The sequence below is a fragment of the Arachis hypogaea genome, chromosome 1 (assembly GCF_003086295.3).
Source record: "Arachis hypogaea cultivar Tifrunner chromosome 1, arahy.Tifrunner.gnm2.J5K5, whole genome shotgun sequence".
NCBI lineage: Eukaryota > Viridiplantae > Streptophyta > Magnoliopsida > Fabales > Fabaceae > Arachis > Arachis hypogaea.
The window spans coordinates 98,427,663-98,567,138 of NC_092036.1; the positions used below are offsets into that span (position 1 = coordinate 98,427,663).

Sequence of the window (139,476 nt, forward strand, 5' to 3'; positions counted from 1 at the left end):
TCAGTTTTTCCAATATGGATTAATTGATACAATCTTAATTTTTAATGATTTGAAAATTATTAGTGAGTTTCCTGCAGGATTTATTGATGCAGTAAAAAGATTTAAAAATATGATTGACAACGTAAATCCAAGGGATATATCCCTAAAATTTACGAATAGTCAACCTATTTTTAATGAAGAAGAATGCTTGGTTCCAGCACATCAAGTGATCTTCATGTCCGTCTTCCCAAGAAATTTTCAACCAATTGATCAAGTTCAAGATTTAACAATCTACAATCACGAAGGAAGACTAGCCAGCACACTAGCAAGGGTCTTCGAAAGAACTCAAAAAATAACAAGGGAATCTCACACAAGAATCAATTATAAAAGCAGAAATACTTTGCTTGTGTCCAGTAAAAGGAATGAAATTGAAGAAAGAGAGATGAGACTCTTAGTAGAATTTGAATCAGCATTCTACAACTTATCTGGACTCTTAGAAAAGCTTCCCGAAGGAATAAAGAGGAATCTCTGCTATTTGATAAAAGACAGAGAAGACCACAAGTGCCAGCTATGTGTCTCAGAGTTATCTGAAGAAAGCAATAATAAAACGGAATCAACCCACATGATAAAGGAAGAAGACAACGCATCTGAAGGTCACATGATGAAAGAGGAGGACAGCACATCTGAAGCATCTCTCAACATTATTGCATAGTGACGTAAGCGCTTAGGTCATAGAGCACCAACAATGTAGCTGGTGCAAGATAATAAACAATGACGTAAGCAATGACGTCATAAGAAGGGTAAGGATGGGAATTGTCCATCAGACCCAACCATTATAAATAGGTTGCTTAGGCAATTGTAGAAGGCATCAAACAATAGAAAGCAGAAGGCTAAGAGTACTCATATGCTAGGAGAGCAAGGAGGAAGCGGCCGAGGCGATTCTATAGTTTGAAGAAGAATTCCCTTAGGAAAAACCAATTCTAAACTCCCCTCTGGAGTTAGTATCTACAATCTCCCCTCTGGAGATAAAAACATCTTATGTAAAATATTCTAAATAAAGGAAGTTTTTCTCCAGAAAGGTACGCCTTTATCTTAATCTCATAGTTATGAATTATTTAGAAAGTCTAGAATTAACGGAAGAATCTGATTATTATAGACTATCTGCCTTATTAGATAATGAAAAACAAGCTGTTCTAAAAACAGAATTAAATCTCAAATCAAATGAAAATTTTAATAAACAAAATCTTTTAAAAGAAGTTTTTAATAGAAAAAATATAATATACTATGGAAAAATTCAACTTGAAGCCCCTATAAAGATAAAATCTGCTAATGGAGAACTTGAAATAGCTCTGATAAATGATGAAGAATTGAGTAAACAGATTGAGAAAATTAAGGATCAACAAAAAAGATCTAAAATTGGATGGATTCATATTAGTACTATACAAGTCTTAATCAAATCCACATACATGAAAGGAATTAATTCACCAATAAGCTTAGCAATCTGTGACAAAAGAATTACTGATGACCCAATAGATCAAATAATTGGAATTGTTCATGGAAACTTGACAAACGTAAATGTTAAATTCAATGCCCATCTTGGATATGCTATACCTTTATCAACTGAAAATCTTGGAAGATCTATAAGTTTGGCTTATAAATTTCACAGAAAGAATCTAATGGAACAAGACGATGAACCATTTTCAATTACATATGCAATAAATTATGCTTTAACAAATAGCCATCATAGTATAATATTTAAAAACAGAGAAAGAATTTATGTCGATGAATTATTTCAGAAAATTGTAAAAACAGAAATACCAAAATATAAAGCTATTGAAAACCCAGTTCTTTTACTAAAAGAACCATCAGGAAAATTAGTTTCATCGAATTTTCAAATAAGAGAATCCAAAATTAATAGCCCTTTAAGTTTATCTAAGTTAAAGATTAAAGAAGAAAATTCTGAAATAAAAGAATTAACAAAAAAGGTCGAAAAATTAAATGACACCCTAAACACTAAGTTATGACAATAAATAAAGAGAAAATATATGTAACCTATCAAGACAAGAAACAAGAGCTCTTTGAAAGAAAAAATCGGTTGAATTATTTACAGTTTTCTGAAATAAATCAAAGAGCATTTGAAACTCTAAAAATAATCTATGACAAATTAAAAGGAGAAGTTGAAGTGTTAGAAAATTTAATAGAATCCCTAGAAAATAATGATGAATCGATGATAGAATTTGCAGAAATTCTAAGATAACTAATGAAGTATACAAAGATTGAAAGACCAGAAAATAAAATAAAAAGAAAAAGGGCGAAAAATTAAAAAGTAAAATAAAGGAATATAAAAGAGAATTAAATAATCTTCAATTCGAAATTAATGACCTTATAATAAAAAGGATAGAAATAAGAACAAATATAAACAAGCTGGAGCTAAACTTAAAAAATTTATAAATGCCTGGAACACCATATTATGATTTAAAAGAATTAAAGCTGTTAAAAGAAAAAATGGAGAATGAAATTGAAAAATTAAACAGATATTTAGAAACAGGAGAAAGTGAAGAAATAAAAGAAGTTATTGAGGATTTGAGAAATTATATTAAAGAAAAAGACAAACAGATAAAAGATTTTATATACAATAATCCATGCAAAAAAGAATATTATAAACTAAAACAAGATTGAAAAATTATGGTCAATACTTTTTATAAAGCACCTATACAAATAGAAATTTCGAAAAAGAAATTAAAAGAAAAATTCAAATTAAAATTTTTGGTATCAGAGGCAAGTTAACGATTAAGGGTAACACTTTGTTTTTAAGCAACACTTTTAGTGATACGCTTTCAGTTACCAAATGTCCACAACTAATTGGTAAACTCCTTTATAGTCACCATAGGTACAATAAGATGATAGGTACCATAGAAGGTACCATATATATATATATATATATATATATATATATATATATATATATATATATATATATATATATATATATATAACTAAAAAATCAAATTTTAGCATTAGTTTGCAAATGGTGTTATTATCGTACCGGGTCTTATTTTATTACCCAAAAAAGACACATGTAGTAGGAGGTTGAATTATAAAATTTTCATATCGTATCTTTTCTTTAAAAAATACTACATTTTTTTGTTTTTTTATTTGAGAAATGATTTTAGGAATGCCATATATATTGAGAAAGTAAAAGTAAAACATCTCTGAAGAGAGAAAAGAAAGAGAATATGTAGTTTTTCTAATTCATTGTATTGTATGCTAAATATAATGGATATGTAAACAACAGCGAATTAAAAAAAATTTGACAGTAAAAATAAAATATAAAAATATTATATGTATATAAAAAATTAATTATTAAATTAATAACAATGTTTTTATATATAAATATATACTTTTTATTTTAATTTAAATATTTATTTTATATTTTAATTTATAATTAATTTAATAAATAATTTTTGTATATACATAACATGATTGCCAAACTATAAATATAATATGATAATAATTTTTGTTATTATAAAATTTGATTAATTTTTAAATTATTTAATAAATAAATTAAAATATTAAAATAATAATTTAAATAATATATAATTTAAAATTATATTCTCTAGTAAGATTTTATATTAAAAAGAATAATTTTTTTACTTTCAAAACAAACAAATATCTCCTTTTTATATATATTATTAAATAATTATTTAAAAATTTATCTTTTATATAATTATAGAGTTAAATTTTTATGATATTTATAGTTAAAAAATTCTTTTAACTAATACAGTTATTTATGGTATTTTTTATGAACAAGTCAATAATAATTAATTTATTATGAATCAAAACTCTATTTAAAAATTTATTGTTGACTAATAAATTGTTCGTTGATACATAACTTAAATCTTTGATACTTATTCTGTTAAGAAAAAAAAACTAACTTCTAAAAGAAATATTAAAAAATATAATTAACTAATTTTATAATAATTTAATATAGTAAAATCAAATTTAATTATTTAATAAAAACAAATAAATATTATCATTATATAGTATGATGATCATTGATCAGTAGCTGATTTTTCATTTCAACTTTTTTTTTATTAAATGCATGATAAACTGTTTTATTAAAAACTAAACCCACCGGACTTGGGATCGCATTACCGTCACCTTCCAAGTTCCAACAGTTGGCAACTTGATTCGCATCCACGTCAAATATTATTTGTCATGATCGTTACCTCAACACTAACACATACACACATATAGAACTTTTGTTTTTTTATATGGAGAAGATGATGCAGTAATACAACAATGTGGAGAAGACAGATATTTTACATATATGTGGTGTTAGCAGAAAACGGATCCTAGTTTAAAAAAAAAATAAAAAAAGTTAAAATTACAATACGGACGGTCCGATTTGTAAAAAAAATTTTAATGTTGAAATCGGACCGTCCGATTTCCATTTTAACAAATTAAAAAAATAAAAAATACAAATCGGACCCTCCGATTTCGTGTTTAGTTTATTCTTCAAGCAAATCGGACCCTCCGATTTGTGGTTTATTTTTTTTATCAAACAAATCGGACCGTCCGATTTGAATAAAACACCATATAAAAAAAACACCTAATTTTCCCATAACAATGTATTACACCTATATTTAGCCAATATAAAAAAAAATTAGCCCACACATATATATATTATTATCACAAATTAAAGTCATAAATTTTCATTTATTTATTTCTATATTTAATAGGCATAATAATAAACAAGCAGTGTCACAAATTAATAAATATGATCAATTGTGACTGATAAAAAATATAATTATATATCTCTAACACAACTAATATATAAGTTTAGGTAGTGTAATAAAAATTCACAATAATGTATTTTAAAAAGATATGCGTATTTTATTTTATTGTCATAATTTATTCCAAAAATAATACGTTGAAACACGTTCCAATCGATATAAGTGAATTGATCAATAAATATATATAAATATATTAAAGGAAAAATATTTTGAAGATATATTTCAGTTTGTCTTTAATTAGGGTCAGAGTATCGGTGACGGTGATGAGTCGTGCGTGGGTGTGATATTCTATTCTGAATTCAGATAACTTCAATCTCACTATGACTAAGTACATCGAATTTCAAACGCATCTTATTCTTATTCCCAGAATCCACTTTTTCTTCTTCCTCGTTATTCCTGTATCTCATCATTGCAAAACATAACAAGATTATGATGGAACACCCTTTAATTTCTTACTATAATGAAACTATAGAGATCAGTGATATTAATTTCGCTTCATTGAGTTCTAAATAAGGAACCCAACCATGCATTTCAGATGACATGGCCTACCAATAATATTCGCTCTCTCATTATTATTGGAGCTAATAACACCGTGCTAGCTTTATTGTCACATTCACCCTTTCATAGATTCGCATATATATCATATATTCATATTATCATCAATTCAACTAAAACGGTGTTCTAAGATCAAATAAGGAATTTTTCCATTTCTTCTCATAAAATTAAATAATTAAAATACAGAGACGTGAGCGTTTGAAGGAGTTAATAAAAAAAAAATGCTAAGTGCCATAAGAATTTTTTTTTTCCATCACCGCTACAACAATATATAGATTACTCTTTAGAGTTATATGTATCAAAAAAATTTAAAATTTGCCAAAAAAGTAAATTTCGATACAATTTTAACTATGAAAATATGTTGATAAAAGTTTTATCAAAAATAGTATTTTTAACATATAAGTAATTGTAAAAAAAATTTAAATTTTATTTTGATAAATATTAGATGTCAAAAATAATTTGTTAGAAAAGTTTGAGAATATATTTTCTGTGATACTTATTAATAATTGTCAAAAATATTATTTATTTTGATACTTATTGATCATAAAAAATTCTCAACAAAAATTTTTAACAAAGAATGAGATGAAATTTTGAAACTGAAAAATAAATTGAGATTTTGAAGATAAAATAGAGTAATATAGTCTCAAACTGAGAGCAGTGTAATATCAAAATTGATGGAATTCAGAGAAAAAAAAGAATAGTGGAATAAATTGAAAACAAATGTGTGTCAAAATTGAGGAATAATTTTCTACGATCAAATTATTAATTCATCAAAAAAACATATAAAATTTGACATTTATGATATTTATCAAAAATATATATTAATTTTTACATTTAATTATGACTGTTAAAAAATATTAAAACAATTCTCTTTTCTTATAGTACACTTATCCATCAACTTAATTCTTTTAATTCAATAATATATATAATCTCATATTTTTAAATATTAATAACTAACTTATAATTAAAAATAATAAATTTTAATAGACCTATAATATTTTTCTTAAAAAAAACATCTTTTACATAAAATATATAATTATAAATAAAGCTTATGAACGAATAAAATTACGTTTTTCCTAATACATGTGTTTTCATTTTTTTTCTCTTAAATCAAACTTATAATATACCACAATACCTTTGAAATCCAACATAAAAATGATGTGTAATTAAGACTCGCCGTGTAATTCTTTTATGAAAAAATATAGTTACATAATTTTTAACCAGCTAATTTTAAATAACTATAATTAATAATAATTAATTTTATATTTTAAAAAAATAAAATTTAAATAATTATTAATTAATGATAATTAATTCGTATAAAGTATAATTTAAAAATGTTTATTTGTTTGTTATTGATTAGACCATGTTAATTAATAATTACTTAATGAGATTGTTCTTTTATTGTATATGTTTATTGTTCATAATTATGCATATATATGTATATATACCTGTAAAATATTGCCAATTAAGAGAATAGTTATTTATAATATTTAATTTAGTTTGAACCCATTGTCAGGTAATAAAATTTAAGGAGAAAAACTATCAAAGGATCAGTCGATTTTGTGATTTATAATTATTAATTAGTTATTATTAATATTTTTAATAATATGAAATTATATTTAATAGTATGAGATTATTTATTTTTTTATAATTTAATATTGGTCAAATTTTAATAAAGATGTTGATTCTCTAGACTTTTTTTTAAAGAGTTCACTACATGATGACTTTTGTACGTGAAAATATTTGACTTATAGATTCAGAGACGGACATAAAGAGGGGCGAGTGGCGGTCTTGGCACCCCAACTTTTTTTAGTAGTAATAAGTTATTATGTATAATTTATTTTTTTTAAATTATTTATTATTTAGTTTAATATAAATAAAAGTTCAATCTAATTTAAATATTAATAATTTTTAATATCTAAAAAGTAAGTAACAATATCAACAAAATCTGAAAAAGATATTATTACTAATATTTTTTAATTAAATAAAAATTTTCAAATCTCATAAAGTGAATTCTTTTTCAATTATGAATATTGTGAAAAATAACTTAGAAATAAAATAAAAGATAAATTTTTTGTTAATTGTCTTTTAATTATATTGAAAAGAAAATTACTGAAAAAATTTGACACAAATTCTATTATCGGTGAATTTTATGATACGAAAATTCGACCACTTCGTTAATAAAAAGTATACACATATTTTTTTTTTACTTTAAAATATATTCTCTATCGATATATTTTTGTAATACATCTTATATTATATAATTTTTTTATATAATTTTTAATATTATATATGTTTTTAACCCCAATAATATCATTTCTAGATCTGTACCTGTATAGATCCATGCAGAGAAAGAGCTATTCAACAACATGAAGTTTTAATAACTCTTGTTGGTTATTAGTTACTAATTGACCTAATTTTAACAATAATGTATTTATTTTTCAATATAAAGTTTCACTTGCTTACCATATACATCGATTATACAATACCTACCTGGCATGCTATTTGGGATGAGACATGGTCACCCAACTTATTAATTTCCCCTCATAATAGTATATACTATTTGCCTGCAAGACAATCCACTTATTCTTATTAACCAACATAAGTATAGACAGCTTAACCAAACTTATAATAAAGTATCATTTGTTACTCCAAATGATACGCAACGTTGTCTAAAACTTACTAAACTAACTATTTATGCTTCAAATTAAAACAAAAATAAATTAAAGTGACTATGTTAGAAGAATAATAGGGGTTATATATTACCTGGCAGAGAAAAGAGACCCACATGGCACATATGGTTGGGTGAGTGAGTGAAGCTAAGAGTGCGCTGTCTGGGGGTTGGAGGGTCCGAATTATAATATGGGACCATAATATATGCATGTAGCTACTTTCTAGGATTATATATTATATAAATTTGATTTGAAACTAAAATGTGAAATAATTTGGTTTTATTTTAATTTAACAAAAATATATAATAATATTATAATATTTATTTAATAAATTTTATGAATATACAAATGATACGGTATATTTTTTTTATTAATATCAATATTATTTTACTAATTTTTTTAAATGATACACTATATTTTCTTATTGATATCAATATTATTTCAAAAATTGTATTCAATACATATCTCAATTTTAAATCAGTAAAGTCAAAACAATACCCAAAAATATACTATTAGAATTGCTTTTAAGAATGATCTGAATTTTATAATTGAGTTTAATTTTGATATATTATCACATGTATCTAATCGCATAACATTATATAAACAAAAATAACTATTTTTTATATTAATGGTGTGAATAATTATCAAAAAACAAATGTAATTATCTATTTATGTAAAATATTTTATATTATTAATACATCAAAATTAAACTATTTAAAATTAATATTTTCATGTGTCAGTTAAAAATTACCAATGAAGTTATAAATTAGTTGTTAATTTCGATAAATTAATAAAATATGTATATAAAATTAAATTTTAATTAATTAATATTAGTTATTTTTAAAATTAATTTTTAATCTTTGCTTTTAAAAATTTAGGATTTAAATTTATAATAAAAAATTAATTTAAAAATATTTATTGATATTAACGGAAAAATTTTGATTTTTTAATTAAACTCTGACAAGTAAATACTCAAGCTAAGGATTACATACACCTAATAGAAAAATATAAATAGATAGCTAGCTAAGAGCATGTTATTTTGGAAAAAAGTGCGGTTCCAAAATATCCTGATTTGTGGGATTGTTGTCGCTTTAAGGTTTGAATGATGGAATCGGATTAGGGTTGTCAATAAGATAGGATAGGATTTAGACTCTATTTTAATTTTATTTGTGAATTAAAATTTTTAAAAAATTTTATTCTATTTTATCTGTAGATTGAAAATTTTTTAACAATAATTTTATTTATATCCTACAATTTTAAATTCTATCTTACCTAATTCTACCTGTAGAAAAATAAAAATAGATATTTTAAACAAATATAAAATTCAACCATTTTAAATTGTATATATATTAATAAAATAAAAAATAAAAAATTAAGTTTAAATTAAAAATAAAAATAATAAAATATTAAAAATATTTAACATAAACAGCATGATTATCAAATGACTTTTTTATTTATATACGCATGAGAAAAACATTATTTTTCATAATAAACATCGTTTTAGAGCGTTTTTGAATTGCGTATGTTCATTTTGTGTGAAGCATCAATAAAATAGAATTAGCCTCCATTTTAAGAGAGGCGAACACTAAATAGATGAAGAGATAATGTGCGTCAGAAAAACCCACTCCAAAAAAAGCAGCTACTAAATGGAGTAATCTGTGACTGACACACACGAAATGACAACTTCAATGAAGCTGAACACGAAATGGCTCCTCCTTATCTCTCTCCCTCCGATTTTTTCGAATTCTCCTCGTATACATAATCAAAATACTATTGACAAAGGTTAAGAGAGAAATAAAATTTTAAAAGAAATAAATAAATATTGGTTGATTATTGACAAAAAAAAAGATTTTAGATTTTTATTTTTATGTGTGTCTGCTCGTACATATGAAAATTTAAATTTAAAGATGGATAAAATATTGTTTCAGTTCTTACTATTTAAATTAAATCTTAGTTTTATTTTTAGTGTTGTATTATTTTTTTATTTTACTCTTTTTGTTAAAATTATTTTTTAAAAAATTTTTTATTATAATTTTTCTTTAATCAAGTGAATCTAATTCATCCAAAATTTAGTTTAAAAAATAAAAATCACTTTGTACTTGAAGTATAAATGCTATTTATTTTTATATATTTTGGACAAAAAATTTTATATGTCTCATATTTTAAAATACTAAAATTATTTTGTATTTTTAATTAATTAAAAATTTTATTTATTTTTAAATTAAAAATTCAAAAATTTATTTATTATTTTTTTTAAAAATTAAGTGATGAGTCTAAATGTCAATGATAAGTATTTTCTTTAAGTATTTTCAGTAATAAGATTATTATTTATGAATTGTTGATTCTTTTTGGACAAAATAAATAAAAAATTAATCATACATAATAATAATAATAATAATAATAATAATAATAATAATAATAATAATAATTAATATATTATATTATTATTATTATTATTATTATTATTATTATTATTATTATTATTATTATTATTATTATTATTGAGAGTACTGAGAGTATTTATTATTGGCATTTAAACTCATCACATTATTTTTAAGAAAAAATGATAAATAAATTTTTGACTTTTTAATTTAAAATAAATAAAATTTTTGATTAATTAAAAATATAAAAATAATTTTTATATTTTAAAATATGAGACATATAATTTTTTTTTGTCTAAAATATATAAAGATAAATAGTATTTATAACTTAAGTATAGAATAACTTTTACTTTTTAAACTAAATTTTGGATGAATTAGACTCACTTTATTAAAAAAATTATAATAAAAAATATTTTAAAAAATAATTTTAACAAAAGGACTAAAATAAAAAATGCAACACTAGAAATAAAATTAAGACTTAATTTAAATAGTAGAAACTATACGTACGCCTTGCACACATGAAAATAAAAATTAAAAACTATTTTTTTTAGTAATCAACCAATATTTATTTTATTTCTTTTAAAATTTTATTTATCTCTTAACCTCTGTTCATCAGTATTTTGATTATGTGTACGAAGAAGATTCGAGAAAATTGGTGGGAGAGAAAGATAAGGAGTGACCTATTTTGTGTTCAGCTCCATTGAAGTTTCTATTTCGCTTGTGTCAGTCATAGATTGCTTTATTTCGTGATTGGTATACATGACTTGCTCCATTTCGTGGCTGTCTCTCTTGGAGTAGATTTTTTGACACGCACAGTATTTCCTCTTTTATTTCGCGTTTACCTCCCTTGAAATGAAGCTAATTCCATTTCGTAAGAAATAGCCATGGACAATTCAAGAACACTTTTGAGCTATGCGCATTATGAAAAATAACGTTTTGCTTATGCATATATAAATAAAAAATTCATTATCAAATAGTTTAGTAGTTATTTTAATTTTTTTTAAGAAAAGGATTGTGGATTTAACATTCACTTTATTTATATATATATATATATATATATATATATATATATATATATATATATATATATATAATTTTTACATATATATTATATAATATATTAGAACCCAAAATCCATATTTTATCCTATCTGCAGCGAATAAGATAAACAATCTTATCTAAATGAAGTACTCTGGATTGAGTATCCGCAAATAGAGTATAAATTATCAACCTTAAATTAGATCATAAATTATTTTATCAATCTATATATATATATATATATGTTATATCAGTAGTATTAAAAAATCAGTATATTTTATAATTTATAATTTATAATTAATTATTATTAATATTTTTAATAATATAAAATTATATCTAATAATATATAATTATAATTTTTTAATAATTAAATATTTATTAAATTTTAATAAAAATGCTGGCTCTTCAATTTCTTCGTACTATATTTATGTGCGAATCTTCTTCCATGGACTCGGGTCACACCCCACCACTACTGTGCCATTATTCATTCGTTGTTACTCATTAATCGAGTGTTGTTTACTTAATTAATCTATCATCCATAATTTGCCAACCATATATGTATGTAATAACCACTAGGAAAACGATTTTTTTCTGTGTTTTTTCTTTTTAACAAAATTATGCTATTGCACATCGAGCCCCTATACTCTGCGTAAGGCGTTGTAACATTGTATTTACTATTTAGAACAATGAATATACCTTCAATCTTGTCGGTGGCCTTTCTTCCTGATGAATAAATTAAAATTGTCCTTCCTTCAATTCAACTAGTATAAATTTATTGCATCAGCTGAAACCTTTGAATATATGTAACACATAATTGTTATTTATGTGATAGATAGAGGTTATACGCTAATTGAGATTGTCATCTGTAAATATACGGAGTCTTGTCTCGTGATTAATATGTTAAACCGCATTTTATAAAATTAGCATAATTTATTATTTTTATTAGCAGTTAATTAATAAATTACTTATACAAAAATTTTTAATAACAAAAAATAATAAAAAATAATTAAAACTTATTTTATATAATATTTATTAAGTAATATTAAATTAATAAATATTAAATAAAATAAATTTAGATTTTTTTATTTTTCTAATATTATCGTTAATTATATTAAAAAATTCAAATATACCAACAAAATAAAAATATAAATATAATATTATCTAAAAATATTAATCAATATAAATAAAAATTGCTGATTTGAAATTTTTCTCTATATTAAATGTTTGAATATGAATTGTCCACACATGAGACGAATTTTCATTAAAATTATATGTCAATACACTACCAGAAAAACAGTGATTAGCCACGGAAAAAATCGTGGCTAAAATCAAGAAAATCCGTGGCGATTCAGCGTTTACAACGGATACACTTCCGTGGCTAACAAGGGCGACGCCTTTTCAATTAGCCACGGTTTTCGGCGGTTTAGCCACGGTTTTATGACCCGTGGAGACATCTAAATAGCCACGGTTTCTACGTTATTGGCCACAGACTAAACCGTGGCCAAATGACAACAGTGTAACCAATAAGTATAGTTTCGCCACAGTCTTTCCGTGGCTAATACTGATAGGCTGGGCTTTTTTGCCACGTTTTTTTCTGTGGCAAAAAAATTCTGGGTTATTTAGCCACGGTTTTTTTCTATGGCAAAAAATACCATGCACAAATTAATATTTGATAGACTGGGTTTTTTCCCACGCTTTTTTCCGTGGCTAATTTTTTCTTTCAATTTAAAAAAAAAACTCTCAATTATAATTACCAATTGAATATTTTTTTTAATTAATATTGCATATATTTATTTCTATATATATAGTAACATATTAAAATAATGTTATAACAATATAAATAATCAAAGCAACGATAATAAAATTAAAATAAAAAATAGCAAACTAAGTAATAACAGTATTTTAAAGCATATGCATTGTTCAAAGATATAGTAAAGAAATAACAGAAACCAAGTTGCATAATTTTGTACAATAAGAAATAAAAATATCTCTAATCACAGTATAAACTAAACATAAATTAAAAATAAAATAAACATGACATGAGGTGCATCATTCCGACTCAATGTGTGGCACAGAATCAGATAAGGTAGGTACTTCATCACCGTATTTCTGTTGTAGAAATCTGTAAAGAGTTGCCACTTGACCTTTAGCTTCTTGAAGTTGCTTTTCTAATTCTGCAACATGCTGTTGCGATGCACCGCTAGAACCTCCGCATATTGCCCCTCCAAAGATGCGCTTTGACTTGCCAAAACCACTGGGATATGCAGCATTACTAAAGCCACGTACACGCTTACCATTCTCAGGACCGCAAACTTTTCCAATTGCATCATCCGGATGAGCCAAGACCTTTGAATGAATACCTTCAGCGGCAGCACGCTCTTGGTCTTCAGACAAATGCTCTGCTATCTTTTCCTACAAACAAATGCACATCGTATTGGAGTAAAGTATTGACATAATCAAGGCATATTAAAAACTATACAGCCATATAAAATATAATTGAGACACTCACAGCTAATCGTTGTCCTTCCCCGCTTACATAACTCCCATCTTTCTTTAGCAAAGTTGATACAATAACCTCGCTTCGACATACAGGCCTTCCCAATTTTTTTTCCTAATACAATAAATAAAATATTAAAGTTAATCTCAAATTTAGTTAAAACTGCTAATTTTATAGTAATAGTAATAATAAAAAAAATAGTACCATCTGAGTTGCTCTTCTAGCATTGCTTTTACTTCCACCGGCGTGTGAAACTATAAGCCTCTCACGATTTCTGGCATTTTGCAAACATTGTTTCTATGATTTTCAAGAACAAGAAACAAGTAAATAAATGTTAAGAGATAGCCATTATAAATATTCAATAAAAAAATAAAAAAACATAGATTAATTATTTACCTTTGTTTTAGGATCCATATAATGATCCACAAAAGCAATCCATTCAACAGGCGGTATGTCTGAGGGATTCGCAGCCAGAATTTCTGCCTTTCTTTTGTTAGGAAAGAAGTATTCTCCCCGTAAATTATACTTATGAGCCTTCCATCTATCACCTAAGGTCCTCAGAGCCCATTTGACGCCAGCAGCATAATCAAACTCAAAATTTTCCTTAAAATATTTCATAAACGAGATTAATTATTAAAAACTATGCAATTTGATTACCATACTGCATATTATATCGTAGAAAGATAATATTTAAAAAAAAATACTTTTTAAAGCTAATCCTAACCCATGCTTACTGTAGTTTATCCAATTCTGAAACATTCATAACAGTGTACTATAACACAATGTTCTGTCAAATAGCTGACTAGCCCCAACAGCAGATATTTGAAAATAAAAAAAATTCATAAAATGAATGATGCATAACAAAGGCTTATTATAAGTTTTTACAATGAACATTCTTGCTGTAATGTGATCATAAACATGTTTGACCAAAAACAGGAAGGAATCCAATATACAAACCTAGTTGCAAAAAGACTGACCACCTCAAATACATAGCCCCTTTTGAATTCTGCTAGGGTAGAGCTAAAGTTTTTCTTGTTTTAATTTTATTAGTTTTTATCAAACTGAGACAGGTATATATCTTAACAAAGTTTTCCTCTCAAGTATTTCTAATTCCAAATTTTCATTTCACAAAATTCATGACAATAGCAATTGGAACGGGAAAATAAATTCAGGAAGTGTCTCCCAACTCCTAAGAATGAAATGCAACTAACTTAACCTGCAGCAGTACCTGTTTACTACTTAATCAATTCATAAATCATAGAGCAATGGCATCTTGTTAAACATTACTTAAAGTACCTCCAAATGAATCTATCTACACCAAGATTTCAGCTCTTACACAATTTCTTTTTAACAAGAAATAACAATAATAAACAGAAAATGCAAACCTAAATATAGGCAAGCTAGGAGCTAAATTAGGATGATAACAATTTAATAAAAATGCACATCAAAGTGAAAAAAACTTACTTCAATAAGTTCCCATTGTCTTTTTGTGTTATCTTCTGGCATCTTATCCCATCTTTTGATTGATATGGGACAAAATATAATTCGACGAGCTACTTGACCAAGAAATCTCACAAACAGGTTCGAGCCGTTATCTCGACCTTGTCCATCTGCATCCAACTCCATCATAACTTTTTCACTCTTTTTCAAGGCCCAAACCTGAATCGCTGTCATCTTGCGAGTGATAATTTCTCCACTAGAGATGTCTGAATTAATGGAAAAACGTCAAGTCAAATTAAACCAAAATTTAAAAAAAAAAAAACCAAAAGGCATAAATAAAAAACTTACATGGTTCAAATTAATTACACACATATATATCAATAATTAATCTAAATTACATACTCATCTAATAATAAATTATATAGACATACCAGCACCAAACTGAATAGAGTATCCGACAATAACAGCAGAGTGGGCTCTCAAAAAATTATCTCTAGAAGTCTGAACTTATCAACTAAACAAGGCGGCTTTAATGACTAAGGAAATTAGATTATATGGTTCAAGGCAATTCTACCAACCTGAATGCCGAATGAATTAAAAGGTCATTAATAACATTCATTGTTCTCAATCAATAAAAATACACATAATACAGATAAAACTATCATAACTAAAACTCTAAAACCCTCTTCATAAATATATAGCCTTTCTCTTTCTTTCTTTCTTTTATTTATTATCTATCATTATTTTAGTATATAACATTAGCCATTGATACAAATAATCTTACAATCTAAGTATGATTGTCCAGGATAATAACAATATATAATAGAAATCAGATTTCTCAAAAAAATTAAATTCTGACATAAATCTGAGAGAAGAAAATTAAAGAAGCTAAACTTTTTATTAAAATAAAAAATACTAATAATTTCTAAAAAAGAATGATAAGAATTTAATAAAATTACGTCGTGATTTATTTTCTAAAATCAGTTTTTTATTTTTTGTTAATATTTTATTTTATTTTATGTTTGATTAAAATAATCAAAAGTGACTGCTGGTATGTTTTTTTATGTCTTTGATCACGGACAACTGATAAGTTATAAATAACAAACCATAATAATTACTCAAACATAACAATGAAAAGCAGGGACTTATTTAATTCCAAATTCAATTCTGGTCCAAATTTTAAACTTACCAAAAAAATTTAATCTGCCTAATTAACACTTTCATTCAAAAATTAATTTCGATTAATATTTAATACAAACAAGCAAATTACTACAAACTATCTTGTTGTTTAGCCAAGAGACTACAAGACCTTATTGAACATAGAGTACAATACAGAAGGTGTCCATTTTTAACAGCTTCCACCTAAGTTCAATATGTATAGAAAAAAATTACATTCTACACCATAGAATTCACCATCCAATCACTTTAAAATATATATATAGTTACACATATCCAAGAGAAGACAGAAAATTCACAAGTATGCTTTGTGCAGAGCAAACACAGAAGGAACCAAAATGAAAGGGAACAAAAACAGAGTTGCATAAACTAAAAAAAAGGGTGAAAAAAAAAACAACCAGCACAAAGTCAATAAATTGGACTGAGAGAGTAGTTAGAGTCTGAATAAAGTTACCTTTAACTTTCACAAGCAGTGGCTCATTTTCATCTCTTTTATTCTTAGGTGCAGCACGTTCCGGTAGATCACCACCACTTTGATTTAACATCTCCGTCTCTGAAATTTCATCCCCATCATCATTGAGCCTAATTTGTTCCAACCCATCTTCCGAACTCAAGTTTATGTCTTCACTTTGTCTTCGTAACTCTTCGAGGATTGACTGTCCGGAGATATTATGTTTACGCGTCATAGTATTCTAAATGCCTGCAACACAGTCATCGACATCATAAAAAGAATTCAGAAAAAATAAAAATCATGTTACCGTATTAGGGATATCAAACTATTTGCTTAATATGCGTCATGTTACCGTATTAGGGATTCTAGTGCTAGGTTGCTGCTAGTGTTATGGCAATCTTGGCTTTGCGATTGCTGCATGCCCATTTATAAACCATCATCTAATCCCTTATTTTTTCCGGAAATACAGAAATACCAGATAACACAAAAATTTACAAAGGATTAAAATTGTAAAAAAAAAAAACCTGGAGAAGTTCTCGACGTTGAGCAGTTTGACCGACTAAGAGCTACCACCAGTGAACGCAAAGCACGATTGTGACTGTCGCCTGAAGTGCGATGTCAGAGGCTACTGGAGGTGCGAGGGTTGAGATCGGAGGGGGCGACCACAGGCAATAGGTACAGCAGCGTGAGCGAGTGATCTGTGCTCGTGTATCACGAGCGTTGGTGTTGCCAGCGGCACGAGATCGGAGGCTGGTGGGGTTGCGAGATCTGAGCCCGAGGAGAGGGAGACATGCAGAGGCGGATTAGGGCCGGCTAGTGAAATGTTGAATGAGCTTCGAAACTAAAAGATAAGGGGCGGGTTTTAGTCAAGCTTAAGGTTTTTGGTGTAGATTAAAGAGTGATTTGAATTAAGCTCGGTTTTTTTGGCGCAAGTTCCCAAATTGAAATAAAATTAGGAGTTTAGTTTTTTTTTGTATTTATAAAAAATTATCTTTTATGCCAATATATTATGATTTATTTTGCATATAATATTATGTATTTATCTGAGTTTATTAAGTGGTTTAAAAAAATTACATTTAGATAATTGGTTTATCTTCTAAATATTTTATATTTTTGAATTCCAAATTTATGATTTTTATCTTTATTTCAAGGTTTTTTTATATATTATTCTTATCCTGTTAGTCAAAAGTATGAATATTAATTTTCGTTTTTTTATTTTTAGGTTAAACGAAATAATGGCATTCTTTTTATAAATTAAATGAATTAAAAAAATATTTATTATAGAATAAATTAAGTCTATTTTTTAACTTTAGGAGTACATATAATTTACTCTTGAAAGTAATTAAAATACGTATAAAATTTTTTATTTTTATAAAATTTATGTTAACTATTAAAATTATGATATAATGGATGTACTCCTATAAAAAAAATAAAAATAACTTCACAAGCATCCTTTTTTTGGAAGTAAACATAACCCAATAAGTAAGAACTTTAACTTAAACGAGTAGTAAAAAAAGTAAAATATATAATAAAAAACGAACATAAAATTTAATTTTTTTCAAATATTTGTTATAAAAATAAATATAATCAAAATAAAAATTAATAATTTAAAATAGAAGATAAAAGTAAAAATAATTATCGATGTTTAATATAAAATTAAAGAAATAATTTTTTATCTACTCGAATTTTGCATAAAGATAAAAAATGTCTTGACTATAAATTTTTAAATTTGCTTCAAATTAAATAAGATGAAAAAATAAATAGATTTAATATATAAATAATTAACTTATAATCCATGTCCTGAATCTCTATGTTACTTTTATTATATATAATAATAATAATAATAATGTAACTTTTTATTTTTTTCAATTTAAATTTAATTATTTTTTGTTTTCTACATATCTTAAATAATTTAAAATCTATTTATTTTTTTATAATTAATTTTTATTCATTGATGTTAAATTTATGTTTTTAAAAATAAAAATATGAAAATATTTTTTATGAGCCGCTGGTATAAGACAATTACATAGTTTAAGTTATATTTTATCTAATTTTTTGCCAACAAATTAAAAAAAGATAAGATTATAGCATTACTGCCTAAAAGACAAATTTTAGAGCATTAGTACTTATAAGATAAATGTTAAAAAAATCACATCTAAATTTAGTTTGCAATCATTTGAATTAAGTTACACATTTAAATATTTATTTCACATTCTAATTGACACATTTTGAAATTGAATCATAGCCAGCAAAATTTTTTTTTCTAAGTTATATCTAACTGAAGTTATTCTAGGAGAAAGAAACTTTATTTTGGCGCTAAAAATTTTGTACATTTTATTATAGATGGTAATTTGACTTTTGCAAAATAGAGTAACTATAATTTTTAATTTAGAGTAAAGTTTACAGTTAAATAAAAAGATATCAGATTGTAAATTTTATAATCTTAAACATCATTGTGAACAATTAAACATAATTACTAAAATTTGGAACTCTGCACGTTGGATTAAAAAAACAAGGCGTCAATAAAAAATTAGAGTAGATCAACCTAAAGCTTAACAATTTTCTGCCGTTTGATTAAAATATAATAAATAAAATTTTGCACATTGTTAGAAAATGAATTTCTGTGCAGTTAATTTTAATCTATCTTTCTAATAAATTAATAAAATAATAATAAATAAGGATAATAAATACACTATAAGGGTAAAACTAATATTGTAAATTTTAACAGTTAAAATTCTCCTCGTTACTATTGTGGTAAATTAATGTTGAAACGTTCATTTAAAAAATACATAAATTAAGTATATACCACTAATTAAAATCCTGCAAATCACCAATGCCAATTTCGTCCTCAGAAACATTGTGATTGTTTTCAGCAACATCCACTTCATCTGATTCTGGATCGTTAATGTCGTCCCGTACTAATGGAAATTTTTCTAGATTCTCTATTTGCTGCTCACAAAATGGTATGTCCTCCACCAAAGACTCATCTGGATCCTCCTCATTCAAATCTCCCATATCATATAAATCTCTGGGTTTCATGTGACATACAGAACACCAACCTTCGTCAACTGGATCGTCAACATAGTAAACCATTCTCGCATCTGTTGCAAGAATAAATGGCTCATCTAGTTCAAGAGCACCCGTGTGTATCAACTCTGAAAACCGTACACTCGTGATCCCAAATTCATCTACTTTAATGCCCTTATTAAGCGTGGTATCAACCCAGATACATTTGAAGAGGATAACCCTTAGTTTGCCAAAATAGTCTAACTCTATTATATCGATCACTTTTCCGTAGTATGTACTGTCAAATGATACTGAAACAGGATTCCGTCCACGGCTAATACTAGTCGTAATTGCAGACATGACTACACCACTATTTTGTGTTTTAAGTCCTTCATCTTTATTTACCGTGCGAAACTTGAATCCATGAATGTTATACTCTTCGAATCTCTTTACAACATCATTAGGTCCTTCTGCAAGCCACTTGATTTCAGGAGTAATTTCGTCTGCATCATCTGTATACGCCACCTGCATGTGATAGATTATTCTGATTTTAAAATGCTTTCACAAATTAGAATATAGAATAGGAAAAGCATTAAATAAACGTAACTAACTCACATAATCCCTAAACCACTCATGGAATTTGGCGTGCATGTATTCTTCAATGAGTTTAGCTGCATTTCTTTTACCGCGGTGTAACTTGGAAATTTCACCTCTGCATATCCTGTTCAAGTAGATAATACTTACACTTTAATTACTTAAATATAATTAAAAATTTAAACAAAGATTGCCCTAGGAATTACTCGCGAAATTTGTCCAGTAATGAACAATTTGTCAGCACATAGCGATGAGCCTGTGTTTTCTCAATTGGTGTCAACAAACTGATCTTTTGCGATCCACGAGGACTTCCTCTTGCCGGAAAAATTTGAGAAAGAATGTTTGAACAGCTACTAGGAGTGTTGTCATTTTGATCGTCGTTACGATTTGGTCGGTTAAACCTTGTCTCAATCTCATCTTCCTCTAAATATCTGGAGCAAAAAGTTAGACATTCCTCCATCAGGTAACCTTCAGCTATACATCCTTCAGGTGCAGCCTTATTCCGGACATACGATTTTAAATGGCCTAAAGTCCTGTTTGCAAGAAGATAAAATAAATCTACAAGGTCAACAAATTACAAATAAATCCAACCAATTTAGTGATAACATGATGCACAAAATATTAACATAATAGGATACCTTTCAACAGGATACATCCATCTGTACTGTACTGGACCAGCAATCATTGCCTCTTCTGCGAGATGAATAACTAGGTGAACCATCACGGTGAAAAACGAAGGAGGGAATATCATTTCCATGTGGCAGAGTGTCAACGCAATTCGATGTCGAAGTTTTTCTAAGTTATCAACGGCGAGAGATTTGCCAGACACTTCTCTAAAATAGTTACACAACTCTATTAGCACAGACGTCACCTCTTTAGGAAGGGATCTTCTAAAAGCGATCGGTAAGATGTGCTCCATGAGAATATGTGAATCATGGCTCTTTAGGCCAAAGACCTTCCTTTTCTTCAAATCAATGCATCTAGAAATATTAGAAGAATAACCATCTGGAAAAGAAACACTTTTAAGAACACTAAGAAAAATATCCTTGTCAGCATTTGTCATTCTGAAACAGGAAGGCGGGTACTTGGAAGAATTAGTGAAAGGATGGAGCTGTTCTCGGATTCCCATCAATTGCAAGTCCTTACGGGCTGCCAAGTTGTCCTTAGTCTTTTGTTTGTCATCAAGTACAGTAAACAAAACATTGTCACAAACATTTTTCTCTATGTGCATCATGTCAAGACAGTGACGAATGAGATTATCCTTCCAGTATGGTAAATCCCAGAAAATACTCCTCTTTTTCCACTGCAAAGGGTTGTTGCCAGCATTGAGAGCCTCAAGTGATCTTTTGCGACTGCTCTGAATTTGAGACAAAATAGCACTACCTGATAATGTTGACGGAGGGCCTCTTAGTTCGGTAGTGCCATCAAATGAGTGCATGTTTTGTCTATACTCGTGGTTATTGGGTAACCACCGACGATGTCCCATGAAGCAATATTTCATGCCATGCTTTAACCTCCTGGATACTGTATCAAAGTTACATGACGGACATGCAAGACTAGTATGTGTATTCCACCCAGACAGGTTATCAAGACCTGGAAAATCACTTATGGTCCAAAATAATGCAGCATGCATGCGAAAAAACTTTCCATCAACAGAGTCGTACACGTCAACACCCTTCCATAGTTCTTTTAACTCATTAATAAGTGGTTGCAGAAAAACATCAATATTATTACCAGGCATCTTTGGACCAGGAATTATCATAGACATAATAAGAGAGGCTTGCTTCATACAACACCATGGAGGATAGTTGTATACATACAACATCACCGCCATATGCTAATGTTGGAGCTGAGAGTCCCAAATGGATTGAAACCATCGGAAGCCAAAGCAAGTCGTATGTTACGTGGATCTTCAGCAAACTCCGGATATAACAAATCAAACTCCTTCCATGCTTTGCTGTCTCTTGGATGCTTTAACTTTCCATCTAAGTTAGGAAACTCTGAATGCCAACGCATTAGTCTTGATGTTTTAGAGGACATGTATAACCTTCTTAGCCTAGGAGTGAGAGGAAAGTATCTCAATACCTTTTCCGGAATTAGCCTCGGCATATGTTCAGCTGTGTCCAAAACTCCTGGATTGCTGCTGGTGTTATACTCTGCTTTATATCGAGATGCATTGCATATTGTGCATTTACTCTTAGTCTCATTATCTGGACCCCAGAAGAGCATATAGTTGTTTGGACATGCATGAATTTTTTCATATCCCAAGCCTAGCTGCTTAATCATTTTTTTTGCTTCATAAAATGAAACAGGCAGATTTGCATGAGGAAACGCTCTCTTTAGAAGATCAAGTATCATCGAGAATGTCTTGTCAGTCGCACCGCATAGCACTTTGATATGATACAGCTCAACTATAAATGATAACTTGCTATACTTTGTACACTCGGGGTATAATCTGCGATTTCCATCCTTTAGCAACTCTCGAATCCTATCAGATTCCTCTTGAGTATCATCTTCGATATGAATTGGAAAAGAGTTGTTCCTCTCTTCAACGGGCTCATCATCAACCCCATCAAAGTTGTTGGCAGCTGAACCGAAGATATCGTTAAGCATATCCTGTAGCAGAGCTCTTTCCTCTGATTCGCTAAGGTCATGGCTTGATGATGCTTCTTCATGTTGTACTACACTTTCTCCATGCATATACCAAAAAGTGTATTTTTTTGAAAAACCTTTTTGGAGTAAATGTGCTAACACCTCAACTCTAGTCCTCATGTTCTTAAAACCACATCTAATGCACGGACAGATAATTTTTTCATTTACGGCAACCCTTTGAAAGGCAAAATCTAAGAAGTCAGCTACACCGCATTTGTACTCCGCTGTTGTAATTGATTTATCAATCCAACTCTTGTCAATCATAGTTAGACACTCTGGTCTAAATGCCGAGACATGCAAAATGTAAGTATTGAAAAATCAGAGAAATGACTAAATCTAAAAAACTTTAAAGATAATAAGTTAATGCATAGTTGACACCAAATTTATGAAATTCTAGAACCGTAGTCAGAGACAGTGACAGATCCAAAATTTCTTTCAATTGGGGGCATTAATTAAAAAATTAGAATAATTTTATATATTTTTTTACTATTGAATCTTAGTATTCATTAGCTATTAATCATGTTATAAAAATATATATAATAATATTTATACAAAATAAAACAAAGCATGATTGTTTGTATTGAAAAACATAAACAGGAATATTTAACTAAAAAAAATTAAAAAAGGAAGTTAAGAAGTCTTACTAGGAAATGGAAAATCAGAAACCTGCAGAAAAATAGAAGAGAATTAAAATAAAAATGCGAAATGGGGTAAAATTTATTGATTGAATGAGGGGAAGGGTGCAAATAAATTTTTATCCTATATAATACATGGTACGTTATAAAGTGTCAGAAGGGATATTTATCCTACAATCTCCTATCTAAATTTGTCTTTGGAACAAAAAAAAAAAGGAATTTAAAGGGTACTGACTTAACTAATTTGAATAAAATAATTTGCTCGAATTAGCAAAGTATGACTTGAATGGCAGGTTAACAATATGTTAATAATTTTCTAGAATTTCGGATTGAAAATTTGCCTTTCAGTATCATATGAAATAATTATATTAGAATAATTAAATAAATATAAAAAATAATAAATGTGATTAAGGTATTACTTTGGAAAAAAAAGTTTAATTTAAAGAAGAATAAAAAAAACTTTAAAATACAAATTCATAAAAATTCTAAAAAGTTAAATTTATTCTTGCTCGTATTAAAATTAGAATGCAGGTTATTCACATATATAAAAAAATTTGGTGGCATTTATAAGTATTAATTAGTATGTTTTAATGATAAAAAACATTAAGAAGATAAAGACATACTATAATAACGATATAGTGTGTGTTTGGATTACAGTTTACAAACGGGAGTTTGAATAAAATTGATTTTGCAAACTTGATTTTGATGAAAAGTAAGTTTGTGTTAAAGTGATTTATGTTTGGCAATCTTTACATCAAAATGAATTATAGTAAAATAAATGTTGTTTGGATTATACTACTCAAAATCACTTTTAGACAAAAAAAATTACTAAAATATACACCAACTTAAATAATTTTGGTATATTATCTTATCATTTTAATTTAGATAATTGAATATATCTTATTAATAAATTCTATAATAAAATTAACATTTATACACTAAAATAAAATAATATATAAACATTGGCAAAATATATTTTTAATTAAAACTAACAAAATATAAATTTTATAGAGTACTAAGAATAATAAAAAAATTAAATATTTATTTTGGTAGTAATTGAAATAAATCAAAAAAAAATTATGATATTTTTATATAGTATATTTTTAATACTCTTAATACTATTTTTTAGTATACTATAATTTATTATTATTATTATTATTTACAATTAATTTTTTGTTTAATTTACTTTACCTAATAGAATCAATAAATCATATTATAAAAAGATAATAAAAATAATACAAAAAATTACAATTATAAAAGTGTATAATATTAAATAAATAATGAATAAAAATAAAAATAATAAATAATAAAAAAAGAAAGTTCATGTAAACAAAAATAATAAGAATTCCATAAATAATATAATAATACGTATAAAGGATAAAGTTGGTAAAAAGTAAATAAAGATGGAGTATCGATAGCTAGAAGTCCGTTGGTGAAACGCGAAAGTTTAAAATTGTAGCTTTTTGAAAACCATGGTTTTGAAAGCAAAATCACTTCTGCTTTCATGAATAAAAAATTTGCCAAACCAAAAATTGAAACTTTCAAGAAGGCTAATCGTGCTTCTTCTCTTGTAACGCATTTGCCAAACACACCCATAGTATGTTTTAGTGACTAAAAAAATTAAAAGATGAAGACATTTATAATTATTAAATAATATGTTTTAATGATTTTAAAAATAAGAAGATACCGAAACAGTTATCATCAAATAAAGACTTACTTGTCCTTTGATCTCCTTAATCTTATCTCTTCTATTCTTTTTTCTCGGTTGCAACAAAACAGATGTGGTAAACTCTATGGAATGAAATAGAAGAAATAATACTAATGACCCATGAGTAAACCAACGGTGAACAAGTATTGTATAATAAATTTTATGAATGATTGAAAATATCAGCCCTTATCTATATAACACTATAAACTGCACAAGTTTAGGAATTAGTTACTCAATTCTGTTAAATAGATGACTAAGTCTATTCACATATCTTATCTTGGCCGTTTTAATCTTAATCTTTTATATAAAATATATCTTATCTATTATCTGTTTTATTTTTTCTTTTATATTATTGTTATTTGTTTTGTACCTGAATATTTAAATTTTAAACACGTAAATTCTAAAGGCCTCAACGCAGCCACCAAATTGTTATAGCCTTTTATGATTCATCTCTTTTATTTCTGGGCACCCACATCTTAATTTTCCCCACCCTTGTTTCTTATCGAAACAGGACGCTAGGAATGAGAAGAGGAATGCCAAATAACAAGCCATGACTACTTTCTAATTTCTGCAATCGAATAAGGTATGCATCTCGAGCGGCCTTTGGTTTTCGAATTCAAGTTGTTCTTCCTCTTGTTCTTCTTCTACTTCGTCACTATTTTTCTGAAATTCAAATTAGAATTTGGGGCTGGAATTAAGAAAACACATATTACACATGCAATTATACAGGCTTCCCCAGTGGCTCTGGTGGTGCCTAATCCCTCTGCCGCTGGATTCATGGCATCTCGGAAGGCAATAATAACTAGGGGCGCCGCACTTGGACGAGGAGCTGCCGCCACAGGGTTTATCCACTTCTTGGCTCTAACTGAAGCCTCCAAATACAGGAAGGATGGACCTTTCCGGTATCTTTTTCATCCTTAATAACGAGTGGGTTTGAACGAAAATGTTTGTCAGAAGCTTCTGGTGGGTTTTTCGTTGTTCCATTAGTCTTTGCAATCAGGGCAGGTGCAATTAAGGTTCAAAATCATGGCATGTGCAGTTTAGCTTCATAAATTTAAGCTTTCTTTGGTCTTGAGAAGCATTTATTATTGTTGAAATATCTTTAATTAAAAAGGAAATAGATTACTGGTGTTTTCATAAACTCTGTTGCTCTAAGGATTCACGTAACTATTTGATAAGCTTCTGTGAAATGGCACTGCCCCTTTTTTACTCTCAAAAGCAAAGGGAAAGACCAGAAGAGGAAAAAAAATTATTGGCATGTCTTAAGTTTTTCAGGGTCACGACAATAAAGCGTCTCTTTTGAAGTGTACACAACTATCTTCTTAGATCCCTTACAAGAATCTATCATGTGTTATATACATACTTAGTTGAGACTTTTTATCGACAAAATTGTCCATGTTATAATTTAGTGTTGTTAATAAGTTTTCTGGTGTCACTTATATTAGGAAATTTTCTCAACCAATTCTGTATAGATGTCTAAATTTTTGCAGTGATCGTTGGGGGAATAGCCAATGTTGCAACTTATGCAATTGCACATGCTATTCTTGTAAAAAATAATTGTAGTTGCTTTCTTGTTGCATACCATTGGTTATGAGCATGAAAGCAGTAGGAATGGTTTTGAAGCTTACATTTGAAGGCACAAATCAATTCTAGGAATTTCTGAGCTGATTTTTTACAATGATCTTGTTAGGATGTTATATTTTACAGATTAACTACGTGAACAAGGTATCATATTTAGCAGTGCTGATGTAATGTATTCTGTTTGCTGCATATTTGAGAATTAGAAATAGAGTCATCTCTGCTGTTTGTAGAATTCTCAGAATATTCATCTCCGGTTTAGATGAATATGTCTATGGCTTTTTCTGAATTAAAAATAGTATGCAGTCTCCCTCTTTCACAACGTTAATGTTATATACTATTTTCATTTATGGAATTAACAACATTACTATTAATATCAAGTATAAATAAAAATGTTCACATGGAAAATAAAAGAAAGTAGAAAACAAAGCATAGAATAGCATAGTAAATTGAATTGGAAATTTCAAGTACTTCATACATTGATGATCGAAAACCAAATGTGACATTAAACATAAAGAATAAGCCTATATAAAATTGGAACAGGAAACTAACAGAGCTAAAGAACTAATAATATAGTGGACTTATGTTAAACAAAACTAAATTAGAAGCACACTAGACATAATATTCTCCTGGATACCAAATTTCACAAAATTGTCTAGCCTTTTCACGAGCAATAGGATCCAAATTATCCTTCCAAAATGGTTTTTTGTTGAGATCAAAATCTTTTACCGCAGCCTGGGTCTCTGGTGATTCAGTTGTAGAGCGAATATATCCTTTCTTTTGAAAAAACCTTGCAATGTATTGTTTAATGATGATTAATTGTTTTCGACGTGCCCACTCAAACTCGCATGATGGCTTGGTTTTAACGCTTGTCTACATACATAAAAAAATGCACTATTTTATCTACAGTGTTATATATAGGTGTGAGCAAACAGTTTTGAAAATAGTAAAAAGGAAATAACAATATATTTTTGTTACCTTTAGATCCATTAGTATAACATCTGCATCCCATTCAGAAGAAATAGTAAAATATGGAAATCCATGCTTTTGCAGATACTGCACGCTAAGTGCATATATCTCCTACAAAATTATTCAAACAGACCGAATAATTATAGAGAATTATTAAATGATAACATTATGTTAAATTGGATAATAAAACACATATAGAATATTAAAAGCAGAAAACCTCTGTAATAGAATCCATTGGGGTATTAGTGTAGAATGCATGTGAGAAGGGCGACTTTTCACAGATATTGGTGTGAGCATTGAATGCTATCAGCCAAGAATGCACATTAATCTTGTTACACCAAGTATTGGAGGCCACATCGAGTGCGTGTTGCAACGAGGAGAATGGAGAAGCAGAAGCCATCTCCGATGCAAACTTGATGCTTCCACAGCATTCAAGCAAATCGCGCTCTTCCATAGTAATCCAAGTTGAATTTTTGTTGCAAGGTCGTGCAATTGTCATTTTGTGTGACCTACTAAGCAACAAATACATCAAGTTTTGAAAGCATAATTAGTAATATTTTTCATAATTTGGACAATCAGATTCATATAAACAAATCAAAAATTTAAAAATTACTGAAATATACTGACCAAAAATTAGTTCTCATTCATTTCACACCCCAATTCAAATTATACTCTTTATCAAGAGTTAAAGATGGAATTCAAGACAGAATGTAAACTTGACAATGAAAAAATTTTTGCATGTTTTTTATTATTTGTATTTCTTACCTTTTTATTTTTTATTATTTATTTATTGTAGAGTTAAATTTGGATTTACATACTTAAAGAACACAGACACTAGTCACAAAAAAAAAGAACACAGACACTAGTCATAACAATCATCACTTTCAACACTACAATAATAATCCATAGTGTATATGAAAAAAATAAGTAATTTAAAAAATTAGTTTCTTTTAGTACTCTCTTGTACTCTTCATATAATTTTAAGATATTTAACATTCAGCATTATTATTGTAGCATTAATTTATCTTCTAATAATTTGATCAACAATGTAATAACTATTATATCAAACATGCATCTCAAACAGAATCAGATTTAAATTCCGTAAATAAATAATAAAGAGTAAAAAAATAATAAATACAAACATAACCATGATAAATAAATAAAAAATAATAAATTATATTTGATAAAAAGAAAAAATGTGCATAATAACAATGAAAGAAAAATTGAAACTGCAAATTATAATCCATCTAATTTTCATACTCTTAATGAACAACATAGCCACTATTTAATCAAGAAGCCAAAATTAACCACGTTTGCAGAATTATAAATCATGAATCACCTCTAAAATTAAATAATTAACCTACCTTAGTTATTCTCAGCGGCACTGGAAATGAGGGAGAAGAAAGCAACTATCTGGATTCTTGAGAAAAACTGCACCTTAATTACGGTTTAAATTTAAGAAAAAGATAAACTGCATAACAAAGTTTTGAATGAGTTGGAGGGAATGACCAAATTAAGCGCGGAATTGAAAGTGAATATCGTTTAATTTTTGTCACGGTCATAATTGGGTCTGTGGCAAATTTTAAAATCCATCTCAAATTGGCCACGGACAAACGAAAACGTGGAAAAATTCCGTAAAATTTGGCCACAGAGATATAATACGTTGCCATTACATATCACGGTCCATAAACTTTGCCACTGATTATCGTTCGTGAGTACCTTCCCGTTGGTAACTCCCGTGTTTTTGGTAGTGATAATGCCGTATCTATTAATTATACAACCACTGTTCATGATAATCATCTTATTCATCATGTTTAGTGGAATTTTCTAGGAGGTAATTAATTTGTTATTAGCATATTTGCTTCAATTAGACGATGATAAAGGAAACAATTATTTACAAAGTTTATGTTCAATCTAGACCGTTAACTAATTTTTCCCAAAATAACACGCATTCCCTTAATTAAATATATATTAAAAATTGGTCATTATCCATGAACGTTCTGAAAAGTAATAAGAACCAAATGGAAAGAGTCTATAGATTGATCTAGAAATTAATTATCCTAATCCTACCACCACAACAATAATAAATAAATAAATTACTAAATTAGAGTAAAATAGTTTAAGAATAATTTGCACTTTGCAGTGCCACTTTCTGACTACCGATGGCTTTGTTAATGACGCATTAATAATAAATTAATGTACCAATTAAAAGTGTGATAAATGTTCCACGCGTTCTAATCCAGGGGAACTATAATATTTAATGTCAATTCGAATTAATAGCATAAATCTTACAGTCAATTCCAACGAAAATATCTCCAAGGGCATAATGGGAAAATCATATAAAAAGATATGCTGAACAACGGTGGATATTAATAAACCTTGGAAACATTTCTCACGCAAGCTTATAATAATATGTTTGATTGATACATAAATTTAAAAAAGGCGTGAGAATATATAATGGGGTAAATACTTTATTAGAGTTTGATAATTATCTCGGAAAAAAAAGATTTTTAAAAGAAATGTCTAACTTGATTATTGATTTTATTTTTGGGACTAATTAATATCTGTATCAAAAAAAAATTTTTTGACAAAGAAATTAATCAATTTCATAAAAATAAAGTTTAAAGATCGAATTGAATATTTTTTTGTCAAAAATTTTATTGTCTTTTGAGATAATTATCAAAAACTATTTTAAATTTATTTTTATATAATAAGAAATGTAACTAATATTTTTGCACAAAATTGCATACAGGATTATTATATTATTATTAAATTTAATTTTGATGTATACGATTTTTATCTATTATATTTATATATTTAGATAAATTTTTAAATATTTAATTTAAAAATTAGTTATTTTTATTTATATAACAATACACAATTATATACAATTATATGAAAATAAAAATCTTTATTATTTCTTCTAATAGAAAAAGAAATCATGTAGTTGAGTCATATCCTCGTAAGTGTTGTAGTGGGATATTTTTTGATTTTGTAGATGAGATTAACATGTAACTATTATGGTAACATTTACTTTACGTTTTGCTTTATTATTACATAATGAGGTTTTAAGATAAGATCTGCCTTTCGGATGACCCAACTTTGCGTTGGAAAACTGCCTCAAATTAAAAGAAAATATAGCGCTCAATTAAAATTAATAGTACGAGTAGTCACAAAAAAAAAATTAATAGTACGAGTAGTATTTAACATTTTTTGTTTTATACTGCAAAAGGGTCCATTGTATTTTAGCATTATATGGTACGAAGTGAGCGGATAATAATGATAACAATAATAATATGTTGAAAAACTTTTACGGTGTTTGTTTATAGATAAGCACAAATATAGAGAAATAAAATTGTATTTTATAGATAAGACATAAATAGAAATATTAATTGTATTTATTTTTTAAAAATAAAATAAAATAAAATATTAAAAACAAAATATAAAAGATAAAGATATAAAATTTTATATTTTTTTTTATAATAAACTATAACAAATTATAAAATTTAATTTATTTTTTATTAAAAAAATAGAGACGAAAAATATAATAATAAAAAATATAATTATAAAAAATTAATAAGAATAATGAAAGAAAAAAATAAGTTGTGTTTTATTAGTTTTTTTGTGTCTTTTCTATCAAGATGAATATAAAATATATTAATTCAGTATTTCTGAATATATTGTTTCTGTTTATGTTTCTTCTGTCAAATACTACAATTTTATGTCTCTGTGTCTCTGATTTCAGTATTCTGTCTCGGTAAATAAATACGTTATTATGTCCAAAAATATTTAATTAGTATATTTTATATCTATCAAAATAAAAAAACAATTTATTTATTATTATTTTTTATTATTCTTATTAATTTTTTATAGTTATATTTAAAAAAATTTAAATAAAAATAAAAATAAATTAAATTTTTATAATTTATTTTAATCTATTATTAAATAAAATATAAAAATATTAATTTTTATATTTTTATTTTTTATATCTTAAAATATTATTTTATTATGTTTTCAAAATCAAAAACAGTCTTTTAGTTTTATGTGGACCTAGTTTGATGAGATCGAGTGAGTTAATAATAGATGGAATTGGATTGGATGGGAAGGGCTTCAGATTAACACGCCCATCTAACCCTTATCCACTCTCACGTCAATTTTCATCCTTTGCATGTACCAAATATATAACAATTCCCTACATAATTAAAGAAAGAAAAAAAAAAAAACATATAATGCAAGTGTAGAACGATTCTTCATCCACTTGTTTTAGACTTCCTATTCAGTGTATTTTAAATAAGGAATATTATTACGAGGATAATAATCTTCATTTTTAACCGTACATTTGGATTTGTAGTAATAGAATTTCCAACCTCTCAAAGTTTAACACCCACGGAAAGTTTATTTTTCTTTTTTTCTTTTAGGTCTTATTATATTAAGTTTGTACAAGATATGTCTAGTACGGGTTGAGAGATAGATCGAGAACTTGTTAGTCGGGACGGATGCCGAATTCTTCAACTGGAGCAGGATATTTCGACGCTCAAGTTAGAATGGATCTGAGATGTAGAAGGTGTGAGGAATGAATGAGTATTTAGAGGGACCTGAGTCATCTATTTATAGGTAATGATGAATATCTGATCTTATCTTATTTGACTAAGATAAAAGAGACGTTTGAATTCGAAAATTAGTTAAGAATTTCAGTGAGTCGGTTTTGGACCTTCTGAAAAGGTGATAATTCATTTCGGATGTGAAATCTGTGGACCCGATCCGTAACAAAGCTATACTAAAATTCAACAAAACATATCAATATATATTAATTCATTTAGTGATTTTTTTTTACATATACTACTTTTGGTTTAAATATCAGCCAACAAAAAAAATATAAACTTGTTGTTTTCCAAAAATAAAATTTTAACATAAGATAAATAATAAAAAAATAAAATTATACAAAAGCTTATACTTTATTATAATATAAAGAGTTAGTTAGTATTGATTTAAACTTATGACAAACGATACGAGAAAATATCTAAATTTGGATTTAAGGATTAAAATAGTCTTTTAAAAAATTATGTATGCATTATTTTGTTACCTGAAATATTAGATGTTTTAAAATAATATTTAAAAAATATAATAACAAATTAAATTGATCATTTTATTAATTAGATAATATTTGATCGCAAAATAATTAGTGCACGTGATCTTTGAAGATCATTTTGACCATTAACAAATTTGTGCCCGGAAATAATGTTGATTGTCTAAATAAGCTGGACCTGGTTGTGGAATTAATATGATGAAGAGCATAAAGTTCGTATGCTTTCGTTACTTTCAGGTTTGCACGTTGGATTTATATGATTGAAGATTGATGTTGTTGTGTTGTCCAATCGATGCTTAGAAAAGGATTAAAGTTTGGCACACCATATGCTTCTTATTGCTGGCGCAGCGAAATTTCATTCAAAGTACTATGCTCTTCGAATCTTGGATATTCCCTTTCGTACCTTTTTGATCCCTTCCTTTCTCATTCCCTACAACCATTTTACAAACACTAATAATATCTAATCATATGTTGTGGAATAAATAAATTTAGCTTTTTTTTTAAGATTCTGTGTATAATAAGACTTAATCAATTCAGTTACAGCGTATAATTTCATGGCAACATAAAAAGATTATGTAAGATAACTGTAGTTGTAAAGTGAGATATAATTTTAAACAGTATGCCTTAGATTCGTAAAATAGTGTTTGTTTTGAGATATTGAGATAATATCATGTTTGTTGGTTCAGAGATTAGTATTAAAATTTTTGTTTTTATCTCTAAAATTTCAGTATTTCAATAGTGAGGACATAAGGAATTAAAATTTTTAGAGATGGAGACTAAAATTTTAATAATATTTTATACTTAAAATACATTCATTTCAATTAATTAATTCTAATTTTATCTTTTTGTACAAATTAAATTAAATTATTTTTTAATTTTAATTTTTGTCTCACACTTTATACCAAATAAAATATTAAAATTTATTTTAATTTCTGTTTCTTAGCCTCTATCTCTCAGTTTTTATCTTTCTACCAAACACTAGCTCTCGAATGTGGATGATTCATCGGCGTTTAGGTATAATAATGAGGAATTTAAATGGTACCGCTGCGGATATATATGAGGAGAGGAATTGAAAGTATTGAAAGAAAGTGAATGTGTTGATAAAATTTGGCATGAGTAGATAATGACAAGGTGATTATACTCTTGGTGTCACACATGCTTGAGATGGTCTTTTTGTTTGTATAAATATAATAGTTAATTTGTGTTGTGATGGTATATTTAGGTTTAGGGATCTTTGTAACTTTTGTTTTTAGATGAAAGTTGAGTTAATTATTTATACTTGATGACAGTGACAAAGAAAAATTTAATTGTCTAATTATCATCTTTTAACCACACTCTCCGTTTTGGATCGAGATTGAAACTCAACTATCTAACAAAAATTTATCACTAAAATACTCCAATACCAAGAGTGATTGTGCTAGGCATTTTTATTTTTTTCTTTGGAGGGGGGGTTAGGTTTATTCAGGATTGGGCTTAACCCTAAAAACAATTATTCTCTGATAAAAATAATAAGTTGGGCTATAAAGCTTTGTAGTACTCTAAAAGCCCAAAAGTTTGAACTGTAAGCTTGATTTTCACTTTTTCAGTCTTTTTCCAACTTTTTGTTTGGGCTTTGACCCAAAAGTGTTACAAAAAATTAGCAAAACTATTGGGCCTCACAATTGGCCCATTTAAGCCTAATGATGACGTCACACCTCTCTCCCTTCACGTGGTTTGTTCTGTTTCCGACTTTTCGTTCATTCCTCTTCACCTCTAAACAAGGAAAACTGCTCCACATACACACACAGTGTAAAAAAAATAAGATAAAAATAAAAAAATAAAGAAAATGGAATATTGACCGTTCATTTTTTTTCCTTTTAATTTCACAAAACCTCTTTGATGTGCTTCATGAGCGCAGAGCCACAGAGAGGGGCTTCACAAAACAAACTCTAAACCCTCCCTCTCTTGCTTCTTTCTTTCTCAACCATCAAACCCATTTCCCATTCGCTTTTTATATTCCAACAATGGGAAAGCGCAAACGAATTTCTCATCAATCTCACCCCCAATCCGATCCTCACAACCCTTCTCCTTCTTCAACCGGTACGCTTTTGCTTTTCCGCTTTTTCTGTTCTCTGCTTTCATGGGGTTTTCTTACTTATTACTGTAATGTGATCATCAAATTTAAGTTAACGATTAAACAATAAATATTCCTTTTTTGAATATATATAACTTTGAAAGAGGTGCCATTGATGGGGGCACTCGAGAAAACGTGATGACTCTGCAAACTCTTTTTTTTTTTTTTTAATTCTTTTGAATTTCGGGTGTTATGCGCATTATTACTGCACTTGTTTATTCTTCTGTGATTTCTAGACGAGAAAGTCAAGAAAAGCAATTTACTTTGACTTTGCTTTACCCTTATTCAGCCCTGTTCTATGTGGTTTTAATTTCGCTCGAGGGTTTCATGATCCTTGAAAAGTTTTCATTTTTCTTTCCCTAGTTGGATGTCTTTGTTACTTCGTCAACATCTTTGAAAATCTAGTGGATATAGACAGTTTTATTTAGGTGGATAGCTTTCCTAAGCTAAGATCAATATGAAATTGGGGAAAAATAAACGAGTTTACATTGTTTCCTCTTTTTGCCTTACTTTATTATTTGAGCTCATTTTCATGTGTTTTAGCGTCTTCTATCCCTATAGTTTGATGACGTTCTCTTTTTAAATGGTTTTGTTATTACACTACTGCTCTTCTTCTTTTTTTTTCACTTACACATTTTAGAGATAGTTTGGGATGTTAGTTTCATAAGTTGGATCTCAATTGTCTTTTGCACAATGTTCATTCTCCATACTTATGTGCATTGCCATTAAAGGTGCTCACTTTCTGCAATTATTGGCTTAACAAATTGCGATCATCTTTAGACATGATCATATTGCATTTTATACCTCAATTTTTCTGTGGTTTTTTCCAGATGGAGTAGCATTGAGATTATTAATAGATATGAGTTTGTGTGGGTGGTTTTGTTGGATTTTGTGATAATAGTGAAATTGTTCAGAATTTGTGACTTGTTGTAGCATGCTATTTGTTTGCTGGCTTGGGTGGTTTGGGAGTTGGTCAATCTATGTCCAGTTTCTTATGATAGCAGGATATCTACGGTGGAATTGCATGGTGGAATTGCATGCCGGACGATGTCATGTTTATGAATTTTTGTCTAGAAGAAATTAGGATGGGCAGAAATTGTCCCATTTATCTTTTGGCCTTTTTGTTTTTTGCTTGTTTATTTGTACTTGATAATATATGTAAGTGATTGGCCATGTAACTAAATGCTTGTTTTGGTATTTTATTAATTTTTCAGAAGCCATTCTCCACTCTTCTAACATGGAACTATTGTCAGATGAGGTTGGCTTCTTTTCTCTTGATTAATGTATTTCCTCGTGTAACTTTTGCTTTTATAATTTCTAGTCTCTTCGTTCTTATTCATTTTTCATCCTTACACCATTGGTTGATGAAGATGGTTATACATGAATAAACTTGTGCAGATACAGAATGTACACTTCTGCTTATCTTTGGAAGTAGTATGAAAGTAATTCACAAGCATCCACTGCTTTCTTTTGATTTCATATTACTTAGTCGATAACATTGACTTCCATCATTTGTCAACTTTCTATGCGTCTTTGCAGAAACCTTCACATTCAGGCAACTCTAGTGCACCCCCTATGCAACCCGGGCTGGATATGACAGATGGATCTATGAAGCTACTGAATACCCATCCAACTATGCCGCATCATCATCATCAGGGTCTTGGCCGTTCAATATTTTTGAAGCGTTCAAGACATTACTATGGTCATCAGTATTCACGACGCAACTCTGCCAATCATGCCAATGCATCGTCTTCTCGTGGCAAGGGTGTTTCTTCGTATGATGATAGACTTCCTTTTAAATTGGCTTATCAACCCAACTCACAATCGAGACAGCTTGTTGGTGAGTCTTTAGTGCTTATATTCCTGCCACACAAGTTAAAATTTTCAATTTTATAGTAGTGTTTCAGAATTTGGATCATTTCACTAGAAAAGTTTATCTTCGTTTTCTGATTACCCTTTTTCCCCCCAGAATACAGAGAGAAGACATTTTCCAGACCGGAGAGAATCCGGTCAAGTTCAATAACAATGGATGCAGTATCCCCCGATGCAGTGAAGACGGTATGCGCGATTTGTCAGAAGCCACTGAGGCGGAAATTTAATCTTCTTGGGGGTTCACTTTCTTGCTGTGAACTCTCTGTTGTGGCCGTTTTAGTATGCGGTCACATTTATCATGCGGATTGTCTGGAGCAGAGAACTAGTATTGAAGAAATACGGGACCCCTCATGCCCTGTGTGTTTAGGTCTACTTCTGCAGGTCAAAGGACAGTAATATTTTCCAAGGGGATGAATGTTACAACATGAAGTTGAACATGTGCAACTAATGATGAAAGGTTTTTTGGAAGATAACAAAATGGAAGACAATGAGCTCAGCTTGGATAATATGTTGGAGACTATTAGTATCAGTCAACAGAATCTCTGGTTAATCTTGTAGGGTTTGAGCATAGGGAGATTGTGTAACTTATTTTATACTCTTAAAATAGTTATCACTTATCAATAGATGCATAGGGTATCATAATAATAGTATGTAACAACTTAAAAGCTTTACTTATCTGAGTGATGGATGACATATAGATTCTAGTAGCTGTAAATGTTTCATGATTTCAAATTTTCAATGACCATACTAATTGAAATTAGTGTTCAGTTTTGGCCCTTTTAGTGGAAAGAAAAAAAAAAGGTAGTATTGGCTTAAATGCAAGGTAAATAAATATAAGCAAAAAACTGTTGGTCATATGATATTTAAAATACATATTAAAAATAAATTATTAATATATTTTTATATATAAATATACTGTGATTGGTATTAATGTGTGTATATATATATATATATATATATTTTTTTTTTTTGGTTTCCACGATATTTTCCAACCCAAGGTTGCTGCATTTAAGGGTCTGTTGGCCAATAAGTTACTGCATGCACAAGGTTTAATTTTCCTATCGGAAAACCAAATAGCCCAATTTCTGTTGTTTTCTAAAATCACTGTTTGGAACTAGACTTTGAGGACAAAAAATTTTAAAGCAGTGAACGCTTCATATCCAAAAACAAAACTCGACCTTTAGCCCAAATGAAAAAGGCCCGTTCACGTCTTTATTCCTATCACCAGCAATATGGAATTTATATTTTGTTGGCCCGAAACAGCTATGCCAAAACAAAAATTTATATTCAATTTTTTAAAACGTGAAATACACTGAACTGTGAATAATACATAGAATTCCACAAAACACATCGTATGTTACAGTAAATCAGTGAAAGAAAACAAAAAGAGAACCACAGTTGTTGGATAGGGATATGCATTTAATATCCTCACCCAACAATACAAGAAAATCCACAAGACACAATAATGGAGAATTTAGAGTGTCACTAATTATTGGGAATGTGGCGTATGATTTTGGGGATTGGGTTATTTTGTCTGCCTCTTAATAACAATTACAGGCTGACAGTTTAGACATGTTGTTCTTGCCAGCTCAACCCTCCAAAGTTTGGACACTCTCTTAATGGGATGAGGGTCTTAGAATCTATGTCACTTCCACTAGTCACTCATTATTACCACTTTGCATATCTTTGATGAGAAAATATAAGTGTATGGAGGTGTTTTCTAAATATTGTCTTTTATTCGGTTTTTAAAGGAGTGAAAAAATAAAAAATAATTTTTTTTTTTAATTTTTTGAATAATTTGTACGTGAAAGAGAAAGTAGGTATTTAAATTAATTAAATAATAAATTTATAAAAAAATTGATTAAAGACTAAATTTTAAAGAACAAGTAGTATTTTATGTAATTAGATGTTCTTTAAATATTATTCTTTATTCAACTTTTAGAGGAGAGAAAAAATAAAAAATAAATAACTTCTTTGATTTTTTGAACAATTGATACATAAAAGTAAGGATTCAAATTAATTAAATAATAATAAATTCTTAAAATAATTGATTAAAGGCTTAATTTTAAAGGATAAATAGTATTTTTCTATAATTAAAAGAAAACTTTTTTTTTATTAGGCAAAGATTTACATATAGTTGATATCATGTAAAGTTGATAGTCGAAAATCGCTAGATGATTTAACTAAATTATTATCTAATAATTATCGACTATTTATTTCACATAAAGACTGATGCAATTTTTTCTTCTTTTTTTTCCTTTTATTTTTAAAAGTCGCAAATAATATTCGTTTGAGAAGCTCTAAGAAACTAACTATAGCATAAATCAATTCAGTTAACTGTTTTTTTGGTTTTTAATTTTAAAATTTTAAAAAATAAAAATAATAAAAAGTTATTTTATTTTTTTTATGTAACCAACATATTTTTCGACTACTTAACTATAATACTATACTCAAATTGGCTCTAGCAGAATCCTATTCGTTAGCTTTTTTCTATTAGTAAACATCTAAGTCAAGAAAGTGAGGAACCCACTAAGTGACGAATCGTAGAAATTAAATAGATGTTTCCCAACCCAAAGTGGGTTATTATGTAATTCAATCATTTTTGTCTTAAAGTAAAATTTAAAAATTATATTTCTTCCTTGGAAGCAAACCCCATAAGCCAATGCTTACAAGAGATGGCGAGGGCAAAACAGTCCAATCAAATATTGTCAACAACCAAAGCCAAACATTAATATCTGCGTATGCAACAAAAAGTATACACGCCTGCCATGCAAATACTCAATGCTATGAGGACATGTCGGCAATAGGAATAAAACGGAGAAAAAAAATTGGATGGTGGATGGACACAGAAAATAAACTAAGAATGAATTACTAGGATGATATGTTTAAACTTTTATAAATACCATCTACCGAATAAAACACCTTAAATTTAACTTTCCTTTATATAGATGCCAAAATCTATACCTTTTTTCTTTGTTTTAACCTTTGATAAACATATCAATCCAATTTTTACTGAATCAAATTTGCACTTAAAAATTTTACTATCAAATATTTTAAAAATATTAATGCTAATTTTTTTCTTTATTATTTACTTTCTTAACCAATATCTTTAAATAATTATTAGCAATATCCTTAAATAAAAAATATATTTTAAATAAAAAATACTATATGCATATCATAACCAATCATTATATATTTGCGTAATTTAACTATTTTTATGTGTATTTTAAATTTTAATGTATATTTATATTAGTAGTTATTTTTTTATAGTTGATTTTAATATATATTTAACATAATTGTTTCGTGGAATTTATGCATTATGGTAAAAAATTATATACAGTAAGTTAATAATAATTAAGAACTATTAAATAATAATTTAATTAAACATATTTTTTTGTAATATTTTTAACTATCAACTTTACATAAAAATAATTACATGTAAATTTTTATCATGTATTATTATTTTAATGCGAAATTCTAAATAGTAAAATTTATTTGAGTAAAATATACTTTTTAATTTTAAAATTTGTCAAAAATTTTAAAAAATACTATTAAATTTTAATTTATTTCAATTTTATTTTTAATGTCTTTGATTTACATCAATTTTATAAAAAAAATGTGAACATAAAAATAAAATTGATACAATTAAAAAAATTAAAATTTAAAAATATTTTAAAATTTTTTAATAAAATTCGTGAATAAAAAATATACTTTATTCGATTAATTAATATCATAACTTAAGTTATCCTATTTAAGATAGAAAAGGGGGAGAAATGCAAATACATGGACTGAAGAGGGCAAGAGAGCAAAAAAGAAGAGTGTCCATAGAGCGTAAATTATAAATAGAAGCATGATGTAAACAACTCAGCAGAAGCAGTGTTACAATTTTATGACAACGCAAAGAAAGATTCGAATCTTGGTAGCCGAACATTCCATCGAGGAAGAAGAGATCCAACGGTCATGAGGCAGCGAAGTCACAGCAGTGTCGAAAATTCCAAAGCATAATTCTAGCATCTCAATTTCTCATGACCCATTATTAACGAACGAAAAGGAACGTACCAATTTGCATTTCACCATTACCAACCAATCATTTCTTCCACTCCTTTCTCTCTTCCACTCTTTCCTCCGCCTCTGCTGGCGGGAACGCCCGTTGACCGTTTGGTAACCGTTTTTCCTTCTGCTTCTGCTGCAAAACTTGTTTCTTCTCCAGGAAGAAAAAGGAAACTTTTTTTTTCTCCTCTTTGGTTTGTCTTGTTCTTCCTCTCATGGAGGTTGTGGAAGGGTCGCCGCCCAAGAAGACGTTGGCTGAGAAGGTGTTCGGAAGCAAGAAGAGTTTCAACAATGAGAGTTCTTCGTCCCAACAGGATGCTGATGGAGCTGATGCTGGAATGGAGCTCATGGAGATTGGAGCTGAAAAGACCAAAAATGTCTTGATCCTCATGAGTGACACCGGTGGTGGCCACAGAGCTTCCGCTGAGGCCATCCGTGATGCCTTCCAAATCGAATTCGGTGATGAGTACAGGGTAATTCATGATTCATCCATTGTTACCTTCTATTTTTACTATTTTGTTCTAATTGCTTCCTGCCTTTGGTGTTTGATTTGGATCTGATGCTTTTCAATTTTGATGCTTCTGTATGTCCCATCTTTACTGTAACAAATTCTGCAGCTCATTCAAAATTTTTCAAATTCTGCCGCAAAAGATTCTTTTTTTGGCCTTAAATTTGAAAAATTTTGTTTTTTGTTTTTTTTTTCAAGAATATATCATTTTTATGGTTGTGGGATATTTTTCTGTGATTCATCATTCATGTGCTTTTGTCTTTCATGTTTGGCTAGCTAGCTAGCTTTGTGGTAACGCAGAATTTGTCGCTACTTGGCTTACTTTTCTTTTCTTATTAGCATTTTGCCCTCTGGCTTTTGTTTTCAATCTTTTTCTCTTTGGGAAACAAGGATTAGTTTTTTGTATTTGTTGCCTTTTGCTGGTTTTTCTTCTTTTAGTTTGTTACCTAAATCTCTCTATGCTGATAAGGTGGCCTACTCAATTTTGCAGGTATTCATTAAGGATGTTTGGAAGGAATACACAGGGTGGCCATTGAATGATATGGAGGGACAATACAAATTCATGGTTAAGCATGTTCAACTTTGGAATGTTGCTTTTCATAGTACTTCTCCAAGATGGATACACTCTGCATATTTAGCTGCCATTGCAGCCTACTATGCTAGGTACATTCCTCTCCTAAGATTTCCTCCTTAGTTTTTGCCGTCCAATGACTAACTTCATTTTATAGTGTTAAATTATTGATTCATTTGCAACATGTTATGTCATCATTATTATCATTTGTAAAATAACTATAATGGTAACAATTAATAAATTCTGTAGCTGTAGAATCTTTCCACTTTTCTAATGCAATATGTAATTTTTTAGGGATGTGGAAGCAGGGCTGATGGAGGTGAAGCCGGCCATTATAATCAGCGTGCATCCATTGATGCAGCACATTCCATTGTGGGTTCTAAAATGGCAAGGCCTGCAGAAGAAAGTTATATTTTCCACTGTCATTACAGACCTTACTACTTGCCATCCTACTTGGTAAGTTAACTCCATATTTTTTTACATTTTATTATGTTAATTCCCCTTGTTCTGAAGTAAAAGGTCATCATTCATCAATTAATGTTTAGGTGCTATGTTTAACATGTTTGTAGGTTTCATCCTTGGGTGAATAGATGCTACTGCCCTTCACAAGAGGTGGCTAAGAAAGCACAACAAGAAGGCCTTAGTGAGGAACAAATCAAAGTTTGTGGCTTGCCCATTAGGCCTTCGTTCGCACGCGCAGTTCTAGTGAAGGTATGCATAAAATGCATTATGCATACTGAAACTCTACTATGAATATAGCTCTTGTTCTCCGTGATGGACCTGGCTTTCTCCTTTTAATTTTATAGGATGAACTAAGGGCAGAATTTGAGATGGATCCCGTCTTGCCTGCAGTTTTGCTGATGGGGGGTGGTGAAGGATTTGGTCCTGTCAAGAAAACTGCAAAGGCCTTGGGAGAATCGCTTTATGACAAAGAAGATCAGAAGCCAATCGGCCAGATAGTAATCATATGCGGTCGTAACAAGAACCTAGCATCCACCCTTGAAGCTATCGAATGGAAGGTTCCAGTGAAGGTGCCAATTTAACAGGCTTCACTCCTTAAATCTATGGTGTATGAATTGCAAGTACTAGAGATGAGCATAACAGAATAGGACATACTAATCAAACTTTTGTTGTTTGGTTTGTGTAGATTAGAGGATTTGAGAAACAAATGGCAAAATGGATGGGAGCCTGTGATTGCATCATAACAAAAGTAAGTTAAGCCAATTTGCTGACTAAATATTTGCAACTTCACATGTTAATATTTTAGCATAGGCTCATTGGTTCCATGATATTCTCAGGCTGGACCAGGGACAATTTCAGAAGCATTGATCAGAGGGCTTCCCATAATTCTCAATGATTATATCCCTGGACAGGTGAATGATTAAAAGGGTTCTGATCCTTGCCTTACACTCTTCCTGTCTTTGTCTTCATTCCAATATTGATTAACAGTTTCAATGATAATAAATACAGGAAAAGGGAAATGTGCCCTATGTGGTAGACAATGGAGCTGGTGTCTTCACCAGGAGTTCTAAGGAAACAGCGAAAATCGTGGCAGAGTGGTTCAGCACAAAACAAGATGAACGGAAAAAAATGGCAGAGAATGCATTGAAGTTAGCACAACCAGAGGCAGTCTTTGACATTGTGAGGGACATCCATGAACTAGCTGCGCAAAGGGAGCCGTCAAACTTTCCATACGAATTGACGGCTTCATTTTCTAGCCTAATCTAAAATTTGATTGCTCCTGCAACTTCTCACTAGTCTTTACTTTTTTGGGTTTTTCTTGTCCCCCACTAGAATTGACATGTATAGTTAGCTTTTCAAATTGCATCATTCTTTATCCTAGTGGGTTGGATTTACCATTATGAGCTACAAATTCTGGTGAAAAATCTCTCTTGTTTATAAGAAATGGGTTTAACATTGTGCTGTGCACTTCAGTCTAATGGTTTTTGTTCAATTCCCCTTTTCTTTTCCTCCTTGGAATTGTATTTAGCATTTCATAAACCAAGATTTTGCTTTGTAACGGGCCACTTTACTAAGAAATTAAATATTATTTGTCTATGCTTACTTGATTTATCCTTTTAAGAAATCACATATAATTTCGTGTTTTTGAATATCTTGCTGCTTTTAAGCTTGGTAGAAGCAATGTGACAAGAAAAGAAGAAAGAAAAATGTCTATGCATTGAAAAGTCAGTGTAATGTGTTCTTATATTGAAGCATTGAATATGATGGGATCCTTCCACATCACGGAAACAAAAAAAAAAAAGCATCATTCTCATTTACATGAAACACATTACCAACCTCACACATGAGGGCTATGCCTATGTTAGTTAGTTTCCTGTGGCTGCAGCTGGAGACAGACTGTTATTAGCTGAAAACATGTGACGCTACTCCAATAACAATCACTGCCACTTGCCATTCTTGGGTAATGCTACTATCATACAAGTAAATGCAATGCTGTTCCAAAATGTGCTCATAGTTGGTCGTGCCTTCTATTGTTAGGTATAAAAAAAAAAAGTTAAGGGTGTTTTAAAAAATCTCTAAATCCAAATTGAATTCAATAAGATAGAGACACTTCACATGTAACTACCATTCTTATTGTAATTGTATGATAAATCAAACTGATATACCAGGAAAACATTGACAGGTTGCTACTGGTTGTTCATGTGATTAAAGAACTAGATTGCTAGATTTGCATTGACTATAAGATGGATATTTTCTTCTGCAAGCACGAAAACTTGGGTCATTTTCAAAATTTTGCATAGTATTTGAATGAACGGCTCTAGGATGATGTCAAGGAAAAATTTTCCCTTTGAATATTGAGCACAAATATGTGGGTACCTCATGAGCCCCAAGTGGTGAATACTATATTAATGTTTTGATAACAACAGAATGTGTATATAATATACTAATATAATATATTCCTAGAACTAAGACTAAGAAAATATATTAATACCTATACGGCCCAAGGCTACATGAACTCCGAGACACTATCAATTTGACGTATCTCTGATATTTGGACAAGGAGGATACACAATATTGATATTAATTAATTCTCAACTACAATTTACAGCAACAAATATAGCAATTGGCTAATCACAATTTACACAAGAAGACTGGTTAATGACAATTAATGTATAAAGACCATCCAACTGAATTTGGTGGCAGGTGGGAGGTGGCAAGTCAAAATCATGATGTGGCTACTGGCTACAAAAGTTGTCGTGGGCCTGATGGATTGGACTTTAACATAGGACGTCTGGGCCCACATGTTCACTTATGTTAACTTAAGTGTTTAATTAACGCAGCCGAGGCCTTGGATCAGTGGCAGCATCATCTGCCTCGCTGGGAGCTGCACCCGGGTTCGAATCCTCAGTGAGGAATATAGAACCCATGTTAGTAATACCCATATAGTGTGTGTGAGTGTGTTGTGTGAGTGTGTAATACATGGGTGTAATGCCTAGGATTGGGGGTTGTCCAATCCACTTGACCAAAAAAAAAAAAAGTGTTTAATTAACAACCAAGTTCGATTGGTCACTCGTTTACTTAAACAAGTGTCGACAAAGTTTAAATTCTGCCTTGTGCATGTAGTAATTTATTGGCCAGTGACAGACCCTTAGTTGGAACTCAGATCTACGACGTATTAGTTTTTGACATATCGGGTCGAAAAATATCGTGAGAAACAAAAAAACGTGTTTAATTAACACCAATAAACTATAATTTAAATGGCATAATCTCTTCTTCTACACCTAAAAATTTCGAATTCAAATACCACCTATTATAACTGATTGAAAAAATATCTTAGCCGTTGTTGTAACATATAATAAGTGTGTGAGTGTGTTATATAATATTTATTTGAATCCCGCTAGGGAGCTAATGAAATATTTGTATAATGTGTATAATGGACTATTTATTTGGTCCAATATGAGTTAAAAAATAAATATTTAAAGTAAAATACTACTAATTTCTCAAACACAATACACTCATACTATCTATAATAACCATTCGGATATCAAAAAATAATAAACACCTGAAATCTTACCCTAAATCTTACTAAATCGATTCCTAAACTCTTTGTACACATTGCCATTGCCTCTCAATATTTTCTCTATTTAGAATTAGAGTTATCTAATGTATTTGACAAAAAAAAAAAAACCTCAAGTGTTTAACTGTTGAAAATTATTTCGACGAAAGAAAACAAAAAATATAAAAAACTAGAGAGATCCATTTCCATTACCGCAAGTTAGTTGCTCGCAATTTTCGTTCTCTTCACGTTCGGTTCATGAATTCACTCTGAGCGGGTAATCTAGATCAGGCGCTGCAATTATTGCTATTACCGTCACATGAGATATGGTACGGGGATTCAATTTTGTTTCTGTAATTACACTCATGCTTATGCAAATTCTTAATTTTAATTAGCAAATTGGAAATGAAGTCTGTGGTTGTTGTTAGGTTTATCACTCTAGTTTTGTGAATGAAGATGAAGTCGATAGCGCTTGTGGTTGCCCTCTACTTCCTCTCAAGAGCCACATCAAGGGACCTGCTCCTGTTTCAGATCAAGGTTTTCACAATTCTTTTCTTTGATTGTGCTATTAAATTGCTGTGATTGTTCAGAATCTGAGATTCATGCTGTTGTTGTTGTTGTTGTGTGTGTGGTGCAGATAGAACTGATATAGTGGATGAAGCCATAACCTTCTTCAGAGCGAATGTGTTCTTCAGGAACTTTGATATCAAGAGCCCTGCTGATAAGCTTCTCATATATTTGACATTCTACATCAATGTTGCTCTCAAGAGGCTTGAAGGTTGCAGAACTTTAGCTGAAGGGACAAAAGCTATCATCAATTTGGGACTTGAGAAGGTTCCGGTCCCTGGAGAGTCTGGATTTCCTTTTCCGGGCCTTCTTCCACTTCCTCAATCACATGAGGAAGCAGGTCAATCTCTTGTTTCATCCCTTATATTAATGTGAATGTGTGATAGCTGAGCTGTTTCCTTTACCTTTATGCTCCTATGGCTAGATGTATAAGCGTATATATCGGAACATGTTGATTATGGGTGAAGTCAATTAATTAGTGTGCTGCCTTACTTTTGTGATATATTCTATTCAGTTGCTTGCTGATGATTTGGTAGAATAGAATCTCCACATGTGCTGCCTTACTTCATTTTCAACTCACATGGGGAAATGTGTGTTTGCATATGCTTTAGTGTGTAACATTGTTTACAAAACAACTTGTATCACTGCCTCATCGTTTTGAATCCAGGAATGCCAAGGTGACAATCAACTTGGTAGCTTGGATTTCTAAGTTAGTTCTGGATGGTTTATAATAAAAACGAAAATGGATCCACTATTATAGCTGAAGTCTTGGGCAAACAAGTATCTGCCATGTATTAAGATATTTTCCTTATGAGTACGAAAGTAACAATTTGGGAATAACAGAAGAAGTTGCTCCTCCTACCGTGGGCAGGGTGGTATGCAGTGGTTTCGGTCATGCCAGGGATCAAGAGCTGCACCATCAACTAGTTGTGGCAGCATGGGTACCTGTAAAGGCACAATGGTAGAGAATGGAATATTTTGTTGAATAGTTAGGCTTGAAGGATAATATGCCTAAAAGTCTGTAAACCCCATAACAGAGCTTGGCATATGTACTTTGTCCCTGCTTTTGCATGGCGGCAGCCGGCAGGGATTGTACTAGCATCATCATGAGTACAATGCTGTATAAGTCTCCTTCCTGGGTTCATATGTTAAATCATAAGTTAATCAGGTTTGTTAGATTCAATGTTCATGTGTGTTGGTGTCAGGGCATTGGGCCTCACCGTTGCAGCCACTAGGACCTTTACAGTCGAGTAGGCATTTCATAACTTGAGAATACTGCATGAGACGTAGTTAACTCAAGGCTGTTATCGTCTGGGTCAGAAAGGCTTGTTTTAAATAGTTCTAAATTTTAATTGAGTTGTGTCTATAATCTGGCTGTTGGAAACCATATTTTGTAGTGGTGCTAAACTGGGAATGGATCCTCTCATTTTTTTTCTCAATTATTTTGTAAAGTGTGATCTCTCACCTTACACTCCTTAAGTGAGTCCAAGAGAAAACATGTGATAGAAGATGTTGAATGGTAAAGATCACACTTTACAAAACAATTGAGGAAAAGAAAACTGAGAGGATCCATTCTCGTGCTATAGTGGTTAAACTTTCGACCAGGAAAAGAAAGAAAGAGAGGGAGGGGGGGAGGGGTGGGTGGGGGGATTTTGCTTTCTAAAATTGGTTATGCGAATACTTCCATTAACTAATAAAATTCCATGACTTAAACTGTAAACTCTTGACTTTTATAACACTATGCATGGTTTATTGTCTCATATATCTTGTATATTTTTGATGATGCCTCTTTCTTGAGAGTTTAATCAAACGGATTTGTGACTAAATGCCATGGCTTCTGGTTTTACATTCATTACGGTTTTAGTCAGATATTTATGGGTGCAATTGCAATTTCAGGCACCATGCTTATATTGAACTTAATTGTCTTTAGATAAGTTATTTATAGATCATATTTATATATATCCCTATGTTCCAAGCTTTGTGATTTCTTCGAATGCAGAATTGTTCAGGAATTATTTGAAGCAGATAAGGGAAGAAACAAGTGGGAGGTTATTGAGCGTTGCGTACAGGCCTAATGGCACACCAAATAAATGGTGGTTGGCATTTGCAAAGAGGAAATTTATGAATACAATTATTCCTTGAATGGTTGTGACACAATGGCAGTGCAGGAATCATAGATTCAGCCTTGAAATTAACACTTATAAACACTTTTGATCAATTATATATAATGAATCTTTTGGGGTAATGTTGTATGTTTCGATTTTGAATATATATGCATAGTGATACCTAGTTATAGCATCATTTCCTTGTCACATCTACTTTGCAAAATTGCATCCCCACTATAAAGTCACTGATTGATAATCATAATCAGGCTATGGTCCCAACTTTGCTTGTGCTTGTGGTTGTCGTAATGCTTTACTTTTGTGATGTCTTTTTGTCCATTAAGTAATACAAAACTGTATCAGTTACACTTAACTGGCTTAAGTTTTAATTATTTCAGGGATTTTTCATTTTACATAATATATACGGTTGCTTACTTGTTATACTCGTTTCACTTTTTTCTGTTTTGGTTTATAACAGTAACATTTTGTTATATCTATCTGTGAAAGTGACTACGATTTATATATATATATATATATTTGGTCAGGGACTACGATTTATATTTGAAACCTGCCTCTAGCTTGAATTTTTTTATTAGGACATTAAGATTGGAAAATTTTTAAATAAAAAATAATTGCATAATACAAGAGAGTAAAAATAGTGTATTTTGAATTTTTGATTCAGAGAGTAATTCTACTAAATTATTGTTTTTGGTCACAAAAAGTGGCCGAAGCCCACAGGGTAACTAGATCCAAAGACGACTCGAAAATTTAGAGTTTGTTGGCCCAAAAAAGAAAATAAAAAAGAAGAAGAAGAAAGAAATCAGCTCTAAAAATTAGTGGATAAAAATAAAAGAAGGTCACAAGTGGAATTTGGGAAAATAGAAAATTGTTAGGGGCACTTCCAGAAGACCAGAACGGGCTTCAGACTAAAATCTGAATTATCAAAATAATAAAATAATAAAATAGGGTTAGGAGTGGAAGGAAAGAAAAGTTGGGGGGTGAGAATAACAAAAAAGAGGGAATAGGATTGGCGTACACAAAAACCCTAAAACGGTGGAGAAAGAGGGGTTTACTGTAACCAGATTCGGACCGAAACCCATTGACTCTCTGCTTTCTAGCTTCAGCTTCACACACTTTTTGCCAATGGAGGTTCTTCAGCTTCAGATTCCTTCTCTTCTGGCCCACACTGTCCTCGCTTCTGCCCAATCTCTCGCTCTCGTAATTCATTCCTCTTTCTCTCTCTCTTTAGAATCTTGCACTTTTCAGTCACTTCGAACCTCATTCAATCATTGCTGTTTCTAAGAATTTTTGGTTCTTTGTGTTTTTCATTGTTTCCATGTGATTTGCTTAGTTCAGTAAGAACTAAGAAGGAATGGTGGATTTGTTTCCGTGTCTTATCTTGTTTTTTAGCACCTATGCTAGAATTGTTTCCTTTTACAGTTGTGTTTCACTTTCATGTAACTAGATTGGATTTAACTGGAACTGCTTACCTGTTCCCACTTTTAGCTACCGGGTTTTGAGTTTTGACCAATTCATGATGTGTTTTGGTGCTTGCTGTAAGTCATGACTAAATATGCTATTAGATTTAGATAGATGCGTTGCTTTTAGTTTATACAAAGTGTTATTGGCATATTCAGATGTTGCATTTCACTCGTATGTGCATGCCTGTTGTTGCATTTTCGGCCTCTAGGCTGTAAAATTTGATGTAGTTTGGGCTTTTCATGCATAAGGGAAATACACAACGCATCAATTGGAAAGAACAATTTTCCACTTATTCCTTTTGCTTTTCCCGTCCCTATAGGGTTAAGAGTTTAGAGTTTATATATCAAATATGACCTTAGCAGATGCAAAGTATTCTATTAGTTTCTTTGTATATTGTATACTAAAGTGGATCTGTCTGTCCAAAGTCCCATTGTGAATATTACAGAGAAAACGGATGACAAACAATTTCTTCTTGGATATGAACAATTCTTAAAACTGCATTAGTAGATTTAAGTTTGTGACAGAGAATTTCATCCACATATGCATGCCATAGCTTCAGTTTATCTTAGATGTGTTTGTTGAGTATGAACTATAATATACTTGTTATAATCTGTTGCATTGAATTCAGTAAACATCTTTTGTTTTCCTTCTGTCTGATTTTTCCCCTCAGATTGGATATCTGCTGAGTCGTGTCAGTGATTCGGCATCTTCAAATTTGACTGATGCAAGGTAAGCATAAATTCATGTTGACATTGAAGATACTGCAGTTGTTTTGATATAATAATGTTTAACTTAATTAAATATTTTGACATATATTAAATCTTGGTCAGGTTTCCTTTAGAAGACCTTCGTGAGAGGAAACATGCTTTCCTAGAAAACAAGAATAGTGAAACAGATGATGATGAGGATGATGACGACGACGACGATGAGGATGCACATGATGAGGATGATGATGGAGAAGAGGAATATTCAGGTGATGAAGGTGACGAGGAAGGGGGTGATCCTGAAGATGATCCTGAGGCTAATGGTGCTGGAGGCAGTGATGATGGGGAGGATGATGATGACGATGATGGGGATGAGGAAGATGATGATGATGAGGGGGAAGATGAGGAAGAAGAGGAGGAGGAAGATGAAGAGGAGACTCCACAGCCACCATCTAAGAAGAGAAAGTGAATTCAGAATTGTATTAGTAGGAAATTGTATCCCGGGGAATGGATTTGAGTCGAGTTTAGTGATTAGGACAGAAATTAGTAACCTTGTTGAGTAAACCTATCTTGCTTTATTAAAATGTGAACGATTATTATTGTTATATTAATATTTCTCATTGGTTCTAATCTGCTGCTCGTTTTTTGTTCTTAGCGATTCTAATCTGAATAATTTGCTTGCATTCCACGTGATTTCTCGTGCGCTTTCGAATATCTCGTTTGAAACTTGGTATGTAGATTCCGAAGAGCTTAGTGAGATTCAAGATGCTTTCTTATTTGGACTAAATCCCCATTTTGGATTTGGAGATTTACGCAATTATCCATTTTGTCTTCAAAATTTAAAATTATTTACTGGTCCTCTAAGTCTGGGCACCAATATAGTCCTTTGACTCTTTTTAGTGATGACTAGACAAATGGAATGCTGAGATGACACTTTCTCTACCGCATTGGATGATGAGTAAACGACGTGGTTTACTTTTGGTATCCAAACAAATTATAAATGTCGTCGCTTTGTATACAAAGAGAGAAGAAACGATGGAGATCCAAAATAAAGTATTCTTCTTCTTCTCTATTTCCACTATTCTTCATTTTTTACTTGTTTGGGCGCCAAAAATAAACAACGTTGTTTACTCGTCATCCAGCGTGGCAAGGAAAGTGCCATCTCAGCACTTCGTTTGTCTAGTCATCGCCGAAAAAAGTTGAGGGACCATATTGATGCCCGAACTTAAATCTAGAAGACTAATATAAGTAATTGTAAATTTCGGATACCAAATTGAGTAATCGCGTGAATCTCAGAATCAAAATAGATATTTAGTCTTCTTATTTGGTTCCAAATATGTATTTTTCCACCAATTCTGAGTAGAAAAAAAAAAGAAGGGTTCCGAATAAATCCCAATTGGAGTATTAAAAATTTAAAATTGGAGTTTAGAGATTGTCATGATAGGGATAATACGGAGTAGTGGCCAAAGCTAATCTAAGGTCGCCGAGCTTTCTCTTCAAATTTTCTAATATTATGACTTTGCTTTTTTTTTTTTATGTGCTTTTTTCTTTTTATATCTTTCAAGTAGGTTTATTTTGAGGTACTGAGATAAAGATACTGAGACTCAATATCATATTTGTTGATTTAGAGATGGATACTAAAATTTCTTTGTTTGTCTCTAAAATTTGAGTATTTTAATACTTCCAAAGAGTGGAGATACAGAAGACTACAATTTTTAAAGATGGAGACTGAAATTTTAATAACATTTTATATTTAAAATATCTTCATTTCAATTAATTAATTCTAATTTTACCCTTTGTACAAATTAAATTAAAATTTTATTCTTGTTCTAATTTTTGTTTCCCACTTTATACCAAACAGAATACTAAAATTTATTTCAATCTCTATTTCTTAGTCTCTGTCTCTCAATATTAATCTTTCCATCTCTATCTCTCAATCAAACGTTACCTCATTTCTTCATTCTCATGATTCTGGTATCCATACATATTTTAATGGTTTAATTATTCTATTAATTTCTATAGTTTTATCAAATTGTAATTAGGTTCTTATACTTTTATTTTTTTAATTAGATATCTATATTACTTTTAATTTTGTAATCAAGTTATTTTCGTATAAAAAATATTATAACGAAATATTTTTTTAAAAAATATGTGGTTAATGATCTAATTAAGTTTTTAATTGTGGATACTAACGCAAAAAAATATTGTGTCAATTCTAATATTTTTTACATTAACAAAAATTTGATTACAAAATTAAAAACAAGTATATAGGAATCTAATAATAAAAAAATATAGAGATCTAATTACAAATTTAATAAAATTATAAGAATAATGTAATAATTAAACCTATTTTAATCTAACAATAGCATCAGAGCAATCTTGATATGGATAAAATTAGAGAACGCAGGGATGAGCTTCTTCATTCCCGAAACAACTAAGCTTTGATACAACAATTTATGTTTAGTTATTTTTTAGATATGGGAAATTTTACTAATCAATCAGCGATTACGGCATAACTAGGTTATCAGTTAGTCTTATATTATTTTTCTTCTAATGTATGTTGGGTGATTTAGTTCCCCAAATCAAGTAGCCTAATCTTAGATATCACATAACATCATTCATAAAAACATAGATTACTTTAGGATAAATTTACGTGATAAATTAGAGTTGAAAATTCAGGTGAAGTTGATATCCCAAAGCTATTAGATGAAAATTTAGTTAAATGAGTCAAATCATCTAATAGCTCTCAAATATCAACTTTACGTGAAGTCGATTGCACCTGAGTTTCCACCAAAATCAGATTATATTGCTTCGATTACCATAAATAAATAAATGGAACAAAATCATAGTGGTTGCACGTGTCATCATGTGCCACACATGCATGATTTCTTTCAAAGCACAAACTACTTCATCATGAAACGTGACGGTTTGCACAAAGCTGAAATCCTTCACTACATAACTACATGCATGTGATTAATTCAACCAAGTAACGTTATGGGGCGCAGATAATTAATAATTTAATCCCTAATAACGGTAATTTGGATGGATTAATTACCCCGACGTTACCAAACTTCTCTTAAAGTAAACTCATCAATTAATTATATATATATATATATATATATATATATATATATATATATATATATATATATATATATATATATATATATATATATAATTAGCCAGAAACTTGCACAAATTCTCAATCGCAATGGCTTTGAGTTTGACGAGAATGGTGGCAGTTGGAGCTGCATGCATGTTGATTTGGGCTCAGATTGGGCTTTCACATGTGGGCCTGGGCCAAGCAGATCCCGGAAAGTGCCTCCAAGCATTCTACAACACACCAGAGTGTGTGTCTGCAGTCACAGAGGCACTGTTTCAGTTCCAAAGAAGCAGCAATTTAACACAAGCATGCTGCAATGCTGTCACAACGCTTTCCGATGATTGCTGGTCGTTCGTGTTTCTGGGATTTCCTTCAATTCCCTATCTCAAATTTCTTAAAGGCATTTGTGACTTTCAAAAGGGCAATGCTAAACCCTGAAGCATGATTATCATTCATCATTCATGACCATTATAAGTTACATATATTTATGTTAGATGGGTATGTATGTGACAAATACTAATCTCTAAGTTGGGATTAAAATATTAATCAAGCTTAACATACAAATACCATTCTCTAAGTTGGGATTCAAATATTAATCAAGCTTATATTATGAATGCTGGAACAAAAAAGATATTGTTGTAATGCTTGTTTGCTTTTCATATCCCACTTTCATCTTTATGTTTTCCAAATCTTTTAGCTTGTTAATGGATTAATAATCCTTTTTAAAATGGAGATCTTTATTTTCTTCTGTTTTTTTTTTATCACTAAACTTTTTTATATGAGAGGATAAAACAGTAGAGAAAAAGAAAAAAAATTAGCTGTAGGTTACGTTTTATTTGTTATTTAATGTAGTGATTTTACTAATCAATGCATATAAAAATATTTTTGAAGTGAAGGGAAAAATTGAGATTTTTCGTTATAATTGAAAATTAAAAGCACTTCTTTACATGCACTCGTAAAGTACGAGAACTTTATTTTATATTTAGTGAATAAAAAAAATTGTGTAATCATATTTTAAAAATTAAGAGTGTTTCTAAAAGTTATTTTTTAAAACTAATTTATATTTTTTCTTAAGTTAACAAATTTAATATAATTTTATATATTTATTACATTTATATTTATTAAAGATCTAGAGTTATTTTAATTTTTTTTTTTAAAATTATCAATTAAAATTTTTTAATTTATATTTCAACTATGTTAGATAGATATTAAATCTATCACTAATATAAAATATATATTGAAATATAAAATATATATTAAAATTGAGTTAAACAATACATATCTTACATAACAACTAATTTTAACATACACATAGTATTAAGATTTGAGAAAATTTTGGCAACCAACATTACAGGACTAATCTTACAGCCAACATTAAACACAAGAGAAAAAAAATCAAAATAAAAAAAAACATCCAAAATTCAAAATAAAAAATAATTATGTGTGGTGGATTTTATATTATACTTGTTCGATAAATATTGACTGAAATTGATTGTTAATATTACTCTTAAAATTTTGATTTTGATTTATTAAACATAACAAAATGGTTTAATAAAACATAACTGATATGTTTTTTAAAAAGTCCAAAAAATTTCAAAATATCCTTAATAGTTGGAATTTTTTCCCCTCACATTTAACAGTGGAACTCGGCCCTTTATTTGGGCCGAAAGAAAGAGGAGTAAGAGAGTGAGTAAGTGAGAAAGAAAATGAAGATGAAGTAGAGAAGAGGAAAGAAGAGGAGGTCAGAGTGTAGAGCCACTCCCACAGTCCCACAACACACAATTCAGAATTCACAAAGACACAGCCATCCGCAATAGTAGGCAATAAATAGAAACGAAACACATAACCAAACAGAAGAAGAATAACAGGAACGAATCATTCATCAAACTCAATGCGCCCTCACTCCCATTCTTCCAATCTCAGCCGTCCATGATCCTTACGCCCTCCAATCCTAGGGTTACCACCAGCCGCCACATTTTCACCCTCCTCCACCGCCATGTCCTCCAAGATCAACACCCAGATCGTCCCCCACCCTTGTCCCCACCTCGCCGAGTTCCGCCGCACCTCCTCCAAGCCCTTCCGCGCTCTCCATGCCTGTCTCCGGATCAAGCCTCCCGGCGGCCGCGCCGCCCTACGTCGCGATCCCGACGAGGTCCCCAGCTGCGCCGCCTGCGGCCTCTCCGCTCCCTCTCGCCTCTATTCCTGCATGACTTGCGCCGCTGTCTCCTGCCATTCCCCTGCCGCCGGCTCCTCCTCCCACGCTGCAGCTCACGCCGCCTCCATGCCGCACGGCCACCAGATCGCCGTCGACGTCGACCGCGCTGAGCTCTTCTGCTGCGCGTGTCGCGACCAGGTCTACGATCGCGACTTTGACGCCGCCGTCGTGATCGCGCAGACCGCCGCTTCCACCCTCGGCGGAGCTGGATCACCGGCGATCCCGGCGATCCAGCCTGAGAATCTCCGGAAGCGACGCAGGGTTGATTACCGGCCCTGGGCGCCGGATCTGCGCGAGAGAGCTACGATCGCGACCTGCTCCGGCCCGATCGCTGGTGCCGGCGATAATTCCTCGCCGGAGTTGCCGTGGGGACTGCGCGGGTTGAACAATCTCGGGAACACGTGCTTCATGAACTCGGTGCTGCAGGCGCTGCTTCATACGCCGCCCTTGAGGAACTACTTCTTGAGCGATCGACACAACCGGTATTTTTGTCAGAGGAAGAGCAATGCCGGTGACGGTGTTGGAAGCAATGGGCCGAAGAGACGCGGAGGCAACAGTGGTGGCTCTAACGGGAGCAATAATGCGCGAGTATGCTTGGCTTGTGACATGGATGCTATGTTCTCAGCTGCGTTTTCGGGAGATCGTGTTCCTTATAGCCCCGCAAAATTCTTATACAGGTGCTTATAGAGCCATGGTTTTGCATTCTGTACTGTATGTAGGGTTTGTTTACTCCTCTATGTAGTTTTTGTTTTGTTCCTATGTTTGTAGATTGACTGATGTTGTTGTTGTGTTGTTTCTATATTTGTACATGTATAAATCTGGTGGGTTCTGTTTTGATAAGGTCACTCTAATATAGAAAGTTTACTTATCAGTTTGATTTGTTCTTGTTATCTTTCAGTTGGTGGCAGCATGCAGCTAACCTTGCCAGTTATGAACAACAAGATGCGCATGAGTTCTTCATTTCCATGCTTGATGGGATCCATGAAAAGGTGGAGAAGGATCGTCGCAAGCTGGATAGTGAAGGTCATAAGTTTTTCATTTTTCACGTGATGGGATCCATGATGTTTTTCTTTGTCAGTGATCATATCTAGTACAGATGATTAGCCTGAAATGCCTTACAAAACATGTGGCATGAGCATTCTCTTTCTGTTAAATTCAGAAATGAAGAATTTGTAGATGATAAAAAGAGTTCCATGTCATTTCGTAGTAACTTTGAATGATCTTTGTTTGTACGGAAGTTAGTTATCGATCATGTGGCGTAACCGATGGACAAGTTTTATTTGCACAAATATCATTGCATTCTTTTGGGAGGAAAGAGGCCGCTAGGTTTGACTTTTATGGCATGAAAGAAATTTCTTGCATGATGACACTTCAATTTCGGTGCTTTTTGTGTAAACAAACAATCCGAAAATCAAAGTGAAATTGAAAATTTTAGGGGGGGGGGTTGAAATTTCTTTACTCGTTTTTGAGTTCACTGCTAAAATTAGGAAAGTGGCTTCTTCTGGTTTATACAATTAATTATTTTTCTTCATAAAACTGAATCTTCTTTTTCCCTTAAATAGCAATGGCTTGTAGCTGTTATCTAACTCTTGTTGAAGTTGGTACCATTCTTTAGGGTTTTTGTATTGTTTTATTTTTATAGATCTTCTGTATTATGTTTATTCAGGGCATTCATGTCCCTGTCATAGTCTTTAGAAAACCAGGATATTGATTGTTGCAATGCTTCTCATTTTGTATCTTTGATTATGGTGTTATTACCATGTTGAGAAGATTTCACCAGTGATCAAATTCTATTACTTACTAAATAATATAATATTTATGAGAGGATTTGATAACTTTGGACACTAGGAGGCTTGTCTCTGGTATTCTGAAGTAGCATTGGATTGTCAAGAACACAAATCCCTTAGATGTTATAAGAGACTAATCTGTTACCAATTTCAACAGCTGACAAATTGATGAATTAGCTCAGCTTAATCATAGTTACAACTTACAACCATGCTGATTGTGGAAGATGATCAATAGGGCGCATTGTCTTGATTTCACTTTTCCTTCTTGCATTAAAAATTGTTCAAATAAGATAACAGAGTTACTGCAATATTTAACTGCAGGGGAGGGTTTAGGTCTCTTGCTTATTGCATTAGGAGTTGACAATTGCTCAAACAATTAGGGCTTGTTCTCTCAACCACAATCTTCTGGTGTGATGGTGTTAGCTGCTATACTCCAGTGTGTCCCAGTAAGTCAATTTTGCCTTAGCCTCTTCAATAATCGTATAGGAGATTCCAAATCAAGTGATGTTAATATTAACTCCACCTTTTTCCATGTTTAGGTTCTAATTAAACAAGGCATGCTCTGTCAGGGAGACAAGGTTGCATTAGTTTTCGGGCAATGATCAATGTGTTAGAATGCTGTGAGTTTTCCTGCAGTTATGCCTCCTTGGCTTTCATGCAAGTTATGTGTCCTTCTTTTGGTTAATGAGGAGCATTTAAGTTTAGTTGTTTATGTCGTAGTATACAACCAGTTATCAGCTATCTGTTTAGGAAGCATGGTATTGTGGAGTGTGGACTCTGAGCTGTGCATCTTGGTGAGAGCCTAGGAAATAATCTATTTAAAAAGGATAGTCTGATGCACAAGCATCTCACCTGAAGGGTGAAAATTAGGCAGCGTAACCTGATAAATGCACGAGTGGTTGATTCCACGGTTTAAACTCATTCTTCTCACTTTAGCATCTCAGCTTTAAGATTGGGGTGAGCTTGGTTTCTGACTTCTAATTATTTAACTTAAAAGGAATTGCAATATTACCTTATTTATGTGCTGAAAAAAGTTAATGAAATTGCTGAAATGTGAAAAAAAAAAATTTTTTCAACGCTAGATTTGCTCATAAACGAATCACTTTAAGGTAACATTTTGTGTGACCTCAATTTCATTGATGGTGCAGGCAGTGGTGACTGTTGTATTGCTCATAGGGTATTCTCTGGTATCCTGCGATCAGATGTTATGTGTATGGCCTGTGGTTTCACATCCACAACTTATGACCCTTGCATAGACATCTCACTGGACTTGGAACCAAATCAAGTAGGTTCTACCAAGAAGGCCGCAGCAACATCCAATCATTCTTGCAATGGTGAGTCTGATTTAATGAGTTCTAGCCAAAACTGTGGGACATCTACCCTAGTGGGTTGCTTGGAGAGATTTACAAGAGCAGAGAGATTGGGGTCGGACCAAAAATTTTTTTGTCAGCAGTGTCAAGTCAGGCAGGAAACTCTCAAGCAAATGTCCATAAGGAAGCTTCCCCTTGTTTCTTGCTTCCATATAAAGAGATTTGAGCATTCTTCAACAAGAAAGATGTCGAGAAAGGTGGACCGTTATCTCCAGTTCCCCTTCTCACTGGACATGGCACCTTATCTTTCATCGTCAATCCTAAGGAGTCGGTTTGGGAACAGAATCTTTCCTTTTGATGGAGACGAGCCCGATGCTCCGAATGACCTGTCTTCGGAGTTTGAATTGTTTGCTGTCGTCACTCACTCTGGCAAGCTAGATGCTGGCCATTATGTAACCTACCTGCGATTAAGCAATCAGTGGTACAAGTGCGACGATGCTTGGATTACTCGAGTTGATGAGAACATTGTGAGGGCGGCCCAGGGTTACATGATGTTCTATGTACAGAAGATGCTTTACTATAAGGCAACAGATAAACAGGTTGCCTTGTGATTTTCACAGGAGATGGGTCAGAATCATTGGAATTCGTTGGTTTATACCAGTTTTATCACCAACATATACCATGGTTCCATCTATAACATGAGGAAACCAAAAAAAAAAAAAAAGGAACCCAATTTTCTTCCCTTCATATCTAGCAATCTGTATGATTTCTAAAGGAGTTGAGAGTTAATTTATACTTTCAAGTTGGATCAAGAAAAGAGCCAGAGTTTTTGAGGCACTCCAACTTTTTGGAAAATTGAGGGTATGGATTAACCAAGTTGTTTCTTGTTCTTTCTTTTCTATCTTTTGTTCGCCCCGTTCGGCTCTATATATTATTTGCGGGTTCCATTATTCCCCAATGATTAGTTGAAAATCATTTCCTGGTATTTTTTTTCATGGCAACAAGTTCTTTAATCATAAGTTCCCAACTTTAGAAGCAGATGAATTATTTGATCAATGGGAGAGGCTTAGACGTGGAGGTATCCTTCGGGATAATTTATTCATACATGGATATTGTCTGTTAGAGATAATTAGTTCACCTTCGTAAATCTTGTTAACTATAATTTCCCAACTCCCAAATACGCATACAGAATCACCAAGTGACGAGGACCATAAGATAACAATAACAAGCATAACGGGTCTGCTCCTAATTAATACTCTTCTTGCTATCTTAAAGAGTGTGCTATGGTCCCCAAGTGTATTTTTCGGTAAAAGCATTCCATCACATAAGGAAGAGTGGAACTGTGGAAGACATTGGCAAAATTATTGAATATATCAAATGTTGGACTACATGACAAATATACTAGATCTCCTCAGGACATCTTAAATTCTTAATTTCGGCCTCATTGCTCTCGCATGAATTGCTTTCTTTAATTTAGATTTCTTTACTGATCTGTTCAATTTTACTTATTTTTACAGCTCTAGGCAATTTATTTTCGTAGAATTACCAAAAAGTGTCTCTATTAAAAATTGATAGAGATCTTGCTTGAGAGAGAGTATTAGAGATATAATTATTCATAATACTTTCCTATCAGCTTTTCAAAAATAAAAAAATAGCATAAAGTAAATAAAAAATAGAAAACCTTTATAAAAATTAAATAAATTTAAAAGAGGCTCTTATTTTAAGAAGAATGTTAAAGATATAACTATTTATGATATATTCTCCTATTAGTTTAAATTTTTGAAGTAAGTGATAAAATTTTTAAAATTTTTTGAAACCTTTTATGTTTTTATTGTGTATGTATTATTAAAAATTTAAAAATATCCATCTTAAATAACAATATCAAATAAAACACTTGTTAACAAAAACTCTATCTTTTATTTTATTTTCTTTTAGTCTACTTTGTGATGTTGTAGGCCTGTTGGTCAACCCCATCTTTCATCAGTTCATGTATTAATGAAAAGAAGTTATATTTTGGGAAAATAATAATTTGAAAGGTTTAGTTAAGGACTTTGTAGAAATTTTTAAATATTTATTTTAACAAAAACTTAAATTATATATTTTTTATGAAATACTTTTAACTAATAATTTTAATATGTGTTTTTAGGACATATATTAACTAAATCATAATTAAAAACTTGTGAAATTATACTTCTATTATTTCAAATTTTGAATAGTTAAAAGTTTTTCAAGAAAAATTGATTTTTTTTGGTAATATTTTTTAAAAATTTAACTTTAATGTATTCGTAAAGAATTTATTTTTTTAAACTGTTTATCTTGGTATGCAATTAAATTTATGGTTTAGATAATTTTTTAAATAATAATTTTATAAAATAATTATTTTTATAACTTAATTTTAATGTATTTACAATGTTCTACATAGCAGTACGATCACAACTATTTTTTGAATAATTATTTATAATAATCGTAATAATTTTTATTAGCATTATATAATTGAATATACGTATAAAACAGTTTGCATAAAGTTATTTTATTATTATTATTTTTTAACCGATACCATACGTGAAGATTATAAAATGAAAATTAAATTTAATAATAATTTTAAAAAAACTATAGAAGCGAAGATAAAAACAAAATTGGGAGATAGAGAGAGACAATGGAGGCGAGTGAAGAAGCGGTTAGGTGTCATCTCTCTCTGTCTTATCCCATCTTCTCCGATTTTTTGTTCTTACACCATTCAACCATTCCTCCTTCCTCCTTCTTACAATTTTGACTCTTCCGTTTCACCTTCGTCCTCATCCTCCCCTCTCTTCCCTTTCACTTTCTTCACTTTTCCGCCTTCATCGCCTCTTGTTTTGTTGCCGCCCTTCCTTCTCCGTTTCAACAATCAAATTAGGGTTTTTATTCGCGGATTTATCACCATCGCGACACTATGGTTATGATTCGTACTTGTAGGTTCGACCTCACGGCATAAAAAGGTGCCTCTCGGGATTTGAGCTTCCTAGAGCGTGGTATGCTGTGCTTTCTTTTTTCCAATTACAATTTTCAATATTCCTTGTTGTTCATGCTCCAATTTCGAAGTGGTGTAGGAGTCCAAGAATCCGGTATTTCAGGTGAGCTTTTTTTTGTTTTTTTTTTTTACTACTTGCTATTCTTCGTTTTGCTAAACTGTCTTATTGGTTTGTACGTCTTTATTTGTTTACTCTATGCACCGGATTTTTCATATGTCAATTTCAGAATCTTCATGTGTCAGAATAAAGGCCTACCTGATCATGCTCACTGATTGACTCAATTTCTCTATATCATGTTGGAATTTCAGTTTGCACTTACCAAACATGGCTTGTGCTTTGTTGTGTTCAATCCATTTTTATCACGAGTTTAATTTTGATGCATGTAAAAAACAATAACATCGTTGAAATTTACTTATATTAATTGGTCGGCCACACTTACTAAGAATGCATGTCTATTGAATCCTTCCAAAATTCAAAACTAGGAGCGGATTATACCTGTAAGAAGGAGATAACTGTTTCTACTGGCTTTTAAATCGGATGCCATATATATATGTTTTCGATTGCTGGCTCTAATGTATTTTGTGGTTCTATTTTTAATCTTTCTGCTCCTTCCTTTTAGTTTATACCATTATAGTCTTTATGGACTCTTCCTTTCATATATTGCAGTAGGATGAAAGGTTTTAGAGATTGGGTTTTCTCTCAGATACTGTCTAAATCATTGGTCTCATCGACACCGATATCCGTCACAAGCAGTTTCTATGATGAAGGGAATCGGGATGAAGAAGATAATGAACAAGGTATCACTCTGATTTTAATGTTGGTGTGGTTTTACTGAATATGCACTTACAGAACATTGAATTAGGTAAGCCCATGCGTGGACAATAGAGTTCTTTTGCATGCCCTGTCCAGTGAACAAGTAAATTGTGATTAATTTTGTTTAGTGTTTTGCAGAATTGCATAATGTTGATTTAATTTTTCTTAATTTTAATACTTATATGAGTTAATATTTGGTAAATTCGATGCTAAATTCGATGGCTAAGAATAGTTTGGTAATGTTTTCAATGCATGAATTCCTTCTCCTCCTCCTCCTCTTCCATCTCAAAAACTAATATGTCAAACCTAGTGATAGAACTGATACTTTTTTTTTGTTGGATACAGGCCACTCATCTAGCTCTGTAGCATCACCAACTTCTTCTGCATCAGACCTTTCTTATGATAGTCAGAGCAATCAGCGTATTTCTACCTTGCCGCAAGTTTCAGATACGGAAGTTTTTCAATCTGAAGATAATGTCAACGGAAGACAGAAGGATAATTTGGCAAAGGTTGAACATCTCCAAATTAAGTTCTTCCGTCTACTCCAGCGCCTTGGCCAATCACAAGAAAACCTCATGGTCCCAAAGGTCCTTTACCGGATTCACTTGGCAACTTTAATTCGTGCAGGGGAACCAGATCTGAAAAGAGTTAACATTAGTAGTCGTAGAGCCCGAGCAATAGCAATTCAACAGGAGGAAAATGGTACACCCCAATTGGATTTCTCTTGCAGAATACTTGTTGTAGGTAAAACAGGAGTTGGTAAAAGTGCTACTATAAATTCTATATTTGGTCAAGCAAAAACCACCACTGATGCTTTCCGACCTGCTACCAATTGCATCCAAGAAGTTGTGGGAACTGTCAATGGTCTTAACCTAACATTTATTGATACCCCTGGTTTCCTGCCTTCCTCTACGAGTAATGTGAAGAGAAATAAGAGGATCATGCTTTCTATTAAGAGATTCATAAGAAAGTCCCCTCCAGACATTGTTTTGTACTTTGAGCGACTTGATTTGATGAATTCTGCCAATAGTGACTTGCCGCTTTTGAAGCTTATGACTGAAGTATTTGGTACAGAAATCTGGTTTAACACCATCGTAGTCATGACTCATTCTTCCTCACCTATTCCTGAAGGACCTAATGGGTATGCTGTTAATTATGAGTCATATACTTCTCATTGTACCAATTTAATGCAGCACTATATACATCAGGCAGTGTGCGATTCAAGGCTAGAAAACCCAGTACTTTTGGTTGAAAACCACCCTCATTGCCCCAAAAATATTGTGGGGGAAAGAGTTCTACCTAATGGACTGGTTTGGAGATCTCAGCTCTTGTTATTTTGCATTTGTACCAAAGTTTTGGGTGATGTCAATTCCATCCTGAAGTTTCAGAACAGTGTAGAACTGGGACCTGCAAGTAGTGCCCGAGTTCCTTCACTACCCCATCTCCTTTCAACTCTTTTGCACCAACGTCCTGTATCCAATCCAAGTGGAATTGATGATGAAGTTGAGGAAATATTACTCTCAGACATGGAAGAAGAAGATGAGTATGATACACTTCCATCAATTCGAATATTGACAAAATCACAGTTTGAAAAATTATCCAAGTCCCAGAAAAAAGATTATCTGGATGAGATGGATTACCGGGAGACTCTCTACTTAAAGAAACAGTTGAAAGAAGACTACCGTAGGCGTAAAGAGAAGTTACTCCTGAATGAGCAACAACTTTTGAATAGTGATAATTCTGATGATCAGCAAGCTCCTCCAGAGCCTGTTCTGTTACCAGACATGGCTGTTCCTCCAAGTTTTGACTCAGATTGCCCTACACATAGGTATCGTTGCTTTGTTGCTGATGACCAGTGGCTTGTGAGACCTGTTCTTGATCCACAAGGATGGGATCATGATGTGGGGTTCGATGGTATAAACTTGGAGACAACCACAGAAATAAAGAAGAATGTTTATGCCATGATTGTGGGACAGATGAATAAGGATAAGCATGACTTTGGTATTCAGTCTGAGTGTTCTGCTGCTTATGTTGATCCCATAGGTCCAACTTATTCTGCGAGTCTTGATGTTCAGTCAGCAGGCAAAGATCTGATATGTACGGTTCGTAGCAACACAAAATTGAGAATCGTAAAGCACAATATTACTGACTGTGGTGTTTCTTTGATGTCCTTTGCGAAGAAGTATTATGTGGGTGCAAAGCTTCAGGATACTTTGTTAGTTGGGAATATATTAAAATTTGTCATGAATGCAGGCTTAATGGAGGGTTCTCGCCAGGTGGCGTATGGTGGGAGTTTCGAAGCTGCCATACGAGGGGGAGATTATCCTGTAAGAAATGACAATTTAAGTCTAACGGCAACTGTCCTTTCCTTTAACAAAGAGACTGTATTGAGTGGAAGTTTACAAGCTGACTTGAGGCTGAGTAGAAGCTCGAGAGCAACTGTTAGTGCTAATTTAAATAGTCGCGGAATGGGGAAAATATGCATTAAGACAAGTAGCTCTGAGAATTTACAAATTGCTTTGGTTGCTGTTTTCTCAGTTCTGAAGGCCCTATCACGTAGAAGGGGAGCTAACTACACGGGGAAGGATATGAGAGACTAGTTTCTGTTTGTTTATTGGTACCCTCTTCTTGTGTTCATGGAAGTAGAGGTGTTGAAGCGCTGTCCACATGCCAAATATCACGTAGAAGACAGAAGACTGTTGGTTAGAATCGGATGTTTTTGAAGAGTTTAGCTGGAGTTTTCTTTTTGTTGATACTTGAGGTGCATATTGCCTGTTTTTGGAAGTCTCTTATAGGTAAGGCTGGCCTCTTAGAACCGATTTATTTCTGTAGATTGGTGCTCAATAATAAGTTCTAGAGCTTCGGGACTTCTTGATATTCATTCTGGTACAATGAACGATAATTGTACAGTAAAGTAGAGGAAAAGACCCCCCCCCCCCTCTCTTCCCCCCAAAAAACTGTAATTTGTTCAAATAAGTCAGCATATGATTTTTCTCTGGTGCTCATTGGGAGCTAAGAGCTATTGTTTATTGAAATATGGAAAATCTTAAAAAGTTATAAATTTGTTTTCTGTTGCCTAATTGAATGATGATAAGAACATTACTGGTCGTCTTGAACTAAATTGTTAGATCGGTTTAACTATCTAAAATTACGATTTTGAAAGTTTATCAATATCATTATATCAAGTCAACTATTTTATCGTCTTGAGCTTCAATGATATTTACTTCCTATGCTTGGATTTTTTTTTTCCTTTTTTCAGATTACCTACCAAAAAAACCTCCACAAGCAGTCATAGAAAAGATTCAAATTCAGGTCCTTTCAGAATGTGTTGTCATCTTTTGTTACCTGTACTAATTCTCCTTAACTACTTGGATCGTTTTACGCAAAAGAATCGCACAGAGGATACTACGACACAGTACAGAGGGTTTCGTGATATATAGTCGTCCATCTTTATAGAGGGTTCTTTGTAAGACGAGTATCTCACGTGATTCCCTCCATATACAACGAAATTGAAGGTAGGAGAAATTTGTATTCAACCGATTGGCCTTGTGAGCTTTAAAATCTAAGGATCGTGATTTTGACATTTTGTCTACTTTACTCGTTATTATTATTATTATTGATTATTGACGTGCGGGTTTACTTCATGGATGACGAATTCCATTATGCAAAGACCATGTGCCGTGCGGCGCGAGCCTTCATGCTCTTCTAAATTTGCATCTATAAAAGTCAATTGCTATGGAACTCTCCTTAGAGAGTAAATTATTATTTTGTTGTGTATAAATTTAATTGTGTATATATCAAATACATAAAATAATTATCTTTATGTCTTTTATGAAATTATGGAGTATTATTTTTAAATTGAATTTTAAATAATTAATTTAGCATATCATTTTTATTCTTTTAAAAATATAGAATTTGATATATTCTTATGTAATTATAGAGTAAATGTATATTCCAAAATTTACCTTTTGTCAAAACTTCAACTATAAATTAAATTGATTATAGATATAATGATTTCATGCTTTAAAAATATGTATAATAAATCTACCATGTCATTGTATACCACAAAAAATATTTTACTCTCTAATTTCTGGAGCAATTCCCTATATATAAATCTATAACAATTTGTGTGTATGGATATTCTTGTTTTCATGAGAAATGATTATTTGTTTTCACTCTGTAATTAGTTGTTAGAATCAATAGGTCTTCAAATCGTTCATTTGAAAAAATTGAAATCCTTCTTATTGGATGGCCGTGATACTTCCCAAAAATCGAAATTCTTGATCAATGAAAGAACAATATCACCATCTTTTTTCAATAAGATACCAAAGTGGATGATTGACTCATTCCATACTAGAAAGAATCGCAGGAAATCTTTTGATAACACGGATTCCTATGTTTCAATGATATCCCACGATCAAGACAATTGGCTGAATCCCGTGAAACCATTTCATAGAAGTTCATTGATATCCTCTTTTTTTAAAGCAAATCGACTTCGATTCTTGAATAATCAATATGACTGCAATGTTGTAATTTCTTTCAATGGATCTAAGAAGAGTGGAGAAATATGGGATGAAGGATAAAGGGAGGGATAAGGATTGAAGAGTAAGGATGATGAATGGGGCAACTTGGTTGATGGTTACTAAACTTGTTTCTACAGTGTCATAAAGCAGTGGTCCGAGAAACGTGCTTTGTGGTAATTGACGTTGAAATTTTGCAATTCTCTTGATGTTTCCATGAAGATGCCAATTCCTTCACGCTCCTTTGAACCTTTGACTAATTGGTTCTGCTAACTCCCAAGACAAATGGGGTATTGCAAAATTGAAAATATAAGCTATAAAGTATTAGCTCCAATTAGCAATTTCAGGACAAACAAAATATTATGAGCATGACCAAATTATTCGAGCAACAAAAGAGTCAACCATCAACGAAGAAAGACAACATATGTTCCACCAATGGAATAATGATTCAAGAATTGTACAATAATAAAAAAGTAGAGGGATATGAACGTACATGTGAAACTAATAAGCTCATAATAATTAGTTTATTTATGAACATAGTTTACAATATGATACTGTAACGCTGTATGATTCGGTAAGTCTTGCTTAATAAATGGAATAAGTCTTCGTTTTAAACACGAGTCCATGTGATATTATAATTTACCGCAACGATCGCTTGCTTATAAATATAAGCCATTCAAATGTGCACAACACATTTATAATTTATTGCTTGTATATGGTAGTTGTAGGATCAAGGTATCACCCTCCCTGTGTGACCGTGTCTGCCATATGCATCAGCAATTAACGAAGAAATGTGCACAACGTGATAGAAACATGTTTGTGGATGTAACTTTGACTCACTCAAACGAATAATAAGGTACATTTGAGAAGTTTTAAAAATAATTTTTTTAAATTTTTGACTTATAAAAAGTAATAGTATTAATATTTTGTGTAATTTTTAAAATTAAATTACGACTTTTTAAAAAGCTATTTAGGAACTTATAAAAAAATTTAAAAAGAAAAAAAAACTCTCATAATATTACTATTTTTTTATCACATTTTTATAAAATAAATATTTTTAGAACTAAAAATTCAAACACAAAATAATTTATTTATAAGCTATTTTTAATATAACTATTTATTATTTAAGCTATTTTTTTTAAAAGATCTTATTGAAGCAGTTTATCCAAACTAAACCTAATTCCCATTCACTTCCATCCTGATACATTACGTTTTATAGTCTATTACATCTATTATCTATTATAGAAATAACATAAAATTAATTAACAAAAACTGTAGAAACTACATTATTAAAATTTAAAATAAGAAACATGTCATTGCATTTTTTATGAATCGTCAATACATTCATTGGAAGCAGCCCACCAAACAAAAACAAATCCCAAACTATTGTCTCTCTTTCTTTCTTTATTATTATTATGATTTCTCCTAGGTATACCTTATGTTTGTTTATTGTTTCCAAGGCATCCCTACCACTAAAATGGCATATACCATAAAACGATCCTCATACAGAATCTTGATCCCTCAGCAGCCATCACCTCACCTTACTTGTCCCCACCATATTATGCATCCGAATCCTTCTCCGGTTCTTCCCATTATGCTGATTCCCCTTTACCAAAATCCTTAAACCACGTTAAGTAACAAACAAGAACAAATAATCGACTCAACTGAGATCTAGAGCAATGCTGCATGTTTTCCGGAAGAACTTTTTCTTTTTAAGAAAAAAGGAAGTGCTTGGTCTTCAATCTCAATGACATGAATTATTCTTCACCCAAATTGCAAGATATACAAAATGTAATTCAACACAATTATTAACTACACTAACAATTGAACAATCCAATTACCTAATTCCTACATTTCCTCCCACATCTAATTTGTACAGAAAATAGACAAAAATAAGAACTTTTCTTTTCTTCCTGTCTCTTTAGGCCATGTTTGGCAGCTAGTTTAAGTGAAATGCAGAGATAGGAAAATAGAAAAATCTTTCTTAAAGCGAAGTGCCCCACAAAACCTCAGCAACAATGGTGGCAGCTTCTGCATCAGAAACAGAAGCCTCCCTAACCCTAACGAGAATTTCCTGCTTGAATGCCCTCTTCTCTCTTTGTCTCAATCCTTCTCCAATCTCCAGCATAACTGCAAACCTCGCTACGCAGCTCGCAAAAGGGTGTCCCTCCAAGAACCTCTTCTGCCTCTTCCCTTCTCTAACTTGTCCATCTTCATCACAATCATTCTCATCTTCTTCCTCTGTCTTCTTCTCGTGATCTAAATCGATCAAATCCCCGCCAAGCTCCGACCTTTGCAGCTCCACAAGCTTCTCCACCAAACCCTCCTTGAGCATGGCCTCCACCGCTTCCTTCCTCCCAAAGTACCCAATCTCAAGCACGCAATCCATCCCCAAAACCCTCATTTCCAACTCCTCGCAATCCAAAAACCCAATGATGTTGGGAATCTCACCGTTCGATTCAATCTCGTCCACAAACGGCGACTTGATTGACCTGATCAGAGAACACAGAGCCTCAATCGAACGCAGCGAGCCCATACTCACCAGAGCTCGAATGGTAGGGCCCATGAGAACCTGGCCGACGAAGACGTCCTTGTTGAATCGAATCAGCGCCGCCACAGCCAGCCCCGCGTTCTCGCGAACATTGAGGGAGCACTTAGCGTCGAAGAGAACCGATTCGAGTGAAGAGAAGATCTTATTGTTGAGAACTAGGTCCTGCAGGTCGCGGTTGAAACCCTGGGAGAGTCGTTGACGGAACTGAGTCAAGAGAGCGATTAACTGGTCGGGGGCAAGATGGTCATTTAGGTGGCGGGAGAGGGAGTGGATGCTCTCGCGGTCGATCCATGCTTGGATTTCGGACTCGATGGAGTTGGCGAGCTTGGAGATGGAGTGAGTGGAGAGTCGTCGGGAGAGGAAGGAACGGAGGGAGTGAGGGCGGTGGCGGGAAGTGGTGGAGTTAATGTGGTCGACGAGGTGCTTGAGGCGGGAAAGATGGTGGGAGAGAGCGGAGAGGTTTGGGTCGTTGGAGAGTATTGTATCGGACTCAGTGTGGAGCTCCAGGAGTGCTTTAATGGCGAGCGATGTGTTATCGTGCTTGTGTTGAAGCTCTTGTGATGCTTGTTTCAGTGCTTGCAGGACTTCTAGAACTTGCGGGGTGCTGTTCTTATCTGTGTCTTCCATGGTGTGTTTTCAGAGACACGGAGAGAGAGAGAGAGAGAAAAGAAAAATGTTTCGAGTTTCGTGATGCTGTTTGGATTCTATTTGCAGCTTGGAATCGGAAATGGGAAAGGACCTTTTTGTCTCACTAAATTTTCTTTCTTTCCTTTTTTTTTTTTTTGTTTTAATAAGTGTGAGGAATGCTGGGTGTGGAACAAGGCTTAAAGGTGCCACTGCCACATGGAATATGCTGCTCTTCAAATCAATGAGCTTCTTTTGCATGTAAATTGATTGCCATGTAAATCATCCCTCACCGCTGATTGCATTCCTAATCTCATATCTACTTACTATACTAAAATTGGGTTTTTCCCTAATCAATGAAAGTGAGGTGTCACTTTTTCGTGAGCCAATTTTCCCTCCAAAATGAATGTATTTAATGAATAATACATAATTATACTAATTTAGGAAAATATATTTATTTTAATTATATAAAATCAATATTTAATGCATCATTAAACTACTTATCAATTATTAATCAGAAATATTTTAAATTATTTTAATGAATAATGCATAATTATACTAATTTAGGAAAATATCTTTATTATAATTATATAAAATCAATATTTAATGCATCATTAAACTAATTATCAATCAAAAATATTTTTAAATATTTTAATTATATTCATTTTAATTATATTCATATCCTTCTAATTCTTATTCATTATCCAATGATTTTATTAGTGGCAAGTTGTTAACCCATTTATATTGATAATAATAATAATTTTATTAGGATAAATATCAAATTCTATTCCTAATATAAACATATAAAATTTAATTCCTTCCATTTTTATTTTACCACTATAAAAGATCATGTATGCTAGAAGAAAAGATCATTCGTTTACCAATTACTCTTTCATTTGATAGCTTTTATGACAATTCTTTTTCTTCCTATGAGGCGTCGTTGCAAGAAGACAACTATCGTGGACACAAACTACCACACTCTCCAACTTTCGTGCTCATTATTCGGAGCTATATAAGATATGTTATCTATAAAGTATTTATAGACTATGGTGTTATCATGTATGCATAAATAAAAAATGTTTCGTATTTAAATTTAAGTTATTTATCTGTTTGTGGTATATTGTAATGTGAAATTGCTTTCAATATGTATTGTGTAATGATATTATGTTCTAATTTAAGCTTTTACTTTAGAATTGTATTATGATTTTATCTCGTCTTTTTTTCTTAGATGTCAAGTTGACGTATTTTTATTTATTATTATTATTATTGAAACGGATTGATATGAAATGTACCAAAAAAAACTCTTACATTCAATTTATTTTATTGTAGTCTTCTATCTATTCTATTTATTTTTATTTTCTTCTTATTCATTTTATTTTCTTTTTAAATGTTATATAATTTATTATAATTTATATACCAATCTATTTCTATTTTTTAATATACTAAAATTAGGTTTTCCCCCAACTAATGAAAGTGGGGTATCACTTTCTCGTGAACCCATTTTCCTTCCAAAATGATTGCACTATTTCACTCTTTTAAATTTATTTTTAAAAATCATCTTTAATTGATATAATTATATTATAATTAGTATGTAATGAATGATACATAATTATATTCATTTAAGATAATCTCTTTATTATAATTATACTAATCTCTTTTAAATTTATTTCAAAAAATTATCTTAATTATAATTATATAACAATATTATACTTAGCATTTAATGAATAATTCATAATTATACTAATTTAGAACAATATCTCTATTATAATTATATAAAATTAATAATTAATACATTATTAATCTAATTATCAATCAAAAATATTTTTAACTATTTTAATTATATTGATATAATTTTATTTTTTATTCATTATCCTAAAATTTTATTAGTGACAAATTATTATCTTAATGGTGAGCTATAATAATAATAATAATAATAATAATAATAATAATAATAATAATAATAATAATAATAATAATAATAATAATAACAAAAAGATAGAAAATTATATTTTAGAGAAATATAAATTGATTATTAATAATTGGTTATTAATAATGATAATTATATGATTAATTTTTAGTAATCATTAAATATATTTAATATAAATAACCAAATTTAATTAGTTAACAAATGAAAGAGAATATTATTACAGGATTGTAGAAGCAACAAAATATATATTGTAGAAGCCAATTTAATATAATAACAATAATTATCGTTATTATTCAATAATAATAATAATTATAATCTTTCTTTTTATTAAAACACTCATCTAATTGAATTAATATAAATATATAATGAAAATAAAGGATGGATTTTTTGACTTGAAAGATAATACAATCGAATATTCTTGAAGATTTTAGAGCTGTAAATATATATTCTTCCTGTATAAATATACGCATGCATGTTACCTCATTTTTTTATAAATAAAAAATAACATTTACCCGTTAAATTTGTTAGTTGCTCAATCGATTCATCTTATTTACTGTGATTGAGATTGATATATAATTATAAAGATTTTTTTCCTCCATTAATTTTAGTAAAAAAAATCCATGACGTAAAATAAAATGAAATAAAGTCAGTATCTACTTTTTTCTCAATATTTTTTATATTTACGGTAAATATTAAATGTAAAAAAGAAAAAAATAATATTAATCATTATCATTTTTATTTATTTACATTCATAATTAAATTTAATATAATTATAGTAAGTCTCTATAATTATAATAATTTATATCTGTTATATATATAGCAATTATATTATATATAATTATATATCTCCTCTTTTATATATACTTAGCAAGTATTTATATTTATATAATCTACTTAATATATTAAAATTAGATTTTTTTTCTCAACTAATGAGAGTGAGGTGTGAATTCCTCATGAATTTATTTTCCCTCCAAAATGAATGCATTTAATGAATAATGCATAATTATACTAATTTAGAAAAATATCTTTATTATAATTATATAAAATTTATATTTAATATATTATTAAACTACTTATCAATTATCAATGGAAAATATAATAATAATAATAATAATAATAATAATAATAATAATAATAATATACTTATACTTAATATACTAAAATTGTATTTTTCCCTAACTAATTGAAGTGAGATGTCAATTTTTCATAAATTCATTTTTCTTCTAAAATGAAAGTACTATTATCTCTTCTAAATTTATTTTAGAAAAATATCTTTATTATATTTATATTACAATTAACATTTAATGAATAATGTATGATTATAGTAATTTAGGAAAATATATTTATTATAATTATATAAAATTAATATTTAATGCATTATCAACTAATGAAAGCGAGGTGTCAATTTTTCATGAATTTATTTTTTTTCCAAAATGAAAGTACTATTCTCTCTTCTAAATTTATTTTAGAAAAATTAAGATTTCATGCTGAATATAGGTGGCAAGTTAAAAAAAATAAGCAAGTTCATGGAATCAAATTATATTTCTATAACATATATAAGAATATATATTTTATTATATAAAAATTGAATTTCTGCACTTTATGATGGGCGTGACATACTTTTTAGCGTGTTTCTTAATTTATTTTTTATAACTCATTGAATACAATTTATTACAGTAAATTAATTATATCAACTAATTGATTTGAATAGGTATATTTATTATAATTTATATCAATCAAATAATTATAATTTATTATATAAATTATTTTAATTCATTAATTTATAAGTTACATAATAACATAGATGATTTGTTACTTATACTGATTAAATACAATAAATACATATTAATTTAGTTAAAAAAATTATTATCTCCTATGTTTTCCTATTTATTTTTTTAATTCATTAAATCCAATCAATTATAATAAATTAATTATATCAACTAATTGATTCAATCAATTATTTTCTAATTTATTTTTTGAATTCAATAAATCAAATAAAATTAATTATACTAATTATTTGTATTGACTAATTGATTTGATTAATTCTTAAAATATTTTTATTTGATTTATTTTATTTATTTAAATATAACTAATTAGTTATTTAATTTTATTAGGATAAATATCAAATTCTATTTCTAATATAAAAATACAAAATTTTATTCATTCCATTTTTATTTTACCATATATGCTAGAAGAAAATATTATTCATTTACCAATTACTCTTTCATTGGGTAACTTTTACAACAATTCTTTTTCTTTCTATGAGGCGTCGTCACAAGAAGGCAATTATCATGGTCACAAATTAGTACATACTCTTCAACTCCCATGCTCATCATTCAGAGCAATATATGATATCCATTAAGCATTTATAGACCATGGTGTTATCATGTTTGCATAAATAAAAAAATTCGTAATTAAACTTAAGTCATTTACCTGTTTGTGTGGTATATTGTAGTGTGAAATTACTTTTAATTTGTGTTGTACAATGATATTATGGTTTAATTTAAGCTTTTATTTTAGAATTGTGTTATGATTTTATCTCATCATTTTCTCTTAGATAATAAGTTGATGTATTTTTATTTATTATTATTGAAGCAGATGTGATATAAAATTTGTAAAAAGAAAAAAAACTTACATTCAATTTATTTTATTGTATTCTTCTATTCTTCTATTTTTTTATTTTTTTATTCATTTTATTTTTTTTAAATATCATATAATTTATTATAATTTATATCAATTAATTAATTATAATTCATTATATCAGTTAGTTTAATTCATTAATTTATAATATACATGATAAAATAGATCATTTGTTACTTATACGTTTGTTTTTCTAAAATCTAAATCTGAATAATTATATTTTCGATTTTTGTTATGAACAAAATATTATTAATAATGAATAATAATTAACCACTCATACTTTTAATCAAAGTGTTTGGATGATTTTTATATTTATTAATATTAATTATTGATTATTTTTTCATAAATAAATTATATTATAATTTTATGTTAATTCATAATTGATTAATGATTAATGTTCATGAAGCTATGTTACTCTAAATTTTTTATTTTATAAATATTTTATTTAAATATAATTTTTTTAACATAAAAAATGTATTATTTTTAATAATATCATAATTTTATATTTTTTAATTATTCTAAATGAATATTTTATCAAATACTAATTAAAGTCATAACTTCTGCTTTATTTTGTTTAACTCATTAAAGTCAATTCATTATGATGAATTAATTATATCAACTAATTTATTTGAATAGATATTTAAGTATCACATAATTTAAAATTATGTATATTAATTATTTGATTTAATTTTTATGATATATAAATTTAAGTAATAAATTAAAATAAGATAATTTATTACTTATTTAAATTGAATACAACAAATATAAATTAATTTAGTTAAAAATTTACAATTTTCTAATCTTCTATACGTAAAAATGACAAAACAAAATTATAAAAATAATCTTTTTATCACTTTTGCTATTTTAATTTTATTTTCTTTGCTTTTTTATGTATAATTTTATTTTATATTAACTTTGTTTATTTAATAATAAAATATACTCATATTAATTTTATCATATAATAATATATTTTTTTCCAATATTAACCAAAGAATTAATAGTTATTAACTACATCTAATAGAATGACTGAGAAGTGAGAACTACGAAAAGTTAACCCATGTTCAAAATGCTGAAACAAAGAAAAGAAAACAGTGGATATATGATTGGAGAAAAAAGTATAATAATAACAAAATATACTAAAACTGAATTTTTTTCTCCGACTAATAAAAGTGAGGTGTTAATTCCTCATGAATTCATTTTTTCTCCGAAATGAAATCACTATTTTTTTCTCTAAATTTATTTTAGAAAAATATATTTATTATAATTATATTACAATTAACATTTAACGAATAATACATAATTATACTAATTTAGAGAAATATTTTTATTATAATTATATAAAATCAATATTTAATACATTATCAACTAATAAAAGTGAGGTATCAATTCCTTATGAATTCATTTTCCCTCCAAAATGAAAGTACTGTTCTCTTTTCTAAATTTATTTTAGAAAATATCTTTATTATAATTATATTACAATATTACAATTAGCATTTAATGAATAATGCATAATTATAATAATTTAGAAAAATAAAATAAAGTCCAGTAATTTATCTTCTGACTACACACGTGTATAGAATAACTTTTAAGAAAGAGTCATGTATAATAAATACGGTCGATTATTGTAAAACTGTATACTAATATTGATATAATATTATTTCAGGTATATATTTTACAGGTATCAAAGAAAAGTGTTGAGTTATTTTTTAGTAGATTTAAATTATTTATTGTTTATTAGAGAATTTGTGCATTAAAATTCTCTAATAATTTATTATTTATTTTGAGCTAATTTTGATATGTTCTTATTTGACAGTAAAACAACATATAAAAATTTATTGGTGGGTCTAAGTATTATTAAGTTATTTATGGTCACATTGAGTATATATGTTTGATTTATTGAAGAAAGTAGATTACTAAAACCAATTAATAACTATTTTCGAGTTAATATATTTAACACTAGCTTAAGAAAAAATAAATAATACATAACATGTTTTATTTTTATTAATCAAATTATTATAATTTAAATTAATCTTAACAAAATAATTTAAAATTATAATTTCAATCTTATCACGTGCATAGCACGGGTTAATACACTTGTTATTACAGTATTTTTCAGATTCGATAAGCTAAGGGCCATTCACTAATAAATTATTATTATTATTATTATATTAACTTTTTAAATTCGAATTTTCTAAAGTTGGTATTGCCATTTCAAAAAAAATATATATCATTAATCATCAGTAAATTAAAATAATAAAACTCACAAATAATAAAGGTTACAAATTCAAAAATAATTAAAATATTATTTTATTATTTTATTAATTTGTCATTTTAAAAGAATTTTTTTATTTTTTGTCGTGTTTTTTTTTTAAGTTCCATAGAAGGGATGCATGTATTAAATCTTGTGTTTACAGAAAAATAAAAATTCACATATATGTTTATCTTTAAAAAATGCAACATTATTCCCATACAGAACAAAAAAAATGCAACATTGATAAATATCCAAAAATAAAAATAATATTATTGACAAAAAAATAATAAGTCAATAACAATAATTAAAAGATAAATATTTTTATGTTGACATTTTTTTATAAAATGGTATTATAAATTATTAAATAGTTTTATATGTTTAATTAGAATTAAACCATAATGTAGTTTTTAAATTTACAGTCGATCTTCGAATTCATTTTTTAAACTTAAAATTATTCTAAATTCGCCCCTAATATATTTTTTGACGAATATTTATGAAAAAAGTGATGATGTATATAAAGAAAAGTAGGGTAGACAATTAATAATCATCGAAAAGAAGAGAAAAAATAACTTAACAGCACAGAGGAGGCCAGCTATACAACATCAGCAGTTAGTGGGAGAGGACTTGGAGTAGCAGGGATGGGAGTAATTCTAATGGCGAGATCAAATACTCTCGTTGAAAAGAGAGAAGTTGATTTTAGGAGTGACAAGGTGGCAATGAATGGAGTGGAGATCGAAGACGGAAAAGAAAAAGAAAGATAGAACATGAGAGTTCCAAATGTGAGACAGTTGTAGTGTTTATTTGAGCCAAAGATTTCAAGTTGAAAAATTGTTGTTGCAGTGGCGACACTGACAACTGCAAAATAGCTGCAAGGATTTGGAAAAAAAGAAGAGACTCCGTGAGAGACAGAGGCACAATAATACCAACGTATTAAATCCCTCTTGATGGTTTCAGTGGCTAAGAGAAGGGGGAGTTGAATCTTAGCCCCCTTTTTGCTTGCTGACACTTGCTGAACTTAGAAGAGACTTTTATGTTTTTATCTCGTCCCTAGCCACGAGACTTTTTCATTTTGTCTCGTCACTTGACACGAGACATTTTTTATATTTGGCTCCTGTGCAGTAGAAACAGAAATGGAGTAGGAGAGAGAAAAATTACACCCAAATATATCCTGGTTCGGCTGCTAAGTGCAGTGCAGCCTACATCCAGTCTCCATCACAAACATGATGGAATTTCACTATAATCTTCCAGATTACAAATTGTAAAGTGCTAACCCAACTTACAAGAGGATTCCCACAGAATCATGAAACACAATATAGATGAACAAAAGAACTCTAAGACATCTATGGCTTTTTTTTTCTTTTAATTTTGCACTCTCTGCCTTTTTCCGCTCTATGGCTTTTTCATACAAACCTCACTGTTTGCCTTTTTCCATGAGACTCAAGATATGACAAAATTAAACAGAAAAATTACAAAACAGAAAACATTGAAGGAGAAGAAAATCTGTAAGCTTAGGTAGCTATGAGATTTCTGTGCCTTGCACTCTCACTTTTTTTTCCTTGAATCAAACCATGAATGTTCACCCCTTTTATAGAGAAGTGAAGCCTTCACAGTTGAAACACCAAACCGAGCTTAGCTTCTTTTCCTTCAAAACAGAATCGGTTCGGCCACAGAGAGAGAAGAGGAAACTCATGCAAAACCCAACATGCAAGTACCTCTAGTTCTTCCTTGGTTATCACTCTTCATCAATCCGAGCGCTCCATCCTTGGCTTGCTCTCCAAGATGGATTTCTGGCCCTTGATGCTTCCTGATGATGATGACTTCATCTGCTCCAATCTCTGCCTCTTCTATCACTTCGCCACTCTAGCTACTTCTTGTGGTGGTTGAGCAGAATCAGAGACAAGCCATGCCTCCAAGAATATCACCTTGCTGACCGAATCTTCTTCCTTCTTTTTGAGTATGAAGGATCCGAGATTACCTCACCAAATCTTACTACATTTGGTGATTATCTCGGCCACAACATACTTTTGGTTTTCTTTTTCTTGCCATCATTAACTTGATGGTCTTGATGCATGCAGCTTCTTCTTTTCGGTGAGTGTAGCTTAATGTAGCTTCCATGGTTGCTGTGACATGACCGAAAGAAGAAGAAAGAAAGATTAGAGAGAGAAGAAAGAAGATATTCAAATGGACTTGATCAAATAATTAATGTAGCAAAGAGAAGGAATAAAAGTGCACTCAAGTTTCCTACTTCCCTTTACTGAGAGGCGTGTAGAATCATTAAAGCCATCAAATCAATTTCTCTCTCTCATTGTTCCAAGGTCTGCAATAACTCCAATTAATAAAATTTGGATTCCATCAAGGAATAAAAGTGATATCCGTTGGAGCATGCAACAACATGATCAAAGGAGTGGGTTTTATTTGTTTAAATGGATAAAGCAATATTGTGTCCCATCTCCCTTTTTTTTTATTTCGGACCAAGCAAGTTGGTTATACACCAACAATAGATTTGGGCTTGCACATTTAAATCTGGCCCAAACCAATTCAGCCACAATGATGAAAACCATTTGTATGAATGCTGAATAATTTTTAATCAAACTGGGCTTGCTGTAGATTTCCTTTATTTTCGGCCCAACACAAAATCTGCACAACAAAATTATTAATTAAGCAAGTATGAATTAAGATCAAATTAATAATTTTGTAATTAATTATTTTAATAATGTTTGTTCATCATCAAAATTAAGTTAGAGTTTTCCAAACTCATCAATCTCCCCCTTGATGACAAACATTATTAAAATTAAAATGGAAAGAAATTTAAAGATTGAGTAAAGAATACTCCCTTTGAATTTGAATTTCTCCCCCTTTCTAAATGTCACATGGCTCCCCCTTAATATATGCTTATTTTACCAAGGGAAGCATTATCCTGTAACAATTTTGAAATCAAGCTTGAAGTAACAATGTTATTCAACATATTAATTTTGAAATGTTGAATGCTTGATTTATGAGCAGAGTTTGGTGATATACAAACTCATTTGTTATCAATAAATTGATTATCTGCTCAAAGCTTTACACACATCAACTGAGCACAAAACAATGTTGTTCAAAAAATTTCAATTATTTTTCAGTCAAAATATCAGAGCCATATTATTCAAGCAAGGAAAATATTTTTGAATCACACATAATCAAAACATGGCAACTGTTAGATTTCACAGTTTAAAGGAACTGCCAAAAATAAGTTTTCAAACCAACATGTTTACCAAGATGAATAAGAATATTCCTATTTCAATAAAAGCATGTTCATCAAGATAAATCAACATCCAGGCATTTATATAATCAGAATAATATATTTGTCAAACAACATCATAAACTACTAAATGTCAAATGCATTTTCAGCAGCAGTAACCATAGTGAAACAAATGCACTATCAACATGCATTCTTTAAACAAGGGTGATCATAAATTTTCAATTGAAAATTTCATCCCCTGTTTCATTAGTTTCAATTTCAATTTTGGAAACTAATTTTCCTCCCCCTTTTGTCATCAAGGGATACCTGCACAAACTATGAAAAAACACAACAAAATATCCATACTAAAGTAACAAGAGTGTATCAAAGTATCATAGAGCAGTGAGTATCAAGTCATGCTTATACAAAAAACAGATTGAGCCTAATGGAGCCAATATCAAATAAAGGTAAAGAAACAGTCATTAGTCATCAGAAAGATTGAACTCTGAACCGGATTCATCTTCGCAATCTCCTGTTCCCATTTCATCATCAAAGCTCTTAATCATGAAGCCAACCCTTTCATGACATTTCTTCCAAGCCCTTTCCTGTTCATATTCCAATTTCTGGGCAGTCTTGTGGGATTTGAACATCAACTTGGACATGTTGCGTAACTCATTGAGAACCTCCCGGATTGATGTAGTGACATTTGAGGTTTCAGGACGGCTCTCCAGATCACTGAGAGATGGTTCAGAGTGAGCAAACCGCTTTTCTTTCTTGCCCAAAACTCCTCCTCCTTTAATCATTGAAACCTTGTTCTCAACAGATTCATTAGATAAATCAACCTTAAAATACTCAAATATACATGTGAGGAACATGCCATATAGAAGATTAGCCTTTTTGGTACTTTTCACTGCTTCCCACACATGACGTATCATAATGTAAGCAAATGAAATTTGGGAAGAAGTAATGAGAGCAAATAAGATAATTGAATCAGAAACTGTTACTCTATGGTGAGAACCGCCTTGTGGAGTGAGGATGTGAGTGATGATACGGTGCAACAGAGAGTTCTCAGGGCCGAGTGCTCGATGAGTTGGGATTAGTCCATCCAAACCAAAGAGATTTGCACAGATGTGTTGCAAGACTGTTTGCTGTGAAATGCCAACTTGATCATCCCACTTATCAATCATGTAAACTTTCGGCCCTTCATCTTCATACCCAAGGGCAGCGCCTATGGTTTGAGGATTGAGGGTCATGTAAACACGCTTGACGTAAGAGTGGATTGAGCCATCAATCAAGCGCATGTTTGCATAGAACTCCCGGACCAGCCCCGGGTAAACAAATTTCTGAATGTGAATCAGTGGAGTCCATTTTAGAGCATCAAGCAGAGAAGAAAAGTAGATTCCTTTGGTGACCAATTTTTCAAGATTTACCAAGTAAGAAAGGCAGAGAGGACCTTTCAGCAAAACATCTTTGTGAAATTCATAGAAAGCACATGAATAGAACCGAGATGGATCAAAATGGGAGTGATTTTTGTGAAATTTGTTCTTGAACTCTAGTGACTCCAAATTTGCAGGTTCTCTTGTATCATGCAGTACAAAGCTTTTATGCCTTTTCTGAGAGCTTTTTGTATGTGGAGTAGATCTTTTCGGCAGTGATGGAGGTGGTGAGGTATGTGATTCCTCTTCTTCTTCTTAAACACTGGATTGCTTGTTCTTTCCCGTCTTGCCTCTCCCTGAAGTTTTCTGAGCAATAACCTTGCGACGCATGGTTTCGGTTCTTTTGGAAGGAGGTGAATGAGTAGAGGAGGAAGTAGAATGAAGATGGATATGTGTATGAGTTTGAGGTGATGAAAAAGGTGGGCTTTTTGGAATGGGGGTTCGGCCACTTCTCTTTTGTGCCGTTTTCTTTTTCATGGTAGGATGAATGGAGAAGTTGAATATGAAAGGGTGGGAGTGCCGAAAGAGAGTGAGGAGGGAAGGAGGTTAGTGGTGCAATTAATGTGGATTGGAGAGAGATGATGGGGAAGTTAATGACCATAATGGCGCGGTTATTAACCAAAGGGTTTTGAAAAAGGTGGTTTCCTAGAATCAAGGGATTAGATGGAGAGAGGGATTTGATTTGACAATAGTCACTTCCAATAAGATTTGAAATGACAAACAAAAAGATTTTGATCATCATAAAATGAGGGATCATTAAAAAGTCAAGGTGGGGTCAAATAAGATTTTGTGGGGCCCATGAGAAGCAAAGTATGCGCAGCCTCCCCCTTAATCATAGCTCCTCCAGCATGCCTTATTTTTATCTCGTCCATTCCTACGAGATAAAACTGGACAGAATCAGAAATTCACAAATTTTCAACATGGCTTAAATCAAACATTCCCAAGCTTTTTCTTAACAAACAGAATCTATCTTCACAGAGGGGTTTTGTAAAAATATCAGCAAGTTGTTCTTCATATTTTACAAATTGAATGTCAATAGTACCCTTTTGAACATGTTCTCTAATAAAATGATATTTGATTTCAATGTGCTTTGTTCTTGAGTGCAGAACAGGATTTTTTGAAATATTTATTGCACTCATGTTATCACAAAATAAGGGTATACTATTGATCTTTAATTTGTAATCTTCCAATTGAGTTTTTAACCAAATTAATTGTGAACAACAAGCAGATGCGGATATATATTCAGCTTCAGCTGTGGATAGAGCCACTGTGGCTTGTTTCTTGCTTGACCACATGTTGAGTGAGCTTCCAAGGAAGCAACACATGCCGGAGGTGCTCCTTCTATCCACTCTATCTCCCGCATAATCTGCATCACAAAATCCTACTGCACAAAAATTATCAGATTTTGGATACCATAAGCCATAATCACATGTTCCCTTAATATATCTAATGATGCGTTTAACGGCCGATAGATGGGATTCTTTTGGGTGAGATTGAAATCGTGAGCATACACCCACACTTTGAACTATATCCGGTCTAGAGGAGGTACGATACATTAATGAACCAATCATTCCCTTATACCGTGTTTCATCCACATATTTTCCATCATCATCTTTTTCAAGTTTATTGTTTGGATGCATTGGTGTTCCCATTGGTTTAGAATTTTCTAGGCCAAATTTTTTGGTAAGTTCTTTTGCATACTTTCCTTGATGAATAAAAGTACCACTAGGAGTTTGTTTAATTTGGAGGCCAAGAAAAAAAGTGAGCTCTCCCATTAAACTCATCTCAAACTCACTAGTCATGAGTTTTCCAAACTCTTCACACAAGGACTCATTGGCCGATCCAAACACAATGTCATCTACATAAACTTGAACTAGAAGAATATCATCATTAGATGCTTTAATAAATAAAGTTGTGTCCGTGGTACCCCTTTGAAATTGATTTTCCAATAGGAAGGCACTAAGCCTTTCATACCACGGTTTTGGAGCTTGCCTAAGGCCATAAAGGGCCTTTGAGAGTTTAAAAACATGATTTGGAAAATCTTTATGTTCAAAACCGGGGGGTTAGGCCACATACACTTCTCTATCAATAAAGCCATTAAGGAAAGTACATTTGACATCCATTTGAAACATTTTGAAACCCTTATGGGCAGCATAGGCAAGAAGCAACCTAATTGCTTCCATTCTAGCTACCGGAGCAAAAGACTCATCAAAATCAATTCCCTCTTCTTGATCGTAACCTTGGGCCACTAATCTAGTCTTGTTACGAATAACTTGTCCATCCTCACCAAGTTTATTTTTAAACACCCACTTAGTACCCGTAACTTTCTTACCATCTAGATGAGGTACTAATGTCCAAACCTCATTCTTGTCAAATTGAGCAAGCTCCTCTTGCATGGCCTTGACCCATGATGGATCTTCAAGGGTTTGTTTGACATTGTTGGGCCCCATTTGTGACAAGAGAGCAAAGTTGCTAGGTTCGATTTGCCTTTTGGTAGAGGATCTTGTTGTTACACCTTGAGAGGGATCACCAATGATGAAGTCATGAGGATAACCCCTCATAGACTTCCATTCTCTAGGCTTTCGGACAGGTGTAGAGCTTTGATGAACTTCTGGTGGTCTCACTGTTTCAGTTGCTCGTGCCTGCTCAGGAGACAAAATGGAAATGTCTCCTCCAATCTGACGAGACAAAACTGGACTGGTAGATTCTTCAATTTGTACAGATTTGGAATTTTCTTTGCTTGTTCCAGCTTCTTCACCATCTGAATCATTATCTATCACAGTACTGGGAATTAAGTTAGAATCACAAAAAGTAACATGTATGGATTCCTCTATGGTTCTATGCTCTTTGAGATAAACTCTATAGGCCTTGCTTGTGGTGGAATATCCAACAAACATTCCTTCATAGGATTTTGGATCAAATTTTCCAAGGTTTTTCTTATTGTTAAGCACAAAACATTTGCATCCAAAAACATGAAAGTAAGTTTTGGAGGGGTTCCTTTCCGTAGCTCATAAGGAGTTCTTTTCAACCCTTTTCTAATTATTGTTCTATTCAAAATATAACATGCTGTATTTACAGCTTCAGCCCATAGAAATTTAGGAACTTCATTCTCACATAACATAGCCCTTGTCATTTCTTGAAGGCTTCTATTCCTTCTTTCAACAACCCCATTTTGTTGAGGTGTTCTAGGGCATGAAAAATTATGAGAAATTCCAAAGTCATCACAAAAATTTTCAAAGTCTTGGTTTTCAAATTCTTTTCCGTGATCACTTATCAAATGAGCTACTTTTAAATCTTTTTCATTTTGAATTTTCTTGCAAAGGGTTGAAAAAGCATGGAAAGCATCATTTTTATGAGCAAGAAAAAGTACCCAACCAAATCTAGAATAATCATCTACCACCACAAGACCATAGTGTTTACCTCCTAGACTTTGTATTCTAGTTGGACCAAAAAGATCAATGTGTAACATCTCTAATGGCCTTTTGGTTAAAATTCCATCTTTTGGTTTAAAAGAGGATTTGACTTGTTTGCCTAATTGACAAGCATCACAAGTAAGATCCTTATCAAATTTAATTTTAGGAATTCCTCTAACCAGATTTTTCTTCACTAGCTTAGAAATTTGGTACATGCTAGCATGACCCAACTTTCTATGCCATAGCCATTTTTCAGATTCAAAAGATGTAAAACATGTTAAATTTTGTTCTTTTAAGTCCTCAAGAGTTAATCCATACACATTGTTGCATCTCTTAGCTTCAAAAAGAATATCCCCAGTTTTTTCACAAACAACCAAGCACACAAATTTTCTAAAAATTACTTCAAATCATAAATCACACAATTGACTTACACTAAGTAAGTTATGCTTCAAACCATTGACAAGAAGAACATCATTTATACAAGATGAAAAGTTTTTACCAACTTTTCCAACAGCCACTATCTTTCCTTTTCCATCATCACCGAAAGTGACAAGTCCTCCATCATATTCATCAAGCTTTATGAAGAAGGTTGTCTTTCCGGTCATATGCCTAGAGCATCCGCTGTCCATGTACCACATATTTTCTTTTCTCTTGGATGCTAGGCATACCTACAAAATAAGCTCAAGTGATCTTAGGTATCCAAATCTTCTTGGATCCTTTCACGTTAAACCATCTCTTATGTTCCAAATTACTGTAATCAAAAACAACTTTGTAAACTTTATCATCAATCAATCTTTCACCAAAGAAACACTGAATGGGAAAATGACCACTTCGGTTACACAACCTACAAAACCTTGGAGTTGCTGTTTTGTTAAAATAGGTGGGATCTTGAAACCTTATGTCTTTGGATGATGAAGGTTTATCTTTAAAAGAATGTTTTTCATCAGATTTATAAAATCCCAAACCAGTTTTATCAAAAAATGGTTTTTGACTAGCCAAGATTTGATTTAGATTTTTAGAACTTAGAGCAAATTTGGCTAAGTCATTTTCAAGATTTTTAACCTTTTTCAGACAGTGATGAAGAATCTGAGACTAAGTCACAGCCTTGTCTCATGGCAAATCATGTAGATCAGGTATTTTTTCAAAACCCTGACACTGAAGACCTTCATCTTATGATAGATCACCTCTCTGAAAAAATAAGATGTTTTCTGACTGATAATCAAGATCTTGAACAACAAATTTTCATTCTTAAAGCTGAAAATGATTTTCTCAAAGAAAAGCTAAGGAGACCGAAACTGCTTGTGATCTTGTGGAAGAAAATAAGCAGTTGAAAGCCCAACTTAGAAGCTGTGAAAGTGATCACTCGGTAGTTGCATATGTAAACTGTTTTAAGGAAAATGAAGAGTTAGTCTCAGTTTCTTCATCACTGTCTGAGTCATTTTCTAAGTCTTCCCATGATGCCATCAGACCTTTCTTCTTTCCTCCTTTTTTCTTCTCCTCCCTTTTTAACTTGGGACAATCAGATTTGTAATGCCCCATTTCCTTGCAGTTGAAACAAGTCACTTTGCTAAGGTCTTTCTTCATTTTCCTTGAGCTGCCGCCTTTGCCTTTGAACTTCATCATTTTCCTGAATTTTTTGGCAAACAACTCAAATTCATTTTCAGATGAGTTATCACTGGATTCATCATCCAGAGGGTTAGTAACAGAAGAAAATGCAATTCCTTTCTTTTTTGACTCTTTTTTCAAATAAGTGTTTTCAAAAGCAAGAAGATTTCCTCTCAAATCATCAATCGTCATGGAATCAAGATTACTGCTCTCAGAAATAATTAAAGCTTTTGTTTCCCACTCTTTAGTGAGACATCTCAGCACTCTTCTCATAAGCACAGAATCAGAATGTGTTACTCCCATAACATCCAAGCCAACAGTGATGGTATTGAACCGTTCGAACAGTTCATCGATAGATTCTCCTTCCTTCATTGTAAACATTTCATATTCCCTGTTTAACATGTCTATTCGAGTCTTCTTAACAATGGTGGTTCCTTCATGAGTGATTTGTAATTTATCCCAGATTTTCTTTGCTGTTGTGCATCGTGATACCCGTCGGTACTCCTCGAAGCTGATAGCACAGTTGAGTAGATTTATGGCCTTGGCATTTAGTTCCACTTTCTTCCTATCTTCTTCGGTCCAGCTTGCTTCTCGTTTAAGGGTGACTACTCCTTCAGCACTTGTGTTAGTAGGAAACTGTGGTCTTTCTAGGATGATCTTCCAAAGCCTGTAGTCTACTGCTTGCACAAAGATCTTCATTTTCTCCTTCCAATAGGTATAATTTTTCCCATTGAAAAGAGGCGGTCTGTTGCTTGACTGTCCTTCTGTGAGATTGTAAGACACCAGATTTGAGCCACTGCTTTCTGCCATGAGGATCTTTTCTCCAAGCTGCAAAGCTTGATCTCTTTGAGACCAAGCTCTTATACCAATTGATGGTTTCAGTGGCTAAGAGAAGGGGGGTTGAATCTTAGCCCCCTTTTTGCTTGCTAACACTTGCTGAACTTAGAAGAGACTTTTCTGTTTTTATCTCGTCCCTAACCACGAGACTTTTTCATTTTGTCTCGTCACTTGGCACGAGACATTTTTTATATTTGGCTCCTGTGCAGTAGAAACAGAAATGGAGTAGGAGAGAGAAAATATTACACCCAGATATATCCTAGTTCGGCTGCTAAGTGCAGTGCAGCCTACATCCAGTTTCCATCACAAACATGATGGAATTTCACTATAATCTTCCAGATTACAAATTGTAAAGTGCTAACCCAACTTACAAGGGGATTCCTACAGAATCATGAAACACAACATAGATGAACAAAGGAACTCTAAGACATCTATGGCTTTTTTTTTCTTTTAATTTTGCACTCTCTGCCTTTTTCCGCTCTATCGCTTTTTCATACAAACCTCACTGTTTGCCTTTTTTCATGAGACTCAAGACATGACAAAATTAAACAGAAAAATTACAAAACAGAAAACATTGAAGGAGAAGAAAATCTGTAAGCTTAGGTAGCTATGAGACTTTTGTGCCTTGCACTCTCACTTTCTTTTCCTTGAATCAAACCATGACTGTTCACCCTTTTATAGAGAAGTGAAGCCTTCACAGTTGAAACACAAAACCGAGCTTAGCTTCTTTTCCTTCAAAACAGAATTGGTTCGGCCACACAGAGAGAAGATAAAACTCATGCAAAACCCAACATGCAAGTACCTCTAGTTCTTCCTTGGTTATCACTCTTCATCAATCCGAGCGCTCCATCCTTGGCTTGCTCTCCAAGATGAATTTCTGGCCCTTGATGCTTCATGATGATGATGACTTCATCTGCTCCAATCTCTGCCTCTTCCATCACTTCGCCACTCTAACTACTTCTTGTGGTGGTTGAGCAGAATCAGAGACAAGCCATGCCTCCAAGAATATCACCTTGCTGGCCGAATCTTCTTCCTTCTTTTTTAGTATGAAGGATCCGAGATTACCTCACCAAATCTTACTACATTTGGTGATTATCTCCGTCACAGCATACTTTTGGTTTTCTTTTTCTTGCCATCATTAACTTGATGGTCTTAATGGTCTTGATGCATGCAGCTTCTTTTTTTCGGTGAGTGTAGCTTAATGTAGCTTCCATGGTTGCTGTGACATGACCGAAGGAAGAAGAAAGAAAGATTAGAGAGAGAAGAAAGAAGATATTCAATGGATTTGATCAAATAATTAATGTAGCAAAGAGAAGGAATAAAAGTGCACTCAAGTTTCCTACTTCCCTTTACTGAGAGGCGTGTAGAATCATTAAAGCCATCAAATCAATTTCTCTCTCTCATTGTTCCAAGGTCTGCAATAACTCCAATTAATAAAATTTGGATTCCATCAAGGAATAAAAGTGATATCTGTTGGAGCATGCAACAACATGATCAAAGGAGTGGGTTTTATTTGGAGCATGCAACAACATTAATGCAACAACAAGGAATAAAAGTGATATCCCATCTCCCTTTTTTTTTTATTTCGGACCAAGCAAGTTGGTTATACACCAACAATAGATTTGGGCTTGCACATTTAAATCTAGCCCAAACCAATTCAGCCACAATGATTAAAACCATTTGTATGAATGCTGAATAATTTTTAATCAAACTGGGCTTGCTGTAGATTTCCTTTATTTTCGGCCCAACACAAAATCTGCACAACAAAATTATTAATTAAGCAAGTATGAATTAAGATCAAATTAATAATTTTGTAATTAATTATTTTAATAATGTTTGTTCATCATCAAAATTAAGTTAGAGTTTTCCAAACTCATCAATCTCCCCCTTGATGACAAACATTATTAAAATTGAAATGGAAAGAAATTTAAAGATTGAGTAAAGAATACTTCCTTTGAATTTGAATTTCTCCCCCTTTCTAAATGTCACATGGCTCCCCCTTAATGTATGCTTATTTTACCAAGGAAAGCATTATCCTGTAACAATTTTGAAATCAAGCTTGAAGTAACAATATTATTCAACATATTAATTTTGAAATGTTGAATGCTTGATTTATGAGCAGAGTTTGGTGATATACAAAACTCATTTGTTATCAATAAATTGATTATCTGCTCAAAGCTTTACACATATCAACTGAGCACAAAACAATGTTGTTCAAAAAATTTCAATTATTTTCCACTCATCACCTCTCAATACTTAAAACAATATCGTTTCAATTGTATTTAGATATCAGATAGAAAAAAACGACATTTACAAGTTTAGTATGGTTTCCGTCTAACTACGCAATCAATCTATTACCAAAAAATACCTCAAGAACGATAGTTGTTAAATTCAAAATAAATTTGAAATAATTTTAAATTTAAGAACGAAATCAAAGTTCAGTTGCAAATTCAATAACTACTTTAAAATTTAACTCGTTTAACCAAATATATATGACTATCTGAAATTTCACCATGTCATTTATATGTTAGTATTTCACAAATTAAAATGTTTGTATTTTGTGTATTTGACGTGTGCGTGGGTCACGGTCTTGAAGACACTTCAATGTTACTGTACCGGTACTCGAACTTATTCAACTTCTTGAATTAAGACAAGTCAATATAATCCTCAATATTTAGTAAGAAAGTTAAGAACACAATAGAATACAAGAGAAAAAGAAGTTTTGGTGGAAAAAATACTTTATTGCTCAAGTGTTTGTTACAAATGATTCACACATGACTTACACACCAAAACTCTAACTCTCACCTCCTATTTATAACCACACCTTCTTAATGAATGTTTAAAATTAAATCTAATCAACGGTTCAGATTAATCATCCAGAACTTTTATTACAAATATCTATCTTACCACAATTTTTTAAATACTTTTAAATTATTCCATATTATTTTTTATAATTCTATATGTACATTCTGACTCTTTTAAATTACTCTATGATCTTTTAAAATTTTTTAGATTTTCTAAAATATTTTAAAATTTTTTAAAATATTTTAAAATCATTTAAAACATTCTTAAACATTTTAAAAGAATATATAAATACTATTAAAAACATTTCAAGTGTTTCGAAAAATACCGGTACACCAATTATTTTAACCATTAATTTTAAATAATATATATTATATACTTTTTTTATAATTCAAATCAACGATTAAAATAATGGTCGTGTACTTCTCGGTATACTTAAAATGCTTCCGATACTATTAAATATAACTTTCTAAAATTTGACCGTGACAATCAGCAATGATGAAAAAGAGTAAGATTTAAGAGAGGGAATGAGACAGAGGAAGCCGGAAAGTTTGGACGAATGAGAAAGAGGCGCGTGTGTATCCTTCGTTTCACGTTAACCACTTGCTCGTGCAGTCGTGTCTCATTCCGGTCCCCAATACCTTACACCGACCTAAAGCCCAAAACCAGAGGGCTTGAAGCCTTCTCAATTCTTCCTCTTCCCTTTTAATACACTCCTTCTACTTCTTCATTCTTCTACATCTTCTCTGCAAATGCTTCTTTGATCCAAAGGTAACCACCTCGCCCTCCCTCTCCGCATTTTTCCTAATCACTGCTATGCAATTCTAGGATCGAAATAGCATCTTCAATGAAGTCATAACCCTCATTAATACCTCTCATTCCTTTTAATTATTCTTTCTTCAATGAAGTCATAACCCTCATTATTCTGTTTTCGACATGGAATGTTTATTCAACTTCACCCGCCTTTGCTTCTAAAAAATGCTTACTCTCTTGTCTCCCTCATATTCGTATTATTATTAGTTAGGGATTCAGGAATTGCTTTCTGCATCTCAGTTGGAAAAATGCTACCTTTTCTCTAATTCATAGCTCATTGCACCTTCTCTTTAGTGGATTCAAGGAAATGCTAACCAAATCTAACTACAGTCTCGAGAGAATTCTGTAGAAAAGGTTTATATTTCGACAGCATCAAGCAAGTCATTCCCAGACCTAAATTCAACATGAACTTAACAAACTCTTAACACTGTATTACTGTACAGTTAAAAATGAATTTCATTTGGTTTTTGAATGCATGTAGTTTAAGCTCTCGAGGCTGGTAAAGGACTAAAGCCAAGGGTTGCTTCACCAGCTACAACGATGTTGCTTCATTTTTTCCTAGCTTCCTTTGTGTTCCTCAGCTCTGTCAAAGATGGGAGTGCCAGGATCACAAGCTCTTTCGTTCGCTCAGAGTATCCATCCGCCGACATCCCCCTCGACCATGAAGCATTTGCAGTTCCAAGGGGTTACAATGCACCTCAACAAGTAAGTTTTGAAATAATATTAATGACGATAATGTTATAAGCTAATGACTCGCTGCCTTAATTAAATCTGTTTAGGTACATATCACCCAAGGTGACTATGATGGAAAAGCAGTGATCATCTCCTGGGTGACAACTGATGAACCAGGATCCTGCAAAGTGCAATATGGAACATCAGAGAACAAACTTCAAGATTCTGCAGATGGCTCATTTACAAACTACACTTTCTATCAATACAAGTCTGGTTTCATTCATCAGTGCCTTATTGAAGATCTTGAGGTAATATTTTGATCAAATTGGAAAGTAGAACTATCATCAGCGGCATTCCATTGCAGTGTCAAAATTAAAAATTGAGAACGAAAATCCAGCTCTTGTCATGTGTTTTAACTTTCATAAGATTACACTATCTTTGTATAATTGTCATCTCACATTGTAGCTTTTGTTCATTTAATGTTCATTGATCTCCCCTTTTCAGTATGACACTAAATACTATTACAGAATAGGAAGTGGTGATTCTTCTCGAGATTTTTGGTTCAAAACACCTCCCAAAGTGGGGCCAGATGCTCCCTACAAATTTGGAATCATTGGTAAGTTGTCTTTTTTTTTTTCCATGTTTGTTCAACTACAACATGGTTTTTACATCCTGGATTTTAGATTCATTCATAAATAAATTATTGTATGCACATTGCAGGTGATTTGGGCCAGACATTTAATTCGCTTTCCACACTTGATCACTACATTGAGAGCGGAGCTGAGACTGTGCTGTTTGTTGGGGATCTTTCTTATGCTGATAGGTATCAGTACAATGATGTTGGTCAGCGGTGGGATACATGGGGCCGGTTTGTTGAAAAAAGTACAGCATATCAACCATGGATTTGGTCTGCTGGAAATCATGAAATAGATTACATGCCCTATATGGTAGAGTACTAACCTGAGTCTGGGATGAGTATTGGTTATTCTTTTTCTGCACTAGTAGAGTAAAATGAAGTGATTACTTTATGCACCTATAGAATGGTAAAATCTAATTGTGGCCCTTTTCTCTTTTATCTATTGGAGGGTATGTGAAAAAGTGCACTCTATCCTACGACTAAACTACCATGTCTGGTACAGGGGAACTGTGTGATCATTTTCTTGAGTGATGTGTGATTTTTACCGATAGAATCATATTTTATTTTCCAGTGATGTTCTCTTACATTGCAAAGCTGAACTGATATTGATGCATGCTTATTTACTAAATGCAAACTATGGTTTGAGCTAGATGTCTTCTTTGTTTCGTGCCACCCTTGCTATTTTCTGTGGTTTTGTAGCAAATTTAATATGATTAAAACTTATTTTATACAGAAAAAGTCATCGACTGTTTTGTTGCTCAGACCCAATAGTTGTGTTGATAAAGTAAATTTCAAGAGCTTTGTTGCAAATGTTTCAAATGTTTCTAAATTATAAGACTTCCATTTTCTCTTGTTGCAAATGTTTCAAAATTTCAAACTCTTTGCATTGGATGTTATGGACCTGGCCTAATATTCCTCAACACATATGCATGTTCAGGGAGAAGTTGTTCCTTTCAGGAATTTTCTTAACCGATTTCCTACTCCTTATTTGGCCTCCAAAAGCAGCAACCCCCTCTGGTATGCAATCCGGCGTGCATCTGCTCATATTATTGTGATATCCAGCTATTCACCTTTTGGTAACAAATCTCCTCTTTCATTTATTTATTGATTTTCTGTACATGTTGATTATCTGTCTATATGTCATCTTGGACCACACTGTTATGAAAAATGCTATGTATCTATGATGTCACGAAATCCCTAATCTCTCACTGACAAAAAAAAAAAAAAAAAAAAGAAGAAGAAGCTGGTTATCTGCTATATTCTAGTACATAGTTTCGCAACTTTGGTTTCATAGTATTCATAACCATAAAAAGCATGTGTTAGGTGAAACATGCATGATGTAGAGCAATAAGGAGCAAATGCTTCTATCTTCATTCTAAATTTACGAAAAAAATGTCCTCTTGATCACTTAAAAAGAAAGTGACCTGATTAGTTATTAGTTTATCTTTAACAATGTTGGTGACCCACTTTTTTGTTTTTTCGGCCTTAGAAGTATCATATAGTAACGGAAAGTTTTCAAGTATACCGTTGTATCGATATTTCAGTGATTTTTAACCGTTGATCTTAATTATATATATTATATATATTTTTTATAATTAAGATTAACGGTTAAAAATCAGTGAAACACCGGTATGACGGTACACTTGAAAATTTTCCGTAAGTAAGAGCCCATCTGTACTAGTTGCAAAAGAACTGTGATCTTTTTGCTGTACTTGCTGTTCTTTTTCAAAATGTTATTGTACAGTGTACTGTATGTGTATGTGAGTGTTATATATTCCTAACAATATTGATATTTCATGACAGTGAAGTACACACCTCAGTGGACTTGGCTCAAAGATGAGCTCAAGCGAGTTGATCGGGAGAAGACACCTTGGCTCATTGTTCTAATGCATGTGCCACTCTACAACAGTAATGAAGCGCATTACATGGAGGGTGAAAGCATGCGAGCAGCTTTCGAGAGCTGGTTCATCGATCATAAAGTTGATGTGATCTTTGCTGGTCATGTTCATGCTTATGAAAGATCGGTACGGTTTCTACTCCTTTTTTCTTTCCCTGATATGGTTTTTGTCCTTGCACTACACAGACGATAGATAGCATGTGAATACGTGATTTTGGAGATACTAGCAGTTTAGGATAGAGAATATTGATATTTTCCCGTCAGAAAAAGTAAATTATACTTAAAGTGTTGTATCCTTGTGATATCTTACTATATTCTCAATAGTCAAATTTTTTTGCCCGCTTTTTCAGTATCGTTACTCCAATGTTGACTACAACATCACCAGCGGTCACCGGTATCCCGTACCGGACAAATCAGCACCTATTTACATAACAGTTGGAGATGGAGGAAATCAAGAAGGTCTTGCTTCAAGGTGAGTTAAATTGCTTTGACTTTGTCCAGTATAGGCAGCTAATCTTGTTCAAAAAAGATCACTTAATATTTGCTTTCATTTCTAGTTAATCTCTTCAAGGTTCGTGTCCATTGTAATCGTTTTATCAATGATGTAATGTGATTTTCACTTTTCAAACCTTTTATTGGCTAAGGTTTACCGAACCACAGCCTCAATACTCTGCGTTTCGAGAAGCCAGCTATGGACACTCCACTCTGGAGATAATGAATAGGACCCATGCTGTCTACCACTGGAATCGCAATGATGATGGCAAGAAAGTCAAAACTGACTCATTCGTGTTGCATAACCAGTATTGGTAGGTTCATTTTTCACTAATCTGTAAATGAATGATGCATCTTCTTGTTACGAGGCTTATTATGTTAAAGCTTTATGTTAGAGCCGTATGATAATTCCCATTTTCTTGTATTTACAGGGGAAGTCATAGGAGAAGAAAGCTGAACAAGCATCTTCTAGTGAGGCTATTTGATGCAGATACAATTACCACCATCTAAGAGAGTAGCTTGAAGAATGCATGTGTTGGGGGTAGTGAAGAAAAATAGTGTCATAAACGCTCGCTCACTAGTATATTCTGCTCAATAGTTTTGGGATGAGTGAAATACAGGTCTCTGGAAATGTAATAAGCGTGTGCTTATCATGCTAATGATTGTTAGATCACAAGATTGCAGCTGAAGAGGAAAAAGCCTAAACCAAATTAATAAATAGTGTGTACCATTAAGTAGAAGGATGATCAAGTCACCAGTCCGAGACTTGTTTTCATTAATGTGTTACTATTTGGAGATGAGGACTGAGGGATGGAGGGAAAATAATCAACGTTATGCGTCAAAGTATAATTACCTTTCTTCAAGTGTAATGTAACGGGGACGTGCATATAAAATTCAATTCAACTGCTTTTATTATTATTATTATTATTATTATTATTATTATTATTATTATTATTATTATTATGATTTCAGTTTCAGTACTCAGCAAGATTTATACCTATATATAAATTTTTGTTTCTCTCACAATTTTAGTTATTGTCAATAATCAAATCTGATACCACAGTTTTGTAGGTGGCTGAATAGAATAGCAATTTTAAATGAGATCGTGGCCTTTTAAAGATTTTTTTCCTTTAACTATAATGATATCAAAGTATATAAAAAGATGGCAAAAGTTTATTTTATAAATAGAAATCGATTTTAGGTTTCACAATTGTTTTGGATGTGTATATGACGTTGGACAGAAAACAGCAGGTCGATAAAATATAAGCATGACAAGAGGCGGTGGCTTAGAGGTTAGAGCTAATGATCAAAGCAATTAACAGCGCAAGAAGATTTCAAGGGATAATGTGGTACAAAAATGTTTATATCTTTACCATGTTTGATGAGTATGTACATTGCTTATTGTAACCAGTAGAAAGATTCAAAATACACAATACAATAGCAGAAGTATGTTGGTGACAATATGGTCTACGTTATGCACAACTGTATTCTCTATGAACTTACATATTGTGTCAGAAACTCAAGAATCACGGTAAATTGGTTGAGGCATCCACTTGAGATGCAAATTCAAATAACCAGATTTTGCACCTTCAAGCTCAAAACGTTCTTTGTATTCCCCCTCCAATATGACCCTAGTAAGCGTCAATATGCATCTTCCCATATAATCCTGCATCAATTAAGGGCGCAACCATCAGAAAATGATAAATTGACATATCTTTTTTTTTGTGTGTGGGCAGAAGACACATCCATAGATTTATAACCTCCATTCAGCTGTTAATGCTCTTGATACAACATTGTCAGTCCACACATTGGTATATAAACTTTAGAGCCAATTGGCTTTAAACTCATTGAGACAATTAAAAAATGGGGCAATCTTGGTAACTAATTGAACAAACGGTGCATATATTTTACCTTTCCGAATGTGTCATGGTCATACACTTCCACCATTAGCATATCATGTAATCCATCCTCAACGACGAAGTCAAATGTTTGATTCCAAACAGGATTCAAGCAGTCATTGACAACCTGTGAATTTAACAAGCTTCCTGGGTCAAGTAAGTTCATAATGTATTGATAATTAACTAAGCTGCAATAATATAAAGCAGCGGAAAACATGAAATGCACCATTCTAGATATCATCCACAATTCCCCCATAATCCACCCCAAGAGTAAAGGAAAAAGATATAAAAGTAAGTATAATAGAGTTCGTTAACCATATCTATATTTGTTTCAGACCCATTTCTATGATTCTCGAAATGATCCTGAAGTGCAAGTTACTTTTTGTACTTGGTCCATCAAAATGAGAAGACCATACCCTGGTTTTATTTTTAGTTTCTGCTTTCTTCAAACTAAGAACAACAAAAGGATCAGATTTCCCCAGGAGATCGGTTGCAGGCAAATCTTCAGCAGATATCACTGTAACAGAAAGGACTCCTCTAATAATAACCTCCTTTCTCTTCTGTGTAAATTCATTTTCATTTCCATTAGACTCTATTCCATTTGTTGAACTTTTGAGAACCTTTTCCAAGGATGTCATTGAGTACTTGGGAGCAAATGGGTTGGTAAAGCTATTCTCCATGCCAAAAGGAATGTACAAAAGCTCCAAATGTACCTGAGCATATAGAACAAAAATTAAGAGAAAAACAAAATCTATTTTTTATGTCAGACATATAGGGGAAAATATGTTTTTAACATTTTTTTTTATATAAACAAAAGTTTTCAAACAGAAAATGAATATAATTTCAAACATTATTGATTAGTACCATTCAGTTTTTGAACTATGGAAAGCAAAAGCATCTACACTTCAAAAATGATATTACATCTTTGTGGTTTAAAATGGACAAGTGCTCAGTGTGAATGAAAGAGGGTCACTTAATAAAAAAAAGAAAGAGACTCCAGTTGCAAAGTGCATAATCCCATTTCTACATGAAGCAACCAAGTTATTTTTCGAATAACTGTTGTATATACCACCCAATGCATGGAGCCAACAAGCTAATTTTTTCTCATAATATATAGGAAGATAAGACAATTGACAAACTAACAATCCCAGAAGGATAGGTTGATCAAATAGACTTTATTTATCATCTAAGGTTCTTAGAAAGTCATCTGATGGTAAATTTTCCAACAAAATAGGAATTCTCACCTGCCCTCTGTTCTTGTTATCTCTTTGGATCTCCAAATCCTTAACCAACTTCAACCACTTATCGTTAACTTTACCAGGCTCAAGTTCACTAAGCTTGACATGAGCACACCCAATCAATTCAGATGATTGTAAACCTTCAGAATCAAAGATTTTAACTACTAAGTGCTGAGTGGACTGATCTTCAACAATAAAATCAAAGTGTTCGTTCCAAATAGGATTCAAATCATTGTTCTGCAGGGAAGAAGAAGAAAGAGTGTGATTTCTTCCACAATTTAATAAATTAAATGCTTGTAAAAGAATGGTATATAATAGAGACAGAAAAGGGATGGATGAATCTAACTTACAATTGTCTTGCTAGTCTTCATTCTGTCACGTAAAGGCCGTATGTATAAGACAGCATATGGATCCGATTTCCCAATGATATCCTTGTTTGTCAATTCCCTTGCTTGCACAAGCTTTACCTCTAATATCCCGACAGGCTTCAACTCCAGATCACTGGACCATAAAATACAGTGAGGACCAAAATGGCAAATCTGGAATATAGCAAACCAATATCATACCAAAGTATCTTCTGATTTGTAGTTAAAGTACTCCTATAACTTGAATACCTGTAGTCTCCAGGCAAGATAGTTACAACTTTTCTCACAGGCCATGTAATAGAATCTTCAACAGCATCCCGAATTGCCCCCTGAAACAATATAGTAGACCTAATTATTATAAAACACCTTATTTTAGGCACATAACCAATTCATCTTAGAGGCAGGAATTGGAAATGGTGGTAGCAGTTCAAACCTCAATTGCATCGTATAATCCAGGGATTGCTGATATGTCACCGCCAACGACTTTCAACGTAAAATCCAAGTTTTTCTGAAAGTTAAAAGTTCTGAAAAATTAAATATATTACACATAGGTTCCTGAGCTTTTCAGGTCTTTGTAGAAATATGGCTTGGCAAGTGGACAAACTGAGAATGTTGGGATGAAGGCACTGCATGCAGTCAGTGTGGGTGTATTTGAGAACACTAAATATACGAGCTATGAGCAAAGAGACAGTTCCCATGGCAAGTACCTCAGATCAAGTCAGAATTAACACGCTTACTGTTGTGTCTAGCCTTGTCTAATATGTAAGAAATTTAATAAACACCTAAATGCAATTTTTTTATATATTATTTGGATGATCTTGCAAAAGCATATAACCTCAGTTTAACTTGACTGAAAATGAACCTCAAGATTGCATTTGGCCCCATTCGATACCACCATTGGAAGCCTAATACTAATGCAGATGCACTGAAACACATGGAAAGTGCCTAAATTCATGAAAAAAATATCGTACCTTGTGTCTTAAAGAATAGCTAATGGCTCCAAAACCAGGAAATTCATCAACTAGTGGCTTAAAAATCAATCTGAAAACACCTGTAAATCCTATATTTTTTACCTGAAACGAGAGAGGAGCAAGAACGCAAAATCAACTATAACCGTTCAAGGAGCACATCAATCCTTCTTTCATTTTTGGATGGAAATGATTAAATGAATACATCAACTTAATATCGTGACTTGTGTAAACGAATGATGTTTGAAATTTAGAAAGCCTCAATCATAAACATTTCTATACATTGGCAAAATTAGCAGGGAAACTGAATATAAGGACTGGAGAAATGGACGTCAAAATAAATAAGTAGGCAACCGGTTAATTTGAAGAGATCTAATCAGATACACCGCAATAAGTAAAAGTGAAGACATTCACCTGCACTGGTAGTGCAACACCAAGCAGAGTTTTAATATCAAGTATAATGCTTGGATTGCCATCCCACTGCATTTCCAACTCCATTGTAACACCATCCCCACCATCTTCAATTATAGAAACCCCTAAAGAACAGCGAAATTTCATGACATCCATTAGCAGAAGCTCCAGTAAGAAACATTCGAACTAAGATGAATAACACGATTGCATAAAACAAACAAAACACGTAGTCCACATTCTAGAAAACAAATAACCATTCTAAATTTCAATTGAAGCAAATGAAAGACTGAATTAAGAAAATTCCAAACCTGTAAACTGCGGTGCAACAGTGCCAAGAGTAAACTTGGAAAACTTGAGAGAAGCCAATATAATAGGTCTGTATTGTTCTAGAATCGGTTCCACCGACATCTTTATGAGCTCAGAAGCAGCCTAACAGTACCACCAGATTCATGTCGACATTAATAAATTATAGAAAGAAACCAAAACAAAACAAAAAGAGTTATGAATTAGGCGAATTAATGAACCACAATCCAAGATATGTTCATTAACCAGAAGTCATAATGAGAGTGAAGTTGAAGTTACTTCATTAACATAGGGCCAGATCTTAGTAAGATGCGAGTTGAGCCACGTTAACTGAAGAAACACAAACACAAAAACAAGAAAAGAAAGTGAACAGTGTGAGAGTCTAACGAATGAGTTAATTAATTGCCAGATGCAAAGAATACGAACAAGAAGAGAGAGCATAACTTCTGGCGGTTGGAGAAGACGACCCAAGAAGGGTAGAACTGAGGCGGGAGGAGCTTTCTGGAATCTTCGACGGACATCCTGGCGAAGGCGGCGATGGTGGCGGCGAGCTGAGATCGCTGCTTGGAGCGAGCATTCTCTGAGCGGACGAATCCGACGATGACGGCGAGCCCCACCACTACCCCCACCACCAACCCAAACACGAAACCCATCCTTTTCTTTTTCTTTGCTTCCTTCTACAGTCACACCGATTCTGTGCTTGTTTGTGATCCCGGGGAGGAAAAACGTGTGATAACGATGCTCCTTCTCTCTCTTTCAGTGATAAGAATGAAATGAATCACAATAATTGTTACTACAGTAACCAGTGGAGTAGTACTTGTACGGAAGCGGTGATTACTGATTAGTGATAGTGTTTATTGTTAAGCGGGAGCTTAATTTTACAACTTAGAAGTTGATTACGGTTTAATCGAGGTAGAGCCAGACAGCGAAACCACCTCATTAGTTATTACTGCAATTAACTAAAACTCTGACTTTGGTCTACGTTCTTTTTCTTTTCTTTTTCATTGGAAGTCAGAGAGTCACGCCACCCACGCACTCTTTGTTGCGTTAAATTGAATTTCTTCCGTTTATTGAGGTTTAAGCCGTCCCACCAATGGAATATCGCCATGTCAGCATTTATTTTTAATTAGTAAACATAATTAATTAATAAAAAAGTATAGGAGGCCAGCATTTTTATTAAAATTTGACCAATATTTAATCATCAAAAGAAAAATGAATAATTTTATACCGTTAGATGTTATCTCATACCATTAAAAATATTGATAATGACTAATTAATGACTATATATCACAAATTTTACTGATCCTCTAGCATTCCTCTTAATTAATTACTCATCCATTTTCGACTGAAGATAATGGAAATAGGGATCCGTCTACTCATGTAATGTTGTTGAGATCTTTTTATATTTTATATGATTTTAAAGAAAATTTTCCATTTTTGAGGATAACGTGAATGGTTATATGTGGATACGCATGACTAGGTCACCTTTGGTCCCTTGCATTTTATAGGAAGCGTTAAAAGATTGCTACATGACAATATTGGCTAGAAATCTATAATTGATATTTTTTAAGTCCAGTCTTAAGTTTTAAGGACATGTAGTTTAAATTTAGGTCCCCACTGCCAAGGTGACGAGTATATACAAATTAACAAATACTATGTAGACAAGAACAAAAATTACTTGAGAAATGATTAGTACTTGACCTAGACTATATTGGCCTGATGACAAATCCTAAAATTGTGACAAATGGACTCTTCTGTTTTCTGAAAAGGACATTTTCTTGTTGAGCAGGTTTCCAGCTCTGTAGTGCACCAATCGCCAATTGCCATTTGGAGATATGAAACTAAATAAAAGGAACTTTTCGATGGGTACAAAATTGAAAAAAAAAAACTTTTCTTCTTAGTCAACAAAAAAGTTTATTTCGTATAAAAGGGAAAGGCGGTCGTTAATAAATTATTCTTGAAAGCGTAATTTGGGAGCACAAGATCACAAGGATAAGCTTCCTGTAAAAAAGAAATACTACAAGATGAATGTTTGTTTTTATTATTATCTGTGTGACGTGATTTTATATTTTTGGTTAAGTGTGTGGACTGTGGAGAGGCATTTTTATTATTGTAATTTGTAAAGAGGCTTTTAACTATGGGCTACATGGGCTTGAGCTTGCTCTGATAAATGAAAAGTGTAGCCCATTATATAAGGTTTTCATTGGTTTAGAACCAAAACATAACTGGGCTCCTCATAGTCGAAACCCAATAACAAATATCACTACATCAACCCCTTGACACCCAAAAAAAATATCTAGTTGATTCATTAATTCGCTTAAATAAGTGTCACTCATTCGGATTCATCCCTAAAAAATTAGTCATTGACATATAGCATCTCTATATGCCTCTTGCAAGTTGCACTCAGGTTCAAATCCCAGCTAAGACTGGATGTTGTTTAAGAACCCATAGTGTGTACTCATATAGTATGTGTAAGTGTGTTGTACGAGTGTGTGATGCATAAGTGTAATGCCTAGAATGAGAGAATGTACAATTCACTTGACAAATAAAAAAAAAAGTCTTTAAAAACAACTCTCTCTTGACATTTTCAGGAAAAAAAATTAATATATATATATATATATGAAAAAAAAAGAATTAAGGAAGCAAGTGATAATAATGTTACATACATGTTATTATTGTTCCTTGTCAGCTCATAAATGGCTTCAATAATATAGCCACCCTAACAATGAAATAAAAAGGTGCAGCACATTATTATGAGAGATCACTGATAAATGATATAATGCGTTTCCAGTTCCACACCACTCATTACCATGCCCATGTCCTAGCTATAAATTCAGAAATCAAATTTGTAAGGTAGTAGCTAGTAATAACAAGTAACTTTAATTTATCATAATTGATATACATGATGACGTTATATACATATATACGCTCCCGTTCCCAATAATATGATCACTATTTACATACATTATTCCCTTCTAGGAGAAGTTGTGATTATTATGATGATATTGGAATGTGAAATGAATCATTAAGATGCAGCAGGAACAATCAGTAGATGTATCATTTACATCATTTATCTTCATGATAGAAGCAACTTGACTTGATGAATAATAATATAAACGAGACAGAAACCTCAAACATACCCCACTTGAATCAATTGTGGTTGGTTACACCTAGGTGCTTATCTAATGGTCTTCCTTTGAACGGAAGGTTAGTTATCTAATCTAATGCAATTATTATTGCGTATGCATGTGTTGTGAAACAATTTCGTGAATGTACCAAACACATAAGGAAGCTTCCCTCATTGCTCACTGCGTCCTAGTGTGCTATTGCTAATTAAAACCGAGACACTTGTAGAGTAGATTATGTTAAATGTTTACTTCATTTAATTATGATTACTTATTTTATTTATTTTAAAAAAATAATATTAAATTGATGTTTTATTTATTTATACGTAATATTTTCTTTTCAAACTCTAGTAATTTTTTTTGTTTAAAATAAAATAATATCTAAAGTTTAAAAAAGAATTTCCTTTAATCTATATCTATATCCATTTGAAAGTACAGTTCTGCCTTTGCGGGATATATGTGCTAGACCCTAAAACGGAATTAAAAATATTATTTATATACTAAAATTAATAATTAAAATCAGTGATAATATATTTATATATAAATATATATGTAATTTAATTTATTTTTAATGTATATTTATATTTTAATATATATTTTATATTAGTAATTTATTTTAGTAGTTAATTTTAGTATATAAATAATATAATTTAAAAAGGAATAAACGAGTAATTACCTTAACATTTCGTCCCCTGTTTTATTTGCGTGTCTTCTTTCACCGCATGTTTCTCTGGTGAAGATCCAACAAAAAGAATTGAAAATCGAAATCTCAATATTCTCGTTAATAAATGAATAGATATAAAACGTTATGAACCATTTAGACTAGACGAATTTAATAGGTATATAATATAAAATTTAATTTTTATTACAATAATATTGTATCATTAAAAAAATTATTATTTTTATTCACTGTATGAATATTTATTTTAAAAAATAAATATATAATTATATAATTGTATAAAATATTTTATATTATCAGTATACTAAAATAAAATTTATTATATACATTGCCACATGGATCTATATCCTTTTTTCCTACTTCAATTTATAAAATCCGCTCACATTTATTGTATAAAATAATAGTAATTAAGAAGCAGTGGTAGCAATGTAAATATGTAATTGGTACACGCGCACAAGAATAAATGCGAAAAGCTAATAGCTAAAAGTAGAAACCACTTCCTTCTATTGAGTTTATCGTTAAAAACCAAACATAATTTTCAATTTAGTGACTCATCTGGACAGATGGATTAATTCAGCGACTCATAGATGACGAATGTGATAAGCAATCTAGTATCTTAAAAGAATCAAAATAAAGTATACAGAATTAATCTATGATCTATTTAAATAAATATAAAAAATTTTAATTTTATCTTATGTATACAATATTTTATTAATCAAATAAGTGTCAGATAGTTTGATTATTTGATTAAGCATGGAGTTGCCAAAAACTTGACATCAAAAGGATATTCTCCTAGAAATTCAGAAGAAAAAAAATAAAAATGAAGTCTTTCGCTGGAGAGAACTACTATCGCAATCCACTAAGTCCCACCAAGTCACTAACACATTATTGTCACTCAAAGTATGAAACATTTTTTTATTTGCAAATAATAAATATGTACGATGCCCTTAGACATTAGGTCCACACTTGTAATTTTAAATTCATGTGTACTACGGTGACAATTTCGCAAACGAAATATACAAGTATGCAATTAAAGAGTGAGTCACGCCCACTTTATTATTTCTTCCCAATCCCATTTGCTAAAAATATAATATAATAAAAATATTATAAATTAAAGTATCTTCAAATAAGCAAAAGGTTGGTGAATATGTTCGACAGTATATATTCTAGCCATTAAGAAAAGAGTACATGTATCATTTTATGAAATATTTAAATATACTTTTTTTATGCTTAACTGATTTAGTTATAATTTAATTAGATAAAAAGTAATTATAAATGTGCTATTTAAACTGATCTTATTACATATCTTTTAACTATAAATGTTTTTTTAAGTATTCTATATATAACATAATAATACTAATAGGGGAATCCTAATTATGAGTATCAATAGTAGTAGTTTTGACTTTTTTTTTTTTTTTACTAAATCTTCATTTTAGTTTTTGAGATTCATGTAATTATTTATTTTAGTTTTCAAAATTTAAAATTATTTATACTAGTCCTCTAAATTTAAGTTTGGACACTAATGTGGTCTTTCGACTCTTTTCGGCGATGACTAGGCAAACGAAGTACTTAAATAGCACATTCTCTGACACACTAGATGATGAGTAAACGACGCTGTTTATCTTTGACCCCCAAACAAGTTAGAAACGTCATTCAAGTAAACAACACTGGTAGTGGAGCCTTAAAAGTTTGACTTGTTTAAAAGAGTTGTCTACTTAGACGACTTTTCTGACTTGTTTGAGCGCCAAAGATAAATGACGTCATTTACTCAGCACTCCATTTGCCTAGTCATCGCTGAAAAAAATTGATGGACCACATTAGTGCCCAAACTTGAATTTGAAAGACCAGTATAGATAATTTTAAATTTTGAGGACTAAAATGGGCAATCCCATGAATCTCGGAGATCAAAATGGAGATTTAGTCACTTTTTTCTTTCTATCTATCTCTACTTTTATCTTTAAATTTGTAATTCGAGATTCATATTAGTCCCTAAAACACTTTCCGTTCAACAAAACACTAAAATGATGTCATTTTGTATTAAAAAAAAAAAAACTGAAAGCCTCCCCCTCCGATCCTTCCCATCCCCCTTTCCTTTCCTCTTTTTCTTCTTTCCTCCATTATTCTTTGTTCCTTGGTTTCTCTATTGCGGACTACTGGTGCAACCCACAGAACCATCGAAACTAGCCCCTTTTTCTCCACAAGCTTGCTGCCGGTTGCCACCACCATAGCGCCGCTGTCGAACCCAGACCGCCGCGACATCTCCCTCTATCATTCCTTCCCAAGCCGTTAGCTACTAGTAACTCCAGAAACCACCCCACGATCCCTTCTTTTTCCCTCCTCCTCATATTCTTATTCTCCTTGTTTTTCTCCTCCTCTTTGCATAAGACCATCCACCGCTGTCACCACCTTGTGCCGCTGGCTCACTCCTTCCCTTCGGCCTCATCATCACTCATAGAACACGACTCTCAATTTCTTCCTCCAGCTCGTCAATCTCTCATTGACGTAGAGAAACAGCAGAATAGAGGATAGTTCTTTTTCTTTCTCCTTCTAGCAAGAACATGGTACAAGTCCAAAAGACTTATTATTTTTTCTTTATCTTTTTATTTGCGTGTTTAATGCAGAAAGCGAGAAATCTAAGAAGTGGGAAGTGATTCTAAGAGGTAAAAGATGCAGACTTTGGTAAAAAAAGAGAGGAAGTTGAGACAGGTGGGTGACTAGAAAAGGATGCCAGAGATGAGAGAAAAAGGGATAGTCGGCGTTGGGAAAGCGGAAGGGGAGGTGGAGGCTCTAGTTGTTATATATATATATATATATATATATATATATATATATATATATATATATACACACACGTCGTTTCAGTGTTCATATGATCGGAAAGTGTCTTAAGGACTAGTACGAGTCCCGGAGTGCAAGTTCAATGATAAAATTGGATAACTATTAATTTTATAGACCACTTTGAGGCTCGAGTGTAATTTTACGGATCACTTTAAAGCTTGACTCGTATTTTCCTTCGTCATACTGAGTAAAAAAATATTATTTATATGTTAAAATTAACTATATTATATATCATTTAATTTATTTTTAATATATATTTTATATTAATAATTAATTTTAATATATATATATATATATATATATATATATAACATAATTATATTCTTAATGGATATATTTCTGGTCATCAAATTAGAATACTAAAGATTCACCACAATAAAAAATTAATTTAATTTTTATATATTAATCAGTATAAAATAATTTTATATAAATAATTTAACTATGTATTATCACTTTATTAAATGTAATAAAATTTTAGGTGTGTTGGATAAAAAATATTTAAAATAATATTTTTAAAATGATAATAAAAGAAACTAATATTTTTCAGCTGAAAAAGTAGTATATAATTTCACTTCACTACTCAACAGAAAACCAAAAAACTTGACAAGAGAGAGCACCAAACGCAACCACCAGCAGCAGCGGCAGCAGCACGACGGTCGTGGAAGCCATGCCGTTGGCGTTGAGGAAAGACACGCTTAATGGTGACCCTGAGTCTCTTCACCAACCTTTGCTTTCTTCCCAAAGATCCATAGTCAACTCTACTTCTCAGGTTGCCATCGTAGGCTCCAATGTCTCCCCAATTGAGAGCCTTGACTACGAGTCAGTCCTTTTTCTTCTTCCTTCTTTCTTCCAAAGTTGGAAACTTTTCCGTTATCCATTTCCCAATCTTATCCCATTGGTTTGTGCAGGATCATAGAGAACGAGTTCTTCAAGCAGGATTGGAGGAGCAGAGGGGCCTCTCAGATATTCCAATACATATTCATGAAGTGGCTCTTGTGCTTCCTCATTGGTTTCATCGTTAGCCTCATCGCATTCTGCAACAATCTCGCTGTTGAGAATCTCGCTGGCATCAAGTTTGTTATCACATCCAATATGATGTTGGAAAGGAGGTACTTTTACTTTTCAATTTTTCATCCTTGCCTCTCTTTTCTAGTTTTGATGGATTGGAAACAGTGTTGTGAAATTGTGTTTATGTTTTCAGAATTTGTGCTTTTTGGTGTTCAGTAATGAATTGATTTGTTTTTAGAATGTGAAGTTGCTGATAAAGTCTATGTATTAATTTCTTACAGGTTTCTGTTGGCATTTGCAGTATTTTTCGCTTCGAATTTGGGTCTCACTATCTTTTCTGCTGTAATCACGGCTTTGATAGCACCGGCAGCTACTGGTTCCGGTATACCGGAGGTGAAGGCTTACCTAAATGGGGTGGATGCACCTGGAATTTTTACTGTACGGACTCTGTTTGTTAAGGTACACAAATACCAGGCTCTCACATTCATGGAGCTCTAATTTGGATAGAAATTTTCATGATTTCAGCTTCATAATGTATTTACTGAAATTGTTGTTTCCTAATTAGTACTCTGGATTCCTTTGATCTGTTCAGTCTAGCAAGGATTGTTGTTTGCACTGAAGTAGAGATTTACTTTGCTGTTTGGTTTTATGTACAGATTATTGGAAGCATTACAGCAGTGTCATCATCTCTTCTTATTGGGAAAGCAGGGCCCATGGTCCATACAGGTGCATGTGTGGCATCATTGTTGGGGCAGGGCGGGTCGAAGAGATATGGTTTAACGTGGAAGTGGTTACGCTTTTTTAAGAATGACCGAGATCGACGAGATTTGGTAATGTGTGGATCAGCTGCTGGAATTGCGGCTGCCTTTCGTGCCCCAGTTGGTGGGGTGTTGTTTGCTCTTGAAGAGATGACATCTTGGTGTGTTTTCCCAACTCCTGTACTGCTATGCATATATGTCATTACAATTTTTATTGACCCTAGTAAATTCTGTTAACTTTACTTACTTTGCTAAAGGATTCGAATCAATTTTTTTCTCTCATATCGGCGAGTTCGAAAAGGATTTGTTGTTGGTTTTGTTTGATGTGCAATTTCTCTGTAGTCAATGGTTCCTACTTACAATGGATATCAAACACATTAATCCAGACACTTTGAATTCTGCTTATAAATGTTTACATAAAAAGGGTTGATTGAGAAACTTCTTCAACCTTCAAACTGGAATCGCAATCACATAATTGCACTTTTCTATTTCTATTTGTCCAAATTGGTTTTCTTCCAATTCTGCTCAATACATGGTCATTGATTTATCTTGTTAACTTCAAAATCCACAGGTCAATTTTGTTCCCCTCGGTATCTCACAAAGAAGCTAATTAAGCATTAATTTATGTTCTATAGGTGGAGAAGTGCACTTCTCTGGAGAGCTTTCTTCACAACAGCAATAGTTGCAATTGTGCTTCGTGCTATGATTGATGTATGTTTAAGTGGTAAATGTGGGTTATTTGGTAAAGGGGGACTGATAATGTTTGATGTTTATTCAGCAAGTATTTCATATCATTTGGCGGAAGTTCCTCTTGTGTTTATTCTTGGCGTTATAGGAGGGATTCTCGGAAGCTTATATAACTTTATGCTGAGCAAAGTTCTTCGTGTATACAATTTTATCAATGAGTAAGCATGACTATACTTAATTGTTTACAACAAAATTAGACATTTTATAATATTGTATAATGTATTATTCCAAGCTAATTTTAATCATCATTTAATATTGCAGGAAAGGCACCATATGCAAAATTGTGCTTGCCTGTGTAATCTCCATTTTTACCTCCTTTCTTCTTTTTGGATTGCCATGGTTTGCATCTTGCCAACCTTGTCCTCTTGATGCAGCAGAGCCTTGCCCAACAATAGGCCGATCCGGCAACTTCAAGAAATTCCAATGTCCACCCGATCACTACAATGATCTTGCCAGCCTCATTTTTAACACAAACGATGATGCTATTAGGAATCTATTTAGCAGGGACACTAATGAAGAGTTTCAGTATTCATCAATGTTCATCTTTTTCATCACATGCTTTTTCTTAAGTATCTTTAGCTATGGAGTTGTTGCTCCAGCTGGTCTCTTTGTGCCGGTTATTGTTACTGGTGCATCTTATGGTCGCTTTGTTGGCATGTTGGTAGGTAAAAGGACCAATCTTCACCATGGCCTTTATGCTGTTCTTGGTGCTGCTTCTTTTCTCGGTGGATCGATGAGGACAACAGTTTCGCTATGTGTAATTATGCTGGAATTGACGAATAATTTGTTATTGCTACCATTGATCATGATGGTGCTTTTGGTATCCAAGACTGTAGCTGATGCTTTCAATGCAAATATATATGACCTAATTATGAAAGCCAAAGGTTTCCCTTATTTAGAAACTCATGCTGAACCATATATGAGGCAGCTAACGGTAGGTGATGTCGTCACGGGGCCACTTCAGATGTTTAACGGCATTGAGAAAGTCCGCAATATAATGTTCATTCTCAAAACTACAAGGCATAACGGGTTTCCTGTTATCGACGAGCCTCCACTTTCTGAAGCACCAGTTTTATCAGGTTTAATCCTCCGTGACCATCTTGTTACTTTGTTAAAGAATAAAGTTTTTTTTCCCACACCAAGGGCGATAGGGGATGATGTCTTCAAGAAGTTTACATCAGATGATTTTGCAAAGAAGGGTTCAAACAAAGGTGAAAAGATTGAAGATATACAACTAACAGAGGAAGAAATGGAAATGTTCATAGATTTACATCCATTTACAAATACATCACCATATACTGTTGTGGAGACAATGTCACTGGGAAAGGCCCTTACACTTTTTCGAGAAGTAGGTTTAAGGCACCTGCTAGTGATACCCAAGATCACTGGTGTAAGTATTTTCTCTCCTTACTGCAATTTCTTATGGAAAAAGTTAAATGCTTTTGTGGTTGGTAAAAGCTGAGTGCTAAACGAATTTGGAAAATGTAGTGTGTCCTTGTTTTATTTCCCCTACAACAATGCAATTATATTAGGTAATAGGTTGGTGGAGTGGAACTGGTTTGTCACATGTCTTGTGTTATCTACCTTGCAATTCACAAGCTTCTTTTAGATCATCACACCAGGAATTCACCATTATTGTTCTCTATCTAAATTTTGTGCATGCTGGCTGCAGAGATCACCTGTAGTGGGTATACTAACGCGACACGACTTCATGCCGGAACATATATTGGGGGTGCATCCTTTGCTGGTAAGTAGCAGGTGGAAAAGACTAAGGTTCCGGTTCCGTTGTCTGGGAAATCTCTTCTCTGGCTTCTGAGTAATGCTACCAAAGCTTGAACTTGCAACAATTGTAGATATTCTTGTGTGGACAAGGCTTACATATTCATGAGTACACAGTACCCAGCTTCATGAAGGTGCTAATGGGGAGAATCACATTTGGTACTTACGAAAATCTAGCCATGCTATATCCACAAGTCACTTGTCCTTCAATTATTGATCCGCATATGTACAGTGGATAGACCAAATAAGAAACATGATGCCCTGGAATGTTCACATGAAATTTTGTTCTTTGGCAATGTCATGCTATTCCATGAAAAGTAGGGCTATAATTTGAAGTAGGTTTTCTTTTTATTTTTTATAGCTTCATACTTCAAATGTCATAATAATTGGTCTCTTCATATAAAAAAAAATATGAAGTGTGGTGTATAATCATCTAATACCTACTCAGATTTGTAGCCATCTTTTTTATTTGTTTATAGGGATAGTTGTGGTCCAGAGGAATCACAGAATAATTCATTAACATAATCTTTTATGTTTCAAATTTCATTATCAACTATACAGTGAAAAGATTACATTGGAAACAAGTGGAAGCTCCTCACTCTACTTTAGGTAGTTTTGTAACAGTTTTTCATGTTTTTTGCTACTTGCTTAACCTTCCACTTTACCCACTTTGAGAACGAGTTTATACAGTATTATTGTTAAAGAAATTAACTTAAGAAAAAAAAGGAGAACAAAGACCCAAATAGAAAGAAATAAACTTCAATTCACAATGCCTGAAAGAAAACATGTTTAGACAGGATACAAGAGAAGAAAAAAAGAACCAAAAACAAGAGAACTCACAATCCCATCAAGAAGTTTTCACTAATTACTTCTTGAATTCTTAAAGTAATCTGCCCTAATTGACCATAATTGCTCTCCCACTGCTTTCATGTCAGGTCTATCTGTCCGGACGGGTGCTGCACACTGAAATGCCAAATCAAACATCTTCATCAGAACATCAGAGTTTACAGCTTCTTCCATTAATGGATCCACCAGCTCCACCACCCTTCCTTCATTGAACTTCCTGAAAGCCTGCAAAAAAAATCCAAGCTGTATTAGTTTAAATGCTTGAAAATGAAACGAGGCAAGACAACAAAGCTTTGGATTATAGTACTAAGCAACTATAAATGGTCAATTAACACTAATGAAAAAACACACAATTCATCTAAACAAGAATATATTATGAGCTTACCCATCTGAGTGTAACCCTCTCTTCAACAGTTTTCTTCAACTCCACAGGACGACGACCTGTTAAAATTTCTAAAAGCAAAATTCCAAATGAGTAAACATCACTCTTGGTAGTGAGTTGGTATGTTTTCATATACTCAGGATCCAAATAACCAACTGTTCCCTTCACTTTGGTAGAAATGTGTGTTTGATCGGAGTTCATAGGGCCAATTCTTGCAAATCCAAAATCAGCAACTTTAGCTCGCATGCTTTCTGTCAGAAGAATGTTGGATGATTTCACATCTCGATGGATAATTGGCTTCTCTGTTCCAAGATAAAGGCTAGGAATCAATTGGCAGATCTATAAAGAGTAGACTATTGCACGACGAAGCCAATTGTGCAAGGGAACAAGTATCTATCATTACTTGGTCCCCGCCAAAAAACGTTATCAATCATGAATAACTGGACATTATCAATGTAAAGAGAGTCGGTCCCAAAACGGGAAAAAGTAAGAATATGTTGAAAAGGTATCAATGATCATGACTTGAGCATTATGCCATGTGAATAGAGTGTGCTTCCATGAAAAATAACACAATAACAATATTTAAAGTTCTTTGAACTTTAGATTCTTGGAGTCTTATTTACAATCTGATCATCTAAACTGTAGTGTACAATATTAATGAATTCTGCTTATAAAAAGAGAGAATGGAAAAAGACTGAACGGGAGAGAGTTGCAGAATGGAGAGATTACTGACCTGCATACAGATGCAAATAGGTCAAGCCATGAGCAACATCAATAGCAATTTCCAGGCGCTGATTGAAGTCTAGGATTTTTCCACGCTGACCTGCGAGTTAAATGAACGTGAGATTCCAAATCATTTTCTATTTGAAGACAACCATTTATAAAGAATAGAACAGGCTCTTACCATCTAAGTGTTCTCGAAGAGTACCATTCGGCACATACTCTGTAATAAGAAGGCGTTCATGTCCTTTTTCAATATAACCTAGTAGCTTCACTAGGTTCCGATGATCAATTTTAGCCAGAAGTTCAACTTCACTGCTGAATTCAGTTCTCAAGCTCTCAAAATGTTCCTAAACAATTAAGTCATTTCAGCAAGAGAAAATAAGTACTTCTACCCTTTTAAGAGATTGAAAATCAACTTATACTTAATTCCCTTAGAAACAGAATCCAGAACTTTAGCATTAAAACTAGGATACAGAATTTCAATCTACATATGACGATCAACTTCTTACCCTTTTTGCACGTTTTACAGCCACGACGTGGCCATCTTCTAACTGAGCCTTGTAGACAGTTCCAAAACCTCCTTCTCCTATCTGCAATGTTTCTGAGAAGTTACGGGTAGCTCTTGCAATCTGATTGAGGTTGAGATGCAACGATTCAATTCTTTTGAGTTTTGGAGACGCTGAGAATCTTGAAGGACTAGGTGGCACTCGAAGTGGACTGGCTGGGACTTGGACCTTTTCCGGGACAGAATTTGCTTCGAAGGAGGAAGCCGAGTCCAATACTACAAGCAAAATTTTCGTTATTCCTCATTTAAGTATGATGGGAAGCACAATTTCATATGATAATGTAAGCTGAACATTTAAAATGATACAGCAAAAGATCCTATCCAGAATTCATAATATTATTACATTAAAATGCCTGACACAGAGGTTATCAAAGGAAAGTCCAAAAACAAGATAAAAAACACTGCTAAAATCAACTCACTTGAATTCGGGTCCTTGGTCAAAACAGCATGAGCAGTTGCTTTTCGCTTCTTCCCATAAATACATGGACAAAGAACAGCACAACATACCAACAATGCTCCGCCAGCGAAAAGCCCAACTTTGGGAGACACATCGTTGGAAACCCCTTGCGATTCGGATTTACTGCTCGAATTCTTCTGAAGTAGTTTCCTTCCTGCCATCAAAGGTAAGTTAACTGCAAACAATAGATTGTAATACAACGGTTAAAAGAGAAGTTGTTTCCAATTCTGGAAATTTAGCCTGTGCATAAACTAACATCTCAGTGATCCATACCAAATGAGCCATCCATTGCGCAGTTGTTACTTCCAAAGTAGTCCTTCAAATTGCAACCATTTGCAATGTACAATTGGAGGGCCTCACAGAAAGCAACTTTGTTAACTACATTTCCATTTATGTAAAACAGTTCTTCACCATCACTAGAATATGAACGAGCTACCCAATCAGTGCCACAATCATTTGATCTCAAGATAACTGCTGAGGTAGAAATTATTGACAATTGGAGTAACAGCATCAATAATAATGCAAAGATGGCCATTCTCAACTAAACAGTGCAGTCCAATTGCAGTTCTCAGTATTACTATAGAATGAAAGCATTTCCCTGTAACACACACCTAGAGAAGCTAGCACGAAGCTGGTGTATACAACTTCTGCCAAACAAAATCAAAAGAAACCTGATCAAAGCATCATATCACAATTTACCCTAAATAGTACCTGGAACTTCACCAAACCCCAAATGACTCTTGGTGTCACAGTTCAAAAACACTCAACAAAAGGAGAAGCTTTTCCCCTTTCTCTGAACTACCTTAGCAACAATCGATAAATCTATTAGCCCAATTCACTAGAAAAATTGAATTGGGCTATCAAGAACTGAGAAGGCCAAGATGAATTTCTGCAGGGAAAAAAAAAGGCAAGAGAGATCAAAGCAAAAGAGAAGTTGCCTTTTTTATCACGGGTGCTTGAAATTCAACAATCTCAAACACCCAGTTCGAAGAATCCGACAAAAAGAAATCACAAGGAGCCAGCTGGCATGGAATCCAAGACCATGGAAAGCTATCAAGTGTTGTTAGAACTTAGAACAACTCCGATTACTCAATTCCTTGCATAGGCGAACACGTGGACAGCATAATAGGACAAAAGGACAGAACTTTGAGCTGAAAACCAAGGAAAGCTGGGATTTTGGGATTTGGGAAATGAGGAAGAAAGGGGGTTAGAGCTTAAAGCATAGCAAGAAGGGAAAAGAAACAAACACACACAATAAGAGGCGGCTATGGAGGAAAATTTCATAAACCCGGTTTCACACTCGAAAATAATTCAGAAAATTGTGTTTTTGTTTAATATATATAAGAGATAAGAAGAATCAAATAATTTTAGAATTTACTATTCAGCAAAGTCTGCATAGAGAGATGCACAGAGAGAGTTTAGAAAGAGAAAAGAAGAAAGCAATGGTGGACTCTGACGTATATAACTCATTGCCGTCTCTAGTATGATATACTCTTCATCTTATAGTCCTATATTAATTTAATATTATTAATATATTTATTTAACTGTTTATTTTATTCATTCTAATATAATTATGATTACGGTATTATTGTGTTGTGTTGTGCTGCGTTTTGATTTTGATGGCGTGGTTGACCAATTGAACTTTGGAAGTCTGCAGAGAAAAGAGTGGAAATGTTGTGGAATTACCCGGAAACTATCTGGAGGGCATGCTTGACATTCTGTATTCCAAAGTGAAAATGTTATTTTCTTTATTTAATTTTTTACTAGAAATGCTATTTGTATACCAAATCTATCATTAAAATTAATTATCAATATATTTTTATATAAATATATGTCGTTTAATTTATTTTTAATATATATTTTATATTAATGACTAATTTTAATAGTTAATTTTAATGTACATATAATATAATTTATCTTTTAAAAGTGTGAAAAAGGTTACCATAGAAACTGGAAAATGTCAAATGTGAATACACTTGCTAGAAAGCCAAATATACATAAAAAAAATGAAAACAGATGTCTCAATCATATGATTATTCAGTTAAGTAGCCTCGGCATGGAGCTGATGAAATTATTGTTGTTGTAAGAGAAACAAAAGGGGATAAAATTATGCTCAATCTAATTTAAATATTAATTATTAACTTATTAAAATTAATTATTAAAACCAGTTATTAGTATAAAATATATATTAAAATATAAATATATATTAAAAATAAATTAAATCATATATATTTATATAAAAATATATTAATAACTAATTTTAATATACGAATAGCATTTTTAATTAACAATATATATAAGGTGTAAGGTCCAATTCATCCCTTTGACTTTAAATTTTGCACAATTCATTCCTTGATTAGGAATAATATATAGATGCAGTAAAAATAGTAAAAATATATATATACTGTAATTTTTGTGAACGAAGAATGTACTGTTTTATATATTAAAAATAGGACAAATAACCATATAAGCTAATGGAACATAAAAAGTACATAATTTAGTTAAATGGAGAATAAATATATGAATCAACTAAAAGCATAATTATATGTAATTCGAATTAGAAGAATTTGAATTAAATATTCACAGTAATTTAAATCACATTGATTCGAATTATACACATATACACATAAATACTAATTTGAATCATCTTGATTCGAATTACACACACTAATTTAAATCAGACCGGTTCAAATTACACACACAGTAACTCACACTAATTTGAATAATGCTGATTCGAATTATTATTGGTATAATTTGAAATAAGCTGTTTCGAATTATGAAGGGCCAAACGTGTATAAATATGGTGTGAATGTGAATTCTTCTTATTAGAGTGACAAAATGACTAGTGAATAGAGTTTTGTAGTGTTTATGCGTTACATAGGGTCAATTAAGAGAAAAACACAATCTGGTGTGAAGTTCACTAATAAGGATCCTCTCAATATTTTTATGAGACCTACGATGAGATTTGATGACTTCGTAAATTCTATACTACAGAAACTTGGGCTGCAAGGCGTGAAACGGTTCAGAAATTATTCTATCGCATTCCGATCTCAGTGCTGCGAAATGACGTGAAGTACGATTATTTCACCATAGGGAGTGATGAGGATTTGCAGGTCCTATTCCATTGTCATCGGCAGTTTTCCGAGGTCAGGACACCTGAATTGTTGGCAAAGTTGGTTGATGTGGTATCTAGCTCGAGGGGTTCGAACCGGAATATCCACACTATAGGCGCCGTAGCCGATTCTAGCTCGAGACCTGTTGGTGCATCTTCATCCGTGCCTGTGAATGCATCTCAGGACGAGCCTGTCGCCTCTCCGTCGCCTCGAGATGCATCGCTAGGGATGCAAAGATAATGTACCAGAAAATTAAAAACAAATTTAACCATTCACTAACAATAGATTATTCATTAACAAAATCACTAATAAAACCACTAACAAAACCACTAACAATACGACTACCAAAATCACTAACAAAAACTACCAACAAAACTACCGACCAAACCTACCAAAAAATCACTAACAAAATCGCTAACAATACCACTAACAAAACCAATACATAAACCACTAATAAAAACACTAACAAAATCATTCACAAATAATATTACCAACATTATTCACTATCAAAACCACTAACATAAAATATATATATAAAAAATAAGTTATTCGATCATACTTTTAAAAGAACAAGTTCGTACTAACCTCTTCGTTGATGACACCAGCTATATGGGTTACTCCATCCAAACGATAAAGTCTGTCTGGATTATTCTTCATCGGATAAATATTCTGCTCAAGCCTTTGTTGGAGTCGTTTTGGGTTGTTTTCTCTGGGATTTGGTGGGGTTAGGTGTTGAAATAGTTATTCAAATAAAATTGGTTCGAACTCTTTTTATAGGCAAAACATGAGTAATTCGAATCACCCTATTTCGAATTACTATGGACACTAAAACTTGAGTAGTTTGAAGTTGCCCAATTCGAATTAGTGAGGATAGCATGTGTGTGTAATTCGAATCAGCCTTATTCAAATTAGCATGTGTAATTCGAATCAGGGAGATTCGAATGACTGTGAATGTTTAATTTGAATTATTCTAATGCAAACTACTTATAATTGTGCTTTTGATGGATTCATGTATCTATTCTCCATTTGGTTGAATTGTGCAATTTTTGTGCTCCATTAACTTATTTGCCCGTTTTACCCTTAAAAATACATGTTCAATCAAAATTGAGACATGATTTTTTTTTTTGGTCGTGGAAATGAAACATGAGTTTATGCTTTTTTACTAATCATATGAAATCGAAACTCCTCTTGGCTCTCATTCTCTCAATTATAAAAGAAATCACTTCTTTTTCTTAATTCTAATGATAATCATTTCTTTTATTTACTGCCCTTGGAAGAAAGGGGGAGAGTATTTATTTTGGGAGTGATAACGACCTTTTTTTTTTTCGGCATTGAGCTTAATTTTAATATGATAGAGAATGTGAAGGTCCAAACTTTAATTTAGCCACAGAATTTAAACGCTTATTGGCCGACTAGAATGGTTAATAAGTTTAGTAGGCTGGGCTGTGCCTCATAATTTTTGTTGCAAATCCGACCCAAAGTTTAAACGTATTCTTGCGTCTTTGCCAAAAAATCATATTCTCCTGCCCCAAGAAAAAAAATATAGAAAATTGGATGAAGTATATATTTGTTTTGAAAATTTTAAACAATTTTAAAAATAAAATTTAATTTTCATGTGCTAATGTAAAAAAGTTTTAAATAATTAATTAATTATATATTATTACATTATTTCCAAACATATTAGTTAAAATGTCATCTAAATATATAAATTTAATTAAAGTATAAAATTCTTTAAATTGTCGGTATAAATATTAAATTCTTAAAAATAATTATAATATTTAATTTATTTTAATTTTATTATTAATATTAAAATATTTTTTAATTATATCTTTAAAAATTAACATTATTAATATAAATGATATTATAATTCAAACCCGACATAACAAATTGGTAATCAAGACATTTCACCCGTCTTTTAGTAAGTGGCTTCGTACAGAGAAGAGTCCTTAGTATGGACAGTCAAAATAGACCGAAAAAGAAAAGCAGCCTTATCTATAGTCTAAGGAGGTCATCACAACATTCTTTATCGACTAATAGATCAAATGGATTGAAAAGTTAGTAGCTCATCTAAGTCCTCTATTAAAGCAGTTCATAGTCTCTGATCTTTTCTAGGAAGTTATCGAGTTCAATTGAGATTGACTTAGAGGTCCTATTCTTGTCAACTTTTTAGTAGGTATAGACAGACTTTAGAGTTTACATGTCTTACGAAGGCAAAAAATTCGTCTGAGTCCGAAATAGGAAATTATGCCTTAGAGTTTGTTGTGAGGAATTAGTGCTTTTGCTTTTATTTTAGACCAAGTAAGAGTCAAAAGTTCTTTTAGTTGATAGAATGAGTGTAGGTTGAATACCTTGGCCGTACTGGATACTTTTAAAGGCCTAAGGAGACCAACAAAACTGTATATCAGCTCTTTCAAAGGATGTTTACAGGACTAGTCTAATAGGCTTAAGGATAAATTTCATCAGCAACTTCTATACCTATAAATAGGCAAAATCTTCGACTAGAATCTTCTCTAAAATTGGTAAAGCCTTCTAATTTATTCAATTACAAATCCCTTGGAATTCAACAAAACTACGAAAGCAACATCTCTTATTGCGAAAGTTTCTTCCCCTCTAGAGTTTAGTTCAGAGATACGCAACTTGGGATTCTTAGTCTAGTTTTTAGTTACACACTGCTCGTCCTGAGAAAAGCATCCTCTCTCATTTTCGCACGAGATAGTAAAAGTGTAAATAAGAATAAAAAAACTATTTATTTAGTCAAGTATAAACTTGAACATCGAACGCCTAAGAAAGACAACAAGCCTTCCTTTGGCTGAGAGAGGATACTCGATAAAATTGACTTAGAATCCTTTACGCATAAGAGTAAGAAGACAGAATAAAGAAAACTGGGTCAAAAAGTCTATAAGAAAAGATAATTTATTTTCAAAAGTAGTTCATAAATTTTACCAAAAGTGGATGAAAGTCCCCTTTTTCAATAAGATACACGACCTATGATGTCTTTCATCAAGCAAAAGAGGGATAGTAAATGGAAAAGATCAACTAACAAGAAAAAGGAACGAATCCCAAAAAATTTCAATCTAAGGCATGGTCCCATTGAAAGCCCATGGAATCATTCCTAATATAGATAATAAAAAAGATGGAAAGGCCAGGTTGTTGGTACCCTCACACAATCGGAGTGTCGTGATGGCGTACGATTGTCCATGTGAGTGGACATCAATGAGAGAGGGTTAGCTCTCTCTTCTGTCTTCTGGTAGTAGCTTGTCTTATGAGTGAATCTCGTGGGCTCCCCCGCTAGCATGAGGAAAGGGTCCATTCAACTAGCTTTTCTTCTTTTTAGAATCAATATAGGGTTTTCCTTTTCATGAATAGATCTTCCCGCTCATATGCCTCCCTTTGTCGAGCTTCCAACATTGCAAAGGTTATCAGTTGAACATAGTGAAACTAATTCGAATAGGTCTCACTCGACTATAAGGGAGGGGAATGAATATTGCTAGTTGTACTTATTCCTCTTATTGAGATTATTTCTTCATTCCTTCATAGGGAGCCCTCTTTCGTCTTTCTATTTTCGTATAGAAAGAAGTTAAAGCTAGATACTTGAAACTAGAGCATTAAAATCTATTTTCTATTGATATTAGGGTAAGCATTACATACAAGAGATTGAATTAGCACTACGTGACTTTTAAGGAATAATAGGAAGAAGGTGGGATTAGTCTTATTCCATATTCCTGATAATAGCCCTCATTGATGAAGTTAGTGGGATCAAGTTTTTTTCTTTTCATTTTCTGTCTGGTTTTGGGCCTCTTCCTACCTCCGTTTGCAACGACTACAGATGCAAGAAAAACATTTTATAGCCCTTGTGTTCTGGCGAATTTGTCCAAGAGTAACTATTGCCCCATTAGCGGAGATGCTTCTCGAGAGCTTGTAAAACCGGAAGATAGAAGTCGCTTTTTATTGGATTGTGTAATTCAAAAAGCTTGGAAGTCTGCTCTTGTCGCACCTACACAAGCTTCTTTATTTGGACTTTTCAAAACAAGGTGTTGCGCTATATCCTGCATGTAAGGGGTCCCTTTGTTGGCTTTTTGAGAAAGATGATAAAAGAATAGCACATTTCTTTCGTAAATCATTAGCTAGATATAAATCTATTTACTAGTCTGGTGCACACTTGGAAGGCTCTCCTTTGTCTTACCAGTCGTGCAATACTATACACACGTTTAGGTCATAATTATATTCTAAGGTTGATAATTGGTCTTATAATGTATTTCTTTTATGGACCACAGGAGTTTTCCTAATGAATTGTGAAACGTGATTTTGAAAGCAAGAAGAACTTTATTTACGCTTTCCAGGCTCTTGTCTTTCTACGAGACTCCACACCTTACCTACCTTTCATATCATCTCTCATATTGACTCAGCTGACGTTGCCTTAAGTACTCTCTCTCTCTCTCTCTCTCTCTCTCTCTCTCTCTCTCTCTCTCTCTCTCTCTCTCTCTCTCTCTCTCTCTCTCTCTCTCTCTCTCTCTCTCTCTCTCTCTCTCTCTCTCTCTCTGAGTTCTAGATAGTGTTCAAATTCATTTTCAAGATATCATATGAAAATTCGCGTGCATCTATTCAGGGTTCATTTTTTGTCCATTTATATGGGTTCTGCGTTGTGTCCGCATTAGTTCGAGGAAGAAAAGCATGTACTATTTTATTATATGGTGTAATTAAAGATCTCATTCCTATTCAAGTGGTTTGGACCAAGTTAGCTGGGACCTTTCATTCCTTAGGGAGTGAGAGGGTAAAAGGGAGAAGGGTGTAGGGTACCACTTGAGTTGCCTTCACTTCTTTTAGTCATAAGGTTGTCATTGAAAGATCCAATCCTAAATTTTTCTTACTCTTGTAATTAATGTAATTGGCAAAAAAAAAAAACAAAAACAAGTACTAATGCCAATATTAGAAAAGAACCTTGCAGTGAAAGTAAAAAAAAAATATTTAAGTATTTATATTGGTAAAATAAGTAGGTTAGGTTGAAGCCAAGTATGATTGATGTCAGTGTTACCGGTCCTAAAAAGAAAAAGAAAAGTATATTATTGGATAATTGGCAAAGATTAAAACGAATTTTTGCTAATTGAATTAATTGGAAGAGCTCGTTATATGCGAGTCAGAAGCAAAGGTGAAGGAGAATCTGATATCCCTTTAAGCCCTGGCAAAAGATCGATCTTGAAACCCCTACTTACTAGTTACTAATGAAACCTACTCGGCCTACCGCCTAACTTAATAGCGGATTGCCCCAACTCCAATCCAAAACCCATATCTTCCATCAACACTGGAAAAGGGCTGAAGGCTACCTTTTCGCTAGAGAAGTCACTATTTATATCGTAGTTATTGACCTCTCCTTCAAGTGATTGGCATCAAAGGAAGAAGTTTCATTCCGAGTTGAAAGACTCTTGAACAGGGAAAGGTTCTTAGTATGGACAGTCAAAGTAGACTGAAAAAGAAAAGCAGTCTTATTTATAGTCTAAGGAGACCAATATCACAATATTCCTTATCGACTAATAGATCAAATGGATTGAAAAATCGGCAGCTCATCCAAGTCTTCTTTTAAAATAGTTCATAGTTTCTAATCTTTTCTAGGATGTTACCGAGTTCGATTGAAATTGATTTAGAAGTCATATCTTTATCAATTTTTTAGTAGGTATAAATTATAAACAGACTATAAAGTTGCATGTCTTACGAAGGCAAAAAATCTGTATGAGTCCAAAGTAAAAAATTATGACTTACAGTTTATTATAAGAAATGAGTGCAATGAACAATTATCACGTCATGATATGTCATGACTAGGAATATATATATATAAAATATAGTTAAAATATTAAATTTAAAATTAAAATAAATTAAGTATTAGTAATATTTTTAGCATTTTTTAAAAATTTGAAGACAAAAATTATTTTACCTTGACAATTTCTATATTTATAATCTTTCAAAATTAGTTTAATTATTTTGTCAATCTCTATAGATTCATCGAATTTTCAATTTAATATTTATATTTTATTTTATTTTTAGTTGGATCCTATATCATATTATATTTTGTAATTAAGTATCTATCATAACAAAAATATTCCAATTATCAGAATATTCTATTAAATAAAATAAATATAGTTATTCCATTAAACAAAATAAATATCTCTAATATTTCATTGAATATTCTGTTTTGTTTAAAAAAATAATTTATTAATTCTAATATTTTTGTTACAGGAGAGATTTAATTTTGTTTGTGTCATAGAACTATTTACGATATGTTAAGATAGATCAATGGCTGACACACTAGATTTTCTAATAGTTATTTAACGTGGCAATTGAAATTTTTTATCTAAATTTACTCTCTAAAAAAAATTTTAAACCCTTAAATAAAATTAAAATAAAATTTTAATTAAACACTTTATAGGAAGTAAATTTGTGCAACAAAATTTCAATTGCCACTTTAGATAAACATTAAAAATTTTAACGGGATAGCCAACTAGTTGTTAGTTTATCCCAACATACACATTAATAATTTTGTGATAAAAATAAGCCCAAAGATTAACGTAAATCACAAATATTAAATTGCTGATCAATTCAGTAAATTATAACTTTAGACACCAAAAGTTACGAATATAATTTTATAATAGACCAATACGAATATTAATTTTTTTCCCTTAGAATATCATTAATTTCACCATTTAGGAGATAGTTTTAATAAAACACAAGATTATTTTATATCCATGTATTGATGTATAAATAAATAATAGATCCCATCAGTTATCAAGAGCCAAGGGAAATGGATAATGATGGTATGAAACACAAATATAAGAAGGTGGTAGGTGTTCGTGTTCTGCGGATTCGGGAATTAAAATTAAATAAATAAAACAAAAGGATCACATGCAGTTTCATATTATCCACTGCTCTCTGGGTTTTTTTCCAATATTGTTATCGCTTATCAGTTATCACAGGTTTTTTGCATGGCTACGTATATATTGGGTTAAAAAAACGCCAAATTCATACCAATCAAATGTATTTATATTTGGTTTAGTAAAATTTTTATTTTTTTAAATAATTTATAAAGTTTAATTTTTAAAAGATAGTTCCTTAAAAATTATAGTATTTATATTTAGTAAATTAAATTAAAAATAATTTTCAATTAAAAGTAGTAATAACTAACAAGTATGTTTAATAAAATAATTTTAAAATTTAAAAGTAATATAATAAACATAAATATAAAAACTAAATTTAAAAATTAATTAATATATAAGATTATATTAAATTTTTTATTTTAATAAATATAATTTATTTTTAAAAATTTTATTTTAAGTATTTTAAAAAATACATCTATCTTTTAAACGTTTTAAGCATAAGCAAATAATTTTTTTTATTTATCAAATAACACAAAATAAGAAGGTTGTGAAAAATACAAAATATCTCTTTAAAAAATTTAAAAAAATCAAACTATAATTTAATGATGATTTAACACTCACACTCGTTTATATAAATTTCTTCATTTCGTTTTTTTTATAAAATTATTAATAGTTGAAAGCCATTAAATAATTTGACATATTTCATTAATTAAACGTAAATTTTCACTTTATCACTATCACCTATTATTTTATAGGTTTCTTATTATCATTTTCAATCTTAACTAGAAAGTTTATTTTTAAAGTTAAAGTTAAAGAAAAAATATAGAGAATCAAGTGTCTAATCAGCCAAAAAATGAACAACTCAATTAATTATAATTATTAATAATTAATTTTAAATTTTTAAATTCAAAATTTAAAATTTTTTAAACTGATTAAGTAAACCTAATTAAAGCTTATAAAAACCTTTCTCTTCTCTTCCACATTAACCTATCAACCTCTAAAAACCTCCACAAGAATTTGTGTCCACTCAATTCTAATCCAAATACTATCTCATTTATTTGCTGCACAACTTGAAAACAAGCATTGACAAGCGTACATACAGCGGGATCACTGAGTAAGATGGAAGCCCTGTGGTGCATTGTTCCAGCAAGAACCTCAAGAATCTTCATCATAACGGCGTCCTCAGACACCGGATCAGTTTTCTCCAGTCGGTAACCTGTGATGGCGGTAATAATGGTTTTCATGACTTTTCTGGCACCGGGAGTCCTTTCATCAAACACCTCGAACTTGAGGATCTTGAAGATAGAAGAGAGGGCGACGACTGCGGAAAGAAAAGAACGAAGGAGAGAAATTCTTAAAAAATTATGAAATTCTTAAAAAGGTAAAGATATTCACATTTGCAATATAAAAACATTCAAAAAATATATAAAAGAACATATATTTAGTATGAAAAAGAAATATTCTGATACTTAGCAGAAGAAATATCCATGTAATTTTTTATTTATTTATTTTTATTTTTTTAACTAATTATTGTGCTCCTAGGTTAATAACTTGTGAGTCTGTGGAAAAAGCAAAACCCTTATTCTTCTCTCTATAGCCAAGCTGTCGCAGCCATTGAGAGTCACTACATCCGCGCCGCACAACGTCCATCCGTGACACAGTCAGAGAAAAAGACTGGCAGAATGGTGTTTCAATAAAAGTATGAGATGGAAAGGAAGGATAAATGACATCTATTTGGCACGCAATGAGAAGTATGGTCGGATCTATCTGTTTGCTTTTATCAGGTATATTACAAAAGGAGGGGCATTAAAGGCCATCAAAGAGATTAATGGAATGCGATTAAGGAATAAAGAGATCTTTGTGGGTGAGGTTAAGTACAGGAGGAGGATTGATGTCTGGAAAAAAATCACTACGCATGATGAAGATGTTAGGGAGTCTCCTTATGAAAAACAAGAAAAAATCAAAGAAAAGAATATTGAGGTGAAAGAGAAAGAGAGAGTTGTCTTGGAACACCATAGAAGTGAAGAACAAAAAATTCAGAGAGAACCGTTGGAGGTGGGATGGATGCGGTGGTAATGATGCCACATGGGCTACGGGAGGCAGAGCATGACAATGATAGAAAGGTATTTGCTGTTGAGAATTTGGATGAGTGGCATGAGAATTTTTTGAAAACTCGAACGGATAATCCTTTGGTGTATTCGGCAGTTATGGTGAGTGCGGAATCTATGGGATCTCAAACAATCAACAACGAAGTAATCTCTAAAAGAACAAAGACTTGGGAATACGAGGATAAACGGAAAGAATAGGTTGATCTGGTGTTAAACAAAAGTTCAGTTGGGACTGAGTTGAAGCATATAAGGCCCAATATGTTAGTGGGGTGTGGCGGCGAAATGGGTGTGTGGTGCGACGGAGAGTACGTCATTGTGCGTTTTAAAAGGGCTTCCTTGCTAGCTGCTACAGGTGACGGTGAAGAGAAGGGCGTGGCTGGTCATGGAGTTTGCGGGGTTGATGCCACGGTGAACAACGCTGACGAGGCAGATCTGAGAGCAGTGTGGAAGTCAGTTGCTAGTGGTGGAGGTGATAATGTCCGTGCTGAACTTGATGGCGTGGAGGGCAGGGAAGGGCGTGAAGCCCCTTATGCACCCGACGAGCAGAATCAAGCCAGAAAAGAGATTGGTGGAGGTGCAAAGAATTGTTCGAACAACACACCGGAGAAAAACATTCCACCAAGTGTAGTTAATGGGATCCACGTTAGTTTGGACGAGAGTGGTAAACAACATGTTGGAATATATTTGATGAGGGATGATGCAGTGCAAGATTCAGATTTAGAGGATGAGAATACAGTGGTGCAGAAAATTGGGTTGGATGATGAAAGGGCTATAAAAAACTTGGAAGATTCGGAGGACTCAGAGCAAGATGCAAACAGTGAAACTAATCAAGATGAACACAGAGGAAGTTGGGATAAAGATATGGCTGAAAATAGGGCTGTTTGGGATCTGGCAGTCGAATCAGGAGCTGTTTTATATGACGAGAACGAGAACATTATGGCTATTCTCCAATCTCAGAATGAAGTATTGGCACAAAAAAAGAAGGCTAGCAAAACAGACAGAGAAAGCAAGAAGGTGCCACCCTAAAAACCGAAATAAGGTGTGTAATAAAGTTTTTAAATGATTTTAGTTCGTGGAATATGAGGGGTTTAGGGGGTGTTGGAAAGTGAAAAATGGTAAAAAAAAAATTAAAAGTAAAAATAATGTGAATATATTAGGATTGATAGAGACAAAGAAGGAGGTGATTTCTAAGTTTGATGTAGTGCAATTTTGGGGTAATGATGCGGTGAGTTTGGAATTTGTGGGATCGAAAGGTGCTTCTGAAGGTTTATTAATAATATGAGATGTTATGATGTTTAGGTTGAGTAATTGTTACAAAGGAGAGAGATGGTTGTATATAGAAGGAGAATTGATAAACAATAATTTTTATTTGTGCTATTTGCTTGGTGTATGGTGCGCATACAAGGGAAGAGAAGCTTGCTGTGTGGGAAGAGTTGAGTTTTTATCGAAAATATGTCAGGTTCCTCTTTGCTACATGGCTGTCTTCAATGAGGTTGTGTAGTTGGAAGAAAGAAAAGGTGCTAGTGTGTTAACAGCATGATCGAACTGGTGGATATAAAACTGAATGACCGTAAGTTTTCGTAGTTCAGGTGGTCAATCGTGCAGTCAAATTAATAGAATATTGGTGAGTTTGGTTTCATTGTTATCATTTGAAGTACTTGGTTGAAAAGGAATGACAGAATTTTCAGAAATAAAAAATCAGTGTTGCAGGAGTAGTTAACAGGTCGATTAAGAGTTACAAAGAGTGGAGTGATATTTGATCTTTTGGATTGTTGATGGCTTTTGTCGAAGATGATTAGGAATTAGTTTATTTTATCTATTTAGTACTTTTCTGTTGAGACGTTGATGCTCCACCTTGTTGTGTTAAGCTTTTTATTTCAAAAAAAAAAAGAAACATCCATGTATATTAACTTATTTATCTCTTCATCCCTCTTTTCTCTCTATGTCTAAAACATGATAAATAAAAAATAAATTCAGAATCATCCAATTTATAAAAAAAAATATTTTAATACCTAATATAAACACCATCCACGTAGAAATTTTAAATTCTTCCAGACACGTTTGGGTGACACCCTCTTATTTCCTAACATTGCTGTAAGTTAAATCATGTGTATTAATGTTTTCCCAACATTATCACTTATACCAAATAGTGATATGTTATGTGATTCATCAATAATACATTTCGATGTGAAGTTAGGTATATGCCTAACAAATATTCCCCCGTTAATTAAAAAAGGGGAAACAAAACCAAATACTATAGTTCAACAATCGTATGCGAGTCACAAATATAAAACATCAGCGAGAATGATAATATAATCCCTTAAAAATATTCTCATAAATATTCGGGTATATATATATGTACCTACCGATTTTGGGCTTTTCAATTTTTTCCAATTAAATACTCTTTGATCTGATGTCCAATCTAAAATTTTATCCTGAAATATGATTAAAATAATGGTAAAAAAACTCCAATATATTCTACGCTAGTGCATGTACCCACTATTTCCTTATTAGTTCATCTTTTATATGCTGTTTTATTTTCCCTTTATTTTCTTTTTTTACAAACATATATATTATTTTAAAAAATTTCATTCTCTTTATTTTTTTGTTTAAATTCTAATCGTCACTCAATTATATAATGTAATATTTTTTAATTATCAATCCATAATAATTAAATGTAAAAGAAAATAGGAAAGCCACGCGACTAAAATTGATCAATAAAATGAAAATATACATGCAATATCAAGGTTTTGAAAAATGTTTAACTTATAATTAATATTTTATTTAGTAATTTAAAAAAAAGTTTAGTTAATATATATATATATATAAAGATTTAAATATACTCAAATGTATAAAATATTCAAGAACCATATAATATATATTTTTTATTTTAAAAAATAATTTTAAAATATTTATTAAAAATTAATTATATTTAAGTATATATTAAAATTAACCATTAAAATAAATACTAATACAAATATATATTAAAATATAAAATATATATTAAAAATAAATTAAATAAATATATATTTATGTATAAATATATATATGATTAATTTTAATATATAAATAATATTTTTGTTAAAAGAATAGATAAAAAGATAATTAGCTTTTTATATAAGCAATAATTTCAATCAAGATTGGTATAATATGATATGAACTGATCACAATCCACTTCGTCCAGTTACAATTGGACCTTCAGATTAGCAGAATACTAACCGTACACGTGTCATATCCGTACTCGGTTTATGAATGAAAGGAAACAACTACTGATCCTCGGAATTCGTCGCTTTCTTCCTTGCATCAATCATATGATTATCAAAGATTTAATTTTGTTTCCTAAATTTGATTGGTAGTTTAGTTAACCTTTTTAAATTTAAGTTATTTTAATTTGGTCTGACAATGTGTATAAAAAATGAGTTTTCAGTGAATTATTGTCATTATATTATTAACATATAAAATGTGAATTATTTTAAATAAATAAAATAAATATTTTAATTACTGATATACGTAATTTAGTGAGTATTTACTGATTTACATCATATTATTTATCTCATTTATAGGACAAATGAGATAAATATAGACATATATTATTTATATGTGTCAACATATTACGTTTACACACGTGTTATGACACGACGTGTAAACGGGATAAATAATAGAGAGTGCCTATAAATAAAACTCGTTTACAGTGCTCTCAACTCCACTCTGCGCCTACTAAATCCTCATTTGTCTCTTTTTCACACAGTTTTTTTGATATTTATTAATTTTCCGGATATTATGGCACGCACGGATGCACGGGACTCTAACATTAATCGTCTGAACGGTAGTTAACACATTGCGGGAGTTATCGACTTTAGGGTTAATGTTTTTTTTTTATTGTTCAAATTAACAAATGTATGTGTTTTTATTTAGGGTACTTTTATAGAGTTGGTATTTTAACACATGAATAGATGGATAAATATTTAGATAATGTAAAATAGATTAGTTAACTATTTATTAATATTTGTTATGTGTATAATTTATTTATAGTAAAAATTAAATAACAAATTAGTTTGATTTAATTAGGTAGGTAAATGTTTTTATTAGTTATTTTTTTAAATACATAAAGGAAATATATGTTAGTTAATATCAGTTATTTATTTATTAGTTAATATTTTTCGGTGCATGTTAAAAATATTAGGCGTACATGTTTATTACTATCGAGTCAAAACATACAAAATTAAAATACATTATTCTTCGTCGGTGTTAGCATCCTATACCCAACTCTATCGATCTCTTTTCTCTCTCCATCATTGACGTGCGACAATATCATATTTTTTAACTCGGACAACGAATTTGTTCTTTGAGTTCGCAGCAGCGCATGACTATCACACTCAAATATAATTGTACTCTCACTGTTTCTCATCTGACAATTAGGATACATTATCACATCAAAAAATCACTTCCATTATACATTTTGGCCAAGTTTTTGGAAGAAAAACGGATTGAGAATTTTGTGAGGAATACCAATAGTTTACTGATCCTTTTATAGCTGGTTGATTTTTGTCGTACTGTATCTCGTTTACTGTGTAAATTTTTTTAACTTAGAACGTGTAAACGAGATATGTCTAATCCGTTATTTCACACGTAACACGTGTGCAAACATGATACGTTGACACGTATTTGTGCCTTATCTCGTTTACATTATAAACGAAATACAACCATATTTATCTCATTTACACTATAAACGAGATAAGTAATTTGATGCAAATCAAAAAATACTTATCAAATTACGTATATCGATAATTAAAATATTTATTTTATTTATTTAAAAAAATCTTATAAAATGCTTATATAGACTAAAATGCTAAATAAAATTTTGGTAATGTGAGAAAGAAAAAAATAGCTAACAATTCTAATTTATCTTATTTAGTATTTATTTATTATAGAATACATTAAATAAAGCAAAAAATAATAAATTTTAGTAAATTTTAGGTAACTTTTTTTTTTTACTTTTCTACAAAATTTAAAAAAACCAACGGTGTTGAATAAAGCCAAAAGTGTGTGCTGTGTTGCGAATTGGAGCTCTATTTAATTATGAGTTCCACTAGAGAGACAATGAGATATCTATACAATATATACAATGGGCTGTTTATTTGTCCCAATATGTATTAATAATATAAATTAAATATCATTATCTCTAATTTCTAGTTGCTTTTGTGATATCTACCCCTAATTTATCCCAAATTCTTTCACATTAACCCTTCATCATCCACCATTACCGACCCTCCCAAAAATCCCATTGTTTGTTCCGTAGAAAAACTCCGCCGTGTGCGCATGCAGCAACCTGCGTCCTACCGCTCTATTTCTGCGCGACGTGTAGCCTTCGTTCCTGCCAACCAGAACTATCGCGCTCTGCCTCCTCGCGCCAATGCCCTCGCCGGAAGAACATCTGTCACTCCTCACGCTGCCGAACATCCGTGACCTGCAACTGTCAGCGTCGTCGACGTGAGTTGCAATCCCCGAACCCCCGAGCTCGTATCATCCCAGCTGCTGCTTGGGTCTTGTTGAATTACTCGAAGAATAAACATCCACGAAAACTGAGAAAAGTGAACCTCCAAAATCTTACAAAAACGAACATCTAATGTAAACGTGTATAAATTATAATCAACAATCATCGTCTACAACTAAGCACCCAAGAATAACCATCCACGTTCACAGAGAAAGTGAACATCCGGCAACAGGAAGAAGGCACAAACCAGCTGCGATGAAGGTGCTGGACGTCTGGGTTGCTGCTGTGCTGCGAGCTCACTCACACAATATGCGCGTTCTCCCTACATACAGTGGTCTGTGCGGACGATGTCGCCAGTCGGAAGAGTGTCGGCGTGATGTCCGACAACGACTGGTAACCGTGACGGCACTGTACCGGCTTTTGCTTCGAAGAGAGAGAGTGAGAGAAGAGTTTACACCGTATTGAAAGAGGGAGATAATACTAATTTGGTTCTGACGGAAACCATGATTTGATTCAAATTTTAAATGAAAAACTACTCAAAATTAATTAATTGCCATAACTAACGGCAGAGCATGATTTGATTCAAATTTTAAATTGGAAATTAATCAAAATTAATTAATTATCTCTAATTTCAATTTAATCCCATTATACACATTGTATAAAACATACATTAATTTTTTATACTTTTTCTTTAATTATTTATCATTAGTTAATGAATTACAGTTGTTAGAGATGGAAATAGACCAAACAATCTATGAAAAACCTACAACCTAGTCTCTATTTAGTATAGTCTAACCTAGCATGTTATAAAATAAGTCCAAAAATTAAATTATTATAATAAAAGCTTAAATATATTAATAGACTGAACTCTGATTTACTAATTAGTTTTATTGGCATGTTAAACTTATCTAAACCTGTTAAAATATAAATAAAGATATAAATATTTTTTTTATCGTTGACAAAGTTATTAAATATATTAAATCTATTATATTTTATTATAAATAATTTTGCATATTTTAAATACTTTAAAATTTTAAAAATTCTTGTAAACATTAAATTTAGCATATTACATATAAATATTTTTTATTAAAAATAAAATTTGTTAATTCTTTTAATAAATTTTAGGTCAAGTCAAATTTAATAACATGTTAGATTTAATATTTAAAAAAAAGTTTATAACAAAAAAATGACAGACTCGGACTATTAATTAACTGCCTGTTAAGAGTAAAACCTAATTTAAGATCTGTTTCATTCTTAAATGCACAAAGTAATAATAATATGGACGAATATAATAATAAACTTTAAAATACAGACAAAAAACAAGACAAATTCATCGAACGACTAGTAATAATAAAATAGATGAATATAATATTTTTTTAAAAAAATATTATTTATATATCAAATATTTTTTACATTTATATAAAAATACAATTTTTGTGTGTGTGCTATATATGAAAAATAGAAAAAGAGAGAAAGAGAAAAAAAACCAAGTAAAAGTTAATTAGCTTGATTCCTATCTAATAAGCTTATCAAATGATGTAATTCATTACAAAGCTAGAGTCATTTTATATACTCTTTATTTCGTGTTTGAGTAAGTACTTTTAACTATAAAATTAGTTATATAATTGATTATTTTTTGAATTAAAGTGATTCTGATATTCTAATTCTAACTCGGTGTTTTTTAAAATTTTTTTACTAAGTATTTCTAAAATAATATTATCAAATTTCTTGCTATGTATCATAAGAAAAGTGTAAAAAAAAAATTTATCTCACAAATAATATCACAAAAATTATATTCCTAAACAATAATGAAACCTTTTTAAATAATATAAAATTTGACATGAAAAGCACTTGTATTATGTAACTTTCTTGAGCAATCTTTCATTTTAAAAAATAACTTTATATTTAGGGATAAGTATTGTTTTGGTCCATAACATTTAGGATTAAAATCGAAATCGTCTTTGAAGTAATTTTTTATTTAGAATCGTTCCTAAAGGTTGTGGTAGACTTAGACAAGGGAGGGTTGAATCTATGCATTCCTTTTAAGTTGCTATTATAACTTTTTTTAAATCAAAACTTTTAATTCTGATTCTGTTTGTACTCAGCAGCAGAAATTTATGAGACAATTTATTTTTGTCTCATGAATATCAGAAAATAGAACACAGCAGAGAAGAGAAAAGCTAACACCAGCATATATCCTGGTTCGGTTGCCTTGTGCTATGCAACCTACGTCCAGTCTCCTCCACAACAATGGAGAAATTTCCACTATAATTAAAAGTATTACATACACCAATTTCATATTCAAGTTCTAACCTAACTTGCCATTGGCTATGCTAGCACCTAACTATTCACTCTTAGTGCTAACCCAACTAAGAAAGGGATACCTAATAGATATAAGATACAAGACACTTAACCAATCCTAAAGAAATCAGAAAATAACTCTAGACTTTTCTCTCAAGTGTATCACTCAACCTTTTTCCACTCATGGCTTTTACTTAAGCTTTTTCACAATGCCTTTTCTCCAGGAAATTAGAGAAAGATAAACATAGAAAAGCACATTACAATCAGTAAAACATGAAGGAGATTGACTTCATCAACAGCCTTTATACTATGCAAAAACCAGATTAGCAAGCCTCTGATTCAGTTCTTCATACTGGCGGAATGCACCTTTGATTAGGTTACACTGTCCAGTTAGTTGAACCTTTTCAAAAAACACTTCTCAGAACAAAATATCAATACTCTGGTTATCTCTCCTTGGTTTCTGAATGAACAGCAAACCTCTTTTATCTCCTTGCATGTTGCTTGATTCTTCTTCTAAGGTCAACACCTTGAGCCTTGAGCTTCATCAACCCACATATTCACTTTTTCTCATTAAACCTTAGAGTAGAAACTTTGCTTCTGACTCCTTCATCTTGGCCGAAAGCCATAAAGCAGCAACCACAATAGTCTTCTAGTGGTCAACTTAATCTGAACCCTTGAAAAATAACTTGGTCTCCAAGACAAGTTTGGGGCCGTGGATACACAGCAGAGAAGAACGGAAAGCAACTTTCCTTTCTATCCCATTTCGGACTGAGCAGAGAGTTGGGAAGAAGAGAAGAAACTGAGTTGCATGTATGAGGAAATGATTTACCTTTGATCTTTTCTTAAACTTAATTTGGGTTGAACTTGTTGATTTGACATTCTGTCTTTCAAGCTTAAACCTTCTCTCTCTTACTTCTTTGGTTACTAGCTTAGAGAAGAAGCTCTTTCTTTCTTTCTTACTTTTATGAGTTTCTGACCAACTCTTTAGAAATGAACGTTGCTTTTGGTAAGGCAAAAGAGAAAAATTTGCTTGTTGAAATAAAATCGGGCTTTGGATCAGGTAGTGATATGCTTAGCCCGTTCTGATTTCTTCAGCTTTTAATTCCTTGGGCTTTGTTTATTTTATTGACCCATCACTTCTTATTTTATTTTCCATTCCATTTGGGCTGCTTAAATTTAATTATGGCCTGCAACATATAGTAAATAATTAGCAACATATATTTATTAATTAATCAACACTAATTATTTATTTTGCCAAAAATAATGTTTGTCATCACTAATTAATTTAGTTAATTTCTTAACTCAATGGTTCCAAATATTTTATTTCGTATTAAAATCATTCTTTTAACTTTTTATAGACAAAAATATCCTCCACCACCACCAGCACCTTTACCACCACCAGCAGCACCCTTACTCCCACCAAATACTAATAATCAAATTCAAGAATACCAACAATAACACATTATTTAAATTCAGAAACAACAACATTAAATTCAATAACAAAATCAACACACAACAAAAGCAGAAGAAAAAATAGAAACAAAAACAGAAGCAGACACATAAGCTCAAGCAGAAGAAGCAGAAGTAGAAAGCAGAAGTCGAAGCAAGAAGATGCAGAAAGCAAAGGTCGAAATAAGAAGAAGAAGCCGAAGTAAAAACGGAGAGGTGCAGCGGCGAGATCAATAGCAATGGCGGTAGTGGCAGAGTGCAACGACGAGCTCTCTCCCTGGCTCGCGTCTCCTCTTTCCCTCGCGAGCTCTGATTCCCAAGGACAACGGCGACGGCGGCTCCAAGTTTCGCCGGTGCCGTCCCCCCTTCCCCCTCTTCCTTTCTCCTTCTCCTTTTCCTCCCTCCTTCGCGTCCTTTCCCATTTCTCCCCCCTCTTGTTCTTTTCTTTTTTTTTTTAAATTTTATAATTTTTTATTAAAATAAGGGTAGGGGTAATTATTAGTAATAAAATTAAAAGTTTATTAAAAAGAACGATTTTGATACGAAGCAAAACGTTTCGGATAATTCTAAATAAAAAATTACGTTAGGGACAATTTTGATTCTAACCCTAAATGTTAGAAACCAAAATAATACTTACCCGTTATATTTGTAAACAAAATATATTATTTTATTTATAAATAACTTTTTTACATATCAAATGACACGTGATGTATTAGGTGTCACTAGTCAACTAATCATTTTGTGACATGTGGTATTAACTTACTACGTTATTATGTCGAACGACATTAAATGTGACACATCATTATCTAACTAACGAAAAAATTAATTTGACTTACAATTTATTTTTTAAAGACTAATATAATTAAAAAAATTATTTAAAAACTAATTTAAAAAATATGTAATTTTTAAAGACAAATTTGATTAACCCATCAAAATAATATTTATTATAAAAGACGTAGGCATACGGAAAATGATTTTTGGAGATAATCATGGCATACCATACTTCATGTGCATGAATGCGTTGCTTGTGATTCCTTAACTATTGAAAGTGACCGGTGGAAATAAATATTCGAATTTTATTTTATTTTTCGCCATCTGTTCGATCCTTTGGCACTCAAAACACACAGGTAGGTATGAATATTAGGCTTTTGTCAAAATAATTACTTTGTTTTTTTGTCGCCCCTTAAGTTTGTTTCACATATTCACACGAAAGTCGAAACAATAATTTGATTCCACGCCTAATGAAACTTTTCTTCTTGGTATTGAAAAATAATTACTGTTTTAAATATGGTTCATTCTACAAATTTAGAAAAAAAAAGTATACGGAGTCAATAGAATATTGTATAATGTATACAATAAAAATTTAGAAATATTCAATTCAGTAGGATATCAGATGTTTATTATTCTTGGTATTCGAATGGTTATTTTGGATACTATGCGTATATTGTGTTTGATAAATTAATAATATTTTATTATGAATGTTCATTTTTTAACTCATATTGAATCAAATAAATAGTCTATTGTACATATTCTACAGATATTCCATTGACTCCCTGGTAGGATTTAGAAAGAAATCATTTCAAAACCAAATCTTGCATGCATGCAAGCAGCTGATTCAAGACATCTTCAATCATTCTTAGTGCACAAGCTAAGAAATCCACCGTGTCTGAAGTCTAATAAAAGAAATTAAACCCTTGTGAAAGCCAGAAATTAATTCCAGAACTAAGATTTCTCTTGCATGCATGAGATTCTTTCAATGATGGACCTTCCATAACATAATTTCTCACTTGCTATTGCAACATATGTTATCAGTTCCAACATCCAAGTGATAATATGTTGAACATGGAATATTATTGCTGGATATATATCTGTTCAATTCCTTGAAAAATACATAGTTAATTTTGTTTTACATATAAAATTTAGAACACCAACGAATCTTATGAATGAAATGAATTAATTTTGTACATATATGAAAGATAGTCTTAGTGATTAAAATACCCTAGTGTTTTTTATTTTTTATTGATAAAAAAGTTTATATTATCTTTTGTAATTACAAAACTAATAATTTCGTTCATTCAATGAATAAACTTAGATCATCTTTCTAAATTTTCTTAGATTAAAATAATAATTTATATAGTAGCTGATGCATTGATGGATATATAATAATAATTTATATGTTAATTTATTCTTTTGACATAGAAATATCACATATTCATAAAAATGTGAATACAAAATTTATTTAAACTACAGTTTATAGTCTTTCAAAACCAGGTATTATCAGCCTATAATTATGCCTAAAATAAACAAAATAGTTTACATTAGTCTTTGCTAACTAGAGATGAAAAATAGTATTGGACAAATTAAACTAAAATAGGATCAACCTATAGTTAAGCTCACAATATGGTTATTAATCTTTATGACTCACATTCCTTTTCTTAAATACTCTTGAGAAAAAAAATTCCTTATTTTGATTTTAAAAAAGAACCAACAAATTTAAACACACATTTGTAAGAATAAAAAATATTTAATCTAATAATTAATGTAATCTAATGTACTATTTAATAAAGAGGTAAATACCAAATCGGTACCCGAAAAATTTTGACGCTGATAAAATGATACTTGACTTTTGTTATTAAAATAATCTCTAAAAGATTTTAAAATTTGACAAGTGTATCCCCGAGTCCGCCGGAGCAAATCTCTGACAAGCACAATGTTAACGTAGCTACTGTGTTTTGGTGACCTGACAAATCACCCCCAAAGCCCCCTCTCAACGCACACTCCCTCCCCTTCCCTCTTCCTCCCCGTCGCAACCTCCATTCTCAACGCATACTTCTCCCGCAGTACAGTCCCTACTCCATCACAACCCCCCTCCCGAACGTACACTCCCCCCTTCTTCCTTCAACACCACCATTCGCAGCAACAACCTTAACATCAATAACAACAACAATCTCCACCACTTTTCCTTCCTAATGCACACTACCCCTCTCTCCCTCAACTCTACCACTCGCAGCAACAACAATCTCAACATCGACAACAACAGCAATCTCCACTACTCTCTCTTTTCCAACAAACATTCTCCTTTCCCTTCTTCAACACCACCACTCACAGCAACAATAATCTCAAATCAATAGAATTGTCCCAAATCATGAATTGTCCCAAATTTTTAGATTAGTTTATAATTCAAAAAGATTAATAACAATAAAACTCAGAGAAAACAAACAAATTCATATACAATAACCAAAATAAAATAAAATAAAGTTTAATAGAGACACCACCGAAGCAAGA

General features: G+C 31.6%; 14 protein-coding genes and 1 long non-coding RNA gene across 24 annotated transcripts; 9 read left to right on the top strand and 6 right to left on the bottom strand.

Annotated features, from left to right (window-relative positions):
* Window positions 1–13,306: 13,306 nt before the first annotated feature.
* LOC112701461 (uncharacterized) lies at window positions 13,307–17,939 on the bottom strand. Of its 2 annotated transcripts, XM_025752213.3 has the most exons (8): window positions 17,510–17,939; window positions 17,338–17,399; window positions 16,989–17,234; window positions 15,383–15,624; window positions 14,315–14,521; window positions 14,123–14,215; window positions 13,931–14,032; window positions 13,307–13,833 (listed from the first exon to the last, which is right to left on the bottom strand). In XM_025752213.3, the coding sequence occupies exons 3-8, from the start codon at window positions 17,218–17,220 to the stop codon at window positions 13,471–13,473; spliced, it is 1,239 nt and encodes a 412-aa protein (XP_025607998.1). In that variant the 5' UTR covers window positions 17,221–17,234; window positions 17,338–17,399; window positions 17,510–17,939; the 3' UTR covers window positions 13,307–13,470. The 2 variants fall into 2 exon arrangements, with proteins under 2 accessions (XP_025607998.1, XP_025608004.1); XM_025752219.3 differs by lacking the exon at window positions 17,338–17,399 and having other exon boundaries at window positions 17,510–17,899.
* A 1,758-nt stretch (window positions 17,940–19,697) lies between these two features.
* LOC112754410 (uncharacterized) lies at window positions 19,698–20,759 on the bottom strand. Its single transcript, XM_025802086.2, has 2 exons — window positions 20,607–20,759; window positions 19,698–20,516 (listed from the first exon to the last, which is right to left on the bottom strand). The coding sequence occupies exons 1-2, from the start codon at window positions 20,640–20,642 to the stop codon at window positions 19,794–19,796; spliced, it is 759 nt and encodes a 252-aa protein (XP_025657871.2). The 5' UTR covers window positions 20,643–20,759; the 3' UTR covers window positions 19,698–19,793.
* A 4,815-nt stretch (window positions 20,760–25,574) lies between these two features.
* On the top strand, window positions 25,575–27,001 carry LOC112701476 (uncharacterized). Its single transcript, XR_003153838.2, has 2 exons — window positions 25,575–26,163; window positions 26,310–27,001. It is a non-coding gene; the product is annotated as an uncharacterized lncRNA (long non-coding RNA).
* Window positions 27,002–27,597: 596 nt separating this feature from the next.
* Window positions 27,598–28,423, bottom strand: LOC112754492 (uncharacterized). The gene is made up of 3 exons (XM_025802185.2): window positions 28,345–28,423; window positions 28,137–28,238; window positions 27,598–28,031 (listed from the first exon to the last, which is right to left on the bottom strand). Exons 1-3 carry the CDS (start codon window positions 28,360–28,362, stop codon window positions 27,771–27,773), a joined length of 381 nt encoding a protein of 126 aa, XP_025657970.2. The 5' UTR covers window positions 28,363–28,423; the 3' UTR covers window positions 27,598–27,770.
* Window positions 28,424–34,928: 6,505 nt separating this feature from the next.
* LOC112701481 (uncharacterized) lies at window positions 34,929–37,958 on the top strand. Of its 5 annotated transcripts, none has more exons than XM_025752236.3 (5): window positions 34,929–35,292; window positions 36,541–36,584; window positions 36,725–36,768; window positions 36,866–37,166; window positions 37,296–37,958. In XM_025752236.3, the coding sequence occupies exons 3-5, from the start codon at window positions 36,763–36,765 to the stop codon at window positions 37,592–37,594; spliced, it is 606 nt and encodes a 201-aa protein (XP_025608021.1). In that variant the 5' UTR covers window positions 34,929–35,292; window positions 36,541–36,584; window positions 36,725–36,762; the 3' UTR covers window positions 37,595–37,958. The 5 variants fall into 5 exon arrangements, with proteins under 5 accessions (XP_025608021.1, XP_025608026.1, XP_025608016.1 ...); XM_025752241.3 differs by having other exon boundaries at window positions 34,947–35,292; window positions 36,541–36,609; XM_072200353.1 differs by lacking the exon at window positions 34,929–35,292 and adding an exon at window positions 36,037–36,057.
* Window positions 37,959–41,064: 3,106 nt separating this feature from the next.
* LOC112701499 (monogalactosyldiacylglycerol synthase 2, chloroplastic) lies at window positions 41,065–44,385 on the top strand. The gene is made up of 8 exons (XM_025752252.2): window positions 41,065–41,721; window positions 42,247–42,419; window positions 42,622–42,783; window positions 42,897–43,038; window positions 43,134–43,358; window positions 43,475–43,537; window positions 43,626–43,700; window positions 43,798–44,385. Exons 1-8 carry the CDS (start codon window positions 41,464–41,466, stop codon window positions 44,053–44,055), a joined length of 1,356 nt encoding a protein of 451 aa, XP_025608037.1. The 5' UTR covers window positions 41,065–41,463; the 3' UTR covers window positions 44,056–44,385.
* Window positions 44,386–46,345: 1,960 nt separating this feature from the next.
* Window positions 46,346–49,157, top strand: LOC112701508 (actin-related protein 2/3 complex subunit 3). The gene is made up of 4 exons (XM_025752259.3): window positions 46,346–46,674; window positions 46,774–46,882; window positions 46,983–47,252; window positions 48,912–49,157. The coding sequence occupies exons 1-4, from the start codon at window positions 46,672–46,674 to the stop codon at window positions 49,052–49,054; spliced, it is 525 nt and encodes a 174-aa protein (XP_025608044.1). The 5' UTR covers window positions 46,346–46,671; the 3' UTR covers window positions 49,055–49,157.
* Window positions 49,158–49,886: 729 nt separating this feature from the next.
* LOC112701515 (uncharacterized) lies at window positions 49,887–51,830 on the top strand. The gene is made up of 3 exons (XM_025752265.3): window positions 49,887–50,232; window positions 51,167–51,225; window positions 51,327–51,830. Exons 1-3 carry the CDS (start codon window positions 50,158–50,160, stop codon window positions 51,667–51,669), a joined length of 477 nt encoding a protein of 158 aa, XP_025608050.1. The 5' UTR covers window positions 49,887–50,157; the 3' UTR covers window positions 51,670–51,830.
* Window positions 51,831–55,931: 4,101 nt separating this feature from the next.
* On the top strand, window positions 55,932–60,600 carry LOC112701525 (ubiquitin C-terminal hydrolase 22). The gene is made up of 3 exons (XM_025752274.2): window positions 55,932–57,195; window positions 57,417–57,541; window positions 59,454–60,600. Exons 1-3 carry the CDS (start codon window positions 56,300–56,302, stop codon window positions 60,224–60,226), a joined length of 1,794 nt encoding a protein of 597 aa, XP_025608059.1. The 5' UTR covers window positions 55,932–56,299; the 3' UTR covers window positions 60,227–60,600.
* Window positions 60,601–62,227: 1,627 nt separating this feature from the next.
* Window positions 62,228–67,234, top strand: LOC112701532 (translocase of chloroplast 90, chloroplastic). Of its 4 annotated transcripts, none has more exons than XR_003153839.3 (4): window positions 62,236–62,728; window positions 63,293–63,423; window positions 63,785–66,234; window positions 66,699–67,234. XR_003153839.3 is itself a non-coding variant. In XM_025752281.3 (3 exons), exons 2-3 carry the CDS (start codon window positions 63,297–63,299, stop codon window positions 66,037–66,039), a joined length of 2,382 nt encoding a protein of 793 aa, XP_025608066.1. In that variant the 5' UTR covers window positions 62,228–62,728; window positions 63,293–63,296; the 3' UTR covers window positions 66,040–66,519. The 4 variants fall into 4 exon arrangements, 2 of the variants coding, with proteins under 2 accessions (XP_025608066.1, XP_025608074.1); XR_011864372.1 differs by having other exon boundaries at window positions 62,253–62,626; XM_025752281.3 differs by lacking the exon at window positions 66,699–67,234 and having other exon boundaries at window positions 62,228–62,728; window positions 63,785–66,519.
* Window positions 67,235–69,690: 2,456 nt separating this feature from the next.
* LOC112701549 (uncharacterized) lies at window positions 69,691–71,531 on the bottom strand. Its single transcript, XM_025752295.3, has one exon. The coding sequence runs from the start codon at window positions 71,135–71,137 to the stop codon at window positions 69,944–69,946; it is 1,194 nt and encodes a 397-aa protein (XP_025608080.1). The 5' UTR covers window positions 71,138–71,531; the 3' UTR covers window positions 69,691–69,943.
* A 20,215-nt stretch (window positions 71,532–91,746) lies between these two features.
* Window positions 91,747–96,694, top strand: LOC112701564 (bifunctional purple acid phosphatase 26). Its single transcript, XM_025752306.3, has 10 exons — window positions 91,747–92,033; window positions 92,557–92,780; window positions 92,855–93,055; window positions 93,252–93,363; window positions 93,468–93,694; window positions 94,322–94,460; window positions 95,188–95,408; window positions 95,632–95,753; window positions 95,926–96,087; window positions 96,205–96,694. The coding sequence occupies exons 2-10, from the start codon at window positions 92,616–92,618 to the stop codon at window positions 96,281–96,283; spliced, it is 1,428 nt and encodes a 475-aa protein (XP_025608091.1). The 5' UTR covers window positions 91,747–92,033; window positions 92,557–92,615; the 3' UTR covers window positions 96,284–96,694.
* A 411-nt stretch (window positions 96,695–97,105) lies between these two features.
* Window positions 97,106–101,751, bottom strand: LOC112701557 (synaptotagmin-5). The gene is made up of 12 exons (XM_072200204.1): window positions 101,397–101,751; window positions 101,236–101,283; window positions 100,962–101,082; window positions 100,657–100,778; window positions 100,246–100,347; window positions 99,708–99,782; window positions 99,524–99,603; window positions 99,260–99,410; window positions 98,916–99,146; window positions 98,088–98,384; window positions 97,685–97,798; window positions 97,106–97,439 (listed from the first exon to the last, which is right to left on the bottom strand). Exons 1-12 carry the CDS (start codon window positions 101,607–101,609, stop codon window positions 97,293–97,295), a joined length of 1,701 nt encoding a protein of 566 aa, XP_072056305.1. The 5' UTR covers window positions 101,610–101,751; the 3' UTR covers window positions 97,106–97,292.
* Window positions 101,752–108,168: 6,417 nt separating this feature from the next.
* Window positions 108,169–112,474, top strand: LOC112701570 (putative chloride channel-like protein CLC-g). The gene is made up of 7 exons (XM_025752314.3): window positions 108,169–108,417; window positions 108,507–108,707; window positions 108,888–109,065; window positions 109,263–109,525; window positions 110,000–110,269; window positions 110,373–111,501; window positions 111,784–112,474. The coding sequence occupies exons 1-7, from the start codon at window positions 108,266–108,268 to the stop codon at window positions 111,925–111,927; spliced, it is 2,337 nt and encodes a 778-aa protein (XP_025608099.1). The 5' UTR covers window positions 108,169–108,265; the 3' UTR covers window positions 111,928–112,474.
* A 159-nt stretch (window positions 112,475–112,633) lies between these two features.
* Window positions 112,634–116,465, bottom strand: LOC112701576 (calmodulin-binding receptor-like cytoplasmic kinase 3). Of its 2 annotated transcripts, none has more exons than XM_025752321.3 (7): window positions 115,137–116,465; window positions 114,826–115,038; window positions 114,351–114,622; window positions 114,023–114,188; window positions 113,852–113,941; window positions 113,122–113,420; window positions 112,634–112,961 (listed from the first exon to the last, which is right to left on the bottom strand). In XM_025752321.3, the coding sequence occupies exons 1-7, from the start codon at window positions 115,396–115,398 to the stop codon at window positions 112,752–112,754; spliced, it is 1,512 nt and encodes a 503-aa protein (XP_025608106.1). In that variant the 5' UTR covers window positions 115,399–116,465; the 3' UTR covers window positions 112,634–112,751. The 2 variants fall into 2 exon arrangements, with proteins under 2 accessions (XP_025608106.1, XP_025608112.1); XM_025752327.3 differs by having other exon boundaries at window positions 114,826–115,017; window positions 115,137–116,348.
* Between the last annotated feature and the right edge of the window lie 23,011 nt (window positions 116,466–139,476).

Excerpts from the sequence above, each read along its gene's own strand:
- LOC112701549 (XM_025752295.3), bottom strand. The coding sequence starts at position 71,137 with ATGGAAGACACAGATAAGAACAGCACCCCGCAAGTTCTAGAAGTCCTG.
- LOC112701532 (XM_025752281.3), top strand. The coding sequence starts at position 63,297 with ATGAAAGGTTTTAGAGATTGGGTTTTCTCTCAGATACTGTCTAAATCA. Across the intron at positions 63,424-63,784 it reads TGAAGAAGATAATGAACAAG|GCCACTCATCTAGCTCTGTA; the intron begins GTATCACTCTGA and ends TGTTGGATACAG.
- LOC112754492 (XM_025802185.2), bottom strand. Across the intron at positions 28,032-28,136 it reads TTATACTAATGGATCTAAAG|ACAAGCGTTAAAACCAAGCC; the intron begins GTAACAAAAATA and ends TTATGTATGTAG.
- LOC112701557 (XM_072200204.1), bottom strand. The coding sequence starts at position 101,609 with ATGGGTTTCGTGTTTGGGTTGGTGGTGGGGGTAGTGGTGGGGCTCGCC. Across the intron at positions 101,083-101,235 it reads TCTGGCCCTATGTTAATGAA|GCTGCTTCTGAGCTCATAAA; the intron begins GTAACTTCAACT and ends TGGTACTGTTAG. Across the intron at positions 100,779-100,961 it reads TGTTGCACCGCAGTTTACAG|GGGTTTCTATAATTGAAGAT; the intron begins GTTTGGAATTTT and ends GCTGTTCTTTAG.
- LOC112701525 (XM_025752274.2), top strand. The coding sequence starts at position 56,300 with ATGTCCTCCAAGATCAACACCCAGATCGTCCCCCACCCTTGTCCCCAC. Across the intron at positions 57,196-57,416 it reads CCCGCAAAATTCTTATACAG|TTGGTGGCAGCATGCAGCTA; the intron begins GTGCTTATAGAG and ends GTTATCTTTCAG. Across the intron at positions 57,542-59,453 it reads TCGCAAGCTGGATAGTGAAG|GCAGTGGTGACTGTTGTATT; the intron begins GTCATAAGTTTT and ends TTGATGGTGCAG.
- LOC112701570 (XM_025752314.3), top strand. The coding sequence starts at position 108,266 with ATGCCGTTGGCGTTGAGGAAAGACACGCTTAATGGTGACCCTGAGTCT. Across the intron at positions 108,708-108,887 it reads AATATGATGTTGGAAAGGAG|GTTTCTGTTGGCATTTGCAG; the intron begins GTACTTTTACTT and ends AATTTCTTACAG. Across the intron at positions 111,502-111,783 it reads TGATACCCAAGATCACTGGT|AGATCACCTGTAGTGGGTAT; the intron begins GTAAGTATTTTC and ends TGCTGGCTGCAG.
- LOC112754410 (XM_025802086.2), bottom strand. The coding sequence starts at position 20,642 with ATGCACGCCAAATTCCATGAGTGGTTTAGGGATTAT. Across the intron at positions 20,517-20,606 it reads ATGAGTGGTTTAGGGATTAT|GTGGCGTATACAGATGATGC; the intron begins GTGAGTTAGTTA and ends TATCACATGCAG.
- LOC112701481 (XM_025752231.2), top strand. The coding sequence starts at position 35,217 with ATGGGAAAGCGCAAACGAATTTCTCATCAATCTCACCCCCAATCCGAT. Across the intron at positions 36,585-36,865 it reads TGGAACTATTGTCAGATGAG|AAACCTTCACATTCAGGCAA; the intron begins GTTGGCTTCTTT and ends GCGTCTTTGCAG. Across the intron at positions 37,167-37,295 it reads ACAATCGAGACAGCTTGTTG|AATACAGAGAGAAGACATTT; the intron begins GTGAGTCTTTAG and ends TTTTCCCCCCAG.
- LOC112701564 (XM_025752306.3), top strand. The coding sequence starts at position 92,616 with ATGTTGCTTCATTTTTTCCTAGCTTCCTTTGTGTTCCTCAGCTCTGTC. Across the intron at positions 93,056-93,251 it reads GCCTTATTGAAGATCTTGAG|TATGACACTAAATACTATTA; the intron begins GTAATATTTTGA and ends TCCCCTTTTCAG. Across the intron at positions 93,695-94,321 it reads TAGATTACATGCCCTATATG|GGAGAAGTTGTTCCTTTCAG; the intron begins GTAGAGTACTAA and ends ATGCATGTTCAG.
- LOC112701461 (XM_025752213.3), bottom strand. The coding sequence starts at position 17,220 with ATGACGCGTAAACATAATATCTCCGGACAGTCAATCCTCGAAGAGTTA. Across the intron at positions 14,522-15,382 it reads GACAATGGGAACTTATTGAA|GAAAATTTTGAGTTTGATTA; the intron begins GTAAGTTTTTTT and ends AAATATTTTAAG. Across the intron at positions 14,216-14,314 it reads ATATGGATCCTAAAACAAAG|AAACAATGTTTGCAAAATGC; the intron begins GTAAATAATTAA and ends TGAAAATCATAG.
- LOC112701515 (XM_025752265.3), top strand. The coding sequence starts at position 50,158 with ATGGAGGTTCTTCAGCTTCAGATTCCTTCTCTTCTGGCCCACACTGTC. Across the intron at positions 50,233-51,166 it reads CTGCCCAATCTCTCGCTCTC|ATTGGATATCTGCTGAGTCG; the intron begins GTAATTCATTCC and ends TTTTCCCCTCAG. Across the intron at positions 51,226-51,326 it reads TCAAATTTGACTGATGCAAG|GTTTCCTTTAGAAGACCTTC; the intron begins GTAAGCATAAAT and ends AATCTTGGTCAG.
- LOC112701499 (XM_025752252.2), top strand. The coding sequence starts at position 41,464 with ATGGAGGTTGTGGAAGGGTCGCCGCCCAAGAAGACGTTGGCTGAGAAG. Across the intron at positions 43,538-43,625 it reads GTGATTGCATCATAACAAAA|GCTGGACCAGGGACAATTTC; the intron begins GTAAGTTAAGCC and ends TGATATTCTCAG. Across the intron at positions 43,701-43,797 it reads ATGATTATATCCCTGGACAG|GAAAAGGGAAATGTGCCCTA; the intron begins GTGAATGATTAA and ends TAATAAATACAG.
- LOC112701508 (XM_025752259.3), top strand. Across the intron at positions 46,883-46,982 it reads TGCTCCTGTTTCAGATCAAG|ATAGAACTGATATAGTGGAT; the intron begins GTTTTCACAATT and ends TGTGTGGTGCAG. Across the intron at positions 47,253-48,911 it reads TCAATCACATGAGGAAGCAG|AATTGTTCAGGAATTATTTG; the intron begins GTCAATCTCTTG and ends CTTCGAATGCAG.
- LOC112701576 (XM_025752321.3), bottom strand. The coding sequence starts at position 115,398 with ATGGCCATCTTTGCATTATTATTGATGCTGTTACTCCAATTGTCAATA. Across the intron at positions 115,039-115,136 it reads CGCAATGGATGGCTCATTTG|TTAACTTACCTTTGATGGCA; the intron begins GTATGGATCACT and ends TATTGTTTGCAG. Across the intron at positions 113,421-113,851 it reads CTATTTGCATCTGTATGCAG|AGAAGCCAATTATCCATCGA; the intron begins GTCAGTAATCTC and ends ATCTTGGAACAG.